This window comes from Oncorhynchus kisutch, linkage group LG10 (genome assembly GCF_002021735.2).
Source record: "Oncorhynchus kisutch isolate 150728-3 linkage group LG10, Okis_V2, whole genome shotgun sequence".
Taxonomy (NCBI): Eukaryota; Metazoa; Chordata; class Actinopteri; order Salmoniformes; family Salmonidae; genus Oncorhynchus; species Oncorhynchus kisutch.
This window is the reverse complement of record NC_034183.2, coordinates 45,288,930-45,426,030: the sequence shown is the minus strand read 5'-3', so window position 1 is coordinate 45,426,030 and position 137,101 is coordinate 45,288,930. Positions and strand designations below refer to the sequence as shown.

The 137,101-nt window shown below is 43.2% G+C and overlaps 7 protein-coding genes across 11 annotated transcripts; all 7 read right to left on the bottom strand.

The window, feature by feature from the left end:
• Positions 1-15,958: 15,958 nt before the first annotated feature.
• LOC109898201 (zinc finger protein 358-like) lies at positions 15,959-19,681 on the bottom strand. Its single transcript, XM_020493066.2, has 2 exons — positions 19,362-19,681; positions 15,959-19,002 (listed from the first exon to the last, which is right to left on the bottom strand). Exons 1-2 carry the CDS (start codon positions 19,552-19,554, stop codon positions 17,804-17,806), a joined length of 1,392 nt encoding a protein of 463 aa, XP_020348655.1. The 5' UTR covers positions 19,555-19,681; the 3' UTR covers positions 15,959-17,803.
• Positions 19,682-19,916: 235 nt separating this feature from the next.
• Positions 19,917-29,067, bottom strand: LOC109898200 (zinc finger protein 436). The gene is made up of 3 exons (XM_020493065.2): positions 28,766-29,067; positions 27,571-28,480; positions 19,917-20,345 (listed from the first exon to the last, which is right to left on the bottom strand). The coding sequence occupies exons 1-3, from the start codon at positions 28,971-28,973 to the stop codon at positions 20,141-20,143; spliced, it is 1,323 nt and encodes a 440-aa protein (XP_020348654.1). The 5' UTR covers positions 28,974-29,067; the 3' UTR covers positions 19,917-20,140.
• Positions 29,068-38,969: 9,902 nt separating this feature from the next.
• LOC109897548 (trafficking regulator of GLUT4 1) lies at positions 38,970-53,784 on the bottom strand. Of its 2 annotated transcripts, none has more exons than XM_020492053.2 (5): positions 53,511-53,784; positions 47,148-47,399; positions 45,173-45,459; positions 44,754-44,886; positions 38,970-43,807 (listed from the first exon to the last, which is right to left on the bottom strand). In XM_020492053.2, the coding sequence occupies exons 2-5, from the start codon at positions 47,314-47,316 to the stop codon at positions 43,791-43,793; spliced, it is 606 nt and encodes a 201-aa protein (XP_020347642.1). In that variant the 5' UTR covers positions 47,317-47,399; positions 53,511-53,784; the 3' UTR covers positions 38,970-43,790. The 2 variants fall into 2 exon arrangements, with proteins under 2 accessions (XP_020347642.1, XP_020347643.1); XM_020492054.2 differs by lacking the exon at positions 53,511-53,784 and adding an exon at positions 51,526-51,754.
• Positions 53,785-54,766: 982 nt separating this feature from the next.
• Positions 54,767-79,302, bottom strand: LOC109898199 (major vault protein). Of its 3 annotated transcripts, none has more exons than XM_020493061.2 (17): positions 78,549-78,675; positions 73,391-73,560; positions 72,744-72,939; positions 71,039-71,162; positions 70,238-70,369; positions 69,992-70,086; positions 68,683-68,919; positions 68,360-68,485; positions 67,924-68,130; positions 65,449-65,684; positions 65,010-65,207; positions 64,734-64,878; positions 64,315-64,526; positions 63,476-63,592; positions 56,306-56,432; positions 55,858-56,046; positions 54,767-55,492 (listed from the first exon to the last, which is right to left on the bottom strand). In XM_020493061.2, exons 2-17 carry the CDS (start codon positions 73,558-73,560, stop codon positions 55,370-55,372), a joined length of 2,634 nt encoding a protein of 877 aa, XP_020348650.1. In that variant the 5' UTR covers positions 78,549-78,675; the 3' UTR covers positions 54,767-55,369. The 3 variants fall into 3 exon arrangements, with proteins under 3 accessions (XP_020348650.1, XP_020348651.1, XP_020348653.1); XM_020493062.2 differs by lacking the exon at positions 78,549-78,675 and adding an exon at positions 79,031-79,302 and having other exon boundaries at positions 54,923-55,492; XM_020493064.2 differs by having other exon boundaries at positions 54,923-55,492; positions 67,924-68,127.
• A 6,156-nt stretch (positions 79,303-85,458) lies between these two features.
• Positions 85,459-100,606, bottom strand: LOC109898198 (ceramide synthase-like). The gene is made up of 7 exons (XM_020493059.2): positions 99,943-100,606; positions 97,539-98,205; positions 97,211-97,294; positions 93,473-93,698; positions 92,970-93,065; positions 92,039-92,148; positions 85,459-89,425 (listed from the first exon to the last, which is right to left on the bottom strand). Exons 2-7 carry the CDS (start codon positions 97,661-97,663, stop codon positions 89,149-89,151), a joined length of 918 nt encoding a protein of 305 aa, XP_020348648.1. The 5' UTR covers positions 97,664-98,205; positions 99,943-100,606; the 3' UTR covers positions 85,459-89,148.
• Positions 100,607-101,366: 760 nt separating this feature from the next.
• On the bottom strand, positions 101,367-125,837 carry LOC109898196 (serine/threonine-protein kinase NLK2-like). The gene is made up of 11 exons (XM_020493058.2): positions 124,272-125,837; positions 123,961-124,090; positions 123,357-123,412; positions 122,939-123,045; positions 119,452-119,537; positions 117,504-117,713; positions 112,689-112,790; positions 104,874-104,960; positions 104,494-104,692; positions 104,258-104,351; positions 101,367-104,141 (listed from the first exon to the last, which is right to left on the bottom strand). Exons 1-11 carry the CDS (start codon positions 124,580-124,582, stop codon positions 104,093-104,095), a joined length of 1,431 nt encoding a protein of 476 aa, XP_020348647.1. The 5' UTR covers positions 124,583-125,837; the 3' UTR covers positions 101,367-104,092.
• A 125-nt stretch (positions 125,838-125,962) lies between these two features.
• LOC109898195 (myc-associated zinc finger protein) lies at positions 125,963-136,349 on the bottom strand. 2 transcript variants are annotated; one of them, XM_020493057.2, is made up of 7 exons: positions 135,225-136,349; positions 134,530-134,680; positions 130,866-131,230; positions 130,441-130,703; positions 128,264-128,327; positions 127,424-127,595; positions 125,963-127,242 (listed from the first exon to the last, which is right to left on the bottom strand). In XM_020493057.2, exons 1-7 carry the CDS (start codon positions 135,255-135,257, stop codon positions 126,917-126,919), a joined length of 1,374 nt encoding a protein of 457 aa, XP_020348646.1. In that variant the 5' UTR covers positions 135,258-136,349; the 3' UTR covers positions 125,963-126,916. The 2 variants fall into 2 exon arrangements, with proteins under 2 accessions (XP_020348646.1, XP_031689612.1); XM_031833752.1 differs by lacking the exon at positions 135,225-136,349 and adding an exon at positions 134,872-135,175.
• Positions 136,350-137,101: the final 752 nt, after the last annotated feature.

The following is a 137,101-nucleotide window of genomic DNA, read 5'->3' as shown; positions in this document are numbered from 1 at the left end:
CCATATTAATGGCTTTTGTTAAAGTCTTTGTCTAACTGCATTCACTCTGACAACGTTGTTTTCAGACCTACAACTAGTCTGTCCCTTATGAGTTGCAGTTTTCAACCAGTGCATACAGTGACGTGATAAACGAGTCTACAGTCTCATTTGACTGTTGCATTCTCTGATTATACCTAGTTTGTTTGTGTACGCCAGTCTGTCTTCGTCTGTGAGACTGAGTCCTCTTAGCACATAATCTGCCTCATTACCCATGCAATGTGCAGCCAGTCTAAAACGTTAAAACCTTCTGATCCATTTCTCCCACTCCTGCGGTTTTGAGAAGTTAAAAGATTCCGGGGGTTGTAGTGTGAACGTCGCTCTTGGTGGAGCTCTCCCTTGGTATGCAACTTGTTGCCCTGCCGTTGCAGGTGCTTGCTGTGCAGCCTCCTGAGCCGGAGCTTGCTTCTGCTGGCCATCCATAACGCTGCCTCGCTGCTAGCCACTCTCCTCACTCCGCCGCGTTCAGTCCTCTGAACTCTTCTCGTAGTATGTCCGCGGCCACTTCTGACACCATGTCGTGTAGGTTACTTTATGAAGACACAGACTACTTCTTTATGTTTAAAGTGTTTAATATAAAGCAATAAAAGCCTTTTATTGAACACATGCTGGCTAAAGCATCACTAGGCTTCTGCCTTCTTCCAGTGACATTCCTGCCCCCACTACAATCAATAACATTTGATTTGATTTTGATTTGATTATAAATAACTTTCAGTCCTTTAAAAATTGGATTTTGATTAGATTTATAAATAACGTTCACTCCCTTACAAAACTCAGTTTTGGATGAGACTGACGTTATGAACAAAGTTATACCATTTAGACTTTGTAATCAATTTTAACACTAGAATTAACTCATGCCGATGCCACATAGGCCGTTTAAAACCAAAGAAGTTGGTTTTAAGGGGCAGTTGACCTTTAACACGTCTCACTGCTCAGACCCTCCCTGCTCTCACTCCTCTCTCTCCAGTCTCTCTGCTCTCTCTCTCCTCTCTACCTCTCCCCCTTTCTCTCCTATCTCTGAGACCCTCCCTGCTCTCACTCCTCTCTCTCCTGTCTCTCTGCTCGCTCTCTCCTCTCTACCTCACCCCCTTTCTCTCCTATCGCTCAGACCCTCCCTGCTCTCACTCCTCTCTCTCCTGTCTCTCTGCTCTCTCTCTCCTCTCTACCTCTCCCCCTTTCTCTCCTATCGCTCAGACCCTCCCTGCGCTCACTCCTCTCTCTCCTGTCTCTCTGCTCTCTCTCTCCTCTCTACCTCTCCCCCTTTCTCTCCTATCACTCAGCTCTCTATTGTCACGACTCTCTCTCCTTGGTGAGGATCATAGGCACCAGATCAGCTCGGCACAGGGCTGACAGATAGCCAGAACCCCCTCCCTCCCACCAAAGAGGAAGGGGGGAGTTGGGCCGGTTTTATGACTCATAAACGTTCTCTCTCTTGCCCTGCAGTATTGAGCAGTTAAAAATCCCTTTGTTACACATGGTGACTTCACCGCTAAACGGTCAACATCAAACAACGGACAATGGGACAAATATTTCAACATCCAAACGTTGGGGGATGATGAAGGACGAATATGGAAAATGTATGTCTATTTTGTGATATCATTTAAATTATCAGACTGTATAATGGAAATACTGTAACTTAGGAGGGAACACTGAGAATTCTTATAATGAGAACTAGCAGGCTTTACAGAAGTTCACAGACAACAATTAAAAAGAGAGAGAGGCTTGAATGTGTGAACACTTCTCAATTGTACTGTGTTACAGTGATGGCAGACTACATGGTATCTTGCCTTCTCTAACAAAGCACAGCAAAACAATATATTGTGTAAGTTGAGCGATAGAGACTTATTTATGAGTTGATAAGATAAGTAACTCCCCGTTTGTTTCATTAGCACCAGCTGTCATGCCCTGACCATAGAGAGCTTTTTATTCTCTATTTTGGATAGGTCAGGGTGTGACTAGGGTGGGTCATCTAGGTGATTATATTTCTATGTTGGCCAAGTATGGTTCCCAATCAGAGGCAGCTGTTTGTTGTTGTCTCTGATTGGGGATCCTATTTAGGCAGCCATTTCCCCTTTGTGCTTTGTGGGATCTTGACTATGTATGTTGCCTGTTAGAACTATTGTTAGCTTCACGTTTCGTTTTGAGATTTATTGTTTTTGTTTTGCTGTGAGTTTCACCTAGTAATAAAAGGATGACCCACCCTAGTCACAGGCACAGTCCAGTATGTCCTGTGCCTCCTCCCCGCACTCGCCCTGAGGTGCGTGTCACCAGACCGGTACCACCAGTGCCGGCCCCATGCACCAAGCTTCCGGCGACAGTTCCCAGTCCAGAGCTTCCGGCGACAGTTCCCAGTCCAGAGCTTCCGGCGACGTTTCACAGTCCGGAACCTCCAACGACGGTCTATACTGTCCGGAACATCCAACGACGGTCCACGGTCCGGAATTTCCTGAGACGGTCCACGGTCCGGAACCTCCTGAGACGGTCCACAGTCTGGAACCTCCTGAGACGGTCCGCGGTCCGGAACCTCCAGCGACGGTCCACGGTCCGGAAACTCCAGCGACGGTCTGCGGTCCAGAGCCTCCAGCGGGGGTTCTCAGTCCGGAGCCTCCTGCGAGGGTTCCCAGTCCGGAGCCTCTGGCGACGATCTACGGTCCGGAGTCCCCAGCAACGACCCACGGTCCGGTTCCTCCGGCGATGATCCACGGTATCGAGTCTCCGGCGACGATCTACGGTCCGGTTCCTCCATCCACGATCCACGGTCCGGAGCATCCGGCGACGATCCCCGCACCAGGGCTGCCATTGAGGATAACGTGTCCGCGAGCGGAGTGGGTGCTTCGCCCCGCACTGGAGCCGCACCCGACGGTAGATGCCCACCCGGACCCTCCCCTATTGAGTCAGGTTTTGCGGTCGGAGTCCGCACCTTTGGGGGGGGGGGGGGGGGGGGTACTGTCACGCCCTGACCATAGAGAGCTTTTTATTCTCTATGTTGGTTAGGTCGGGGTGTGACTAGGGTGGGTCATCTAGGTGAATATGTTTCTATGTTGGCCAAGTATGGTTCCCAATCAGAGGCAGTTGTTTGTCGTTGTCTCTGATTGGGGATCATATGTAGGCAGCCATTTCCCCTTTGTGCTTTGTGGGATCTTGACTATGTATATTTGCCTGTTAGCACTATTGTTAGCTTCACGTTTCGTTTTGAGATTGTTTTTGTTTTGCTTTGAGTTTCACCTAGTAATAAAAGGATGTGGAACACAGATCACGCTGCACTTTGGTCCACTCATTAGAACGATCGTGACACCAGCTTAACAACACAAAACAGGTTGCAGAGCAAAAACATGACCTTTTTTTCTTGAACATGACAATGACCATGACCAAATTAATAGATAAACACATGACTATAAATAAAATGTTTTTCAACGATTAAAGATTAGATGAAAATGAATTGGATCAAAATAAATAAAACATTTCCCCAACCATTGTGTTCTGGGGTTGTTGGCCTTTTTGGTTAATTTGCTTTTGACATATTTTTTTATCACTTACTCATTGAGTAGTGATTTGCCCTTTCTCAAACTGTTAAAACAGTGCCCAACCCTTGCTTTTTGCTGCTATGCCCCTTCATTTGCTTTTCAGATCATTCACTTTTTTGTTAAGTAGTGTTTCTATTTCAGCTATTTGTGTTCTTATCTTTAATACACTTTCTCAGGCTATTGGACTTGGCAATAAGAGTGAGGTTGCCCGTGCTCTCCGCTTTGAGGGCAAATTTGTCTGCAGATGTCTCGAGAGCATTTATGTAATCTGTCAGTCTTCCTTTCTTCCCTTTTAAGTTGATCTATATCATCTATAATGTATTTTCTTTTTCTGCTTTTTTAGCTCATCCATTCTTCTCTGTCTCTGTTCTTCTTGATGTGTCACATACCTCTGCCTTGCAGATGCCACTGACATCAGCAGCAGTCTGTCAATGCACACATTATGTATGCCCCCCACAGCTCTTATGTGGTCAACTATACATATCTGTGCTACGTATGAATCTTCCTTCAAGTTCTCCACTTCAATCTGCCGATTGATGGAGAATCCACACTCTACTGAGGTTTGCCCGTTTGACAGTAAGAGGAGTTGGTGGCAAAGTCTCCATAGATTTCTGAGCTCTTTGTCCTTTGACATACAGTGCCTTGCGAAAGTATTCGGCCCCCTTGAACTTTGTGACCTTTTGCCACATTTCAGGCTTCAAACATAAAGATATAAAACTGTATTTTTTTGTGAAGAATCAACAACAAGTGGGACACAATCATGAAGTGGAACGACATTTATTGGATATTTCAAACTATTCTAACAAATCAAAAACTGAAAAATTGGGCGTGCAAAATTATTCAGCCCCTTTACTTTCAGTGCAGCAAACTCTCTCCAGAAGTTCAGTGAGGATCTCTGAATGATCCAATGTTGACCTAAATGACTAATGATGATAAATACAATCCACCTGTGTGTAATCAAGTCTCCGTATAAATGCACCTGCACTATGATAGTCTCAGAGGTCCGTTAAAAGCGCAGAGAGCTTCATGAAGAACAAGGAACACACCAGGCAGGTCCGAGATACTGTTGTGAAGAAGTTTAAAGCCGGATTTGGATACAAAAAGATTTCCCAAGCTTTAAACATCCCAAGGAGCACTGTGCAAGCAATAATATTGAATTGGAAGGAGTATCAGACCATTGCAAATCTACCAAGACCTGGCCGTCCCTCTAAACTTTCAGCTCATACAAGGAGAAGACTGATCAGAGATGCAGCCAAGAGGCCCATGATCACTCTGGATGAACTGCAGAGATCTACAGCTGAGGTGGGAGACTCTGTCCATACGACAACAATCAGTGGTATATTGCACAAATCTGGCCTTTATGGAAGAGTGGCAAGAAGAAAGCCATTTCTTAAAGATATCCATAAAAAGTGTCGTTTAAAGTTTGCCACAAGCCACCTGGGAGACACACTAAACATGTGGAAGAAGGTGCTCTGGTCAGATGAAACCAAAATTGAACTTTTTGGCAACAATGCAAAACGTTATGTTTGGCGTAAAAGCAACACAGCCCATCACCCTGAACACACCATCCCCACTGTCAAACATGGTGGTGGCAGCATCATGGTTTGGGCCTGCTTTTCTTCAGCAGGGACAGGGAAGATGGTTAAAATTGATGGGAAGATGGATGGAGCCAAATACAGGACCATTCTGGAAGAAAACCTGATGGAGTCTGCAAAAGACCTGAGACTGGGACGGAGATTTGTCTTCCAACAAGACAATGATCCAAAACATAAAGCAAAATCTACAATGGAATGGTTCAAAAATAAACATATCCAGGTGTTAGAATGGCCAAGTCAAAGTCCAGACCTGAATCCAATTGAGAATCTGTGGAAAGAACTGAAAACTGCTGTTCACAAATGCTCTCCATCCAACCTCACTGAGCTCGAGCTGTTTTACAGTCTCTCGATGTGTAAAACTGATAGAGACATACCCCAAGCGACTTACAGCTGTAATCGCAGCAAAAGGTGGCGCTACAAAGTATTAACTTAAGGGGGCTGAAGAATTCTGCACGCCCAATTTTTCAGTTTTTGATTGGTTAAAAAAGTTTGAAATATCCAATAAATGTCGTTCCACTTCATGATTGTGTCCCACTTGTTGTTGATTCTTCACAAAAAAATACAGTTTTATATCTTTATGTTTGAAGCCTGAAATGTGGCAAAAGGTCGCAAAGTTCAAGGGGGCCGAATACTTTCGCAAGGCACTGTATACTCATGTAAAGATGTGTCCACGCTGTCTTGGACAGGATCAAAGTTTACAGACTCCGTGTTGGGCCTGGACAATATCATCAATAAAATGTGAGTATTGTCAAATGATGTCATCACAATCTTCTTCCTTTACCTGATGACTATTTACAAGGTAGGTCGGGCCTTCTTCAATTTGTTGAAGTTCCAATTACTTGCTCAATACAGAAGTGGTCAGATGATGCGGATGCTATGCTACAGGACTGTTTTTCTAGCACAGACTGGAATATGTTCCGGGATTCATCCAATGGCATTGAGAGGTATACCACCTCAGTCATCGGCTTCATCAATAAGTGCATCGACGACGTCGTCCCCACAGTGATCGTACGTACATATCCCAACCAGAAGCCATGGATTACAGACAACATCCTCAGTGAGCTAAAAGCAAGAGCTGCCGCTTTCAAGGAGCGGGACACAAAACCCGGACACCTGTAAATTCCCGCTATGCCCTCAGATGAACCATCAAACAAGGAAAGCGTCAATACAGGATTAAGATTGAATCCTACTACACCGACTGACGCTCGTCGGATGTGGCTGGGCTTAAACTATTACGGTCTACAAAGGAAAACCCAGACACGAGCTGCTCAGTGACCCGAGCCTACCAGACGAGCTAAATGCCTTTTATGCTCACTTCGAGGCAAGCAACACTGAAGCATGTACGAGATCACCAGATGTTCTGGATGACTGTGTGATAACGCTCTCGGTAGCCGATGTGTGCAACACCTTTAAACAGGTCAACATTCACAAAGCCGCGGGGCCAGATGGATTACCAGGACGTGTACTCAAAGCATGCGCGGACCAACTGGCAATTGTCTTCACTGACGTATTCAACCTCCCCCTGACTGAGTCTGTAATACCTCAATGTTTCAAGAAGACCACCATAGTCTCTGTGCCCAAGGAAGTGGAGGTAACTGGTCTAAATGATTCCTGCCCCATTTTTCTTTTTGTAGTCTGATTTCCTGTAGACCCTGGGGTCTAGGTGTTGATTTGGGATTGGGGCGCTCCAGCATCCATGGACGTCACTTTCCCTGCCATCACACATTCTCAGAATTTCTGCATTCCATTCCAGAAAAAGAGTGTCTAGTAAAGTAAATGAATGAAGGCAGTGTTTCATTGATGTACTCTTATGATATCTATATGTAATGTCTTTAGCATGTGTGTAATTTCAGATTGTGGAAGTCTTTGTGCTGTCTTTTTTTACAGTCATTGGTTGGTTTCAAAGCCTTCTGTGAGTCCATTCTGTGGTTTCCATTGTGAAGGTATGTTGCAATAACCTGGTCCAAGATCGGTTGTACTGTCTTGCCTACTCCTATGGTCATTGTCGCATCAAACATGGCTGGAAACTGAATGATTGATTGACGGAATGGTTGGTTGATTAATTTATTGATTGGTTCATTGATAGAGGTACCAAATATACCTTGCCTACTTTTGCTGCTGAGTTGTGTTATTTATGTGGCTCACCCACCTTAGGTCCTTGATATGGGGGTTTTCACAAGTGCAGGACATGTAGGAGGGATGGTGTTTGTTTCTGACACATGCTACTGGTTTCTAACCATGCTACTGGTTTTTAACCATGCCACTGGTTGTCTCCTATACAGCTGCTTTGGGAACACTAGAGTTTGACTTGCGGTACGAGCGAGCCTCCAGTAAGCTACACTGCACTATCCTCAGGGCCAAGGTAACCTCACAGATACTGTTCACTCACTTCCTTTCTGCTCTTCAGCCCAATCCCAAATCGAGCCCTAGACCCTGCATCCTATGTACTTTTTGAGATCTGAGAGAATGTGACAACTGTAAGCTATATGTTAATAGCTCCATCTTGCCCCCAGATACCAATCAAATCCTCTCAGATCTCCGGAAGTGCATAGGGCGCAGGGTCTAGGGGTCGATTTTGGGATTGGGATGCTCCAGCATCCATGGATGTCACTTACCCTGCCATCACACATTTGCAGAGTTTCTGCATTCCATTCCAGAAAAAGAGGGTCTAGTAAAGTAAATGAATGAAGGCAGTCATAGGGGAGCATTATAGGGATAGTTCACCCTAAAATATACAGGCCTCAAATCATCCCAAATGAAAGGGAACTAATTAGACTCAGCTTGACTTCTGACTAACTTTGATGTGGAGTTGAATGATCGCTTTTACATTCATGAGTTTCTGTTTTCAGTGAATAACTCATGCAGGAGGGGTCCTACTCTTAGAACATAAATAAATAAATATTTAATATTTAATATTTAACATAAATAATGCAAATATAAAGTTGAAAACAATGACAGGGGCGCTGCTAAGGGTGAAACTATATTGTGCACTACTTTTGAATTAGTGCAACAAATAGGGAATAGGGTGCCAATTCAGAAGCAGCCTCCATGTTTGCCTGCCTCTTGGCCCTCTTTCTTTGTTAAGCCTTTCTTTTTCTTTACATATCTCTTTCTCTGTTTTCTTGTCTGCCTTTCCTATGGTTCAGGGTCTGAAGCCTATGGATTTTAATGGCTTAGCAGACCCCTATGTCTAACTGCATCTTCTTCCCGGGGCCTGCAAAGTGAGTCATGTAATTATGGGATCTAATACTGATACAGGTTCAGGTATGTTGTCTTCCCCTCTATTGTGTTAGAATGGAATTGAGTGGAGGGTAATCTGATCCTAGATCTGTGGCGAACACAACTTCTTTGTTGTGTGTGTGTGACTATTTATTTTTTATTTTTTTTATTTTACCTTTATTTAACTAGGCAAGTCAGTTAAGAACAAATTCTTATTTTCAATGACGGCCTAGGAACAGTGGGTTAACTGCCTGTTCAGGGGCAGAACGGGGGTTTGATCTTGCAACCTTCCGGTTACTAGTCCAACGCTCTAACCACTAGGCTACGCTGCCGCCCCTACCTCCTCATGAAGAAGATAATAGACTGTTAGACGTCATTGAAGGAAGTTGTTGAGAGACTAGGGGCTGGATTCAATCTGTATCACCGAGGATCCTCATAAAAATGTAAAGGTGATTCCCGATTGAGTCGAAAAATGCAGTGTTTACTGTGAATGTAGTCTCCGCGAATGCGGGAACATAGCCTTTAATTGTCAATCACACTATGAAGTGGATCTTCAGCACTAAGGATTTGAATAGAGTCCTATAGTCTTGAGAAAACCCTCGCTGCCAAAACGTCAACACGAAACAATGATTTACAAGTGTAGACACAGCACACTAGAGGTGACTGACGACCGATCTTGACTTTATTGATTTTTTTTACATTCTTAAACATCCGTTCTCCTTTCCATTATAATATCTTCATTCTGGCACTCAACAATGTCTGACTAGGAGGAGGAGGAGAGTTTTCCTTAAGCTTCAGGCATTCCTATTCAAGCCAAGCAGTAAATGGTTCCGACCTAGAATATGTGGACGTCTATAAGTACCTAGGTGTCTGGCTAGACTGCAAACTCTCCTTCCAGACTCATATCAAACATCTCCAATCGAAAATCAAATCAAGAGTCGGCTTTCTATTCCGCAACAAAGCCTCCTTCACTCACGCCGCCAAGCTTACCCTAGTAAAACTGACTATCCTACCGATCCTCGACTTCGGCGATGTCATCTACAAAATGGCTTCCAACACTCTACTCAGCAAACTGGATGCAGTCTATCACAGTGCCATCCGTTTTGTCACTAAAGCACCTTATACCACCCACCACTGCGACTTGTATGCTCTAGTCGGCTGGCCCTCGCTACATATTCGTCGCCAGACCCACTGGCTCCAGGTCATCTACAAGTCTATGCTAGGTAAAGCTCCGCCTTATCTCAGCTCACTGGTCACGATGGCAACACCCATCCGTAGCACTCGCTCCAGCAGGTGTATCTCACTGATCATCCCTAAAGCCAACACCTCATTTGGCCGCCTTTCGTTCCAGTACTCTGCTGCCTGTGACTGGAACGAATTGCAAAAATCGCTGAAGTTGGAGACTTTTATCTCCCTCACCAACTTCAAACATCAGCTATCTGAGCAGCTAACCGATCGCTGCAGCTGTACATAGTCTATTGGTAAATAGCCCACCCTTTTCACCTACCTCATCCCCATACTGTTTTTATTTATTTACTTTTCTGCTCTTCTGCACACCAATATCTCTACCTGTACATGACCATCTGATCTTTTATCACTCCAGTGTTAATCTGCAAAATTGTAATTATTTGCCTACCTCCTCATGCCTTTTGCACACATTGTATATAGACCCCCCTTTGTTTTCTACTGTGTTATTGACTTGTTAATTGTTTACTCCATGTGTAACTCTTTGTTGTATGCTCACACTGCTATGCTTTATCTTGGCCAGGTCGCAGTTGCAAATGAGAACTTGTTCTCAACTAGCCTACCTGGTTAAATAAAGGTGAAATAAAAAAATAAAAAAAATAAAAAATTGAAGAAGCTGGAGATTAAGAGGACGTTATAAATGACAAATTAAAACAGTATAATATATCAAACGCAGCAAAGTCTTAGTGTCAAGAACACATCAATTACCAGCTGTAATTGAGCACAAATGCAGACAGAAGTAAAGTGTTCAAACCATGTGGCTGGCAGCATTGAAAATCAAAAATAGAGAGAACGAGAATGAGAACGAAGGGGGGGTTACTGGGTTTTCAGATGAAAGGAGAGGAGAGTTGGAATAGGTTAAAGAGTGAAGCGAGAGGAGTGAATATGGGTAGGAGAGATGACCTGGGCCTAGATCCATTAGGATCCCTTCACCTCCTCCTAACTCCTTCCTTTTTGGCATTGGTCGGTTGGGAAATCAATACAATGGAAGCTTTTATTGTCCTGTTGGAAGGCTAGCTGTCAGCATCACCCATGTTACTTGAATCTTTTTTATTTTATTTATTTCACCTTTATTTAACCAGGTAGGCTAGTTGAGAACAAGTTCTCATTTGCAACTGCGACCTGGCCAAGATAAAGCATAGCAGTGTGAGCAGACAACAAAGAGTTACACATGGAGTAAACAATTAACAAGTCAATAACACAGTAGAAAACAAAGGAGGGAGTCTATATACAATGTGTGCAAAATGCATGAGGAGGTAGGCAAATAATTACAATTTTGCAGATTAACACTGGAGTGATGAATGATCAGATGGTCATGTACAGGTAGAGATATTGGTGTGCAAAAGAGCAGAAAAGTAAATAAATAAAAACAGTATGGGGATGAGGTAGGTGAAGAAGGGTGGGCTATTTACCAATAGACTATGTACAGCTGCAGCGATCGGTTAGCTGCTCAGATAGCTGATGTTTGAAGTTGGTGAGGGAGATAAAAGTCTCCAACTTCAGCGATTTTTGCAATTCGTTCCAGTCACAGGCAGCAGAGTACTGGAACGAAAGGCGGCCGAATGAGGTGTTGGCTTTAGGGATGATCGGTGAGATACACCTGCTGGAGCGCGTGCTACGGATGGGTGTTGCCATCGTGACCAGTGAGCTGAGATAAGGCGGAGCTTTACCTAGCATGGACTTGTAGATGAATCTAGACCAATCCACTATCCAGTTCTATCAGATTTGAAAGCACCAGGGGAGATGGTCAGGGCTCACATCAACAGCATCCTCCCGGATACCTTAGACCCACTCGAATTCGCATACCGCCCCAACAGAGTTGAGAGTTTCAAGTTCCTTGGTGTCCACATCACCAACAAACTATCATGGTCCAAACACACCAAAACAGTCGTGAAGAGGGACCTTTCCCCCCTCAGGAGATTGAAAGGATTTGGCATGGGATCCTCAAATCCTCAAAAAGTTCTACAGCTGCACCACATAGACTGTTTTCTCTGCTACTGCACGGCAAGCGGTACCGGAGCACCAAGTCTAGGACCAAAAGGCTCCTTAACAGCTTCTACCCCCAAGCCATAAGACTGTTGAACAATGAATCAAATGGCCACTGGACTATTTACATTGACACCCCCAACCCCCAACCCCCAATATTTTCTTAAATCTTTCTTGAACTGCACTGTTGGTTAGGTGCTTGTAAGTAAGCATTTCACTGTAAGGTCTACCTACACCTGTTGTATTCGGCGCATGTGACTAATACAGTTTGATTTGATTTGAGCCTGAAATTGAATGGGGCCCAAGAAGACCATCACTCACTTCAATTGGTCTGGGTGGCAAGAGAGCATCCGTGTGATAAAGAGAAAGGCATAGAGCATGTCTGTTTTTTCCATCATCCATGTTCCTCTTAAATGTTTTCCTTGTGTCATCTGTTTAAGAATGTTCATTCTTAAAATGCTCCAAAGCATTTAATTCCTCCCTAGGCAAAATGGCACAGGAACAGACGAGAGCTTAGTTCACTATCGCCTGCCCCCCCACACACACTGCCACAGGCTCTGTCACACACACACACAACACACACACACACACACACAAAACACACACACACACACACACATTTGAGGGATTGAGTGTTTGTGCGTCAATCTATGATACTGTCCCTTCTACTCTCTTTTCCCCTCTCTCACTTTCCTAAACCTCTTTCTCCCCTCTCTCACTCCCCTCCCTCCCTATCTTTCACTCTTTCAGATATCTGAAGCCCGACACACGGAAGAAATCCAAACACAAGACGTCTGTGATTAAAAAGTCCCTTAACCCTGAATTCAATGAGGTATGTCCCTGCTGGGTCTCCAGGGGAGACTGGCACCATGAGTGCCAGGCATGTAGTGTGTTGTAGCATATGCTCTAGCAATGCTCTCTCTGAGGGTCAATCTGTCAATGCTAATGAGATGTCCAGTCCAATATCCCACACTCTCCTCATCTGTCATCCTCTCTCTATCTCTTTCTCAGTTCTAGTATACAGTATTCATCACCTCTTCTACCCTCTCCCTTTTCATAGGAAAATCTCTCTCTCCCTCATCCTCTACATCCCTTTCTTCTGAATTGAAATCTAACAATCAATAATAATTTGCAATCGTCTGAACACTTTTACCACTGACACGTCAATGTGTTGACAAAGACTTACAGTAAGCATGTCAGTAAGGTCCTTTGGTTGGCTCTCTCATCTCTATATTTCTGTCACCCCTCCCTCTCTCCCCCTCTCATCCTACAGCGTGGGCATTGCGAAGTAATAACGCCAAGCCTTTTATTTCTATTCCCTATCACAGGGCCTTGATATAATTGCAGCGATGTGGCTAGTCTGAAACCTATAACTGCCTAAATTCAACTCCAAGTGGAGACAATATAAGGCTCAGTTACAGGCCCATCTGATGATAGTGCTCCTGCTCATATCTGGTTGTTAATTAATAGATGGGATATACTGTACCGTATGTCTCCAGATCACTTATTTCTAAAACTATGGTTGTGACATGTCTCCTAGTTCTCAATGACCTCTCATACATCTCCCTGTCATGTGGCCAAGGAGTAGTTGGATCAACAGTGGAAAGCATTTTGCATAACAAGTGACATCAGGGTCCGTATTCATAAAGCTGCTTGGAGTATAGGTGCTTGGAGTAGGAGTGACGATCTAGGATCAAATTCCTTCTGTTCATAGCGTTAGCACTGCTACTCTGAGACGCTTTGTGAATGCGGGCCCTTTCCTTTTGTGTGTGTATGGTTTCTTTTTTTCCTCCCATTTTGTTTCCAGTACTTCTGTAGGTAATGTCACAGCTACGAGTAGACGTTGCCCTTAGACACCGATCTGGGATCAGCTTACCCCTCACAAATCCTAATTTTAGTAATTAGGGGGGACACACTAAAGCTGACCATAGATCAGTGTCCAGTAGCAACCTCCTCCTACTCTTACTGAATGGGATCTCCTGTGGTTCCCTCACACCCTATAGGAGTCATTTTATGAGATCTCCATGTCAGAGCTGTCCAATAAGACTCTGGAGGTCACTGTCTGGGACTACGACTTGGGACGATCCAATGACTTCATAGGTGAGACTCTTCACTTTGCACACATGCACATACACATACACACATATGCACACACACACACACACAGAGCTAGAGAGAGAGATGGCTAGAGAGCAGGAGCGAGAGAGTCAAATCCCATCTTGACACATCCCTATACCCACAGAAGCCAAACTATTGTGCAGATATTCCATTGGGACTTTGAACTCCTGAAAGGTTCCCATGGTGACACAGCTTATCATGTTTACAGGTGGAGTGTGCCTGAGCTGTCACTCACAGGGAGACACCCTCCGCCATTGGATGGACTGACTTAAGAACAAGGGTCAGAGTGTGGAGCGCTGGCACATACTGACCAATGAGCTCCCAAGATCCGTAAGTCATGAATAAGGCCACACAGCTACTGAGACACAAGGCTGAGTCCTAATTCTTCACCCTTCTCCCAAAGTTGCACACTTCCAGTCATGGATATATCAACGGTAGAAACTCCTTCAAGGCAAGTGTGGAGAATCAAGACACAGATCAAATCATCCCTCTAGCCCCCTACCACCTAGGAATTCCTATAGATCTGAGAGGATTGGATAGACCAAAAATATGGGGGAAATTCCACCTAGCTTATCAGAACGCAAGGGGGAAGCCATGACCATATTGATTTGGATCCTATTGAAACCTTTCAGATCTACTGTAGTGTCTAAGTGGTAGGGGTTATGGGTCGATTTGGAACTCAGCAAAGATTAAGCATTTCTAAGCTCTCTAGAGCCCTGTTTATACCTGGTTCTAACGTGTGTCCATCTTCCTGATATTTTCCTTATCTTGTCTGTTTACACTTATAAGATCTGATCACAATCAGATAGCAATGCGTCTTTTAATCGTCTACACCTGTCTAAAAATGTGGGCACAGTCCAAATGTGGAACGGATCAGGCCAAAGGACACATGTTAGCACCAGGTATAAATGGGGATGACTTGCCACAGGATGGAATGCACTTACCAGTATGTTTCTATGTCTATAAAGGTGATTCAAACCTACACACCGTAACACACCACGGAAATGATGCATGCTGAATAAAAATCATATACAATACAAGGCCTGGATGTTGTTAAGCACAACTCCTTTATGCTATGGAATAGACTAGTGGTGGTGTAGATGATTTTGTGAAACGCTGAGTTAGATGGAGATGTTGGTCAGTGGGATGGGGAATGCGGTTCACGTTGCCTTACGGCCTCGTCACTAATGTTGACATTCACAACTCAACGTCATACTTCCAATTTTTTATGATTTCATCTGCACGTTTTAGTCTACGGGCTCTTTAACTTCACTTGTTCAAGCTGATTTGATTGAATTCCATATCTTTTATGGTTATTTTAATAACAAATTGATATCTATGTTGGTAATAATATGCCTATGCTACACGAATACCAGCACACTAATATCAGATACAGTGGGGCAAAAAAGTATTTAGTCAGCCACCAATTGTGCAAGTTCTCCCACTTAAAAAGATGAGAGAGGCCTGTAATTTTCATCATAGGTACACTTCAACTATGACAGACAAAATGAGAAAACAAAATCCAGAAAATCACATTGTAGGATTTTTTATGAATTTATTTGCAAATTATGGTGAAAAATAAGTATTTGGTCACCTACAAACAAGCAAGATTTCTGGCTCTCACAGACCTGTAACTTCTTCTTTAAGAGGCTCCTCTGTCCTCCACTCGTTACCTGTATTAATGGCACCTGTTTGAACTTGTTATCAGTATAAAAGACACCTGTCCACCACTGTAACTATTCCCTCCAAACTCCAAAGAGCTGTCAAAGGACAGCTTTTGCCCCACTGTAACTATTCCCTGCCCCCAAAAGTATTTGATTAAAAAAAAAAAGATTATTACTTTATATATTATTGAGGTGTTGTCCCTGTATTGTTATTTTATGTCATGTTTTTGTCTCTTAATGCATGACTGAATGTGTGAATGTCACTTTTTTACTGACGTTTCAATAGCTGTATTCGATTATCTTGTTCTGCTTTTAACAATTGTTGTTCTTACATTTATATCAGGTGTTTTGTTTACAATATCAAAGTACATTTGGAATGCACTACTGTGTAAGTATGACTTGGTTTCTATTTTGTGAAATGGCTTGGCTGAGGGAAATCCAGTACTCCCTCAGTACTACTGAACAGTAAAATAGCTCACTCCTACCCCCTGGTGGTTCAATTTTGTTCAACGGTCCTTGCTATCCTGCATCCTTCAGATATCCCAACTCTAACGTTAACTCATTGAAGTTGAAATGTACAATGGTTACGATTAGGTAAGGGTAAAGTTGGGGACGTCCCAAGGATTCCGGATAGCATCAACCAATTTTCAACTGCCCAGAACAAGTACCAAGCAACAATCAATAAGACGCTGCTGTTTTTTTATGTGACAAACTTTTAAATTAAAGGCAACTGGAAACATGACTACAACAACACACGTTTAAAAATAATCCCATTTACTGTACATTAGGCTCTATCAGCGCCACAATAAGTCTTGAAGTCTGAGCACTTGCTATCAGAGAATATGGTGAGACTGTAATAGAGGCATCCTAAGCTGGTTTGTGTTATCCAAAATGAAATTCTCAGATCGGTGCAGACACGGGTGCTCCTTTTCCTGAAATGTTCCTATAGCGTGACCTTATGACATATCCTGGGGTAAGGAATGTGTTTGTGGACTCCTAAACCACATAAGTAAAACTCCAGTCCTTTAGATTCTGCTCTGCAGTGTCTGTGGGTTTTGGTTCCTCCCTTCTACTTAATGAATCAGTGACTCTTATTGGACAAGTTCAAATAATTTCAAGTGAACATGACCCCGGCTTTTCTTGCAGGTCTAGATCCTAAAAACATTGCTTGTTTGCGGTCTTTAAAAAAGACCCGACTCTCCAGGAATTGTGTTTGACACCAACGTCTTCAACCCATGGTTCATCCTCTGCAGTCTCTAAGGTCAGCAGGCTCCACCCCCAGAGTCACAAGCCGGAAGTGGATCAATACTACAACACAGCAAAAGTCAATAACCTCCCTGTAACAGACTGAGCCCCGCTGCCCTTTGGACAAACATGCACTGTGCGCATACAGTAAAATAAAACACACGCACAGTACAAATCAAATAAAAAATCTACACACACACTTGCTGCTTGCTTAAGGTAGTCCATCACATCTGATGAGGACTTCAACTACTGCTTGTGGGTTCGCTGATGACTGTATAATCAGATGCAGGAGGCTCACTATCTGCCACAGACAAGAGCACACAAAGGCATGTCCCGTTGAAGCTGGTGCAGCCATGGTCATACACTCTCCTCCATGTGTATTTGAACAGTGAAGCTACATTTTCTTATGTGTCTCTATACTCCAGCATTTTGGATTTGAGATTTTCATTACATATCTGTTTACCGTTTAGAAAGGAAAGCATTTTTGTGGTATCCAATTGTGTTTCATTGCGGCAACTCCCCAACGGGCTCGGGAGAAGTGAGGATTGGACAAACACGCTGCTTCTTATACACACCTGGAAGTCAGCCGGGCCAACGGTGTTGGACGGGACACTGTTCGATTGACGACCCTAGTCAGCATGCAGGCGCCCAGTCCGCCATAAGACGACGCTAGAGCAAGTTAAGACAAGGAATTGCATGCCAACCCTACCCTCCCCTAACCCGGACAGTGTTAGGCCAATTGTGCACCGCCCTTGGAACTCCCCGGTCACGTCAGGCTGTAGTGACGCCCCTCTGCACGTCAGGCTGTAGTGACGCCCCTCTGCACGTCAGGCTGTAGTGACGCCCCTCTGCACGTCAGGCTGTAGTGACGCCCCTCTGCACGTCAGGTGAAGTGCCTGAGCAGGACGCGCCACCTGGGAGCTCCGTTGCAAAGTACAATAAAGGCTTTATATAGCACTACTTAAAGGCTTTACAAATCATAAGTGTAAGTCATAATCTAGAAATGGTCTATTAACTTACAATAAACCCTACAGTGGTAATTGTTACGTCACCCTTTATACACCATTTATAGTGTATAACATACGCTTATAGATTATATGTGAAGCATTTATATAGTGCTTATAAATCCTTTATGATTGCTATAAAAAAGCCTTTATAGGTCGTACTACCCTCATCCAATGACTGACGCATGAGTCCTGATGTGTTTGGTCAGCTTAGCCGCCTCACTGAAAGCCTTACCACACAAGCTGCAGGTGTGGGCCGAGTCTCCGGCAGGCCGCAGTCCATTATGAACACGCTGGTGCTTCCTACACGTGTAGGCGTCCTTGAAGCTCATGCCGCAGACAGGGCAGCCGTACAGACGCAGCTCCGTGTGAACACGCCGGTGGTTCCTCAGTGTGCCATCGTTGTTGAATCGCTTGCCACACAGTGCACAAACGTACGGCTTCTCCCCTGTGTGAATGCGGAGGTGGATCTTGAGGCGTGACCCGTGACTGAATATCTTACCACACTGAGGGCACGGGTGGGACCTCTGATCCCCCCTGTTGTTAGTTTGCTGTTGACCCCTGTTGTTTGTGGACCTGTTAATTTGTTGATGACACCTATTTGTTGATCTATTTGTTTGTTGTTGACGTCTGGTTTGACCCAGGTAGAACTGGGAGGTCAAGGGACCTACGGTACTGGTGGTGGTGGCGTCCCCAAAGTCTTGTTCTGGCCCTGTTGTTACACAACCATCACTGCCAATCTGACGGAAAAAGCCGTCTGGGATCATGGCAGCACTAGCTGATACCAGGTCAGTGGGGACGCCCGAGGCAGTGGAGGCACCATACCTGCTGCTCTCTGCAACCACTGACTCCAGGTCAGCGCTCAGGTCTGAGACAGTGTACCTGGTTTCAACCGTGGCTGGTCCAGGGTCTGAACTGGGGTTTAGTTCACCATACCCCATCTGAGCAGATACTGACCCCAAGTCAGTAGGGCTAGTATCACTAGGCTCTGTTTTGATGCCCTCAGAGTTATACTGTAAAACCACTCTGTCCACGGGGCATGATGTGCTGCTGAAGGGATTTGCAGAGGGAAGGAGATGCTGGTCGTCTTCTTCGTCCAAGTCCCTTTTCACGGACGCTGAAGTCAATGGAGCTACTACTGGGGTGGTAGCCGATGTATCGGTCTGTTGTGAGGACAGGGTACATGGAGAGTTACACAGACTCTTCCACTCGGTGCAGTCTGTGGGTAGCTGGCTATGTGTGGCAGGCATCTCATCCTGGCTCATTACCATGTGGTTCTGGGTGTGTGTAGACTCAGGGTCTGGACCATGGTCGGCGCTCCACTGGTGCTGCCCAGACACAGAGAGAGAAACAGGCCTGGTCGAGACTGGATGGACAGACGGACATACCGACAAACAGACAGAAAAGAGAAACAAATCAGATTGATTAAGTTTAAACAACTACAGAAGCAACGACCCAGACACGAGTTCTCGAGCATTCTGTAGGATGAGCTTGTTTGTGTAATCTGGTGATCTACAAGGCTTGAGACTGTCCAAATGCCCCATATCATAATTTTCTAGAAAAACCTGCATCACCTCCCCTTTATATACACTCAGTGAAATAATTGACAGTTGAAAACAGTATGGGCAGCAGAGGTCTTTTTTTCTCTCAGATGGTTGCAAATAAAGTAGATGAGGAGAGGTCCGTTTTTTCAGACAATAGACAAAGAGCCATTTGCATCATCACCTGCTGAACACTCCGTTCCCGTGTCGAGTCCAACTTCTCGTAGCCTTCGTTTTAGGAGTTCATTCTCTCTCTTCGTCCGGGCAGTCTCCTCCTCGAATTCTGACACTGTCCCCCCAACAACCTCCAGTATCTCATCTACAGCCACCATTAACCGCTCGGTGAGGTAAGCATTCAAAAGCTGTAGTTTGGCCATTTTCTAGAAATTAGCCTCCCCAAAATATTTGTTAAAATCCACTGAAAGCCTCCTAGTAACGGCCCAAGCTAGACTGTTTTGTAAACACCTCGACGAAAGCATTCACTTCCTATTTCTTTAACTCTCCTTGGTCATGTGATAAAAACGATACCGTAATTCATGAAAAAGGGGAGGCAAGCTTTTTAAAGGGACTTTCTACTTAAAAATCTGTTTGGTTTGCACCCTTATTACCTAGTATATTAATACATATCTTGAGTGAAGGTGATGTGAGTCAAGCATCTGGCATCTTCCTTTTGGAAATAAACAACCTGAAAGATGGTTCAATGTTAATACAAAATAAATACAGAATCAGACATGCGATATTAATATTTAAATGACGGACTGATTTAATTCATGTTCACAAACACACACTCTTCAATCAAGCTGGAAACATCATCTAAGGTGACATTATCCATTTGTTTTCTACTGCACTGTTTTTATTAATTCCAATAAATATATTTAGGAAATATTCCTATGGCTAAAACACTTCAACGTTTCACAATCCATTCATGTCCTCCGGTGTTTGAAAAGGTGGAGCACATTGACCTCATGTGATGAGCTGCCCTGCATCTGTCAGGTGTGTGTTCAGGTGTACCCGCAGGCCGCTGGCCACAGTGAAGCTCTTGGGACACTGGACACAGCGATAGGGTTTCTCCCCAGAGTGAGTCCGTTTGTGCTTTTTCATGGTGTCTCCGTCGCTGAAAGTCCTGTGGCAGTAGGGGCAGCTGTAGGGTCTCTCACCGGTGTGGATCCTATAATATATAAGAAAGAATAAATAAAATAAATATATCTATACTACTGTTCAAAAGTTTGGGGTCACTTAGAAATGTCCTTGTTTTTGAAAGAAAAGCAAATTTTTTTGTCCATTAAAATAACATCAAATTGGTCATAAATACAGTGTAGATATTGTTATTTTTGTAAATGACTATTGTAGCTGGAAACAGAATATTTTTTATGGAATATTTACATAGGCGTAGAGGTCCATTATCAGCAACCATCACTCCTGTGTTCCAATGGCACCTTGTGTTAGCTAATCCAAGTTCATCATTTTAAAAGGCTAATTGATCATTCGAAAACCCTTTTGCAATTATGTTTCAGCACAGCTGAAAACCTTTGTTCTAATTAAAAAAGCAATGAAACTGGCCTTCTTTAGACTAGTTGAGTATCTGGAGTATCAGCATTTGTAGGTTCGATTACAGGATCCAAATGGCCAGAAACAACGACCTTTCTTCTGAAACTCGTCAGTCTATTCTTGTTCTGCGAAATTAAGGCTATTCCATGCGAGAAATTGGCAAGAAACTGAAGATCTCGTACAACGCTGTGTACTACTCCCTTCACAGAACAGCGCATTCTGGCTCTAACCAGAATAGAAACAGTGGGTGCACAACTGAAAAAGAGGACAAGTACATTAGAGTGTCTAGTTTGAGAAAGACACCTCACAAGTCCTCAACTGGCAGCTTCATTAAATAGTACCAGCATTAAATAGTACCATTAAATAGTACGTCAACAGTGAAAAGGTGACTCCGGGATGCTGGCCTTCTAGGCAGAGTTGCAAAGAAAAAGCCATATCTCAGACTGGCCAATGAAAATAAAATATTAAGATGGGCAAAAGAACAGACACTGGACAGAGGAAGATTGGAAAAAAGTGTTATGGACAAACAAATCTAAGTTTGAGGTGTTCGGATCACAAAGAAGAACATTCGTGAGACAGAAAAAATGAAAAGATGCTGGAGGAGTGCTTGACGCCATCTGTCAAGCATGGTGGAGGCAATGTGATTGGCTGGGGGTGCTTTGGTGGTAAAGTGGGAGATTTGTACAGGGTAGAAGGGATCTTGAAGAAGGAAGGCTATCACTCCATTTTGCAACACCATGCCAAACTCCCTAAATCTTTCTCAGATTATTACCAATCCCACAAGGTATGACTCCAAACACTCAGAAAAGGCTACTCTCCTTGATGTTATCCTCACAAATAATCCTGATAGGTATCAGTCTGGTGTTTTCTGTAATGACCTTAGTGATCGCTGTTTTACAGCCTGTGTTTGTAATGGCTGCTCAGTGAAACAACCTGTCCTGATTTGTCATAGACCCTTGCTAAAAAACTTTAATGAAGCAAGCCTTCCTTCATGAACTGGCCTCTGTAAAATGGTATAGAATCAGCTTGGACCCCCTCTGTCGAAGACGTCTGGACATTCTTTTTTTATATTTTCAGTGATATTAACAAACACACCCCTATAAAGAAAATGAGAATTAAAAAACAGGTTCAGCCCCTGATTCGACCATGATCTTGCAGAGTTACTCCACCTCAAGAATTGCATTTGGCGAAAGGCTCAGCACATGTATACTCAGGCTGGCTGGCTATTTTTGCCTCTTTTTCCCCTGCAGGCAGTCACTGAGTCTGAGGTGCTAAAGGAGCTCCTTAAACTTGACCCCAAAAAAACATCTGGGTCAGATGGTTTAGACCCTCTTTTCTTTAAAGTTGATGCCCCTATCATCACAAAGCCCGTCTCTCCTTTCTGGGGAGGTTCCTATTGCTTGGAAGGCAGCCACGGTTCATCCTTTATTTAAAGGGGGAGCTCAAGCTGATCCTAACTGTTATATGCCTATTTGTATTTGCCCTTTTCCTCAAAAGTGTTGGAAAAACTTGTCAATAATCAATTGACTGGCTTTCTTGATGTCTATAGTATTCTCTCGTGTATGCAAGCTGGTTTCCGCTCAGGTTATGGATGTGTCACTGCAACCTTAAAGGTTCTCAATGATGTCACCATTGTCCTTGATTCTAAACAATGTTGTGCTGTTATTTTTATTGACTTGGCCAAAGCTTTTGATACTGTAGACCATTCCACTCTTGTGGGCCGACTAAGTAGTATTGGTGTCTCTGAGGGGTCTTTGGCCTGGTTTGCTAACTACCACTCTCAAAGAGTGCAGTGTATAAAGTCATAAAATCTTTCTCAGCCACTGCCTGTCACCAAGGGAGTACACTAAGGCTCGATCCTAGGACCCATGCTCTTCTCAAATTTACATCAGCAACATAGCTCAGGCAGTAGAAAGCTCTCTCATCCATTTATATGCAGATGATAGTCTTATACTCAGCTGGCCCCTCCCCGGATTTTATGTTAAATGCTCTACAATGTTTTCTTAGTGTCCAACAAACTTTCTCTACCCTTAACCTTGTTCTGAACACCTCCAAAGCAAAGGTCATGTGGTTTGGTAAGAATGCCCCTCCTCCCACAGGTGTTATTACTACCTCTGAGGATTTAGAGCTTGAGGTAGTCACCTCATACAAGTACTTGGGAGTATGGCTAGACGGTGCACTGTCCTTCTCTTTGCACATATCAAAGCTGCGGTCTAAAGTTAAATCTAGACTTTGTTTCCTCTATCGTAATTACTCCTCATTCTCCCCAGCTGCCAAACTAACCCTGATTCAGATGACCATCCTACCCATGCTAGATTACGGAGACGTAATTTATAGATCGGCAGGTAAGGGTTCTCTGGAGCGGCTAGATGTTCTTTACCATTCGGCCATCAATGCTCCTTGTTGGACACATCACCTCACACTATACTCCTGTAAACGGGTCATCTCTGTATACCCGTCGCAAGATGCACTGGTTGATGCTTATTTATAAAACCCTCTTAGGCCTCACTCCCCCCTATCTGAGATATTTACTGCAGCCCTCATCCTTGACATACAACACCTGTTCTGCCAGTCACATTCTGTTAAAGGTCCCCAAAGCACACATCCCTGGGTCGTTCCTCTTTTCAGTTCGCTGCAGCTAGCGACTGGAACGAGCTGCAACAAACACTCAAACTGGACAGTTTTATCTCAATCTCTTCAATCAAAGACTCAATCATGGACACTCTTACTGACAGTTGTGGCTGCTTTGTGTGATGCATTGTTGTCTCTTCCCTCTTGCCCTTTGTGCTGTTGTCTGTGCCCAATAATATTTGTACCATGTTTTGTGCTGCTTCCATGTTGTTATGTCGTGTTGCTGCCTTGCTATGTTGTTGTCTTAGGTCTCTCTTTATGTAGTGTTGTCTCTCTTGTTGTGATGTGTGTTTTGTCCTATAATTATTGTATAAAAAAATATATATATATATTTTATCCCAGGCCCTGTCCCTGCAGGAGGCCTTTTGGTAGGCCATCATTGTAAATAAGAATTTGTTCATAACTGACATGCCTAGTTAAACAAAGGTTAAATAAAATTAAAATAAATAAAAACCCTGTGGACGGCGCTTGATTGGACACATTGTCCTCCTAAAACAGGACAATGACCCAAAGCACAGCTCCAAGTTATGCAAGAACTATTTAGGGAAGAAGCAGTCAGCTGGTATTCTGTCTATAACGGAGTGGCCAGCACAGTCACCAGATCTCAACCCTATTGAGCTGAGAAGTGCCCATCAAGCCAATCCAACTTGTGGGAGGTGCTTCAGGAAGCATGGGGTGAAATCGCTTCAGATTACCTCAACAAATTGACTAACTACACTCAGCAAAAAAAGAAATATTGTCTCACTGTCAACTGTGTTTATTTTCAGCAAACTTAACATGTGTAAATATTTGTATGAACATAAGATTCAACAACAGACAAACTGAAGAAGTTCCACAGACATGTGACGAACAGAAATGGATTAATGTGTCCCTGAACAAAGGGGGGGTCAAAATCAAAAGTAACAGTCAGTATCTGGTGTGGCCACCAGCTGCATTAAGTACTGCAGTGCATCTCCTCCTCATGGACTGCACCAGATTTGCTAGTTCTTGCTGTGAGATGTCACTTCACTCTTCCACCAAGACACCTGCAAGTTCCCAGACATTTCTCAGGGGGGGGGGGGGGAATGGCCCTTGCCTTCACCCTCCGATCCAACAGGTCCCAGACGTGCTCAATGGGATTGAGATCCAGGCTCTTCGCTGGCCATGGCAGAACACTGACATTCCTGTCTTGCATGAAATCACGCACAGAACGAGCAGTATGGCTGGTGGCATTGTCATGCTGGAGGTTCATGTCAGGATGAGCCTGCAGGAAGGTTACCACGAGGGAGGAGGATGTCTTCCCTGTAACGCACAGCGTTGAGATTGCCTGTAATGACAACAAGCTCAGTCCGATAATGCTGTGACACACCGCCCTAGACCACGACGGACCCTCCACCTCCAAATCGATCCCACTCCAGAGTACAGGCCTCGGTGTAACGCTCATTCCTTCAACGATAAACGCGAATCCGACCATCACCCTTGCTGAGACAAAACCGCAACTCGTCAGTGAAGAGCACTTTTTTCCAGTCCTGTCTGGTCCAGCGACGGTGGGTTTGTGCCCATAGGCGACGTTGTTGCCGGTGATGTCTGATAAGAACCTGCCTTACAAGCCCCCAGTCAGCCTATTGCGGACAGTCTGAGCACTGATGGATGGATTGTGCGTTCCTGGTGTAACTCGGGCAGTTGTTGTTGCCATCCTGTACCTGTCCCTCAGGTGTGATGTTCGGATGTACCGATCCTGTGCAGGTGTTGTTACAAGTGGTCTGCCACTGCGAGGACGATCAGCTGTCCGTCCTGTCTCCCTGTAGTGCTGTCTTAGGCATCTCACAGTACGGACATTGCAATTTATTGCCCTGGCCACATCTGCAGTCCTCAAGCCTCCTTGCAGCATGCCTAAGGCAAGTTCACACAGATGAGCAGGGACACTGGGCATCTGTCTTTCTGTGTTTTTCAGAGTCAGTAGAAAGTCCTGTTTAGTGTCCTACGTTTTCATAACTGTAACCTTAATTGCCTACGATCTGTAAGCTGTTAGTGTCTTAACAACCGTTCCACAGGTGTTTATGGTTCATTGAACAAGCATGGGAAACAGTGTTTAAATCCTTTACAATGAAGATCTGTGAAGTTACTTTTTTGCCTTTGTTTAGAATGCCAAAGGTCTGCAAGGCTGTAATTGCTGCAAATGGAGGATTCTTTGACTAAAGCAAAGTTTGAAGGACACTTTTTTATTTGATTTAAAAATCATTATTTATAACCTTGTCAACATCTTGACTATATCTCCTATTCATTTTGCAACTCATTTCATGTATGTTTTCATGGAAAACAAGGACATTTCTAAGTGACCCCAAACTTTTGAATGGTAGTGTATATTATAATAATAAATATATATATAAATGGAGTGGAGAGACTTTAACCCAACACCTAGCAGCCTTGTCAAGAGGTTTGGATTTTTGGGTGTAACAGTGAAGGTGTTGGATTGACAGTCACTGGTCAGGGCTAGCGCCTAAATTCCCTACAATATACAGTGAGCTACCAAACTATTAGGACAGCGACACATTTGTTGTTGTTTTGGCCCTGTACTGCACTTGGGATTTAAAATGACACAATGACTGAGGTTAAAGTGTAGACTATCAGATTTTAATTAGAGGGTATTTTCATCCATATCGGGTGAACCCTTCAGAAATTACAGCAGTTTTGGTACATAGTCCACCAAAAGGACAAATTCACTTATATGTCTATTAAAGTAGTCAAAAGTTTAGTATTTGTACCCATATTCCTAGCACGGAATGATTACAGCAGTTGGATACATTTGCTATTTGTTTTGGTTGTGTTTCAGATTATTTTGTGCTGAATAGAAATGAATGGTAATGTATTGTCGTTTTGGAGTCACTTATTGTAAATAAGAATATAATATGTTTCTAAACACTTCTACATTAATGTGGATGCTACCATGATTACAGCTATTCACAATTCATTCAGGACTAATAAAGTTGGACATTTTTGCATTTTTGAGTGAGAAAGTTAGATGCACAAATATTATACCCCCAAGACATGCTAACCTCTCAGCATCACAATAACAGGGGAGGTTAGCATTTTGCGGGGGTATAATATTTGTGCTTCTAACTTTCTCGCTCATCCATCATTCACGATTCATTCTGGACTATTCGTAATCATGGTAGCATCCACATTAATTCTTTCCTTTTGCCATGGGATAAAGGCAAAAATGTTTCCAGTTTTACAGCAAATTTTCTTCAATTCTACCCCTATTGCCATGTGATGGAGATAATTGTTTTCAGTTTTAAAGTAAATTTCCTGTAATTATCCACAATTTCCCATGACTTATGCAATGTTAATGATATCTGAGTGACTAACAAAATCAATGGGGGCCACCTGGAGTTCAGGGACCCTGGGCATGTGCCCTACGTGCACGGTCGGTAGTTGGCCATGAAGTTTAGATAGCTGGCTAGACTAACTTACCAATCTAAAAATAGTTATCTGACATGGCTAATTGAGTGACTGTCAGTGATGACAAAACAAGAGAAAAATTGCTGATGCATAACCACATTTCGAACTTGCACCTTGTGTATCCTACTATTCTAACTCTTAATAGTAAGTTCAGACCGCAACTGCGGTGCTTATGCCTGGAGCCGACCCTGGTGATAGGGATAAACCTGGTAATCAACATTCAATGGAGGACAAGTTGTCATAGGCCAACAACCTATATAGTCCATACTGCCATACCTGCCCAATACCCAGGCCCCAGTCACAGAGTCAGTACTGAGCTAATGTACTAATGTGAAGATAGACGGCTGTTTAGAAATATATTCTATTCTTGTTGACCAAAAAATGCATTGACTCCAAAATGACACAATGCAATAATCTGAAACAAAAATGAAAACAGCAAATGCATCCAACAAGCTTGATGTAATCATTGCGTGCTAGGAATATGGGACCAAATACTAAACTTTTGTCTACTTTAATACACATAAGTGAATTTGTCCCAATTTAAAAAATGGGGACTATGTACAAAAAGTGCTGTAATTTCTAAATAGTTCACCCAATACGAATGAAAATACACTTCAATTAAAGCTGTCAGTCTGAAGTTGAATGTCATAGTTATTGTATTACTTCAAATCCAAAGTGCTGCAGTACAGAGGCCAAAAATAACTAAATGTGTCACTGTCCCAATACTTTTGGAGCTCACTGCATAATAATACAATATAATAATGTGTGCCAACCTCAGGTGTCGTCTCAGGTTGCCTCTCTGGGTAAAGCTTTTGGAGCACCAGGAGCAGCGGTGGGGCCTCTCCCCCGTGTGGATGCGGTGGTGGCGCCGCAGGTCAGCCGACTGGGCGAAGGACTTACAGCACCAGTCACAGGCGTAGGGCTTCTTGTACTGGAGGTGGAGGTGGAGGCTGGCCGCCTGGCTGAAACTCTCCCCACATCGGGTGCAGCGGTGTGGACGCCCCTCCTGGTAGTCGGTGGGGGTGAAGTTGTTACTCTCGTTATATGGCAACACCTGGTCCTTGGACCCAGGATCTGTTTCATATGTTTGCTGGTCATGTACGGGTGTGTTATGGAGCTCTGAGATGTCCATATCCGGAAGGTCTTTGAAGCCAGCGTCGCCTGAGAGTTTGTGGTTGTGGGGTAGTAGTGTTATAGGAAGACCTGTGTAGCCTGAACTGGATTGAGGTTCATGGTTGGTAGGGTTCACTGTGACATCGCATTCCTTGGGTTCCATTTTGATCCGTCCCTGGATTGGGTCGATGGGAGAGGACCTCTTTCTCTCTGTCCTAAGGACTGGCACTTTAGCGTTGGCTGCTCCAGTTGTTGTGGCACAGTGGGCATTGGAGGAGAACAAAGATGGTGCCAAGGACGAGGTGTTTCCAAAACCCTTGGCTTCTGGGTCTGAGTTGTGCTCTGTCTTTGGGACTGGACTGGACTTCTCTTCTACTCGGACCGTTTCAGGTCCCTGGTTTGGTCCTGTGAGACCCCCATCCTTACCCAACGCTACCTGGCTCTGTGTCTGTAGCCCTCGTCTGTTGACCTGGCTCTGCTGCAGGGGCTCTTGGTCCTGTTCCTGCCTGGAGCTCCACTCTTGCTCACAAAGCTGCTGCTGCTGCCCAGAGAGAGAAAGGCTGGTGGATCCTGCTTAGAAAGAGGGTGCAAAGACAAAGTGCTGTCACTAAATAAGTAAGAAATTGAGTAAATATGTATGACATTGTAATAAACATGTACTACTATTAGTTGTTAATGTTTGCTGCTAGGGATATTCGGGAATTCGGGCACTTCTCGCGAGCCAACATAACGTTGCTGTCAATCGTCAACAGACAGACGTCACCTAATGTAGCTAGCTCGTTGACAGTTTGCCAACTAATTTCTGCATGATCATTAAATTAGCATAATCCAACAAATCCGACTAAATGTTCTTACGCCAGTCTGTCTCCGCCAAGAGTAAGATGTCCCGGAGCTGTCGCCGAAGGCTTTCATTTTCTCTCTTAGCGCTTTCATTCTCTCTCTTCGTCCTAGCCGTCTCTTCTCGGTACTCGGCCACTGTGTCCCCAACCACGTCCAGAATCTCCCGCACCACTACCGTTAAACGTTCTGTCAGGTAGGCATTCAACAGTTGAAGTTTGGTCATTTTAAAGACATAAAATACTGCAGGATAATGTCCCGTCTCTCTCTCAGCTGATGTTGTGATTTTACTCTTCGTTTGTTGGTATTTGGGTTAATCGGAAGTGTGTATGTTGTTTTATCGTCACCTGCTGTTTGGGAGGTGAAATTGCTGTCTTGTTTATGTTGAGCCACAAGGGGGCAGTGCAACCCTGTATAATTTCCTCTGCATCAGTAGTTTTATAACATGAACCCTCAATCCTGGTCCATCCCAACAACATCTGATTCAACTACTCAACTAATTTACCATTCAGCCCTTAATCAAAGAGGTAGGCCTATGAACAGAAGACCAAACACAAAAAGACTAAACAGACAGACCTAGTGAAGTCAGCAGATATGCTACAGGACTGTTTTGTTAGCACAGACTGGAATATGTTCTGTGATTCATCCAATGGCATTGAGGAGTATACAACCTCAGTCACCTGCTTCATCAATAAGTCCATCAACCTCATCATCCCCACAGTGGCCATTCGTACATATCCCAACCAGAAGCCATGGATTACAGGCACCATCCGCTCCGAGCTAAAGGCTAGAGCTGCCACTTTCAAGGAGCAGGACACTAATCCGGACTAACCATCAAACAGGTAAAGCGTCAACACAGGGCTAAGATTGAATCCTACTACACCCGCTCTGACGCTCGTCGGATGTGGCAGGGTTTGCAAACTATTATGGACTACAAAGGGAAACAAAGCTGCGAGCTGCCCAGTGACGTTAGCCTACCAGATGGGCTAAATGCCTTTTATGCTCGCTTCGAGGGAAGCAACACTGAAGAATGCATGAGAGCACCAGCTGTTCCGGACAACTGTGTGATCACTCTCTCCGTAGCCGATTTAAGCAAGACCTTTAAACAGGTCAACATTCACAAGGCCGTAGGGCCAGATGGATTAGCAGGGTGTGTACTCAGAGCATGTGCGGAGCAACTGGCAAATGTCTTCACTGACATTTTCAAACTCTCCATGACCGAGTCTGTAATACCTACATGTTTCATGCAGACCACCATAGTCCCTGTGCCCAATAAAGCGAAGGTAACCTGCCTAAATGACTACCACCCTGTAGCACTCACGTCAGTAGCCATGCAGTTCTTTGAAAGGCTGGTCATGACTCACATCAACACCATCATCCCGGAAACCCTAGTCCCACTCCAATTTGCATACCACCTCAACAGATCCGAAGATGATGCCACCTCAATCTCCCCCGTTCACATTGACTGGGCTGTAAGTTCCCCGGTATCCACATCACCAACAAACTATTATGGTCAAAACACACCAAGACAGTCGTAAAGAGGGCACGAAAATGACTTTTTCCCCTCAGGAGACTGAAAAGATTTGGCATGATTCCCCAGATCCTCAAAAAGTTCTACAGCTGCACCATCAAGAGCATCCTGACCGGTTGCATCACCGCCTGGTATGGCAACTGCTCGGCATCCGGCCGTACGGCACTACAGAGGGTAGTGCGTACTGCCCAGTACATCACTGGGGCCAAGCTTCCTGCCATCCAGGACCTCTATACCAGCCGGTGTCAGAGGAAGGCCCCAAAAAAATTGACTCCAGTCAACCAAGTCATAGACTGTTCTCTCTGCTAGCGCACGGCAAATGGTACCGGAGCGCCAAGTCTAGGTCCAAACAGCTTCTACCCCTAAGCCAAAAGACTGCTGAACAATTAATCAAACTGCCACCTGGAATATTTGCATTAACCCCCCCCCCCCACCTTTGTTTTTACACTGCTGCTACTCGCTGTTTATTATCTATGCATAGTCACTTTACCCCTACCTACATTTACCCCTACCCTACCTACATGTACAAATTACCTTGACTAACCTCTATCCCTGCACATTGACTCGGTACCAGTACCCCCTGTATACAGCCTCGCTATTGTTATTGTGTTACTTTTGTTTACATTTTTTACTTTAGTTGATATAGTCAATATTTTACTAACTCTATTTTCATAAAACTGCATTGTTGGTTAAGGGCTTGTAAGTAAGGCAAGTCTTCAGGTCTCAAGCAAGGTTACTCATTACACAAGTGTAGTATGCATATTTAACGAAACTCAATTGAATCACAGCTCAAGGTGATTAAAGATGGGTTCCCTTTATCTTTGAAAGAGACATTGGTGTGCTCAGCTCAAACGTTTTGTAGTCTAAAAGATGATTTGGGTGCTGGGTTCTAAAGGCTTATCCTGGAAGAAAGAAGCACATCCGTTTGCTTTGATCACTGCTGATAATATATAAGACATTTAAACGTAAAGAATGTTCCAGTGAGTGCGGGTTTTTCCTTTCTTCAAGTATAACTCTATACTAATATTAACTAGATTAACATCAACTCTCTACTCCTCTGCAACTCTCCACCCTGGTCAATGCAGGCGGTGGCTCTCCTGGGAAAATGCAGGTAAGTGCAAAAGAAAGTGTCTCGTGTCACCTGAGTGTCTAAGAAAGGTTAATAACAGTAGCTACATTTTAAGAAAGATACCCAAGAGAATCTGGTAACTGGACAGAGTGAGCCACTGCCAGCCTAGGTCCTCCACCGATTGGTCGTCTGGGTTTACAGTACATCCCAAATGGCACCCTATTCCATATTCACTGCTTTTGACCAGGGCTCAAGGGCACTATATAGGGAATAGGGTGGCCGTTTGAGACGCATACCAGGTCTGCCTCTTATCTTCTGGTTATCAACATCAGGGGAGACGAAGAGGTGCGTGACCCTCTGGACTGGACTGCCCACTGCCGTCCTCCATGCAGGAGAGGAGATGCCGATTGTGTGGGAGAGGCTGCAGTCCCTGAATCAGATTTATTGATTCGATAACTCAGTCAGATTTAACGATGAGATAATTCAGCCAGAGAAGAAAATGAAATCCCTGAAGGTTAACTAACCCTCTCTAAATGTCTCCTTTCTTTGTCTCTCTCCCTCTCTCTCGCTCCTTCTCTCTTGGAAGATCTCAATTACATTACTCCTCGTGTCCTCTCTCCTCGTCTCCTTCTCAAACCCCATTGGAGGAGAAGGTCAGAGGGGCGGGACCTTTTGCTTTCTCATCCAGTTGGTTTTGAGAAGGAGACGAGAGAAGAGTATGCAATTGAGATATTCCCATAGTCTCTCTCACTTCCTCTCTTTCTTTGTCTTATTGTTGGAAAAGGGGTAGAAAATATGTTATTATCTTATATATATTAGCTTGTACAGAATAAATCTTATGGTTAAAGGTTGAGTTAGAATGTTTGCAGGTGAGTAATTAAGTGTTTAGCTGTAGAGTTGAGAACTATTGGATAATATGATTTTGGCCTGAGTTGAAGGTTTTCGACTGTCTTGACTGTTTGGTTTCTGGGGCCAGTGTGGTATCATGTATAGCCACTGTGAACCCCCACTGTGAACCCCCCCCCCCCCCCCCCCCCCCCCCCCCCCCCCACACACACCAAGTAGGAAACTGTGAAATAAAGATGCAAAATGTTTATTGTCTTTTCATTACATTTGTAAGCAATATTGCACAAGCATGTTAATGTAAGGAACGCGATCAGTAGAAAATGAAAAAAATGAAAAAAATGTTGGGTAGTAAAAAAACAATACCACACCAGGAGTCATATTACTGATCGTGGATTTCCGGATCTATGGCGCTCTCAGGAGTGCATTTCACCCAGGACACACAAGTGCAATGTGTCCTGGGTGATGAAGAGAGTTGTGACACCCTGTATAGAAAGGTTATAGATATGGTGGTCATCAGAGCTGAACAGGTCACGCCACCACAGGTCTGCCCCTTTCCATGTCATATTGGTGGTGTTGTTGTTGCTGTGATCATGGCGTGTGTGTTAATGTTATGTGGGTTTTACATATCTACACTACTGCCAACATTATTGGCCCCTGTTGGATAAATCAAGTGTTTTGAATTGAATGGATTCTAAATGAATTGACTCCCTCCATCCACGACAAGCTGCTGTACAAATCAAGCACACTTTTAAAATAAGAAATATCTGACTATCTGGAAGGCCACTATCTGCAATGAATTGAATACTGATTCTGCTAGGAGGTTAAAAGGCTACATACTGCATCATCAGCCTGAACTGAAAGATGCTTTGAATCAGCCATTTCAGAACAATTTTGAAATAGTTATTTACCTGGAATCATTGGGACCATTTAACAATGTGCATTGTGAGGTTAGCACGCTAGCTTCTGGAGCACTGGTGTTGTTGACATGGGATGGAAGCCCGGGTCTGCTGTACAGGGATGGTCTGTGTTACATTCAAGGGGGGAGGATTTCGATAAAGCGTTGTATTCAATGGAAAGAAATATTCTTACAGAATATGGAGTGTAATGTCATTCCCTCCCTCACTTTAAGTCCCAAATGCTACCTCCCAAGAGATCTCCTCTCCCTTCCTTTCCCCTGTCCTCTGCAGCACACTGCATTCTTTCTCCCAGTCTGCTAAAACCGGCAAGTCAGAATGTATCTTCTCACAGAGTTAAGTCTGTAGACACACCAATCCCTTCTTACTGCTGCTCGGATCCTTTGCCCTACACACACACACACACACACACACACACACACACACACACACACACACACACACACACACACACACACACACACACACACACACACACACACACACACACACACACACACACACACACACACACACACACACACACACACACACACACACTCCTTTGAACTCTACCGAGACGTGTGTGTGTATTTGTTTCGTGGCTCTTGGACATACAGTACACTATTTATCGTTTTGTTTCTCTCGTTCTCTCTCCCTCTATTACAGCTCTCCTTTTTACCTTTGATTCAGACCCCTCCCTCTCCCCCTTTCCTATCTGCGTTCAACTGCATTATGATAGTCTGGAAGATTGTTTCTTCTTTCTCTCCCTTGCTCGATATGTCCTACCTTTATCTTTACCTCTATCTGTCTCTCTAGTTCCTTCCTTTTCTGCTTTTGTGTCGTTCTACGTGTTTTTTATTTTTTTTATCTCCCTCTTTCTCTCTCTCGCGCCATCCGTACTCCCACTCTGCTCTCTGCCTCCCTGCCCCCACCACACCTTACAAACAGAACAAGTCTATCCATCTCATTATCTGTCTGATAATGCCATGTTTTTTTCCACTTGTCAGGGATTTGTAGCTACCCCATTTATTTTTGTGGACCTCCATCACCTTTTCTTCCTTCCTACTGCCATCTCCAATAGCCATCCTCCCCAACCCGTCGTGCTCCCCCCTCTACCCCTCTCTCCCTTCCCTTTTCTCTCTTCTCCTTACACCGCTCTTTCTCTATCTATCTATCTATCTATCTATCTATCTATCCCTCTTTCTCTGCAGCCCCCCTCTTTCACCCCGTCATTTTTTCTCTCTCCTATTTTCCAGCCACAGTGGCAGAAGCTTTTAATAATTCATATTGATTTAAAATGCAAATTCTAGTAATACTGAGAAGTCAGACCTGACTCCCACCCTGCTCTATCCCCGCTTCTCCGGTTGCTCTCCCTCCCTGCCAACCGTTGCCTCGACAACCGCAACATCCTAGAAACACATAACAGAAATTCACACACACACACAAGACAAGAGAGATACCCTATCTCAAGCACATTCTTGAGGTAGGGAAAACGAGGGAAGGAGAGCGAGTCTGACGCAGTTCAGGAAAAACATGTAGCGAGATGTATTACTGAACATAAATATAAATGCAACATGTAAAGTGTTGGTCCCATGTTTCATGAGATGAAATAAAAGGTCCCAGAAATATTCTATACACACAAATAACTTATTTCTCTCAAATTCTGTGCACAAATTTGTTTACCAGTTAGTGAACATTTTGCCTTTGCCAAGATAATCCATGCACCTGACAGGTGTGGCATATGAAGAAGCTGATTAAACAGCATGATCATTACACAGGTGCACCTTGTGCTGGGAGCAATAAAAGGCCACTCTAAAATGTGCTGTTTTGTCACACAAGACAATGCTACAGATGTCTCAAGTTTTGAGGGAGCGTGCAGTTGGCATGCTGACTGCAGGAATGTCTACCAGAGCTTTTGCCAAAGAATTGAATGTTCCTTTCTCTACCATAATCTGCCTCCAATGTCGTTTTAGAGAATTTGGCAGTACGTCCAACCGGTCTCACAACCGCAGACCACGTGTGACCACGCCAGCCTAGACCTCCACATCCGGTTTCTTCACCTGGGGATTGTCTGAGACCAGCCACCCGGACAGCTGATGACACTGTGGGTTTGTACAACCAAATAATTTCTGCACAAACTGTCAGAAACCGTCTCAGGGAAGCTTATCTGCGTGCTCGTTGTCCTCACCAGGGTTTTTTACCTGACTGCAGTTCGGCATCGTAACCAACTTCAGTGGGCAAATGCTCACCTTCGATTGCCACTGGCATGCTGGAGAAGTGTGCTCTTCACAGATGTATCCCAGTTTCAGAATGTAAACAGAATGCCCCATGGTGGCGGTGGGGTTATGGTATGGGCAGGCATAAGCTACAGACAGCGAACACAATTGTGTTTTATCGGTGATAATTTGAATTCACAGAGATACTGGGACGAGATCCTGAGGCCCATTGTCGTGCCATTCATCCGCTGCCATCACCTCATGTTTCAGCAAGATAATACACGGCCCCGTGTCGCAAGGTCAACTCTATGAAGGAGATGTGTTGTGCTGCATGACAGGTTTTCTGATCCATGATCTGCCTTTTTTAAGGTATCTGTGACGAAGTCAGGTGAAGTCCATAGATTAGGACCTAATGAATTTATTTAAATTGACTGATTTCCTTATATGAACTGTAAAATCTTAGAAATGGTTGCGTTTAAATTGTTGTTCGGTGTAGCAATGTACCATGTGAAACAGAGCTCGTACTCAACTAAGGGTTTATTGTTGTTTACGTGCTGATTTGCGTTTTGTGGCTAGCGTTACTTTGCTACCTGCCAACTTTACGGTTTTTACTTTTTAATTACCGTGTTATAGTTGTATTTTTTTCCTTTGCTCAACTTTTTTCCTTCAACTTTTTCACCCCGGACACTTTATCTGGACATGGTTCTACAGGACCTCCACCAGCCGAAGCTAAGTAGTAACATTAACATGATGCTTTATCTGGACATGGTTCTACAGGACCTCCACCAGCCGAAGCTAAGTAGTAACATTAACATGATGCTTTATCTGGACATGGTTCTACAGGACCTCCACCAGCCGAAGCTAAGTAGTAACATTAACATGATGCCTTCTAATTGCAGTCGCTGTATTCATAATATACAGGAGAACGATCGCCTTATGGTGAGGATTGCGTCTGAAGCTATTTTCATCTATTGAGCTTCTAATCATGAAATCTATGCAGCTTACTCAATCACTTGCTATAGCTACTGTTTACAGGCCTCCTGGGCCGTATACAGCGTTCCTCACTGAGTTCCCTGAATTCCTATCGGATCTTGTGGTCAAGGCAGATAATATTCTAATTGTTGGTGACTTTAATATTCACATGGAAAAGTCCACAGACCCACTCCAAAAGGCTTTCGGAGCCATCATCGACTCAGCGGGTTTTGTCCAATATGTCTCTGGACCTACTCACTGTCACAGTCATACTCTGGACCTAGTTTTGTCCCGTGGAATAAATATTGTGGATCTTAATGTTTTTCCTCATAATCCTGAACTATCGGACCACCATTTTATTACATTTGCAATCGCAACAAATAATCTGCTCAGACCCCAACCAAGGATCATCAAAAGTCGTGCTATAAATTCTCGGACAACCCAAAAGATTCCTAGATGCCCTTCCAGACTCCCTCCACCTACCCAAGGATGTCAGAGTACAACAATTCCACCTAACTGAGGAACTTAATTTAACCTTGCGTAATACCCTAGATGCAGTCGCACTCCTAAAAACAAAAAATATGCTGTACATTTCGATGAAACATGGTGAAGCCCCAAAATTGCTCTCCCTGGAAGCCTGTGTTTCAGACAGACATAAGGAAGTGGATGGCTGCAAATGTTTTACTTTTAAACTCGGACAAAACAGAGATTCTAGTTCTAGGTCCCAAGAAACAAAGAGATCTTCTGTTGGATCTGACAAGTAATCTTGATGGTTGTACAGTCGTCTCAAATAAAACTGTAAAGGACCTCGGCGTTACTCTGGACCCTGATCTCTCTTTTGAGGAACATCTTTCAAGGACAGCTTTTTTCCATCTACGTCACAAAAATGTGAAACTTTCTGTCCAAAAATGATGCAGAAAAATGTATCTATGCTTTTGTCACTTCTAGGTTAGACTACTGCAATGCTCTACTTTCCGGCTACCCGGGTAAAGCACTAAATACACTTCAGTTAGTGCTAAACACGGCTGCTAGAATCTTGGCTAGAACCCAAAAATGTGATCATATTACTCCAGTGCTAGCATCTCTACACTGGCCTGCTGTTAAGGCTAGGGCTTATTTCAAGGTTTTTACTGCTAACCCACAAAGTATTACATGGGCTTGCTCCTATCTATCTTTCCGTTTTGGTCCTGCCGTACATACCTACACGTACGCTACGGTCACAAGATGCAGGCCTCCTTATTGCTGGAGGCAGAGCTTTCTCCTGTAGAGCAACATTTTTATGCAATGGTCTGCCTATCCATGTGAGAGATGCAGACTTGGTCTCAACCTTTAAGTCTTTATTGAAGATTCATCTCTTCAGTAGGTCCTACGTTTGAGTGTAGTCTGGCCCAGGGGTGTTTTATTTATTTTACCTTTATTTTACCTTTATTTAATTAGGCAAGTCAGTTAAGAACAAATTCTTATTTTCAATGACAGCCTAAGAACAGTGGGTGAACTGCCTTGTTCAGGGGCAGGACGACAGATTTTTACCTTGTCAGCTCGGCGATTTGATCTTGCAACCTTGCGGTTACCAGTCCAACGCTCTAACCACTAGGCTACCTGCCGCCCCAAAACCCGCCGCCCCAAGGTGTGAAGGTGAACAGAAAGGCACTGGAGCAACAAACCACCCTTGCTGTCTCTGCCTGGCCGGTTCCTCACTCTCCACTGGGATTCTCTGCCTCTAACCCTATTACGTGGGCTGAGTCACTGGATTACTGGTGCTCTTCCATGCAGTCGCTAGGAGGGGTGTGTCACTTGAGTGGATTGAGTCTCTGATGTGATCTTCCTGTCTGGGTTGGCACCCCCCTCGGGTTCGTGCCGTGGTGGAGATCTTCGTGGGCTATACTCAGCCTTGTCTCAGGATAGTATGTTGGTGGTTGAAGATATCCCTCTAGTGGTGTGGGGGCTGTGCTTTGGCAAAGTGGGTGGGGTTATATCCTGCCTGGTTGGCCCTGTCTGAGGGTATAGTCGGACGGGGCCACAGTGTCTCCCGACGCCTCCTTTCTCAGCCTCCAGTAATTATGCTGCAATAGTCTGTATCGGGGGCTAGGGTCAGTCTGTTATATCTGGAGTATTTCTCCTGTCTTATCCAGTGTCCTGTGTGAATTTAAGTATGCACCCTCTAATTCTCTCTCCCTTTCTCTTCTCTCGGAGGCTGTAGGACCATGCCTCAGGACTACCTGACCTGGTGACTCCTTGCTGTCCCCAGTCCACCTTGTCATGCTGCTGCTCCAGTGTCATCTGTTCTGCCTGCGGCTATGGAACCCTGACCTGTTCACCAGACGTGCTACCTTGTCCCGGATCTGCTGTTTTCGATTATTATTTGACCATGCTGGTCATCTATGAACGTTTGAACATCTTGGCCATGTACTGTTATAATCTCCACCCGGCACAGCCAGAAGAGGACTGGCCACCCCTCCGAGCCTGGTTTCTCTCTAGGTTTCTTCCTAGGTTCCTGACTTTCTAGGGAGTTTTTTCTAGCCACCGTGCTTCTACATCTGCATTGCTTGCTGTTTGGGGTTTTAGGCTGAGTTTCTGTATAGCACTTTGTGACATCGGCTGATGTAAAAAGAGCTTTATAAATACATTTGATTGATTGATTCACAAGGTTCCTTTCAAACTTCATCATTAATCATACAAAATCAGAATAGGATCAAGATCAATACAGAGGTCTTTATCAATATATTGGATTAACATAGTAGTGTACATACATACTCATACTGTATGTTTATAAAGCAGTCAATTAAGGCATGCACAGTCAGGCAAGTCAGCACAGATGTCTGATTCAGGATTATAGTATAGATCCGTAACCAACGACAATAAGAAGAACAACACTGATTAACTAAGTGGGCCAATGGTCTGGAACCACCGGTGCTGCAGTCTGTGGATACCTCCCAAATGGCACCATATTCCCTATATAGTGCACTACTTTTGACTAGAGCCCTGGGAGTAGGGTGCCATTTGGGAGTTACCCAAGATCCCTTCTCCAAAGAGATAACATATCAAACAGGATATAGATTATATTGGACAGGAAGTAGCACATAACAAACGTGAAACGGGAGCAAATAGATAATTGTAAAGTGATCCTGTATGGCTCAGTTGGTAGAGCATGACGCTTGCAATGCCAGGAATGTGGGTTCGATTCCCAACCATATATAGTAATTTATGCACGCATGGCTGTAAATCGCTTTAAATAAAAACTTCTGCTAAATAGAATATAACAATATAATAATAAACCTATTGAAAATAAAAGGTGAAGAAGAACATTAATTGGTTGGGAATAATTAATGAATTAGTAGGAGAAAGAAAGACCTGAGAGATGAATAGGAAATTACTAAGAAGACATGAAGAAAAGGTGGAGATTACTCACCTGGTGGCTTGAAAGACTATTTATTTATGTCTGCATATAAATTATCTCATGAACTGGTTGGTCATGATCGTTGCAATCACACAAGGTATCTACTGTCGAAGCATATGAATTGTGTAACTAGCTAAATGTACACATGCTTTTTTTTTTAGCAGTTTTCTTGTCAAGGAAGCTCACAATCAACCGGTTGAATAACAGCGAAGGCCATTATCGAACATTGTTTCCTGCTGTTCTAGTGTAATGTCATCAAGAGAACAACAACACTAGTAGAAATAACAGTGAAAATAGAAATAGTAACCATAACAATGACAATAGTAACACTAGTGAAATAACTAGTGCTACAAATAATAGCACTAATAGCTCAATAACAGTCCATATCAAACCAAAGGCATAACCAGGTATATAAATAAATATATACATACGACAATATAGTGCAAGCAGGTTAAATATCCATAGTTGTGCACAACCATTGAGAAATGGAAATAAAAGAAGCCAAAAGTCAGCATTCACTTTCAGCTGAAAACATTTTTGCATATGTGGTTAGTACAAACAGACATGCTACACTTTTGGCGTGAATGGGGTTACAGGAGACTTCGACAATATCTTCTCCTTCCTCCCAAAGTGTGCACTTGTTAAGTTCCCTTCACTGATTTGAAAATAACTGGTACAATAAATACTGTAGAAACTGCCTCTAGCCAATGTGGGGGGAAAAACCAGCCACCAGATTTTGGCATTGGCTGGTAGAATGTCTATTGTTACCAGCCACATTGGTGGCTGATCACACAGAGCATTTGGGAGAAGTTTTGATTTTGCTCAACGTTTTGTTGAGTATGTAAAAAATTATTTTGAAATTGTGTGTGTTTGTTTATCTATTCTTGTGGGGACTTCTGGTCCCCACAAGAATAGTAAACAAACAAAAACTGGGGACATTTTGTTAGTCCCAATGAGGTCAAATGCTATTTCTAGGGGGTTTAATGTTAAGGTTAGGGTTAGTTTTAGGGTTAGGGGCTAGGGTTAGTGTAAGAGTACAGGTTAGGGTTAGGTTTAGAAGTTAGGGAAAATGTGTCCCCGCATGGTTAGCTGTACAAGACTTTGTGTGTGTGTGTGTTTGTGTGCGTGTGTGTGCGCGCGTGTTTTCTGTGGCTGGTGGACCAAAAGCTTTATTTCCCACCCTGCATGCCTCCACTAATCCAATGCTTTTAGATTTTTGGGAAGTAGTGAACGAGTGTACACTTCAGTAGAAAGGCAATATTGGGACACACCCCCTCACTAACCCTCCAAACCTCAAACCCTGGCACTGTCAGAGTGGAACATCCTCACTCGTCATTCCAAATGGGAAACCTTCTTTGGTTTTCAACCTTATTGTTGCCTTTCTATGGTAGCTAGTCTAGCCTTCAAGGGTGGTTCGGAGGAAGTGCTTCAAAACGGTCAGGTGGAGCAGAGTCTCAAAATAACAAATTGACATGGATTATTCTTGACTACTCAAACAAATCTAAGTGAAAAAGTCAACTTTGGACGTGAATATCATGTGTCATCATGGCAAATAAATATGCATATTATTTATTTACAATGCGCTGCACAAGTCAACAAGTCTCTCAACTACATAAAGATGTCCTTGGTGTAAAAGCATTAGAGTTAACCCATCCTCCATTAAACTCCTAAGTATAACACACTGTAAACGATACTGTAAACATGCACAGGGGACTGGGCTCGGGAAGTGAAGGGAATGTGTGTGCCAAGTAGAATATGATACCTTTAAACTGAGTGGGAGGGGACTGACTCACCTGCTTCTCCCTAAAAACAGCATCCAGGGGCAGACACACACGCACACTCTTAAAGACTATCTTACACACACACACACACACACACACACACATACATACATACATACATACACACTGCATTTCTCTCTCACACACTCTCGCTCTCTCTCTCTCTCTCTCTCTCTCTCTCTCTCACACACACCGACAGAGCACTTAGCCAGAGTCAAGCCAAAGACTGCCTGGCCTCTACTGTACGTGGCTTGGCTCACATTCCAGGCTTTGGCACAGTGACACACTGACTGACTTCCAAAGGGAGAAGAGGTCATTCTGCTTTGTGAATAACAACCAGACAAGGGCAAACAGTAAGCACATAGGAGCTGATACTGACCACGGTGGAGAAGGAGTACCAACTGAACAAATACCCCAGCAAGGTATTTGCATAGAATTTTAACAAAAGAGGCAACCATCAAAGATAATGACTACATATTAGAGAGGTGAAAGGTAAAGTGGGTAATATATTTGCAATACTGAAGGGAGAGGAATGGATTCCAACTGACCAGAGATGGTAGACTATGTTTAGAACTGTGTAAATACTGTCAAGCAGGCTGTCATAACATTGTTGTTGTGTAATTGTGAGATACATGGCTCCCTTGCAAAAGAGACCTTGGTCTCAATAGGACACCCTGTTAAAATAAAGGTCAAATTAATAAATAATGTTACCAATAAATGGTAGATAATATGGTGGTAGATACTGGACAGAAGAGGGGGAAATGAAGAGTAAGCAACTAAATTAAAATTACCGCCTGTCTTTTGTGTTTATTCTGTAACCAGCTCTGCTCCGTTCGTTTTTCCAGTCTAGTATCCTCAGACTTTTTATCCAGCATCAGTAACAAGCACCACACCATCTCTCTCTCTCTCTCTCTCTCTCTCTCTCTCACACACACACACACACACACTCTCTCTTTGCCGCCATCTGTGCCAAACAAAGGACTGCAGCCCATGCAGCTATCCCCAATCCTCCCCTCCCTCTCTCCCTCTTCTCCTCTCCTGTTCTTTATCTCCCTCTTTCTCTCAGCCAATGAGAAGTCATTCTGACAGTATGTGTATGGATGATTGTGTGTGTGTCTGTGTGTGTGCATGTGCTCGTGTGGGGAGGGGGGGGGTGTAAGATAGTGTGTTTGAGAGAGCATATGAGTTACCAGCCCAGCCTCAATCCCAAACCCGGAGTGGCTCATTCTCCCCAGATTCCAGTTATTTTTAAACGAAGATGATGAAGCAAAGAGATGGAGACCCCAGGTTTGTCCCTAAATTAAAGTACAGATGGTCCCATCTGTCTCTAACTCCTCCTCCTCCCTCCCTTCACAGAAAATAACAATCTGGAACAAATTCAGAACTAAAAAAGCCCCCCCCCCCCATCAACATCATCACATTGATCAAAGATCAATTCCAATCCCTCTCCCTCCCTAACTCTTCCTTTGCCATCTTTAACATGATCCTATAGGGTGGGCTGGTTTTGGCGTCACAGTTAAAAGGATCCCTTGGTTGTGTTACAGAGGTGTGGACTGACTGGAGATGAATGATTCAGTGGAAGGAAATAACATTACAGAGAAAACCAGATGTCCTTTCCGGCAACAATAGAGACACTTTGTGTTTTGTCACATTGGAACAGCCTGGGAGGAGCAGCCTGGGAGGAACAGCCTGGGAGGAGCAGCCTGGCAGGAGCAGCCTGGGAGGAACAGCCTGGGAGGAGCAGCCTGATCCCGGAAAATCATGCAGAGACTTTAAATACACTCTGAGACTCAGGCAACCAGGAGATCATGGCATCGTTGACCAGAGTTAGACTCGTTAGACGCATCTCTCTCATTCAGAAGAACCAGTCTGTTTATCACTGTCTATCCTACCTCAGTGTTGTTCTACCTGACGCCTTCGACCTTCTGAGTGATGGTGGCAGCCAGTGGTCAAAAAATAGATGGGTACTCCTGATCACCGTTGACGGTCAATAAAGTAACGCCCCCTATACTTTCAATGCATTTGTCTGCAAAAGGTGGATAAACACAGGAGCAAAATGTGTGTAAATGACGTTTACGTACGTTTACCCTGCACTACACCACTGGTGGCAGCATTGGGGTGTAGGAGGTAGAGGTGACGGACTTGTCTATCTGTTTCAGAGAACATATTACAGGCCATACATGATAGTGCAGCAAAAAAGGGGTCCAAGGGGTATGCTGTAGGTTGCAGGCGATTTGTAGAATAGTGTTTTGATCGTAGGAGAGGGGAAAAGTCTGGTTGGGATGGTTGTTGGTGTGCTGTCTTGCGATCTTGCTCCTGGTTTCCATGGTGACCCTCAGGATTTTATTATACCTAATAATAAAGAGAAAGCACAAGGGTGTTTGCAAAAATGTCATCAATACTGTTATATAGTACAAACACTGAAAACGGTCTAACTCAAACCAGCCACAGATGGACGCAAATTAAGAACCAGACACATCAAACACAGGTTGGCATTTATTGGGATGAATCTTGTCCTGGAGGCAGCTCTGCAGGGTGGTCACTAGCTGGCCAAGCCACAAAGTCATACACTCAGATTTTAAACCCACACCCAGGCACCGACCTCCTGGGGCCCCCCACCCCTCCCAATTATCTTTTTGGCCCCCAAACCCAAAATAAAATAAGAAATAATAATAATTTGGTTGGGGGCCCCTTAGAGATCGGGGGCCCAGGGGCACGTGCCCTGTGTTCCCATTCTGTAAACTGGCACTGCCCTAACCTTAACCTCATGCCTAAGACTAACCTTACATTTTTTTCATAGCTTTTTTCCGATATAGCCATTTTGACTTTTCGGCTGGCCCATCTAGTGGAAACCGCTCAGCTCTGCCTCCGGGACAAGATTCCTCCCAATAAATTTCAACCTGCACAAAAATAAAATCTGGGATTGAATCCGATCGCATTTGTAGACAATGCAGCTTTTAAAGGCAATGATCCATCGATCGCATTAACGGTAAACTCGGCATATGTCGACTCAATAGGAAATTACCTTTAAATGGAGCGTTGTTGACACAATCAGATTGAATCCTGGGCCAATATGTGGGAAAAAAAAATAAACCAACGTACAACAATGGGCACTAAGGTTAGGTAGGTAACCTAACCTTAGTGTTGGTTAGGTAACCAACCACCAAAAATCAAGCACAAACATGACCAAAAGCAAGACAGAACACACACAAACAAACAGACAAAAGCTGCAAGTAACGACAGACACAAAACGGCACCACAACAAGAACTTGAGAGCTCAGCCACTTTGGCCACTCACTTCCCCAGTTTAAGACGATGGCTGCGATGATGATGATGACCCCGCCAACTAGTGAAACGATGGACAGCACCATTGCGTTCCGGCCTAGACGCCGCGCCCCGTCTACGTTCCCCAGCTGCAGGCTGTTCCTCGACTGGAGAATAGGGTGAAATGTTATTGATTAGGTTACAAAATGCTGGTTAAAACACACTGTGAAGACAAAAGGTTAAAAGCAGTGGGTGGCAGTCCCATCTCTTCTGACCAGAACATTGGCCATCATTTTCTGTTCATTTCCCAGCAGGTGATCACTAACACACAAGTGGCCAACCACTGTTTTTAGCTGTTCTTCTTTGTGGTGTTTTTTAGATATCAACACGCACGCATTCCTTCACAGACAACACTTACAAACCACATGTCAAATACTTAAAGGTTCCACTCGCCATAACAGAGAAGACAAGAGCCACGATGTTGATCGGCCACAAGGGGCAGAAGCAGGACAGGATGGCCAATATTAGGTAGTCTCTAGGGGGCTTGCCGTCGTCCTCCTCTGTCACGGTGCTGGGCTGACGGCTGATGGAAGGCCTGGGAGACCCTGCCCCATGACCCAGCAGGGACCCAGAGCGGCTTCCTTTCCGAGCCCGGCCGTTGGTAGGTTTGGCGTGTTGCAGTCGCTTTGGGGACGAGATGGAAGATGTGGGCGAGGAGTCGGCAGCACACATTCCATTACCTGTAGTAGGGTGGGTAGAGGGAGGCAAGGAGGGTGAAAAGGAGGGAGGAAGAAGGAACGAGAGAATGTCCTCATTGTTTCGTCACCAAAATCGGGAATCCTGACATTATTCAACATTTATAGATGGGTTGGCTGGAAGGTGTGTGTTGTTATGATTCTGAACGGTCAGATAACTAGCAACAGTGCCAAGAAGCTGCCATTAGCAACGCACACGCCCAGCTCACCTGAGGATCTGTCTTTTTCAGCCATCTATTTCCTGTGTTTTGAGTGGTGCAAAATCTACTTGTCACTTAAATCTTGCTGGATTGATTGCTTTCATATTACTAGTGACTGTACACTGTAACGTTACTGCATATTTGTAGCTGGTTTACTAACGCGTTAGTTATATTAGCTATGTTGACTATGATGTTACTTTAGCTAATATGGTGACAATGATGTAGGCTGTGTGTAGCGTTTATAGTATGGTTTGGCTTGGAAAGGTTTTTTCGCCTGGTAAGGCGAAGGGAAAAGGTCAGAGGAGGAGAGCAAATAGATGCGAGAAGGAATAATCCGTGGCTGTTATGAAAGTGAACTGTGTTTACGCGTGATCAGGGGTGTATTCATTCTGCAAATTCTGTTAGAAAATGTTTCTTAAACGGAACAAAATGGGGATAAACATACTCTGGTTTGCAACTGTTGGACTAATGATTACACCCTATATCAGCTAGATGCAGGCAAGAGTATGCAAGGCGGTATTGAAAGGTTCACTGTCTGTCCATGTGATACGGTCTGCCTCCTCAAACGTTTCTCTCAACCTGTGTGCACCTACATTGTAAACTTTCATTCATAGACTAGGTTGTAGCAACCTCATGATGGGTATTGGAAAAATGTGGGTATCATATAGTAGCCTAAACCTATAGCTGTTACATTGAACTGGGTGAATGGAATATGAATGACAATAGAATGTAATAGAAATAAGGCCATGCTCATGATGACACTGACCGCCATTGATGTATAGATAGGTGTAATCTAGAGCTCTCTCTTACTTCTCCTTCATTTTGGAAGAAATTAATTAGTTCAAAACTGTTCTAGAGCGTGTTGATTTTTAATCTGAAGGTATCCCGTTATTGACACACTTGTTGAACTATGCTGCACAACAACAGTAATTAATCAATATATTTGTACAATTCTCAAAAGGCTCTGAAACCCCTTACAAAAAAATACTGCAGTCAGAGTGCAGTATAATTGCAAATACTGCGTCCAAAGTACCACAGTTGATTGCAGTTACTGCACTTTCTTTTTTTAAGGGCACAAGGGATTGACGTATTGTCTGGTCAAGCCAATAACCTAAATTGACTTTTAGTTTGGGAGGTGGTGTAATTGAAAGACTAGAGAAGGGATGTGGGGATTGAGCCATTGAAAAAATAAAGGTTGCTGAAGAGAAGGCAGCTATCTGTAAATCATGCATCTGTCTTAAGTGATTCCTGGACAGACAGGGCCAGACACTCAGGGAAATGAGAAGGGGAAGTGAGGGGACAGCTCTAGAACACAAACATTCGTAGAGTTGTAGATCACAACAACAGAGATGAGCTCAAAGTGTTGAGAGGGGTGTTAATTGTAAGTTGGGATAGATAGGGTTGAGAAGAAGGAGAGGGTGGAAGGGGGAGGGTGGAGGACGATATGGGGGAGGTTGTCAAATATTTATTTACTGGTCTCCATCTTCTCGCTGATTACTGCCAAGTGGTCTTTGGATTCCGATTGGCTGGAGTCAGGGGCTGTCTCTTGGTGCTCAGCGCTGGTTGGCTGGGAGGTGATGGTCTGCTCTGGCTGCTGTTCTCCCTCCGCTCCACTGGGGGCAGCACTGGTGTTGGAAGACATGGCGGAATGCGGACAGTGTTGTTTCACTGGTAGTTTGGGCCTTTTTGATGATTGGTCTTGATTGGACTTTTGATCTTCTTCAACTGAAATGAACGGGGGAAATAGGGAACATTATACATTTTTACTGTTACTTGCATTGTGGTGTTATCAAATTACCAGTTTGCTAGCATGGAAGTCTTACAGATCCTGCAATGTTCTGATCAACCATACCATATACTATAGTCTATTGTTTATAAACATTTTATACAGGTATACCAGGAACCAGCCAGGAAGCTATGGCTTTCTTCATTGGGGGACTGCTTAGATCAAACTTGACATTTTACTAAATCGTAGTCAGCTAATCATCTGAGGGGCGGGTCAGCAACATCCAGGGACCATATTGGAAAGAAACAGCTCAGGAAACTGCTCAGCCAATGGTGACTTTAAAACAGTTTATTGGCTGTGATAAGGGAAAACTGAGGCTACATTAACATTGTAGTTACTCCACAACACTAACCCAATTGACAGTGTGAAAAGTCAGAAGCCTGTAAAGAATACAAATATATATTTTTTAAATGCATCCTGTTTGCAACAAGACACTAAAGTAATACTACAAAAATTTGGCAAAGCAATTCACTTTTTGTACTGAAGACAAAGTGTTATGTTTGGGGCAAATCCAATATAACATATTGCTGAGTACCACTCTCCATATTTTCAAGCACAGTGGTGGCTGCATCATGTTATGGGTATGCTTGTAATTGTCAAGGACTAGGGAGTTTTTCAGGATAAAAAAAATGTACAGAATGGAGCTAAGCACAGGCAAAATCCTAGAGGAAAACATGGTTCAGTCTGCTTTCCACCTGACACTGGGAGATTCACTTGTCAGCGGGACAATAACCTAAAACACAAGGCAAATATACACTGGAGTTGCTTACCAAGAAGACAGTGAATGTTCCTGAGTGGCAGGGTTACAGTTTTGACTTAAATATACTTGAAAATCTATGGCAAGTCCTGAAAATGGTGGTCTAGCAATGATGAACAACCAGAGCTTGAAGAATTCTGAAAAAAATTATGGGCAAATGGTGCAAAATCCAGGTGTGGAAAGCTCTTAGAGACTTACCCAGAAAGACTCACAGCTGTAATCACTGTCAAAGGTGCTTCTACAAAGTATTGACTCAAGGGTGTGAATACTTAAATTAGCAAACATTTCTAAAAACATGTTTTCAATTTGTCATTATCGGTTTTTGTGTGTTGATGGCTGAGATAAAAAATGTATTTAATCCCTTTTGAATTCAGGCTGTAACACAACAAAATGTGTAATATGTAAAGGGGGATGAATACTTTCTGAAGGCATATACTGTAGGGAATAGGGTACCTTTTGGGATGTAACCAGTATGTCCATAGAGACTACTGCCAATAAACATTGTACCTGCTCTGTTAATAATACACTGTTGCCGGTAGCAACCGACTGACTGACAGATGAGAATATCTTTCCACATAGGTATGACAGCCTCTGGGAATGTGATAGATGTTCTTCAAAGAGAGGACATTTTTTGAAGAGAACATGTTTGTTACAACTATGCAATACAATAAAGCAATAACACAGCAAGGAGTTGGCTATGACTGAAGACCCACAATGTTATACAGAAAACCGAAAAATAAGGAAATTATTGGAGGAACAAAACCCAAACCAAAAACTAAAGTGATATATACTGTTCCGTAACAGAACCATTATTTTAAATGCATGGTAAATGGTTAATAACGTTCTATTAAGCTCCGGGATTTTTGTTTCCAGTCTCACAAAAATCGCAACAAACTGCCTATGAAAAGCCCTCACTCTGTCACTTAGAAACATATTCCAGCATGTGCCTGCCAGCTGTAAATGGCAGACTACAACCCCAAAAGGTGTATTACCGCTGCCAACTGGACGGGTTGAAAAAACAGGGTAAAAAGAAAATCCGATCTATGTGGTTCCAACCCCTGGTTATAATGCCACAATATCTAGGTGTTGACCATGACAGGAATTGTAAAAATATGAGCTCCCTTGTAGGATGTCATGAAGTATCTGACTCCTCCTTAAGATAAGCCACACCCACCAAGCCCCACCCCTCGAACCTTTATGCCACACCCCTCCTATCTGCATACCTCTCTCAGCCTTTGTTTCCAGGCTAACTACACAACGCCTTGATAGGTGTTTTAAATATCTGCTAACCACATCATATAATAGAACAATCTAATGCCTGAACGCCCAGTCGATGACGTGGCACGCAGCCATTGATTGGTATAACGCAACTTCTGCAATGTAGTCGGCCTGGAATGCGACCAAAGTGTTCCGACAGGTGACATCACACCTACGTAGCCCTATTCCCTTACATAAGTTACACAACCTAAGTTAGCTAAGTTAGACAACCACATATCACAGTCACTTGACTGACCAAATCTGACATAAGACAATTCTGTCAACCCTCTTGTCGTTCTGAATAAGGGTTAGAGTGAGGATTAGACGTAATAAGGATCAGTCAGTATCGAACAGACAAAGGCTGGGATTCATTCAAACCCGCCATAGAGACATAATCATTGGATCACTTGTTTCGGTTTTTGGTCGCAGGTTCAGGAATGGCTGAAGAATTGCAACATTTACTTGGAGCTAACTCTTTAGATAGCATTGCTGGGTGATTTGAAAAGTCATAGATCAAACAAAAATATAAATGTAAAGCGTTGGTCCCAAGTTTCATGAGCTGAAAAAAAAGATCCCAGAAATGTTCCATATGCACAAAAAGCTTATTTCTCTCATATTTTGTGCACAAATGTGTTAACATCCCTATTAGTGAGCATTGAGTGTCTGCGTTACCAGGAGCTAAAATAGAAGTTGCTTCTATTTGTGACGCTGAACTTGACGCAAGTCCTGCCTCTCCCATCTCCTCATAGGCTTTTAGAAGCATATACCTATGTACCATCGATTGTGGTAATACACCTTATTATGAAAGTCCAAAGAAGAAAAAGCCTGGAAGGAGAGATGACTAGAAACGATTCGGTTGACCGTTTTATGTGTGGATTAATTGTCAGAGTAGAGGACCCTGTGCATTTCAGGTCAAATAGCCACGTTTAAATCCCAGGACAAATTAGCTAGCAACAGCAAGCTAGCTAGCTAAATAGGACAGGATAGCTAGCGACTGCAATCTAGCTAGCTAAATTGTCATACATATTTAATGTTTTTCGGCCTGTCCCCAGATTAATATAGTTGGTTCAGAGTTTGTTTTGATATTTCAACCTGCGTACAATGATCGCGTTTGGTGGGGGGGGGGGGGGACAAAATATAATTGCGCATGCGCGGTTTGAGCATGGTGTAACATTTGTCTCTGTGCTCCCAAACAAGCCAAATTCCCCGTGATCATTTTGTTGCACATCTGCAGAGCTGATAAAATCACTATTTAGGTAGTTCATCGAAGTAGGTATGGCATACTTTCAAGACTGCTACAACTATCAATCAGGGTAGTATAACTATGCCTCCCGAACTTCTCTATCCCTCTCATTGCTGTGTTGACTACATTCCTCTCCCCTGCGGTCTGTGTGGGTCTGCCAGGAAGAATATGCGCAATGGATTCTGGTCATTGTAGTTAATTACCACATTTTCTGCGCTTGAACTAGGTTTAATATTTGCCTATTGAAAACTAAATTCCCTGCAGTGTTTTTGATTTGATATCTCGTGCTTGATATGATTTCTCTCTAGAGAAACAGCGCGTTGAGCTCACAAAAAAAGGAACTATGTAATTGAACCGACGTTGGTCAATTAGTTGTTTAATAATCTGAGAAAAAAAAACGAAATTTCAGTTAATTGCTCAGCACGTGATCCATTATATTAGGCTTAGGCTACCAGTATTATTGGGCTATATCAGCCAATAAGCTAGACATAGTTTGAAAGAGAGACAGAGTTGGGGTGAAATAGAATAGGAGACTGGACACCTGCACTTCACTTGAACTACGTTTTGCATAACATTTAGCAGGCAGACACAAATAAATATGTTACCAATACTTCATATCTAGACGAAGTAGAAGCTTAAACTATAGCCTGTCATACTTCGGAAGTTTATTTCCTTGAAAAGACAACTGCCCGGGTTTATCCGCCCATGCATATAGCCTACAGGCTATTTAATTGAGACAACACATATTAGGCACACTTGATCTCGCAAGCCCAACAAAAGGGGAATGCAGCTATCTAGCGTCAATTACCTTTAAAAGTTAAGTGCAGTGCGCTTGCCGACAAGGTACCTTTGACTCCCGGCCTTACTTCTACACCTTGACATCTGAATATTCATTATCTTGTAAATACTTTCATTTAATTTACTGGGTTGTTAGCAGTGGCAGATTTAGGTATAGGCCACATGGGCAGCAGCCCAGGACGTCATCTTGCCGGTTTTCTATCGCTCGTTTGCAAGTCACGTCAATGATATCATGTCACCGTGTGGGTCAATTAACCTTATCGGAGTAGGCGCCCTGATTCTAGTTTGTGAGCTAGGCAGGCTACTGGCTGGGAAGGTCTCCCACTCAGAAATAGGAGATGGGGAGGGGATAGGTTGACCTCAGGTCTCCCCACTGGAAGCCCAAGGTAGGGGGAGCGGGGAATCTATCAAATAGTCCACTTTGTACAGTACTAATGCAATTAGTAAAATCAGTCACACTACGGAATTATACCAAATAAACCACAATTCATTGATAATACTGCGAATATACAGTTTCATAGACATACTGTTAAATTTTTTGGGGTTTGTGCGAAATCGTTAAGAATAATATTAAACCAGTCTGCGCACCACCAAGGTGAATTGGTTTAGTCTCGACTCTTTGTTGACAGTGTTGGGGGATGGGTAATGTATTGAAGCTCGAGTGCCAAATCAACACAATTTTGTTTCTATTTGTCTTTGGTTACTTATTTTGATATTTGAGTCTTTTATTTCTATATTTTTATAGTTTTAAATGTTATAATTATTTCATTGTGTTGTTCCAAATGTCTGAATAAAAATTACAGTTAGTGCAGAATGGCACAAGTCATACAAGCTAGAACCGCCACTGGTTGTTTAGAGTATACTGTGTGTATCCATTTGGGCTCAACATAGCTCCATGTAAGAATTTGTTCTTAACTGACTTGCCTAGTTAAATAAAGGTAAATAAAAATCTGAGAGCTGTTACATTTCTCCAGCTCCATCCCTCAGCTTTATCGGAAAACCAAATGACTAGTCTGTAGCTTGGCTGAAAACTAATTAAGGATGTACATGTCATTTGTAAAAAGGGTTCGGCCTCGCTAAAAGGAGTTGTTGAGTCATCAAATCTAATCTAAGTACCACCCAACCCACTTTACAAAGATGAATGTTGTGAAAATATGAACTTCTACGGGAAATGTAATGGGTATTATAATAAATATTGTACATTATGATGACATTTAAATATAATGATCTGCCATTCATGCAGGGAGTGAGACTGACATAGTAGAGGAGATGTGGTTAGAATGAAGAGGGGATGGAGGAGAGGAGGGAGGGGAGGAAAGGGGGATGAGCACATCACGGAAAAGGTGATCTTGGCACACCTAGACCTGTGTGTGAGAGTGTGTGTGTGCGCGCGCGAGAGGGATGGAGTGGAATATGGAGAAGGACTTGCGGTGAATTGCACATATAATTCAACAAAAAAAATCAGGAACACTGTAAATTCCAGCAAATTCTATGTAAAGATGATACATTATGTATTACAATGCTATGTGACTTATGCAGACTAACATAGATCTGTTTGGAAAACAACTGAATGCATAATAAAGATGCCTACAGACATACATGCATGGCTGCCTTACACACACACACACACACACACACACACACACACACACACACACACACACACACAGAGAGAGAGAGAGAGAGAGAGAGAGAGAGAGAGAGAGAGAGAGAGAGAGAGAGATAAATACACATGCACCCTCTCCCTGGCCTCCCTTGGTCTTTCTCTCATGTACAGGAGTAAAATACAGAATGAACAAATTACTGGTGCATTCTCTCTCACACACAGACACATGCGCGCGCTCTATTGTCTGCATGCACACACAATGATGACACACCCACTTCAAACCACACATGCAGTGCATACTGTACACTACAGATAGGTTACTGTACACCACAGAGAGCAAAATATGAACTAAATCACATAGAAACCGCATGCTATCCACCTAGGCCTACCTGATCTTATTGAGTGACATGAAACATTATCCTTAACATTTTGCTTTTCTTGATCACAATTCCAAATATTACTGTAAATGCAACGTGTAGTAAAAAATAGAAAATATGACACAAGTTCAGTAGGCTACGATTAAAATCTCCACCCAGAATTCGTCGAATTGTCTTTTTCTTTTGATACAGGCTATGGTAAAAGGCTACAGACCACGCCGGGGGATGTCAAATTGCGCTCGTGTGCTTGCTATGTTGCTACCTCATCTCGCTCTCTCTCTCTCTTTTGTTCAACGGCGCTGCAAGATTGAGGAGAGGGAGGGGGAGACAGGAAACTCCTATGCCCGGAGGCGGGTAGAAAGGAGGGGAGAGAGGGAGAAGTCGGCGCAGCACATGCAATAGGATGCTTTCGCTCGCTTTTCTCTCTCACCCAGCGTACCCTTACTTTTTTTTCTCTCAGGGTCTATTTTGCTGATAGGGAAATAGTGGACCAACGCGCCCCTTGCGCCGTTCACATACCAATTTAGCTATGCATACTGCCTCAAGCATTCCTTTGTCGCTGGTTCACTGACCAATTTATGTAGGTCTATGTTTATTCCTAGGGGTCATGTGAACCAACCATCATGTGGTCAATATTGTTGACAGTATATAGTGCATGCTTGGTATGCATGAAAATACAGTGCATGCTTGGTTATTATTTGGTCATTTCTGGCCCAACTTTGCTCATCGCACCTGAAGTGGAGTCATGAGGGATACTTTAACGAAGTGTTGCACGCTAGCGACGCCCTGTGGACAGAAACTGTACGCACCCAACCCAAACATAGAAAATAGAGTAAAATTACACAAATGACCTATCTCCTGTATGTTGTGGGTCTTGTTGCTCTTTGGACAAACAAAACATTTGATCACGTTATCAGCTACCTGCAACTTAACCACATTTTGTTCTACGTATTTTACATGGCCAAATATGCATTGGGATGATCGTGAATAGACTAAATGGAGTAAAAATCTGTGCCAAAATATCCAGTGGTCTTCTAATAAAATGTAGTCACTATAAAGTCATTGATTAAAAGGTGCAATCAGTAATAGTTGTAATGCTCTCCAATGGTCATTTCAATTTATGATATACATTGATATGATAACTCTCAAATTGTGATACATTTCTCAAGCTCTGGCCACCCCTCCGCTTTATAGCAAACCAAGTGGCTTGGCTGCCATTTGGCTGAGAAGCCAATAGAATATTGTGTAATAAGTCAGACCAGAGCATGTAGCTTAATGTTGTTTTTATTAGTCACTACTGCATGAGCTACAGACATGAGGTAGATGAAGAGTGGTGGTTATTGCAAAAATATGGTTTGTTCAAATGGATTGCGACACTTCATCCAGTGTGTGTGCGTGTGTACAGACAGACCATGGATACAATCTGAAGCCTTGACATTTAAGGTTTCGGGGAAAAGCCATGCTTTAATTTCTTTGATAAATGGATCAACAAATGAATTCAATAAATTTGCATAAACCTCAGAAGCAGAACAAGGAAAGATTCCTTATTGTCCCGGATTATGGTTAGTATAGACATGCAACACATGGAGTGGGCAGCACTTTATAGGGCATTGACGGCACCAAACAGATGAGTAAAAAAAAGCCATGTAAACCAAGGGGAATGTTCACTTGGACGTCTTTAGTCAGACACACATCTATGTACACACACTAACATCAGAATAATCGCCACCGTACACTCATACAGATCATATCCCTAATTGTCAGTTACTACATCAGACAAAAAACAACCAGAAATCCTACATCTGTAGGGGATGTTATCAGACTGGACATTATTCTCTTATTGTCAACGTTCTCCTTTTCTCTTCCCCCGCTCACTGGCCCTGGCTCTGAGAAAGAGCTCCCAGAAGGCCGTTGGCCGTGCTGAAGAGGTTGATGGGAGAAGAGCCGTCTGTGATCAGGGTTGACTTCAAACCCAGAGACTGGAGCAGCTTGACCTGGGAGAGGGTGGGGGAGAAAGGGAGGGAGTGGGGAAAAAGAGGGGAGCGAGGGACAGAAACAGAGAGATTGAGGTAATATGATCATTTCTCCTTTACGTTATAACTGATTGAATAAGGTCCTGTGTTCCAGTATCCTAAAATTGTATTTTATAATGTCTTGTCATGCCAATATAGCTAATTTAATTAAATTGAGATTGGGTGGGAGAAAGTCAGACCTGCTCAGTAAAACGTTACAGTAAAATAAAACATTACAGATTGATTCTGACCTGAGCTTAAGGATTCTCCAGGTGCCATTTTTATTCAGGCAAATGTATTGTGTAGCACAAATATGACAGTATTATGGTATGTAAGGAATTATGTACCTGTAGCTCGGGGCCAGCTCTGGCCATCTCCTTCAGGGTGTCGGCGCCGATACTGTCCACCAGCTTTTTAAAGCGGTTGCTCTCTATCTCAGCCAGCTTCTGCTGTTTCTCCACTTCCAAACGATCCATTGCTGACTTATAGTTTAGCTCCTGCTCCCTCGCCTTGGACAGACGGTCCAGCTCGCCCTCCTGCACACAGAATTACAGGTAAGCTACACATAGTATGTGAACCTTTCAGCATTACACAATGTGTAGAACACCTTCAAACAACACACACACACCTGGTTGTGTACCTTTAAGAATTATACAATGTAGAACACCTTCAAACACACACACACACACACACACACACACACACACACACGGTTGTGTACCTTTAAGAATTATACAATGTACAACACTTTCAACCATACACGCAGCACACACAGCATAGTGAGAGGATACGTACAGCCTCAATCCGCTGGGCCTCAGCCTTCAGTTTAGCCTCGTTGACTGCCGCCTCTCCCTGGATACGGGCTGCCTCTGCTCTGGACTGGGCCTCTGCCTTGGCTGCCCCTGTACTCTCCACCGCCGCACTGCAACACAACGACACACCTTTAGATTTGGTATTTTGTCAGGATCCCCATTAGCTGTTGCAAAAGCAGCAGCTACTCTTCCTGGGGTCCACACAAAACATGACATAACACAGAGCATTAATAGACAACAGCTTAAGGACAGAACTACATTTAAACCAAAAAAAAACAATTACAAAAAGGCACACAGCCTACATATCAATACACACAAACCAGGTCAAATAGGGGAGAGGCGTTGTGCCGTGAGGTGTTGCTTCATCTGTTTTTTTAAAACCAGGTTTGCTTTTCACTTGAGCAATATGGAGATACAACGGAGATCCATGCAAAAATGGCTCGATATAATACTGTACGAGTTCTTGAATTTGGGGAAAGTGAAAAGACCCCTGGTGGCATGTCTGGTGGGGTAAGTGTGGGTGTCAGAGCTGTATGTAAGTTGACTATGCAAACAACTTGGGATTTCCGACATTAACATTTCTTATAAAAATAAGTAGTGATGCAGGCAGTCTCTCCTCAACGCTTAGGCAAGAGAGACTGGCATGCATAGTATTTATATCAGCCCTCTGATTACAATGAATAGTAAAATGTGCTGCTCTGTTCTGGGCCAGCTGCAGCTTGACTAGGTCTTTCCTTGCAGCACTCGACTGGACAATAATCAAGAGAAGACTAAACTAGAGCCTACAGGACTTGCTTTTTGGAGTGTGGTATCAAAAAAGCAGAGAAACTCTATTAGAGACAGACCTCTCCCCATCTTTACAACCATTGAATCTATATGTTGACCATGACCATTTACAATCTAAGGTAACACAAAGTAATTTAGTCTCCTCAACTTGTTCAACAGCCACACCATTCATTACCAGATTCAGCTGAGGTCTAGAACTTAGGGAATGATTTGTACCAAATACAATGCTCTTAGTTTTAGAGATAGCCACCCATTCCAAAACAGACTGCAACTCTTTAAGGGTTTCAGTGACTTCATTAGCTGTGGTTGCTGATGCGTATATGGTGTTGAATCATCAGCATACATGCTTTGTTTAATGCTAGTGGCAGGTCATTGGTAAAAAATAGAAAAGAGTAGAGGGCCTAGAGAGCTGCCCTGCCGTACACAACACTTTACATGTTTGACATTAGAGAAGCTTCCATTAAAGAAAACCCTCTATAGCTCTGAATCCATGATATGGATTGAAAAGCCATTCACAAGTTTAACAAGTCATGGTCAATAATATCAAAGGCTACACTTAAATCTAACAGTACAGCTACCACAATCTTCTTATTATCAATTTCTTTCAACCAATCAGTCATTTGTGTCAGTGCAGTAGATGTTGAGTGCCCCTCTCTATAAGCATCCTGAAAGTCTGTTGTTAATTTGTTTATAGAGAAACAGTATTGCATTTGGTCAAACAGTTTGCTAAGAGCTGGCAGCAAGCTTATAGGTCTGATGTTAGAAACAGTAAAGGCCGCCGTTACCACTCTTGGGACTTTGGCTTCCCTCCAGCCCTGAGGACAAAAACATTCCTCTAAACTCAGATTAAAGATGACAGATAGCTAGTGGCTATAGAGTTTTTTCAACCATACAGTTTTACAATTCCAGCAATCCATAGAGCCTTAAAAGTTCTACAGTCAGTTTCTTAACAGGTGCATTTTTAACAATAATTGGAAGAAGCAATTTCATCAAGTGCAGTGTCCGGATGCTCCTCATTAATCACAATCAGACAACAAATATTTTTAACATCATCCACATAAGAGAGTCACAGCAAAACCTTTTGTATGATCTCTTATACACTATTTTAGGCCCAGCTGTTGGAACTTTGGCTTTCCTGGATATAGCCACAATATTGTGATCACCTCATTTGATGGGTATACAGCTTTAGAACAAAGTTCTACAGTATTACTAAATGGTAAAAAAAAAAATTGATCGATACATGTGGATGATCTTGTTCCTGTAGTGTTTGTAAACACCCAGGTAGGTTGATTAATAACCTGAACCAGATTAAAAGGCACTGGTTACAGTGAGAAGCTTCCTCTTGAGCAGACATCTTGACAAAAACCAGTCAATATTCAGGTCACAAAGAAGGTAGACCTCTCTGTTTTACAACACATACACATTCGAGCATTTCACACACACATCATTTAGATACTGACTGTTAGCACTTGGTGGCCTGTAGCAACACCCCAGAAGAAAAGGCTAAGATGTGCCAAGTGAACCTGCAACCACCACAACACTTCAATAACACTTGACATAGGATAAGGCCGTCATTATAAATGAGACTTTGTTCTTAACTGACTTGCCTAGTTAAATACACACACACTTGAAGTCGGAAGTTTACAAACACTTAGGTTGGAGTCATTAAAACTTGTTTTTCAACCACTCCACAAATTTCTTGTTAACAAACTAACTATAGTTTTGGCAAGTTGGTTAGGACATCTACTTTGTGCATGACACAAGTCATTTTTCCAACAATTGTTAAGACTATTAAGATTATTTCACTGTATCACAATTCCAGTGGGTCAGAAGTTTACATACACCAAGTTGACTGTGCCTTTAAACAGCTTGTAAAATTCCAGTAAATTATGTCATGGCTTTAGAAGCTTCTGAGAGGCTAATTAACATAATTTAAGTCAATTGGAGGTGTACCTGTGGATGTATTTCAAGGCCTACCGTCAAACTCAGTGCCTCTTTTGCTTGACATCATGGGAAAATCAAAAGAAATGAGCCAAGACCTCAGAAAAAGAAATGTAGACCTCAAGTCTGGTTCATCCTTGGGAGCAATTTCCAAATGCCTGAAGGTACCACATTCATCTGTACAAACAATAGTATGCAAGTATAAACACCATGGGACCACGCAGCCGTCATACCACTCAGGAAGGAGACGCGTTCAGTCTCCCAGAGATTAACGTACTTTGGTGCGAAAAGTGCAAATCAATTCCAGAAAAACAGAAAAGGACCTTGTGAAGATGGAGGAAACAGGTACAAAAGTATCTATACCCACAGTAAAACGAGTCCTATATCGACAACCTGAAAGGCCGCTCAGCAAGGAAGAAGCCACTGCTCCAAAACCGCCATAAAAAAGCCAGACTACGGTTTGCAACTGCACATGGGGACAAAGATTGTACTTTTTGGAGAAATGTCCTCTGGTCTGATGAAACAGAAATTGAACTGTTTGACACCACCCCAACCGTGAAGCATCATGTTGTGGGGGTGCTTTGCTGCAGGAGGAACTGGTGCACTTCAGAAAACTGATGACATCATGAGGATCAAAAATTACGTGGATATATTGAAGCAACATCAAGACATCAGTCAGGAAGTTAAAGCTTGGGTCGCAAATGGGTCTTCCAAATGGACAACGACCCCAAGCACACTTCCAAAGTTGTGGCAAAATGGCTTAAGGACAACAAAGTCAAGGTATTGGAGTGGCCATCACAAAGCCCTGAGCTCAATCCTATAGAAAATTTGTGGGCAGAACTGAAAAAGCATGTGTGAGCAAGGAGGCCTACAAACCTGACTCAGTTACACCAGCTCTGTCAGGGGGAATAGGCCAAAATTCACCCAACTTATTGTGGGAAGCTTGTGGAAGGCTACCCAAAACGTTTTATCCAAGTTAAACAATTTAAAGGCAACGCTACCAAATACTGAGTGTATGTAAACTCCTGACCCACTGGGAATGTGATGAAACAAATGAAAGCTGAAATAAAATCACTCTACTGTTATTGACATTTCGTATTCTTAAAATAAAAGTGGTGATCCTAAACTGACCAAAAACAGAGGATTTATACTAGGATTAAATGTCAAGAATTGTGAAAAACTGAGTTTAAATGCATTTGGCTAAGGTGTATGTAAACTTCTGACTTCAACTGTGTGTGTGTATGTACGTATATGTATATATCTTGCAGCCTGCTGGCTCCACCCCAGAGCCTTATATGGACTTCTTGCCCCAACGAGTGGATCATTAAGCCAGGGATTTACTGGGGGATAAAAGAGGGAGCGGCCTGCACAAAGGGGCAGAGAACGGCGAGTGAAGTGTGTGTTACGGAGAGTGTGAGAAGAAAGATTTACCCCCCCCCCTCCCTCCCTCCCTCGTGTACCGAACCGGATTGGCTGAGGACCGGATTACTCCTGCAGAACAGAACAGACAAAGAGAACAGATTGTGGACTGTGAAATAGTTGGTGAATTCCCCCCAGTGTGCAAAACTCCCTAATAAACTCCCCATTTGCATTCTAATTATGCTACTTGTGTGTTTTGTTATTGAACTTGGTGATGTGGAAACCCCACACCCTTGAGCCTGCTACATATGGTGGAGAATGCGGGCACACCAAACCAAGCTCAATAACTAAAACAGACAGAGCACAATGGAAGTATTGGTGAAACAGCTGGTGGAGGCGAACATAGCACAGCAGGCTATGCATCGGGAACTGCTGGAGGAACAGCGTCAGCAGACAGCTCTCCTGCGATTTGAACTCAGCCAGGTGCCAGCCACCCAGGCCGGCATAGTGGCAGGCGCAGCAGTCTCTCGTCCCAAACCCAGTAGGTTTATACTGAAGTTGACAGAGGCTGACGACATCGAGGCTTACCGCCAAGCCTTCGAGAGGACGGCGGCTAGGGAGAAAAGACCACATGAGAAATGGGCCAGCCTTCTAGCACCCTTCCTGTCAGGAGCGGCACAGAAGAGCTATCAGGATCTGACGGCTGACCAGTCGACGCATTACGAGTGAGTGGCTGAAAAAGTCAATCCCGCGCTGGTATAGTTACACCCTGATTAGCAGGGCACAAAGATTCCATGATTGGGCGTATAATCCTACAGCGTCCATCCCGATCGTAAATGCATGATCTAATTAGCCAACTCTTGGCCAGCCCACCTGCTGAACCACTGACACCCATCGATAAAGTGGTCAGAGATCCATTTCTACGCTCTCTCCAATGTGTGTTGGTCCCCACCTCAGAATGTACATTTTTGGCCCGATGGAATGGGCCATACGAAGTCCTTGAGAAAGTGGCTGAAGTTAACTATAAGGGTCAGACAGCCGGGGATATAAGCATCTGACCCAGATTTACCATGTGAATTTTGAAATGGAACACAAATGATGTACTCTACTCCATTTCCCCGAAGAAGGCTACCACAGAGACCAAGCTGGCGGAGGTGTCACTGGGGGAGCAGCTGAGCACAGAAGCAGGAGCTGAGAGAGTTGGTCGGCCGGAACCAGGAAGTGTTCTCCAGTGAACGAGGACACACCGATTTGGTACAGCACAGCATCATCACCGAACCCGGGAAAAAGGTGAAGTTGAGACCCTACCGCATACCGGAAGCAAGGAGAGTAGCTGTCAGGACGGAGGTAAAAACGATGTTGAAAGCTGATATAATCAAAGAGTCGAATAGTGAGTGGTGCAGCCCCATAGCGTTGGTGCCAAAACCAGATGGCCCCATTCGCTTCTGCAATGATTTTAGACAGGTAAACGAAATCTCGAAGTTAGACGCCCACCCCATGCCCCGAACTGATGAATTAATAGAACGGCTCAGGACCGCCCGATTTATCAGCACGCTCGACCTGACAAAGGGTTATAGGTATGTGCCCTTAGCTCCCGAGGCCCCTGACGGGCTGTTCCATTACAAGAAGCTGCCCTTTGGGTTGCACGGGGCCTGGCCCCTGGCCACCTTCCAGAGGTTGATGGACCGAATTCTCCATCCCCATCGTGAGTATGCGGTGGCCTACATCGATGATATTGTGATCCATGGGAGCGAGTGGGAGACACATCTAAACAAGGTGAGTGCGGTACTGGCCTTACGGGAGGCAGGGCTAACAGCAAACCCAAAGAAATGTTGGCTCGGCCTGCTAGAGGCTGAGTAACCTGGGGTACATGACCGGGAGGGGATGTGTCAAATGCCAGGTGAAGATAATGGAGGCAATTCAGGACTGGCCCCTCCCCCTCGCCAAGAAGAGATACACACGTTTGCGAGGTTGACTAGTTACAACCGGAGATTTATTCCTCACTTTGCCTCCTTAGCCAGCCTGACCAATCTGACCAGGGGCCGTCAGCCCGCCCTGATAACGTGGACAGAGGAGACAGAGAAAGCCTTCCAGAACCTAAAGGGAGCACTGTGTTCTGGACCCGTGCTGGTGACCCTGGACTTCTCCAAACCAGACTGATGTGTCCGAAACAGGGGTGGGTGCCGTCCTATCACAGCTACAAGAAGGTGAGGAACACCCAGTCATGTACATTAGCCGGAAGCTGTTGCCACGGGAACAAAAATATTCCACTGTGGAGAAAGAATGTCCAGCGATCAAGTGGGTGCTGGACCACCCCTCCCTCCCGGGCAGAACTGGGGGGGAGAAAGCAGGGAAAGGTGAGGGAGTGGTTATTGAAGGGAGATGTCTTGTGGCCACGGCTCCACCCTAATCTTCCTGTGGTTGATCTTCAATTTCTCAGAGATCATTTCCCTCACTTTGTCCTCAGACTCAATCCAGGTCTCATGTGGAGATTTGGCAATTCCGTCCCGAACCATGTTATTCCACCTTGATTGTCCCTCCCTTATCAATCATTGTTATCATGGATTCACACACTTGAACTGATGTAGTCTCTCAATGACTTACAGATTGCTGTCATCTTGCCTTTCTCCTGTTTCAACTCATCGAGCTGACCCTGGGAAAACGGCAAAATGTTCTTCAGGTCCTGGACCTCTCTGGTCAGGTTGTCCATTCTTTTATTAGTTGAATCCACCAATATTTGGACAAAACACATGAAGCGGGAGGAGGGAAAACTGATCCTAGATCTGTACCTAGGGGAAACTTCACCACAGCGCCACAGATCTAACCTCCGCATTCACACAACAGCTACATTATGTTAGGAACTCTGATCTAAATGTTACTCTGTACAGCTTCGCATTCACACTACTAAGAACAGCATGATGCTAACGCTAGCCATGCCAATTCTAGCTCCTTGCTATAACATTTTTCCATCGGCAAAGCTAATGTGTTAGCTAATGATATCCCTCTGCCATTATATTTACCAAAAGCGATGCTAACGTGCATTAGTTTTAACAGCATCAATCGTCACCTGAGGGCCTCCAGCTCCAACAGCTCTTTCCTGGTCCTCTCTGCCTCCGCCTGGTCTGTGATCCTCTGCCTCTCCAGACGACCACGCGCCTCCTGCTCGAGACGCTCTGCCTCATGACTGCAGGGAGGGAAGGATGGAGGGAAGAGAGAAATACAAAGAGGGAGAAGAGAGAGGAACGGGGGTTAAAGCTTACCAAACAGGCAAAAACACCTCAGTGTGTGTGTCTGGTGGAAGATAGCCTAGCAATTGAGAGTGTTGGGCCAGTAACTGAAAGGTCACAAGTTCAAATCCCTGAGCCGAACTAGGTGAAGAATCGGTCAATGTGCCCTTGAGCAAGGCACTTAACTCTAATTGCTGCTGTAAGCGTGCATATATATATATATATATAAGCCATCGATCACGTGACACCATTCATTCCTATGTGAAGACTCAATAGCGCATTGAAGCCAAATTAAGTCTTAAGATAGCGTCTCATGTGCAGCTTGAGCTACTCCAGGAAGTGAGTTGCAGGCTAGCTAAGTGCTGCCCAATCCCATTAAATAACTCAAATTGAAGGCAGACAGTGGTACTGCAGGCTGCCATTAGCAAATCAATTATTCTTTTAACTTTTTCTGTAATGAGATTTATATCTGTGGTATTAGAATACATTATTGATACCATGATTGTCTTCAAATGATTAAAAACAAATTCAAAGATTGACCTTTTTCCATTCACTAGAATGGGGGGGAATCCTGTTTTATGCTTTCAATGCCTGCAGTACCACGGTTGGCCTTGAACATCGATGGCTTCAGAGGTGGCATTCCTTCTCCCCTGGTGCGCGTGTGTGTCATGTGTCCTACCGTGCGGCAGCCTCCTGGGAGTTGGTGGTGATCTCGATGGCCAGCTGGACACTTTTCTGCAGGGCGTCTCTGGTCCTCTGGTCCACCGGCTCCACTGACTGGATGTCCACACTGCTGATGACCAGACTGTTCTGGTGGAAGCGCAGGCTGGGACGCACTGCCAGCTTGTCATCAAAGCCAAACACAGAGGAGCAGATGATCCGGTTGGAGTTCTGTAGAGTGGAGGGGGTTAAAGAAGAGGTTAAAGCGTGGGGGTGTTATTGTTGTCTTTGAATCAATTGGCACACGGTTTCCAAAGCGGTGTATAGGCCGACCTAACTACGATAGCCAAGGGCTGGAGGCCATGTAGAATTAAAAAGTGTATTAAAAAAAATAAGCCAGAAAAGTGCAGATTTAGACGATTGAAGTGTGGGACGGACCTTGTGAAAGTCGTCAAACTGCACGGAGGCGACGGCTCCTCTGACGCGGGAGGCAATGGCTTTACAGGCGTCGCCCACAAAGTCAGGCACCGAGAACAGAGCCGCAGCCTGGGACGGGTCCGCGGGAGACTTCAGGTCAAAGTGCCTGAGTGAGAGAAAGAGAGAGAGAGATATTAAATACATCAGCTGGCCTACAGACTAGACTAAGGACACCAAATCGCAGAGGATCCTCAAACACACACACACACGTCGTCGTCCCCCACCCACAAACCCTACCAGTTGTAGCTGAGCTGCAGCTGCAGGCGTGCATGGTCGGCCGTCTCTATGGTGATGATGTCAGTGAAGAAGTCCGGCCCCAGCAGCAGACACACGGCCTTGATGACGTTGGCCCTCTTGGGCTTGTCCCCTGACAGGGAAAGCACGGTGAACTGCTCATCAGGACCCAACATTACCATCTCTGGCCCAAACACCACCCTGAGAGAGGGGAGGGAGAAAAGGAGGGAGGGAGGGAGGACAAGACAGGAGAGGGGGTGGGGAGAGAGAGGGAGGGCGAAAGGGAAAAGTTAACAGTAGGGGCCCAATGTTGCTCTGGTCAAAAGTAGTGCACTATATAGGGAATAAGGTGCCATTTGGAATGCAGCCCTGGGCTAGTATATGGGTTGTTTCTGGACAGGGCCAGTGTCTCCACATCCGGCTGTCTGTCAGCCATGTTTACCTGGCCTTCTTCTCCCTGTAGTCGTAGACCTGCACGGCAGCGTTGTGGGGCACCCTGTAGGACACCACCTTGGTCTTGTCCCGGTCCTTCATCTCCACTTCCTTGCTGCGGTCCGAGCGGTCAGCCAGGGGGTCCTTTGTGGAGGCCAGGAGGGTCTCAACATTCTGAGGCAGATTCTTCGCCCACAGCTCCTCGTCCTGCGTCAGCATGTAGGTGTGGCCAATCACAGCACGGACCTAGAGCCAGGCAGCCAATGGGGGAGAGGGATGGTGAGAGGTGGGTGGGGATTTAAGGCTGAGAAATAAACCGGTGAATGGATTCCCTGGATTACTCGAATCAGGTGTTTTAGTGTACGTCCCAAATGGCCCCCCTACAGTTCATGGTGCACTATATCATAGGCACCCGAGCAATGGAGCAGGTGCCATCCCACTTTCTTTTTTAACCAGAAAATTATCAATTGGGAATGTTATTTTCAATGATTAGTAATGTTTTGAGCTGTTCTATATTACAATACATATGCCGATGTCATAATAATTAAAGCTGCAATATATTGTGGTTACTGAAAATACATATTTCACAGTGGTTTAGATGGTACAATAATGCTTATTCTGTCAAACAAAAATTAGGCAAACTATTAGAATTTTAGCAACCAGGAAACGGTGGAGCGATATCTACATATTTCATTTTGCACACCCTCCCCCGTTGCCTCGAGATGAAAGTTTTGCTTCCCTCCCGCATGCCACTGTTTTGGTTAAGAGCCGTTAGAAAACACTAGTTGCACCACTGGTGTTTAAAATGAATAAAATGTATAAAATGTATTGTGTCGTACAGCAGGTCAGCCACCAGGGGGAGACTTGTCGAGGCCTGGTGACAGACAGTGTATACATCACGAGGGAGGCGATGGCTCCATCTGCTGGACGTGCCAGGTCTCGACGGGTGCTCCGGCCAGGACTAATTGGGAGTTTGTGAGTAATCACATTCTGCATTTGCATTCTACATCATATTTTTCCAACATTAAAAATCTGTTAAAACGTTTTCATTTGGTTACAAAAGTAACAGTCCTGACTGAGCCCCATATGCATGCAGAACGTAGCCACTTTGCGGTTATAACCTGGAAGCCAGTGCAGCTGGTTGTTTTAATCTTTTGCAGTAATTTATTTCGGGTTGGCATTTATTGAGATGGCTCATGTAATGGAAGCAGCTCTGCAGAATGGTCAATAGCTGGCAAAGCCACAAAATCAGATTTTAAACCTAACTCTAACCTTAACCACACTGCTAACCCCAACACCTTAAAAGAAGACTAAAAAGCACATTTTTGTTCTAATGAATTTGAACGATAAATAGTCCATTTTGACTATGCAGCTGACCCATCTAGCGGAAACCACTCAGTTCTGCTTCCAGGGCCAGACTCATTACAAAAATGTCAACCTGCGTAATTTATGCTGAATCTGGCAAATGACTGTGTCAAAATGGTTGCGGACCTTTCAGCAGAAAGTTTCAATTCAACAATGTTTTGCGTCGACTTTCCCCCAACCTAAACATGGACTGCCCGCGAATTCTGAAACATTGTCTATGGCTGGCTACAAAAAATGTAAACGCAATTACAGAAGCGTACAGTAGGCCTACTTCAATGCAAAAGATTAACTGTTTACCTGTTAAATTTGACTGTATATTATTAACCGCGTTGCCTATGGGATTGCAAAACTTGACATAAAGCCTATATCTATTTACTAGGTCCAATTAAGTGAGTGATGCACATGGTAATGTGTTCTATGGCTACTTCAGGAATATGAACTCATCACAAGCCAGAAAAGGTGAGGAATTTATTCTGCAATGGTTATGAAAATAAAATAAATAGGAAGATTCCTATTTTAGATTAAAAACATGTTTAAAATATTTTTGCTCTTCTCACTAACAGCAAATGGCTGAATTCTTGTTTATGCTTTCCTGCTTTTAATTTTCATAATTTCCCCCCCATTTTCACTTACTTGCCAGCTTTCAGTACAATATTTCAACCACTAGCAGATGTGCATGCACATGGTCTAAAGTTTCCAGAGAGGTGAGCACATTCTCACATCGAAATTGTTTTAATATAAATGCCAACTTTTGTGTGAAAACTGGAGCACGCACGTGTCGGGGTATATTTTGTACATAAGCACAGTTTATAAATGGAGGCCCCTGGTCCCCAAGACGTGGAGAGTTTACTGTCCACTAGGAGGAATGTGAGTGCCTATTACCATCTAGTTCAACCGTGAGCTACGGCTCTTAAGATGGTGAGTTCAATCCCAGTGCTAGGCACTTGTTTACATTTTTTCCTGTTTTAACAGCCCATCTCAAACCTTAACCAGTTGGAATGAATGCCAAAAATGTACTGTCAAGTTCTGTTTAACCTAGCCCTAACCTTATCAGTCAAAATGACTGCCTAAACTTAACGGTCGAGTTGCCATTTGGCGACGTAGCTGGGTAAAAACTCACCTTTCCTGTCTTGATGTCTCGGACATAGATCCCTTCGTTCTCGTCCAATGGGATGGCCTGTTGCCGTAGCATCACCTCCACGGCAGCCGGGGGGACGTACTCGATTGGTCCACGTAGCATCCAGCGGTCACCGGGGCGACGTTGGACTCCACCCCTCCGGGAGAGCTTGGCCCTCTCCTCCTCCTCCTCTTCCTCTTCCTCCCCCTGCTGGCAGAGAAGAGAGGAGGGAGAGAGAGAATGAGGGAGAGAGTGAAGGAGAGTGGGGGAAAATGAGAGAGAGAAAGAAAGTGTGTACATTGAATGGATTGTGTACCGGCCAAACCAGTCAGTCCTGTTAAGGATCGTTGTTGTATTTGACTATGGTCCATTTGTTTCCCCTCCCATCTGCATTTAAATTCTTCCACCATTCCCCCTCCCTCCCCCCCTCTTTCCTCACCTCCTGTGTATCTTTGAAGGCCTCTACGGCCCTCAGCACCAGGCCCTCCTCCTCAGAGAGAATGTAAACATCCTGGGTGCCCTCCTCTAAGTGCTCCCCTGGTTGCAGGAAGAACGAACGCTCCCCCTGGGAGGAGGAGAGGAGAGAGAGCAGTGTTAAATTAAAGCTAATTGGGGAAGTGATTAAAAACTACAAAAGGCAAATTAATAAACAAATGAAGTCACTGAACTTTCCTCGCCAGTGTGTAAAACAGCAATGAGTGACTAAACAAACATTTGACCAAACAAAGGAGTGTAAGACAGCGCTCTCTTTCACAGTCTCACCTTGCACACCCTCTTCTGACCCAGCTGTGGTTTACCGTCTGGTCCCACCGGGTCCAGGATCACACAGTACTGACGGCTGCTCAGCGTGGTCACGTTGACCACTCCCACCACTTCCTCGGCAACAGACGGGATGTGTGCCTCCCGCTCCGCCATGGTAACGAGCCACTCTTCCCCAGTGCGCCGGTCCCGCCCCCCAGCGTCACGGAATGGCCGTATTGCTCGCACGTGCAGTGCTTTCTGAGAGTGAAAAGAAAAACCTGAATTTGTTTAGGCAGGTCCTACAAAACATCACAAGACTAATAACATGTATTTTCTAATGAATAGAAGAGCATATGGAGTTTAATTAGGCCTATGTTACGGGTCAGTCCATTCAAATGAAATCAATAGTTAGTTATTTTGCTTATTTAAAACAGACAAGACACACCTATCCGATCACAGTCAGACATTTTATAGTAAGAATATAATGGAATATAACAGAATAAAATACAAATAATATTTTTCCCACGGGGATGTGTGGAACCACTATCAATTTTTTTAAACAAATTTTATTTTGAAACATGTTTTTTTTTAATTATCTACGTTTCATCCCTTTCCTAACCTCACTCCACCTCGTTGGAAGCAGGCATAGGATCTTATCTTCATCATGATACAGATAGAAAATAATATCCAATCACATTTTCAAAAACACACGAGTCTCATATTCATATTTCACAACCTCTGTGGGTTTTTGGAGTTGCTAATACGCAAGCAAAATAATAGGCCTAATCTTGATTTAGGCTACATTGCATGCAAAAAATATATATATGAGATATACCACCTCCACTTATTTGCCCAGCCAGAAAAACAATTAAACAAATAGCCTATACAGATGGAAATTAGGTGAAACAAAATCACATTGATTTATTATCAGTCAGTGAAATAACAGGCTGTTGGTCAGGAATAGGCTTAGGCTACTAAACAACTGCGAGTGAAGAGCAAAATAATCCAACAGTTCAACTATTGGAGACCGCCAATCAAGAGGAGGGAGGGGGAGAACAAAGAGATGGTGAATGAATAAAAAAATTAAATAAAGGGCAGGAGAGAGGGGAAAATAAAAGAGGGAGGGGGAGTAAATGGTGAAGAGGGAGGCGAGAGAAGGAAGGTGAGTGATAGGTCAAAGAGAGGGAGAGAAAGGAGGGAGGGGGAGTAAATGGTGGAGAGAGCGAGAGAGAGAGAGAGAGAGAGGAGGAATGATTGGTAAAGAGGGAGAGAGTGAAGGAGGGAGGGGAGTGATAGATAAAGTGAGGGTGAGAGAGGAGGGAGGTGTTACCTTGTCAGTGAGGATGAAAGCGTTGACAATGTCGAGGACCTCCTCATGAGCCCCTGGTAGATACGCCCCCACCTTTCTCACCTGCCACTCCTCACCTGGACAAAACACACAGGGAATCACTCAGCTAGGTAGGTGTGTGTGTGTGTGTGTGTGTGTGTAAATCTGTGTATGATAGCGATACAACATCTGCTACTTTTGTGTACATACATTATATGCACAATAAAAAATACAGTATATGTGTCTCACCAGTGACCCTGCGGACACCGCCCCTGTCCACACCCTCCTTGCGCGCTCGGAGGCGGATGGCCTGGTTCTCTTTGATCACCGTGGCCTTGATGGTCTCCAGCACTGCCACCTCCTTCCTGGGGATGTACGTCCCTATGGGGAGGGTAGAGGTCGGGGGTTAGAGAAGCATTATTAGGCAATCAGGCTGTGTTTGGAATCGGGTACTATATACTGTTTGGAATGTAAAAAAAAAAAAGTATATTTGTCACATGCGCCAAATACAACAGGTGAAATGCCTTTAACCAGCAATGCAGTTAAGAAAGAAAAAAACGTTTTAAAAAAAAGGTACAGGGACAATGTGCGGGGGCACCGGTTAGTCGAGGTAATGTAGGTAGAGTTATTAATGTGACGATGCATAGATAATAACAGAGTAGCACCAGCAATGCAGACTGTAGACTTGGCGCACCGGTACCACTTGCCGTGCGGTAGCAGAGAGAACAGTCTATGACTAGGGTGGAATGTACTACGTTTCTTGCATACTACTTGTTATTTTTTCTTGATATTTGTACTGCATTGTTGAGGGAGCTTGCAAGAAAGTATTTCACTGCACCTTTTATACCTGCTGTAAACTGTGTACGTGATGAATCAAATTGGATTTGACTTCAACAAGTCAAATTAGAAAAATTGAAAGAGCACTAGTTCTCTTGTTAAATCAATGCTCTGATTTGGTAAAAAAAAAAAAGATTTATCAATATGACCCCTGTAAGGACCGAAGTAAATTGTAATGGATGTGTTAGGAGGAGTGGTACCCAGAGAACTCACCTGGCCCTTCGAACAGCCACTCGTCTCCAGCCACCCTCTTCTCTCCTCCCACCTCCTCAAAGTCCAGCAGAGCCTGAAGGCGCAGGGCGGTGTCTGGGTAGACGATCTGCAGCACTGTCACGTGCTGGGAGATATACATACATACTTGAAGTCAGAGGTTTGCGTACACTTTGCCAGATTATTTCACTTATAATTCACTGTATCACAATGGGTGGGTCAGAAGTTTACATACACTAAGTTGACTGTGCCTGTAAACAGCTCGGAAAATTCCAGAAAATGTAATGGCTTTAGAATCTTCTGACAGGCTAATTGACATCATTCGAGTCAATTGGAGGTGTACCTGTGGATGCATTTCAAGGCCTACAAACTCAGTGCCTCTTTGCTTGACATCATGGGAAAATCAAAAGAAATCAGCCAAGACCTCAGAAAAAAAATTGTAGACCTTCACAAGTCTGGTTCATCTTTGGGAGCAATTTCATAACCTGAAAGGCCACTCAGCAAGGAAGAAACCACTGCTCCAAAACTGCCATAAAAAAGCCAGATTACGGTTTGCAACTGCACATGGGGACAAAGATTGTACTTTTTGAAGAAATGTCCTCTGGTCTAATGAAACAAAAATATAACTGTTTGGCCATAATGACCATTGTTACGTTTGGAGGAAAAAGAGGGAGACTTGCAAGCCAAAGAACACCCTCCCAACCGTGAAGCACAGGAGTGGCAGCATCATGTTGTGGGGGGGTGCTTTGATGCAGGAGGGACTGGTGCACTTCAAAATAGATGGCATCATGAGGAATGAAAATGATGTGGATATATTGAAGCAACATCAAGACATCAGTCAGGAAATTAAAGCTTGGTCTTCCAAATTAACAATGACCCCAAGAATACTTCCAAAGTTGTGGCAAAATGGCTTAAGGACAACAAAGTCAAGGTATTGGAGTGGCCATCACAAAGCCCTGAACTCAAACCTATAAAAAAAAAATGTGGGCAGAACTGAAAAAGCTTGTGCGAGCAAAAAGGCCTACACACCTGACTCAGTTACTCCAGCTCTGTCAGGAGGAATGGGCAAAAATTCACCCAACTTATTGTGGGAAGCTTCAGGAAGGCTACCCGAAACGTTTGACCCAAGTTAAACAATTTAAAGGAAATGCTACCAAATACCTATTGAGTGTATGTAAACTTCTGACCCACTGGGAATGTGATGACAGAAATGAAAGCTGAAATAAATCATTCTCTACAATTATTCTGACATTTCACATTCTTGAAAGAAAGTGGTGATCCTTACTGACCTAAAATGGGATTTTTACTAGGATTAAATGTCAGGAATTGTGAAAAACTGAGTTTAAATGTATTCGGCTAAGGTGTATGTAAACTTCCGAATTCAACTGTATATATAAAAAAAGAGATTAACACCCATGTAATAAGAATTGCTTCAACTCTCCAAACTTCGAATGCCTAGGCTTTAACTCTGCAGGCTATCACAGTGTAGCATGCAGGAGAACCAGGTTAGCACCCAGGTCTCAGACAGTTATATTATCTTTCAAAGTGAATGCCTACGCTTTAGCTCAATGGGATTGTAATGGAGGTGGTTCAGTAAACCACACCTGTGTGCTGAGCAATCCCTGCACCGAGACCTGAAGACTTGCATTAGCTCCCTGCACTGCTAACACCTAGGCTTTAGCGCTGACGTCTAACAAACAGACCGTACCTGCTGGATCTCCTCTCCAGGGTAGAGGGGGAAGGGGTCCTGGGTGAGCCGGATCTCCAGGTCGGCATGGCGAAGCTTGGCCTGTCCTGATTGGTCGAAGAGCACCTGTCCGTGGTCGTCACGAGCAACGGGGTTGAGAACCACGCAGTAGTGGCGAGGAGGGACCATGGTCATTCGCACAGGGGAGAACAGTACTCTGGGAAGGAGGACACAATACAGTCACCTACTGACTGAAATACTAGTCTACACAGATACTGTACATACTGAGTGTAAACGTGTTTGTACATGGCATATGTTGACTAACCTAAACCTGTAAAGAAACATCTAGAATGCACCACCTACTTCCACTCTAGCAATGTAATCAACCTCTATGCACCTGTTCATGTGTATGCATGTGTAAGTAATCATGTTTAAACCAGCCAGAGGAGCACATATGGATTTAATCTGGGTAAAAGATGCCATTATAAATGTGATATTTGGCAACATTCAAAGTGTGCTGTCAAACATTGTGTGACGCTGTAACCACAGCTTGTTTGGCGTCAGTAGGCTTAGAAGAAACCAACAACCAACCGCACTTGTAATTAGGTAATTACACGCAGACCTTATCAGATAAATGACAGAAACACACCAACACACACACTCCTCACCTCTCATTGTCCTGTCTGATGTAGGTGAGCGGTCCAATCTCCACACGGGCGATATTGGTGTTTTGGTCCAGGACATGGATGTAGTGGTGGGGCGGGACACGGATGATTGACGCATCTACCAGCCCCTCAAATTTCATCCCGCCTGAGCTCCCACCATTCATGGATATCATCTGGAATGGCCGGAGTGGAGAGGGTTAATGGGTATATTCAGTGACGTGAAACGTTCCGAAATATAAATAGAGCTGGCACGATTTCCTATTCTATCTGACAGATAATCATTTATCTGTTCTACACGATACTTGTCTATTTGAAAAGTTCTGTAATGTTATGTCCTCCAGAACAGGCCCCTGAAGTAGCCTGCCCTACTGCCTAAAGGAGACACTGGCCATGTTCGAGAGCATCAAACCCGTGATGTATCATAGGTCAATTGTGACAGACTGACCGACAAATAATATTGAGCAGTTAATTATGATGCAAGGTTATTTGTATGTCAGTCCGTTTCGACCCACCTTTAAAGTCGACTGCAATGTCGAACACGCCCACTGACCTCCTGACTCATTGGGTGGATCTCAATCTCCTCTTCCGACTGGAGCAATCTTACCGTAAGTGGAATGCACTGACTGCAAGTTCCTCTGGATGAGTCTGTTAAATGCCCAAAATGTCAAATGTTTCTCCCTTTCTTGCCTCTTTTCTTTCTGATCTGAAGGAGTTGACCAGGTGAAAGCTGATCCCCCATTAGGAATCCATTATCTAGCGCTCCTCTCAAGCAGCTTCTCGCTCTGCTATTTTGAAAAACTTGTGTAAGAACATGTGGCAAGAATTTGATTGGCTCCAAGCCTACTTCTGGACAAAAAATATGTCCAATAGAGAAGTGCCTTTCAGTCCAGGACAAGGCTTACTGTCACCTGTGCTCAATGGTGTAAAGTACTTAAGTAGTACTTTTAAAGTATTTTTACTTAATGCAGATATCCCCCAAAAAATGACTTATGTTTTTATAATACACTGCTCAAAACAATAAAGGGAACACTAAAATAACACATCCTAGATCTGACTGAATGAAATATTCTTATTAAATACTTTTTTCTTTACATAGTTGAATGTGCTGACAACAAAATCACACAAAAATTATCAATGGAAATCAAATTTATCAACCCATGGAGGTCTGGATTTGGAGTCACACAAAATTAAAGTGGAAAACCAAACTACAGGCTGATCCAACTTTGATGCAATGTCCTTAAAACAAGTCAAAATGAGGCTCAGTAGTGTGTGTGGCCTCCACGTGCCTGTATGGCCTCCCTACAACACCTGGGCATGCTCCTGATGAGGTGGTGGATGGTCTCCTGAGGGATCTCCTCCCAGACCTGGACTAAAGCATCCGCCAAATCCTGGACAGTCTGTGGTGCAACGTGGCGTTGGTGGATGGAGCGAGACATGATGTCCCAGATGTGCTCAATTGGATTCAGGTCTGGGGAACGGGCGGGCAAGTCCATAGCATCAATGCCTTCCTCTTGAAGGAACTGCTGACACACTCCAGCCACATGAGGTCTAGCATTGTCTTGCATTAGGAGGAACCCAGGGCCAACCGCACCAGCATATGGTCTCACAAGGGGTCTGAGGATCTCATCTCGGTACCTAATGGCAGTCAGGCTACCTCTGGCGAACACATGGAGGGCTGTGCGGCCCCCCAAAGAAATGCCACCCCACACCATGACTGACCCACCGCCAAACCAGCCATGCTGGAGGATGTTGCAGGCAGCAGAACGTTCTCCACGGCGTCTCCAGACTCTGTCACATGTGCTCGGTGTGAACCTGCTTTCATCTGTGAAGAGCACAGGGCACCAGTGGCGAATTTGCCAATCTTGGTGTTCTCTGGCAAACGCCAAACATCCTGCACGGCGTTGGGCTGTAAGCACAACCCCCACCTGTGGACGTCGGGCCCTCAGAGTCTGTTTCTGACAGTTTGAGCAGACACATGCACATTTGTGGCCTGCTGGAGATCATTTTGCAGGGCTCTGGCAGTGCTCCTCCTGCTCCTCCTTGCACGAAGGCGGAGGTAGTGGTCCTGCTGCTGGGTTGTTGCCCTCCTACGGCCTCCTCCACGTCTCCTGATGTACTGGCCTGTCTCCTGGTAGCGCCTCCATGCTCTGGACACTACGCTGACAGACACAGCAAACCTTCTTGCCACAGCTCGCATTGATGTGCCATCCTGGACGAGCTGCACTACCTGAGCCACTTCTGTGGGTTGTAGACTCCGTCTCATGCTACCACTAGAGTGAAAGCACCGCCAGCATTCAAAAGTGACCAAACCATCAGCCAGGAAGCATAGGAACTGAGAAGTGGTCTGTGGTCACCACCTGCAGAACCACTCCTTTATTGGGGGTGTCTTGCTAATTGCCTATAATTTCCACCTGTTGTCTATTCCATTTGCACAACAGCATGTGAAATGTATTGTCAATCAGTGTTGCTTCCTAAGTGGACAGTTTGATTTCACAGAAGTGTGATTGACTTGGAGTTACATTGTGTTGTTTAAGTGTTCCCTTTATTTTTTTGAGCAGTGTACTTCTACTTCACTTACATTCTTAAATAAAATTATGTACTTCTTACACCATACATATTCCCTGTCGCCCAAAAGTGCATTTTGAATGCTTAGCATGAGAGGAACATTGTCCAATTCACACACGTATCAAGAGAACATCCCTGGTCATCCCTACTGCCTCTGATCTGTCGGACTCACTAAACACACATGCTTCGTTTGTAAATGATGCCCGAGTGTTGGAGTGTGCCCCTGGTGACACAAAAAAATAAAAATGGTGCCATCTGGTTTGCTTAATATATAGAATTTGAAATAATTTACACTTAAGTATACTTCAGCAATTACATTTGATACTTATGTATATTTAAAACCAAATAATTTTACTGGGTAACTTTCACTTCAGTAATCTATGAAGGCATCTTTATTTTTACTCAAGTATGACAATTGGGTACTTTTTCCACCACTGTCTGCATTCAGGGAACCATTCTTTATACTGTCCTAGAGTGTATGCTATAACTAAAGATAAAAGATTCCCATTAGACAGTGTCCATTTGACACGCTCAGACATTTGTGGGAGCGCTCCTGAATGGTGAGAGCAAACACACCTGACATAACGACTGACGCAAACTGGCCGGACCGGGTAACAGGTACACAATGGGGGCTAAAGAGAACAAAAACTAAAGTACTACATGTCTCTTTTTATATGACAAACCTATGGACACTCCCACCATGTACACACACACCTGTCATTTACACAAATCTGAGCCAAACATGACAAATCGGTCATACAGGCACACCTTTCACAAACCGGCACGCCCAATACTATTGCTATTTCACTATACATTCCAGTGCCTCCACCCACTCAAGAACTATCAAGCTAGAGGGACAGTACACATACAGTGGGGCAAAAAAAGTATTTAGTCAGCCACCAATTGTGCAAGTTCTCCCACTTAAAAACATGAGAGGCCTGTAACTTCCATCATAGGTACACTTCAGGAGGCTGGAAATATGTTTTGAGTGGACGGATGTGTGCGTGTAGTAAAGGAGCTCATCGACGTGATTGTTTGACAATCGGATGACAACATCATGACTGGTTGTGTTTGTGTCACAGTCAAAGGTAAAACATTTTAAAAGTTAAATGACAAATCTTTACGACTAGGCCCACAGAGATCCTATTGAACTAATCGGGATTCTATATGTAACTCTGACTAGGCACATACGCAAGCTTGTGCACACATACTGTAGGACGGTGTGTCAAACTTTGTGTGCTGCTTTTTTTGCCCAGGTCTTTCTTGTTAAAGGGATTCTTTGGATCCCAATGAGACTAACCTTGGTGCTCCCGAGTGGTGCAGCAGTCTAAGGCACTGCATCGCAGTGCTAGAGGTGTCACCACAGACCCTGGTTCAATTCCAGGCTGTATCACAACCAGCTGTGATTGGGAGTCCCATAAGGCAGCACACAATTGGCCCAGCATAGTCTGGGTTTGGCCGGGGTAGGCCGTAATTGTAAATAAGAATGTTCTTAACTGACTTGCCTAGTTCAATAAAATAAAACTGCTAAAATAAATATGTCCTAGTTATTGGACTGTAGGGGGGGTGTGGTTATGTTTGTGCATTCTTGAGCGTAAGAGATAGTGCTTCCTGTTGAAGTGGCTTTAACAAAACAAAAATCTAGAAAAAGGTGTGACATAAATTGCAATTATTGCTTATGCTCCAAACCTCATCTGCCATGTGAAGTTTGTTGTCTCCACAGCAACATGTCTGGCATTGATAATGCCCTGTGTTTGAGAGGCAGACATGCATATGTAAGTGTGTGTGTCTACAAAATAAATCTTTTTAAACTTAGATTTTACCTAAGCCTGTCCTACATTGAACACCACAGTGGAAACTATAAGGTTCCAGAAAGAGTCACAGAGCATAACGTTCATCTCTGTTGCTTAGAGGCAGGGAGGAATCAAATAGATATAGCCTTTACTATCAGTGGTGTAGGAGATATGGACATAATAAAGTTTATTTGAGGGGGCAAAGTGCATCCGTTTTGCAGTGAGTTCAGTACCAGGTGATTTGGGTGTTTCCATATAGAATTAGGAAAGTGAACACAAAACATTATAGTAAAGGCTAGTTCCAATACTTTAACAGTACATTATTCAGTCCTCACTGATCCAGGCCCGGTTTCCCAAAATCATCTTAAGGCTAAATGTATCGATGAACATAGCCTTAAGATGTTTTTGTGAAACCGGGCCCTGTGTTTCCTCGTATTGCTGTGACTAATCAACTCCAAGGAAGGATGATGCATTTTCATTTGGAAGAGTAGTCCCGTTCTAGGCGTTTTATTAGCAACTTTTTAAATGTCTTGGAGCAGATTACAGAAGTTGAGAATGTAAATGTAAACCATCGACCAAGATGAGGTGTAAATGTAATTTTTTTTAAGTTGAAAGAGCAATCTGTGAACAATCTGTTTCACTTCCACAACCAACCGTCATACAAATCAACCTTGTCATTTCTTAAAGTAGAAGGTTACTTATGCACTATCTACATTTATTAGGTCTACTTTATTGCAACTATTCAATGCACTTTAGAATGGCAACCAACTAATCTAGAGTTGGTAGCTATGATAATTTCTTACCTTTGTTGAATAATTGGGCAGATTCTTCTCCTAGCTTGGCAGAATCAAATGGTCAATGCGCTCTTTTATTTTGCTTTTAATACGCTTCTTTGTGGTTGGTGGGCGTGCCGTCATTAGTTACTACAGCCACAAAGTCATAAACCCCACCTATTTCTACCATTTCTCTTCATTAAAATGTGATTTTAACCTAACTGCTAATAGTATGCCCAACACTAACCTTCAAGTTCATACGGTTATGCCGAAGGCAAGCCAAAAAATTTTTTTAATGATATAAACAGTTGACTTTGTGTCTGGGCTATCTAATGGAAACCATGCGGAAGCAATCCCGGAAGAACGATTACAAGTGACGTGGTTTACTGGACGACAGCTGTTATTTGATCTTATTTATTTATTTGATCAACTAGGCAAGTCAGTTAAGAACAAATTCTTAATAACAACGACGATCTACCAGGGAACAGTGGGTTATGTGGACATATTCTTACCTTGTCAGCTCGTTGATTCGATCCAGCAACCTTTCAGTTTCTGGGCCAACGTTCTAACCACTAGGCTACCTGCCGCCCCATTCATATATGTACTAGATACACTTGACCATTGTAGTGTTTAGTTCCTTTGCTCTAGGAGCCTATTCACGCAGTACTGACATAATTTTTTATAATGTGCCAGTCGGAACCAGGAAAGTCAGAAATGTCGCAGCACGTGTATAACTAGAAACAGTTAACAAATCTGAAATAACCGAAATTCTAAATTCCGACTGGCACATGAACGCGGCATAACCAAGTGGTACTACTGCAGTTGCTTTCTTACGTCATCCGTGGAGGATTTCCTCTAACGCGCGACCAATCCACTCAGTTTAAAATGCATCACTGTCAACAATTTGCTGCAACTTCGAAATGGTTTGTTTTGTTTGATTTAGGCTATTAGTTTTTTTTTCTCTATTTCTCAAAATGTCAACTTTCCAGTCAATCTGCAAATCTGTGGCCTATAAACATCAGATATATGCAATACAATCTAAATGATATCAAAAACAAAAGAGCTGCTTAAAAACAAGAATTGAAAACGCCTAAAAAATAACTACATTTGTAGCTACACATTTCCAGGTGCTCTCTGCTTAGGCTGCTAATGAAGGCGCCATGGCAACTACAATGCTGTGGAAAAGTATTTGCCCCTTCCTGATTTCTTATTTTTTTGTACATTTGTCACACTTAAATGTTTCAGATCAACAAACAAATGTTAATATTACACAAAGATAACCCAAGTAAACTAAATGCAGTTTTTAAGTGATGATTTGATTTATTAAGGGAAAAAAGCTTATCGAACCTTCATGGCCCTATGTGACAAAGTAATTGCCAGCTAAACCTAATAAATGACTGGTTGTGGCACCCTCAGCAGCAACAACTGCAATCAAGAGTTTGCGATAACTGGCAATGAGTTTTTAACATCGCTGTGGAGGAATTTGGCCCACTCTTCTTTGCAGAATTGTTTTAATTCAGCCACATTGGAGGGTTTTCGAGCATGAACCGCCTTTTTAAGGTCACACTACAGCACTGTATATAATTGTGTGATGATGGTGTCTATTCCACAAATGACCACCTGCTAAATCTATGACATTAAAATGTCCTAATTACTCTTTTCCATCTGACTGCCTCATCAGCCCAGACAGGGAAGTTATACATTTGATCTCCATCATAAAAAGCATCTAGACATTATCTCACATTTCTTTTAGACTAACTAATTTGTTTCAATATTCAAATTTGATCTCCAATTGTCCCATAGTAATGAACATGTAAGGGTTGGGATACAAGAGGTAGGCAGCGTTTTTCAGCCAGTCGAAATCATGAATCAGCTGGCATACATTGTATGGATATACAGTGCCTTGCGAAAGTATTTGGCCCCCTTGAACTTTGCGACCTTTTGCCACATTTCAGGCTTCAAACATAAAGATATAAAACTGTATTTTTTTGTGAAGATTCAACAACAAGTGGGACACAATCATGAAGTGGAACGACATTTATTGGATATTTAAAACTTTTTTAACAAATCAAAAACTGAAAAATTGGGCGTGCAAAATTATTCAGCCCCTTTACTTTCAGTGCAGCAAACTCTCTCCAGAAGTTCAGTGAGACTATCACAGTGCAGGTGCATTTATACGGAGACTTGATTACACACAGGTGGATTGTATTTATCATCATTATAGTCATTTAGGTCAACATTGGATCATTCAGAGATCCTCACTGAACTTCTGGAGAGAGTTTGCTGCACTGGAAGTAAAGGGGCTGAATAATTTTGCACGCCCAATTTTTCAGTTTTTGATTTGTTAAAAAAGTTTTAAATATCCAATAAATGTCGTTCCACTTCATGATTGTGTCCCACTTGTTGTTGATTATTCCCAAAAAAATACAGTTTTATATCTTTATGTTTGAAGCCTGAAATGTGGCAAAAGGTCGCAAAGTTCAAGGGGGCCGAATACTTTCGCAAGGCACTGTATACTGTACAAATAAATGGCAATTGAAAAAAGGTAAAACGAAAAGAAGTTCAGCTAAACTCAGCAAAAAAAGAAACGTCCCTTTTTTAGGACCCTGTCTTTCAAAGATAATTTTTAAAAATCCAAATAACTTCACAGATCTTCATTGTAAAGGGTTTAAACACTGTTTTCCATGCTTGTTCAATGAACCATAAACAATTAATGAACATGCACCTGTAGAACGGTTGTTAAGACACTAACAGCTTACAGACGGTAGACAATTAAGGTCACAGTTATGAAAACGTAGGACCCTAAAGAGGCCTTTCTACTGACTCTGAAAAACTCATCTGCGTGAATGTGCCTTAGGCATTCAGATGTGCAGATGTGGCCAGGGCAATAAATTGCAATGTCCGTACTGTGAGACGCCTAAGACAGCGCTACAGGGAGACAGGACGGACAGCTGATCGTCCTCGCAGTGGCAGACCACGTGTAACAACACCGGCACAGGATCGATACATCCGAACATCACACCTGCGGGACAGGTACAGGATGGCAACAACTACTGCCCGAGTTACACCAGGGACGCACAATCCCTCCATCAGTGCTCAGACTGTCTGCAATAGGCTGAGAGAGGCTGGACTGAGGGCTTGTAGGCAGCTCCTCACCAGACATCACCGGCAACAACGTCGCCTATGGGCACAAACCCACCGTCTCTGGACCAGACAGGACTAGCAAAAAGTGCTCTTCACTGACGAGTCGTGGTTTTGTCTCACCAGGGGTGATGGTCGGATTCGCGTTTATTGTCAAAGGAATGAGCATTACACCGAGGCCTGTACTCTGGAGCGGGATCGATTTGGAGGTGGAGGGTCCGTCATGGTCTGGGGCAGTGTGTGACAACATCATCGGACTGAGCTTGTTGTCATTGCAGGCAATCTCAACGCTGTGTGTTACAGGGAAGACATCCTTCTCCCTCATGTGGTACCCTTTCTGCAGGCTCATCCTGACATGACCCTCCAGCATGACAATGCCACCAGCCATACTGCTTGTTCTGTGCGTGATTTCCTGCAAGACAGTCAGTGTTCTTCCATGGCTAATGAAGAGCCCGGATCTCAATCCCATTGAGCACGTCTGAGACCTGTTGGATCAGAGGGTGAGGGCTTGGGCGATTTCTCCGAGAAATGTCTGGGAACTTGCAGATGCCTTGGTGGAAGAGTGGGTAACATTTCACAACAAGAACTGGCAAATCTGGTGCAGTCCATGAGGAGGAGATGCACTGCAGTACTTAATGCCATTGTTGGCCATACCAGATACTGACTGTTACTTTTGATTTTGACCCCCCTTTGTTCAGGGACACATTCCATTTCTGTTAGTCACATGTCTGTGGAACTTGTTCAGTTTATGTCTCAGTTGTTGAATCTTGTTATGCTCATACAAATATTTACACGTTAAGTTTGCTGAAAATATACACAGTTCACAGTGAGAGGACATTTCTTCTTTGGCTGAGTTTAGTTTGCAGTCTTTCCAGCAGTGGTGTGAAGTATTTAAGTAAAAAATACTTTAAAGTACCACTTAAGTAGTTTTTTGGAGTATCTGTACTTTACTATACATATGTTTGACAACTTCTACTTCACCACATTCCTTAAGAAAATATTGTACTTTTTACTCCATACATTTCCCTTCACACCCAAAAGTACTCTTTACATTTTGAATGCTTAGCAGGACAGGAAAATAGTCAAATTCACACACTTATCAGCCAAACATCCCTGGTCATCCCTACTGCCTCTGTTCTGGTAGACTCACTAAATGCACATGCTTTGTTTGTAAATGATGTCAATGTTGGAGTGTGCTCGTTTACTGTGTGACTTTTACTTGAGTCATTTTCTATTCAGATATCTTTACTTTTACTCAACTATGACAGTTGGGTACTTTTTCCACCACTGCTTTCCAGCGTCAGTTCGAAGTTATTGTGTTAGCTGTGTTGTTGGCTAACTCCTCTGAACAAGTGTCTTAACGAGAGAGCACATTTTCAATTCCAGGCGAAATCGTAGCTTATTAGCTCATTGTTATGGATGTATCCAAATAAATGTCCCTTGAGAACAGCTTAACAAATTCAGTTACTTTGCGGTTATTTGGATAACTAGCAAGTAAGGGATAAGAATGGTCAGTATGTCAATGGAGCATTTAGAATTAACGACTGGGTCGCGTCTATAGATACAGAACAAAAAGAACGAACAACTGGGTCACGTCTCTAGCAACCCTAGATTTGTGTCGGGACTATATATTGTGGAAGGATGAAATAGTACAAATACATTAATCAAAATAACATTTTTAATTTAAATATGTCGATCATTATTTGAATATGTTGGTAACCTTTTGTATAAAAGTGATAATACCCTTGAAGCCGGTGTTTGCTGGATATATTGGCACGGTTTGCCGGCCCTCGACTTCGTCTGGGGCCTAACAACACCCGTGCCAATATATCCAACAAGCACCGGCTTCGAGGGCATTATCACTTGAGGATCGTACCTTTTTTTAAATTTTCGCCTAAAATGACATTTCCAAATCTAAATGCCTGTAGCTCAGGACCTGAAGCAAAGGATATGCATATTCTTGATACCATTTGAGAGGAAAGTTTGTGGAAATTTGAAATTAATGTAGGAGAATATAACATATTAGATCTGGTAAAAGATAATACAAACAAAAAACCTATTAAATTTTTTTCATCATCTTTGAAATGCAAGAGGAAGGCCATAATATAATATTACAGTTTAGGCATAATTTCGATTTTGGCCTCTAGATGGCAGCAGTGTGTGCAAAGTTTCAGATTGATCCAGTGATGCCTTGCAATACCGGACAATATTTTGTATCAAGTCTGCCCAAATGTGCCAAATTGGTCAATTGATACATTTTCAAGTACATTACTATAGAGAACATACAAAATGATATGGTAATACAAAATGTAAGTTTACACACTCCCAGGAATGTCATACATGATGGATCATTAGCTTATACCCTAACTTTCACACATCTAGATGCCAGGTGGGGTGGGTGTGGAGCCAGAGACAGCAGGGGTTAAAACTGTAGAACCCAGTTCCTACATTTGAATATAAAAATGGATTTCATCAAACAAAACTATGCTACATTTTATCTCTGGAACCCTCAGGATGACAAATCAGAGCAAGATTACTGAATGTCAGTACATTATTTACCTTCACAGGTGACTGTATCAAACCAGTTTCTGTGATAAGTTTTTTGTTGTTGTGCACTCTCCTCAAACAAAAGCATGGCATTTTTTACTGTAATAGCTACTGTAAAGTGGACAGTGCAGTTATATTAACAAGAATTTAAGCTTTCTGAACATATAAGACATATCTATGTCCTGGAAAGTTTGCTGTTACAACTGTCAGGATCAAAATAAATATGAAAGGAGCAAAGCCCAGGTAAAACGTTAGAGGAAAACTGCCTCCGTCTTCTGAAAACCTAACCCTGGGATAGAGGTTTATTTTTCAGAGAGACAATTACACAAAATGCAATGCCAAAGACACACGAGAATTGCTTTCCAATAAGTGTTAGCTGTTCCTGAGTGGTCTAGTCTCAGTCCTGCTTTAAAAAAATCAGCAAGGTTTAAATATCGCTGTCCATCAATGACCCCCCTCAATGCCCTAAGAGTTGTGCAAAGTTGGTCAAATGTTTATGAAAATTATTCACAGCTGTAATGGCTGCCAAAGGTGCTTCCACCAAGTATTAACTCAGGGGGATGGAGACTTATCCAATTATATATTTTTTCTCAATTTTGAAAATGTCTATAACTTTCTTTCCATTTGAAAATGTGTAGGTTGTGTAGAAGAAAATATAATTGAATCCCTTTTAGATTGGATTTTAATGCAGCAAAATGTGAAATAAGTTCAAGGGGGTGGAGACTTTCTATTGGCACCGTAAACAATTCTCTACAAACTAATGTGTTATCATAGCTAAAAGGAATTAGTCTATGTCAACTAAAATATATATTATAAATATAATACAGTATGTTTTCATTTATAGAATCCCACTCAAGTTTAAAAATGAAATCATTATTTTCTAAATTGAGGTACAGACATGACATGCATTTCAGACAGTATTGGCAGTATTTTACAACCAGCAGTAGTCCTACTTTGACCCTTCAGAAACAGAATTGCAGAGCCCTGGGTACATACTCATAAAGCGTCTCAGTGAAAGAGTGCTGATCTATGATCCGTTTAGCTTTTCAGATCATAATGAATACGATTCCATGGACATGGGGGACCTGATCCTTGATCAGCACTCATACTCCATGAATGTGGGCCATGGACTGTAAGAAGGATGCATAACAGCAGTCTTTGAGAGAATTGATCAATGAACACCATTTAAAGTGACATCATTGTTCAAAGTCTAGCGATTCTTGAATGAAATAAATGGACTCAACCAGGAATCTTCTTTATGCACAAACAAAGGGGAGGACTTTATTGGTCAATCTGTTGCATGTAAAGCAAAACTTCACTCAAAGTTCATGGTGCTTATTTTGAAAAGCAGTGCAGTGGTGCTAGAACGGTAGAACCATGATGTCATGTTGGTCGTCAGAGCAGAAGACGAGAGCAGAGTATGTCAGCCAACAGAACAGGTCTGCGTCCGAAACGGCACCCCAGTGTTCCCGACATACTGTAGTGTACTACTTTAACCAGACCCTGGTCAAAAGTAGAGCACTATGTAGGGAACAGGGTGCCATTTCAGATACAGAGCCCACGATTAGTCAGGCAGCAGTCAACAGACAGAACACAAGCCCATATGTACAGGAAATATATCATTTATATATGTATTCGTATGTACATTCAAACCATTTCAATAAATAACAGAGATACATTCAAATAAATGTATAAAACAAACAAACAATATGGAAGATGCAGGTCAATTCTTTTGTAATACTTTCCATGACAGAGGACTTAGGAACTGGTAAAATGGATGATGTTTTCTTTTGGGAGGTAACGCTACCTATTGAGCAAAATTGGTCAAAAGACATCTTTTTTTGCTCAAAGGGTTTAACATGAAGGCATCATTTATAATGGACTAGAGGGGGTCAATTGCAAAAGTAAACACTAGAAGATATCACATTTTTGGCTTAAATCATCACTAACTTGTCTTAATGTCTTAACTCCAACACCTCTCTCTCTCTCACTCAAAGCGTATCTTCTCGAACTAAACTTTGTAATCGAGTGCAAATTATATTTAGTTTCAGTTTCAGTGACCTCTGTCAGATGAGGAACAGAAAAAAATTGCTCTGGTGTGGAATACGCATGAAAATAATCATAGGGCTCTATTCAATCTGTAAAACTGAAGCGTTACAGATTCCGCTACAGAAATGTGTAGGCAATTTCCGATTGAGTCGACACATGCAGCCTCTGATAAAGCGGGAACATTGCCTTTAAATTTCAATCACGCTGAAAAGCTGAACTTCCGTGATGCGGATTGAATAGACCCCCTAATCTTACATCTACCTAGATGTATATATTTCCTCAATTCCCTTGACTAACCGGTGCCCCCCGCACATTGATACTGTACCGGTACCCCCTGTATATAGCCTCGCTATTGTTATTCTACTGCTGCTCTTTAATGATGTTACATTTATTTCTTATTTTTCTTTCGGTATTTTTCTTAAAACTACATTGTTGTTTAAGGGCTTGTAAGTAAGCATTTCACTGTAAGATCTACACCGGTCGTATTGGGCGCATGTGACAAATACAATTAGATTTGAACCGACATTTGTGAACATAATTCATTTTTTGGGAATGACGTTTGATTTGTACGATCAACTCTACAGTTCATATCCCTTGTCGGACGCTTAGGTTTACTTTTTGGCATGGAAAATAATGTTGATCATACAATTTCCCCAATCAATGTACCTTTAAATCAGTTATAAAGCAATGAATGGGAAGAAAAAAAACATCTATCATAACAAAACGTTTCAAAATGTTAAAATAGAGTAGCTGATTCGGTTCTGGGTGCGGAGATGAACAAATCCTCAATAAGCCATTTTAAATAGTACCATAACTGACCATTGTAAATAGTAACTCTAAGTGTTACAGTGTTCCCAGGTTAATATCGGCCAATTGTCAAAAAGCCATTCTCTCATTCCTATCATGCAGCTATTCAGCAGAAAAACGGCCTGATGCAATAAGTATAGTCCAGCATATTATACAGTAGTCCCTCTATGTGTTCACTTTTCGTCGATGAACCGGCAGAGAGATCTGAGACCAGGCTAGTAGAGTTACAACCCAAGGCAGTGGTCAAGTGTTCAAGGTCCGCTCACCTTGGGATTGAGTTTCAAGGACCACATTTCAACCCTCTTGACTTGGGCTTCATCCCAAATGGCAGTTATGACGCAAACTCAGACACAGTAGACAGCTACATTGGTGCCATTGCAGTGTCAACATGAGTAAACGGCACCAACACATAATTTAAAATGACAAGTAAAACACACAAAAAACTAAAAACAAAAGCGGTTGAAATAGTGGTCGGACAATTTGAAAATTACTACCCCCCCCCAATCCAACCTCGTCAGTCCCTTCTCTCAGTGCATTGTCAATATGTTCCTTCTTCGGCCCTATCGCACAAATTCCTAAATGCATAAAGGGAGTACCACAGTTGCCAGTGCAATCTATTTCAAATTCCCCCCTTACGGTCGAACACACTGCAACAACTTACTCTGTCTAAATCCTTCATAATCCTGCTTTAGATCATCTAGGAATCCCTTACATCCGCAGACTCTAGAACGCCTGTAGGTTCTAAAATGTGGTTGCCCCGTTTAGCCTGCAGGAGATCCAATTCCACAACAGCCTTCCCTAACATAACAGAACCATGGCGATGATAGCAGTGTTCCTGATCATTATATCATGTTGATGGGGTTTCTGAGACATTAAACACCTCTCCAGGCATGGTAAAGCTCTGGTAAACTGCACAGACCCACCCAGTCGTGTACTGAAGACTGCCTGCCAGCATTACTCAACTTGGGTGGGTGACTGGGACAGCACAGCTGCATCATTGTCCCATTTGAGTCTACTACCCCCCCCCTTCTCGCTCTCCCTCTATTAATCTCAGCAACATTCCTTCTCTCTTTCTCTCCTCTTGATTGAAGTGGGGAGTGAGTACAACAGATGGCAGGAGTAATAATAATGTGCTACCAATACTAAGTCACAATACATAAAAATCAACATTAATAAATAAATAAATGCTTTGAATGGGAGCAATATAAAAACCTAAAATGACGTCTACTATTATAAACTTGTCACATTTTGGGGTAAACCCCCTTCCTCTCCTCCCACATTAGTTTTCTAACAGGAGAAAAGGGAGCGAGAGAGAATTTCAGAGTGGAGAGAAGGCAGAATGAAGCAATTACCAGAGGCGCCGGTGCGATCCAGAGTGGGTCATCTTGATGGACAAATAATACAGTACCAGGATCACAAGTTGAAATACTGGTATTGTCTTCATCCCTCTTTTTGCAGTCACCAAAATCAACTGGTCACCAAATAATAATTTACTACATAATTTCCATACATTATGATATATTCATTTGTATCCTTCCCTAATCTAGAACAGCAGTTGCATTTCTCTTTCAAGAGAAGAATACTTTATCTATCCCTTTAACTCAGTCAAACTCAGCTCATGCTTAGTCTATTCTTCACTGCCTCCCTGTATCACTATTGCTCTTCAATGTGTTCTCTCACCCGATCATCCTTTTGCTTTTCAATCCATTCATTTTTCCCCATTCAGTTTGAAATCTGTGTGTACAGACACGTAATATTTAAATACTTGCCAAGTCTTTCTCCTGTCTATACTTCTCTCTCCCTTATTCATTTCTTTCTTTCTTTACCCTCTCCTCTTTCAATCTGCCTCTCTCTTCTTCCAGAGGTCCATGTAACTAAAGGAGCAATAGAAGGAGGGAGGGAGAGAGTGGTAGAGGATGAGAAACAATCTCTCTCCCTCTCTTCTCTCTCCTAGGGTATAGTGTCATTACAATACAGTACAATAGATTCCCTTGACAGACCTGTCTTCCCGGCCTGGTCTGGCTGGCCCCGTCCCCACAGTGATCCTTCTTCCTCTCCATCTTTCCCTCCCTCTTTCTTTTCTTTCTCAGTGTGTGTCGGTCTCTCTGTCTGCCTTGTGGGGGACGGGACTGTAGCCGTTGGCCGGGGGAGGTAATGGGGCTCCCTGGCCGGGGCAGCATCCCCTATCAGGCTTGTTGAGGGTGGCCGGGGGTCGGGAGCGTGAGGCCCCGGTGAAGAGGCGGAAGGCACCCCTACAGATGAGGGTGAACCAGTAGACCTGTGGGGCCATCAGGCAGAAGGCCCCCACGTTGCACTGCCAGGGAGCCACAAGGGGCACTGTGTAGAGGGGGATGGAGGCATACCTGCAACACGAGGAGGAGGATGTGAGGCGTAGGGGGGAAATGAGGGTTAAGGTTTGCTTAATGTTGCTAGCTAACAAGCTTACCCAGATTTTTAAAACTTACTTAGGGCAAATTTGTTCATTTGAACAAGTTCTAAAACAAGACACCTCGTCTCAAGCTAGCTATTGTCAAGGATTTTGGTTTATGGCTAATGACTTTAAACTGAACAATCTGATTTAAAAATCAAATATGATTTAAAAAACAAATATTTCACATTGTGATCACGTCCTTCTATGTTAAGTTGTTAAGTTGTTAAGTTGTGATAACATGCAACTACACATGATAACATTTCACATGTCAAAATGTGTTTTTGGATCAATTCACATGTGAAATCATTTGCAAACATGTTTTTGGAACACTTCACATGAGATCATGATTTCACATGTGCTGACATGTTGCCACATGTAGTTTCATATTTGTATCCCCATTTATTTCACAAGATCATGTTTTCAAGTGCCCACATGTTGTAAAATACGTAGTTTCATGTTATCACATGTTCCTTTACATGTTGTCACATATCACGTGAAATTCAAGTTGTTTTTCCGTAAGGGATCATGTTAAGGTGTTTATAAGGCATTTGTTTTACCAGTCGTCACGACGTCATGTGATGGTCCCAGATTGTCCCAAACCAACACGGATCCCTCCGGAACTTTCATTACGCACACCTGGCCCCTATTCCCTCTGATTGTATTTATATATGTGTGCCCTTTGGTTCCATTGGGCAGTCGATTATTGTTACAATGTCCGTTGGTGCGTGAGTACCTCTGCTGTGTGTTTTGGGCTTTCGTGCCCTTGTGGATTGCGCAGATGATTACGGGTCTCGTCCCATGTGTTAATCATTGTGCGAGTGTGTAATTTATTCTAGGTACTCCTCGCTCTTTTGTTTTGGGTTTTTACCCTGTGTTTTGTTACGTGTTTGTTTGGTCTTCGTCCCTGTGCCTTTACACGGCACGCAGTAATTTGGGCTTAATAAAAACCCTTATTACGCAATCCTGTGCCTGTCTCCCGAATCTCTTCATACCAACGTGACAGAATAATCTACCATTAAGGGAGACAGTGGGAATGGTCTGTCCGCCGCAACTTCGGCAGTGGCAAAAGGCCCATCCGTAATTTGTGATTAATAAAAAACCCTACTGCGCATTCCTGCGTCTGTCTCTCGATCCTTCATGCCAACATCTCTGCACTTAGCTAGAGTGCCATCTGCACTGCTATTTTAGTTATTTAATCTGGCTATTCTCTCATCATTGATTTCATTTACTTATATCAGTAATTTGAGGATTTTCTATATAGTTGTCTAATGTAGGTGGGGAATATTATTCAGTTTTTATGTTATTCCTGAATAACAATTATAAATAATAGCTTTTCTTTAGTGTATATTTTAGCAAATCTGAGATTCACTTTGATGTCCCAAGTGTAGAAATACATAATGATGTAGCAGAAAGACCGGAATGTTGTGAACCAAGAGGGTGTGAGTTCAAATCCCAGGTTAGGACACATTGAATAATAATTACTGTATCAATAAACATACACAATGTAGTCCTGTACACCGGGTGTACAAAACAGAAGGAACACCTGCTCTTTCCATGACAGACTGACCAGGGGGAATCCAGGTGAAAGCTATGATCTCTTATTGATGTCACTTGTTAAATCCACTTCACTTACTGTAGATGAAGGGGAGGAGACAGGTTAAAGAAGGATTTTTAAGCCTTGAGACACAGAACTGGCCCGTCCGACGCCACTGTGTGTCTGCCATTCAGAGGGTGAACGGGCAAGAAAAAATATTTAAGTGCTTTTGAACGAGGTATGATATTAGGTACCAAGTACACCGGTTTGAGTGTGTCAAGAACTGCAATGCTGCTGGATTTTTCACGCATAACATTTTTCCGTGTGTATCAAGAATGATCCACCACCCAAAGGACATCCAGCCAACTTGACAACAGTGGGAAGCATTGGAGTCAACATGGAGCAGCATCCCTGTAGAACGCTTTTGACACCTTGTAGAGTCCATGCCCCAACAAATTTAGTCTGTTCTGAGGACAAAAAGGGGGGCAACTTAATATTAGGAAGGTGTTCCTAATATTTTGAACACCGAGTATGTCAAAGTGTCAAATTTGTAAGTTGTAAACACTATGTTACAAGCACTGTGTGAAATATAACGAATCATGTCCCAAAAACACATGTTTTTACATGTTTTTATGTGTGATTTTCCACATGTGAAATCAAGGTTGTTGAACTAGGTAACAAAACAAAGTGTTGACATGGTGCTTATTGACTAGATAGCTACATACAAGCAAGCAAGATATTTTCAATCAGACAATGAGAAAGATATCGCTTATATATATATATATATGAATGATATTATCTGCTAGCTAAGTAGCTAGGCCAGAAGCCTACAAACTTAAACTTGTAACCTACCATCGTAGATCTTAAGAACGCTAGATAAAAAAAACAATACACATAGATGAAGTTGGGGACAGACAGACAAGCGCACGGACAGAAAGACACAGCTAGACAGAGACAGACAGACAGGCAGAAAGAGAGACAGAGACAGGCAGACAGTGGTCAGTATGTTACCTGCTGTAGGCGTAGTAGAGGTAAGGGAAGAGCAGAACTCGACAGACGAAGAAAGTGACCAGCATGAGAGCGCCATTCACTTTATGAAGAAGAGTGTGCTGCTTCTTGTACTGAGGGGGACAAAGAGAGATAGAGAGAGGGCAGGAGCCAGGGGAAGGGGGAAAACGAGAGCAGGGTGAAGGACCCGAGAAAGAGAGGTTGGGTAAATGTTAACCCAAAAATCACAGGAGACAAGAATGTTAACATGAACGCTAGTAAGTGAGCACTTCAGAATCAGAAAGACTTGAGTTCTTAGACTGCTGCGCGGAGAGTAAGAGAGAGAGAAAGCAGGTGGAGAGAGAGAGAGAGAGAGAGAGAGAGAGAAAGCAGGTGGAGAGAGAGAGAGAGAGAGAGAGAGAGAGAGAAAGCAGGTGGAGAGAGAGAGAGAGAGAGAGAGAAAGCAGGTGGAGAGAGAGAGAGAGAGAGAGAGAGAGAGAGAGAAAGCAGGTGGAGAGAGAGAGAGAGAGAGAGAAAGCAGGTGGAGAGAGAGAGAGAGAGAGAGAGAGAGAGAGAGAAAGCAGGTGGAGAGAGAGAGAGAGAGAGAGAGAGAGAGAGAGAGAAAGCAGGTGGAGAGAGAGAGAGAGAGAGAGAGAGAGAAGCAGGTGGAGAGAGAGAGAGAGAGAGAGAGAAAGCAGGTGGAGAGAGAGAGAGAGAGAGAGAGAAAGCAGGTGGAGAGAGAGAGAGAGAGAGAGAGAGAAAGCAGGTGGAGAGAGAGAGAGAGAGAGAGAGAGAAAGCAGGTGGAGAGAGAGAGAGAGAGAGAGAGAGAGAAAGCAGGTGGAGAGAGAGAGAGAGAGAGAGAAAGCAGGTGGAGAGAGAGAGAGAGAGAGAGAGAGAGAGAGAGAGAGAGAGAGAGAGAGAGAGAAAGCAGGTGGAGAGAGGAGTGAGTATTACCCGGATGAGGATTTTCCCCAGGCAGACGGACGGAGTGCTGAGTTCAGCCATAAACATGACACCCTGGAAGTAATCGCCCTTTCCCTGCCTCCAGAACTAAGAGAGAGAGGAGAGAGAGATGAGATGGAGGGCCATGATATGGCTGATAAAGTATATAGACAGACCATTGAAAGAAAAGCTCACAAACAAGCACACCTCATCTCCCCTTAAAAGCACATGTCCATAGAAGGGATGTTAACATTGGCTGCCAGTAGCAACAGGAGGCAGATGGGGGTTAAAGCAAGAGAGCCTAGTCTGCAGATGGCAGCCGGTTAGGAACAATTTTAGGGATCAGAAACCAAATCACCATTAGATCATCTCTATCTGACAAGACTTAAAGGGTTAGTGTGTGTGTGTACATGTTTATCATTTGCTCCCCCCACCCTTTAGACATAAGACAGACCGTGGCACGGTAGACTAATAAAATAGTCCGCTAGAGCCACCCTAGTTACAGCGATAGTTACCACGGAGACGGGGAAGCAGATGGTCACCATGACGACGTGGTGTAGCACCATGAGGAACTCTCTGCGCAGGTAGCTGGCCACTTCCGAGCCCATTGGCTTTGGCCTGCCGCCCTCCTCCTCGTGCCCTTTAACCTGCAGCTTGTGCCAGTAGCACAGGAACATGGCGTAGATGTCGTATGCAAAGTAGGGCACCGCAAACAGGATGTAGGTACTGGTAAGCCAGTGTCTGGAGAGGTGTGGCGGGGGGGGACAGAAAGTGAGAAAGGAGAGAGCGAGAGAGAGAAAGAGAAGGTTCTATGTAACAATGTGTGCCAACGTGTACACTGTAGCTGCCTATGTGACTACCTATTGCCTGTTTCAGTGCGATGCATCCTGTATGTGAGGCTATAGCCTAGACGTCAGGGGGTTAAGTGACTGGCCAGGATGCACTGCTCTGGGGCACGTGCGTGATTTGGACAGGTACGTGATTTGGAATTCAAATGAGCCGGCACTCACGCGAGCGCCTCCCTACTTTTACTGGCAAATGAGGGCAAGGGAGAGGGAGGTGACTGGCAGTATCTCTCCGCCCCTCTCCTTTTTTCCTCTCCCTTTTTCTCCCCCACCTCCTAATTGATGGAAAGACGAGGGGGAAGAGGTGCAGCTGTGTCACATTGCGAGTTATCTTAGGACACCAGTGTCTGACTCACAGCATCTCACTAGTCTAAAGTATCTTCCATTCTTCCTCTCCTCCTCTCTTCCTTCAACCAAAAACAAACCTTCCACTTTCAGTGTGTATTTTATATAGTTTTATGTAGTCCACTGTTAACAAAGTTGCAGTTGTAAAACCAGTGGAGACATGTTTGAGTAGCTGCTCCTACAGTTCCACAGCAGCATGCTGCAGTCTAGGTTTCTGGCTTCTGTGTGACTGCATTACAGATACTAAAATAGTGCTGCTGGCTTTGGGACAAATAGAGGTTAATTGGGTTGAAATACTAATTAGGTTAACACGGACAAGGTGAGCAGGGAGAGAATGACAGATTATTACGCACACACTTGAATACTTTATTTGGATCGAAAGTTAAACATACACAGCAAATTGGCCAGTGTTAACTTGTGTTGATTTTTCAATGTCACATTTCTAGTGTTGATTCAGGAGTTAATTTAACTCTGTAATAGTGAAATTAACACTCAGTGGTGTAAAATAGCCCCAATGTGGGGGTTAATAACAAGTGTTGAGTGTGAGAGTGTGATTGTGTCAGTTTTACTCTGTGGAGAGTAAAACATTCCCATCAAAACCACACCCATCATTATCAGATTTCCCAGCATGCTCTACTACCAGGTAAACATTTTTAGGATAGTTTTTTAATAACTGTATTTTTGCATCTACATTGACTGATTAATCTCATTTATCTCACAAAGATAAATAACATACATTCTTTTAAACTAATCCAATTAGATTTATTACACCATTTACTGAAATGGTTGTTCCAGTTGAAAATGGTTTAGGTCACGAAAGAAACTCTGGGGGGGAAAAAATGTGCGCTTGGTTCATAGAACAGGGGTTACGTGAGTGACCTCCGGTAGCCACTAAATGTGGCTGTAAGTTTCCGTTTTCTTCCAAGAAATGTTGCTCTAACTTCTAAACATTAGAAGCCACAAAATATTATATTATATTAAAACATTAAGACTTTCAGAAACACACATGTCTTTTGTTTCCCTCAGAACAGAGTGGACAGGACCAGGCAGTAAATCAGAAAAAAACATGACATGATCAATTGTGGTTCTTTTCTACACAGAAAAACATACACAATTATTGCCTGTTGTTTTTCTAAATCCTGAACTTCCCAAATCCTTTCTGATGTATTTCAAACCATACTTCTGACTGAAATAGTATTACAAATCAGTCTAAAACAATGACATGCTGACATTTTGACATGCTGTCATAGCGCCAATTAAAAAAGTAAAAACATTGTTCGTTGATCACGTCACTTTTTTACATGGTGGGGTTACGAAACATTTTTTATAACAAAATGGGGTCACGGACCAAAAAAGTTTGGGAACCCCTGCTTTAGGTGGTCTACTCACAATGTTACTAACCCTAACAGTCATTCTGAATGCAGATGCGGGTGAATAAAAATTCCAACTGTTGGATGCCCTAACTGGCTGAATGCCAATAAGAATCCTACATCACTTTGCAAGCCAGCAGAATGTGACTTGTGGGCCTGATGTGGCCTGTAAACTAGGAGGTTTCTAACACCACTGTGGTAGGGTAAAACTTGGCCATCAAACTAAGGCCTTATGATATATTAAATGTATTGCCCTAAAAGAGATGAATTTTAATGATAACATTTGTCTACAGTAAGGAAGTCATTTGGTGAAGTCCACAGGGCTGAAAATGAATGAATTCAACAACCATGTCTCTGTCACCAACAAATACAGTCATGGGTGGTATAACTCTACAATTTACTCGAAAAAGCAAGACACACTGGGAAATTATATTGGAGGAGTGGCTTAGTGGGGGTGTGGCTTTCAATTAGTTGTTTTTGGCAAGTTAATTCATACCATATAAAATAAAAAAAATCATGATGGAAATAGGTAGTTTAGGTAAAATGTTATAAATGCCAACAAATAATTTGTTCATTGGACATGGTGTGATTTCTTTGTGTTGGTAAAATTAATTGTGAGAGAAATAGTGGTGGAAACGCATTTATTCCCAAATATTTATATAATAACCATCATAGCATAGTAAACTTGGAGTCACGAGATGATATGGTGTGCGGTCCTCCCACTATGACTCGGGGAAACCATGCAGTTAATTAAGCTTCAGATTAAATAAATTAATGATTAATTTCACAGGGTGGTGAAAGTGCATGGTGATTTTGATGCTCCTTTCCAATAAATATCCTGGGTCTTATTCTGGTGACATGACACCGTTTGACAAATAAAAATACTTATTATACTTATTATCAATAATAATCTCATCATGTAGACTAGCCTACCCACACTGTATCCACAAGCTGTTGGCTAGAGGGCACATGCCAAGACCAGAGTAGTTTGTGACAAAACTATCCGTAGAGTTTAAAATGCAATGGAAAAACATTGAACTTTAGACTTTTATTCACTACATGAAAAATGTAGTGAAAACGCACATTGTGTGCGCTACGTCATCGCACACTGACTTTTATCTGCAACAAGGCCATTTAGTGGGAACACACCGCTGGTGGGAAAATATGCACATTTTCTTTATGCAGATTTTAGAATATGCGCATCAAAATCAGTCGCCAATTGGATGGAAACCTAGCTAGTGTTGATTTAACGCTGGAAAATGTGCTGTGTAGTTAAGGACCCAAATCATTTTTAGACGTCACACCTCTTTCGACGCACGCACACACACACACACACACGACTTGAGGGGCATGTGCTCAAACAAAAAAACATTTGTAACTGCGGTTAATGACTTGTTGAGCAATTATGACTGATTATTTAGTTGCATAAAAGCAATAGATGGCCACGTCTTAATGGCTAATTACATTTCACATATTTAACGACGACTTGCGGGCAGTGGGTCCAGAACAACAATGACAAAAACTGTATACCCATAACAAAAGGGCACTTTAGAGGCTGGAAGAACAGAGGCATGTGCTCTGCACATATAGAGCCTATCTGTGCAGGTGCCTGCAAACACACACACACACACACACACCGGGAACACAAAACTTTACAGCACCTACTACTGCATTATCATTACTCTGTACTTACTGATCCTCGATGACGTCCTCACAGGAGGATGCGATGATGTAGCCAGCTAAGGAAGCCATGATGGCTTGGATGGATGACACCAGCCTAGTGGGGAGAGAGAGGGCAGAGAGTGGGGTTTCAATTGACATATTTATACCCATAACTCCATAGAAAAAAAAGCATTGACATTCAACAATGTAAACCATAGCAGAATAGTATAAAATGTCAAGCAAAGCAGTAGCATAAGATAAATGTACGATAGGTCTGCATAGTCCTCACATTGACTCATCTGACTTGTGTGTGTGTGTGTGTGTGTGTCTGTCTGACTTGTAAGCGTGTGTGTGTGTACCTGGCAGACACGATGGTGGCATCTCCCTCGCTCAGAGCCAGGCCTGGGGTGTGTTTCAGGCATCTCTTAGACAGCAGGAACAGACCCGGGAAGAAGATGGAGCCAGCAGCCAGGATGCTCAGCATGGTCCCTGAGTGTGTGTGTGTGTGTGTCAATGAATGTGTGTGTGTGTGTCTCAACAGGTACTTCACCACTGCCCTCAAACCACTTGACAAGTGGGAAAGGTTGAATGACTGATCTATGCAGGGTACTCTCAAAGCTATGGTAGCAGTTTCCGATTATCATTTGCTGCTGGATGTTTGAAGGTATTGATAGGTATATCATTAGAATACGTGGCAGCGTGTAAGTACTGTCAATAGAACACTAGTATGGAATTTTAGTCATGTTATCCTAGTTATGTTATGCTAGTAGTAACGCTATGCTAGTGTTATGCTAATGCAGTATGTAGTCAAATGCTGTATTTGTTATTAGTAGGCTAGTTTTGGGGCTATTTTGGGGAATGAAAATGGACTTGCTAGTGGTTACGTTCAATGTTAATGAAATAGATCAGGAAATCATCAGGAAAGAGAGGGCTACGATAAAGCTGTGGGTGGTATGTTTGTTAACTCCCCACACCTCCCTCCCAACGCCCTGCTCATAACCAGCAGAGGCCTGGTGGCTTCTGGGTCTACACAAAAAGACAGACAGAGAGACAACAAACAGAAGATGCGGGGGGGGGGGGGAACAAAGAGAGAAAAAAATATCAAATCTATTTCACACACCTTGATTAAGAGGTCAGTAAATGTACAATAAAATAGTTATATGCACACAAAAAACTGTTCAACTGTCATCATATAGTTTCAACGAATGTCACATTATTCAATGTCATCATGCAGCCTTTTAAAACATTATAAAAATCGTATCCACTCAAGCAATTACCTTGTGTGTAGACAGCCCCTACACTACACTCTAATCTCACAAATGCTGACAAATCCATTGACTACACTGTAGGCGTCATGTATCGCTGGCTGTAACACTTGTGCTACATGACTCCGGTGGGGAATGAATTAATTTGAGGTTTTCCACTGTCATTGCTCTCTAGGTAAATGCATGTACTCAGTGGGACCGGAGAGACAGGATGAATAGGTGGAGAGAGAAAGGTGGCTGAAAATAGATTTAGAAAGGGATTAGAAAAGCAGGAGATTTAGACAGAGTACAGCTGGGAGAGAGGGAATTAGTGAGACAGAGAGAGAGAGAAAGAGAGGGGGGAGATGGGGTGACAGTTGACAAAGAGGAGTACCTACAGTACAGATGGGATATGATGAGGGGTATGAGGGGTGGGGTGGAGGAGGGTGTTGTTGGGGCGGGGCCTATTGTTCCATCCTAGGCTATGTTGGACAATAGCGGTTAGGTGATGCACCATCACAATAAAACAACAGGTTCATCCCATAACCAACAAACACATGCATGTGGTTTTGATTGACGGGATAAAGGCCTATCTGGACATAATATAAATACTGCCAGATATATCTTGGCTAGCTGATTTTTTTGGGTCAGCACAGCAGTACATAGGCTACACCTCCGGACTGTAGGCTATCAGCAATTTTCAGGGTGGGATAATAATAATAATTAAAAAAATAGTCCCCTCCATTACCCCGTCACCCTATGATGCCAAGCATATCTTGACGTTGTTATATCGCTAACTTGGTAGAAAACACAGGCTCATTTCACTCAAAACCTAGCTGGCAAGCCCGTGCAACAACGTGGCTCAGACTCAATTATCAAAATACGCAATGCGAGTAAGTAACCTAAGTAAACACGGTCCTCCTCTATTACCAAAATAAACGGGACAAGTCTGTTGCACTCAATAGCAGTTATCAGGACCCATTAAGTCAACTCAACACATTATTTTGAAAATGGCAGACTTGTGCCTGTCTTGGAACGGCTCCAAATCTGCATGGGCTAACCTTTGTCATGTTTGACTGCTAGCCACTGTTGTCTACTGTAATCCAGTGTAGACTACAAACTGGACAAATCAATGTAACTATTCGAGTGTGACTGCGAGCTCGTTTATATTTGCATTCAATACATTTGTACCTGGAGCCGTTTCATGCACAAGAGTGATTGAAGCTTGTAACAGGTAGTGTGTGCACGCGGTTTGCCTAGTATGAACACACGCAAGGGATACATTGTCTAGCCTGCTTTCAGTTTTTACAGACAATTCATGCATGCTTGCTAAGGGTGACAGATTATTCAGGCCTGTATAAACTAAAGCGTGACTGTTTGCGACAGACAACATTTATTACAGACATATTGAGTTTCTTGCCTAACCTCGGAGCAGGATGGTGAGAACGAAGAAGAGTTGGGTGTTGGGGTAATAAAGGGAGAGTAAAAAAAAAAAAAGAGATGGATAGGCTAAATTTACATTTGGGTGGTGCGGCGTCCCGTTCTGCGGCCCGGTCGGTCGGATCAAGGGGAGATCAGTGTGTTTGGTCCTGGTTGTAGCCCACACATCGAGAATTGTTCCACATTATTATTGTGTTTTGTTGCCTTATTCCGTGTTCTGGATATCTGCAAGAAATCAAAACGTGCGTCAAGCAATACAAATTGATGTGTGTGTTCTCCCCGCTTCTGCCTTGTGGTTCTCGTCTTGGTCCGAACAGGATGACTCCCTCTCGGACGTGTTTGCCTTCGGATCGTTGCTTCAGTAATTGTATTTCTGAGCGGCAAAATGATTCTGAAGTCGATGGCTCTCTCGAGTGTTTTGATTTATATTGCGAGGGCACAGCTCTTCTCCCGCTTGGCCGCCGTACTAGCCTACTGACATCTGAACAGTTATGCCATATCGACCGACCTTATTGCTTGCCCGACACATTCACTGTGAAGTCTTCAGCTGTTTATTATTTGATGACCTGTCGCACTGGATCCGTGGACGTAGAACTAATTTCAGCAAACATTAGTCTAGAAAAAAAATCCTAGTGTATGCATGATGCAGTCCCGCTGTGGATAAAGTGGAGCCATTAAGCCGGTTACATAGCCAGTTCGCTGTCACCTCCCCCTTGCTCCCGGGTATGGTAAGCTATGACTCCTAGGACTCGCCGTGCTGTGACAGCCTACTGCTGTTCCTGGATAAAGTATTTTCTTTTTTCAAGGGCAACGGACTTTAATAGCCTACCAGAAGTCATTTTCAGATAAAGCTGGCTAGGAAAAAACTCCTTCGTTTGACAAGACATCAAACTGCAAGATGACAAACCGTTGGTTGAATTATTAATTAGACTATTTTGAGAATGAACGCATCTATGCTCAAATAAAGTCAGATAAGATTGTAAAAGTTCCACAAACAGTGGGGTCCGCTAAACTACCCAGCCTACAGTGGTTAATTAGGTCTGTAGGCCTACAGCTCTAAACACTTTGGATCTTGGAAATTAAGATGTTTAGCACATGGATAGAACATATAGAAGCAATCTAATGTGCACAACCTCTGCAGGCAACCTGATACCCAATTTATCACTTTACTCTAAGATAGACACTTGTCAAATGTATAAACGGACTATATCTCAGTAACATATATAGGATATAATGCAATAGGCATAATAACCAGAGTTATCAGACATGTTGAAATTGAACAGGTTGAAATATCGCCATATAGAAAGAGAACATAAACAAAACTTTCTGAACACAAGAAAAAGTATACAACCGAAAAAATCTAACATTGTATGGGGGGGCAAAAAATAACTTGCAATTTGAGGGAGCAGCCCTTAAGTCAACAACCTGACACAGTACAATGTAACGTTGCCCTTTGAGCCCCCTCCCCATTGATAAGCGGACAGACACCACACAGGAATATTATCCAGTGACTATCCATTTATTCATTCACTACTTTACTCTAGTCGTTTTCTTAAGAAATTCAAGTATTTGTTGGGAGCACAAGTCCAAAACGTTTCCTAAAACATGACAACAAAAAAACCAGCCAACAGAATTTTAACATTTTCAAAACAGCAGTATTCAACATCGGTTTCATATTCAGAATCACCCCCCCCAAAAAAACACAAGTATCACTTTTTTCTTCTTCTTGTCATCAGAAACATTTCTAACATCAACATCCCCAGGTGTAGTCTTCTCTCCAGTGCCTATTGAGCTCATGAACAAAGGATAAAGACTCGCTTCCTTTTCCTTCAGTAGATGAGTCCCAAATGGCACCCTATTCCCTATATAGTGCACTACCTTTGACCAGACCCTCAATAGTAGTACAAAGGGAATAGGGTGTCATTTGGGATGGATCATAGATCTGAAGAGAACTGGACATCTGAAAGCAAATCCCTAACGGTGCTTCTCTCCGTTAGGGATTTGACCAGTCTTCTCTTATCAGCACCAATGAACGAAAGAAGGGAAGGATAAGAAGCTGCTTTAAACTACTGAACTGCCAGAGGAGGCTCCTCCAGTGAGGAACGGGATGTCCTTATTGGCTTCTACATTAAGCATAGCTGAGTCATACTCCTTAGTGCACACTGTAGGAAAACATTTTGCAACAAGTTTCTTATTGAACACCTCCCAGTTTTAGTCTGTTAGATTTTTTGGGAAAAAGACTCTGCTATAAAAGGCTAACAGAGACGAGAGGAGAGTGTGAGGGGGATAGAGAGAAGAAAGGAGGGTGTGAGGGAAAGAGACGTACCCTGGTGAGCTCTTCTAAAACTCAGCCTGCTTGGGCTTTCTACTAAAGACAATAGCAAAGTTGTGAAACCAAAAAATAACTCTTAAATGGATCACATCACAAAACATAAAAATATGAATCATATTTCCTAAAATCTAATTAATTAACATCACCACAAGGTAGGTATGTCCACGGCGACAACTCCCATTGCACTGCATTCAAATCCAAAAGCCTCTTCCTTTTTAGAAAATCTTTATATATCATAAATACAGACATGCATGTTTAAGTGAAACATTCTGGCAATCCCTGTCAACCACTTAGCCTACACTTCCAATAGCACCATCAGGTGGCGGGACAAGGGCCTGACCACTGCCATGACGGCAATGCCAACTAGCACAGTGCAGCGTCTTCAGGAGCCTCATTTGAGTTAGTACTAGCTCCAGTCAAGAGCTTCAGCGCACAGAGCTTTGCGGTTCCTCTTTGTGGAGAAAAAAAAAAAGTTGAGGCACACTGTTATTGGTGAATAATATCGGTGTGTATTTGTGTGGTCGGGTCCACAGTCTTTGCAACGGAACACCTGAGCCGTGAACTCAACTGGAAATAAACCAACAACCAATAAAGGAAAAACAAAACACAGCAGCATTTCACCAACACATTTCAACAAGCTGTTCTTCCTGCCATCTGTCCCTCATCTTCCATCCCTCTCTCCAAGAGGGAGCGACAGAGGTTAAGGACAGCGATTTAGTACAAAGGAATGACATCACGTTACAGTGCGTAGCAGTTGAGTTGGGTCTATGTACACTTCACCCAGTAGACTCTCTCTGGGTTCCCTTTTTGACTCCAACTGTTTTTGAGGTAATGAAATCATTGAAGCAGAAAACGGCACTTTCCCTTAAATTCTACACACAGACACATGTGAGCGTGCGCACACACACATACTGAAAGGGCTGACTACTCAGTACATGGGCACAACACGTGCTCAAGCTCGAACCGCCACTCACAGAGAAGCTAAAAATAAACACAAATTAAAATATAAAATAATATGATTTTAAAAACATGGGCGAGGCTCCCATCTGCCTCAGAAGCCGTGGCCCCACCCAATCAAAGAACCAGGTCAATTTGTTGTCTTGGAAATGGTTTGATCTTATGGACGAGGGCAGATTGGGAGGGAAGATTCAAAAGTAGCACGGGGTGAACCTCAAGGCCAGAGGTTGCATTGTGGCGTAGATCTAAAACCAGTTTACCGAAGATATTGAGAATGGGCCCAGTGAAACTATCAAACCAAATCAATGGAATCAATGATAAAGGTAGGGTCATCAATGTGACATTAACATGACTAAGTCACTAAAAGCACAGGTAAGAGAGTATGGTATCGCCAGGAGCACGTTGCTTAGACGCTTTTCATCATATTGCACGAGGCTGGAATGACTTAAAAATTAACAGAGCAGAACAATTATTCAACATAAATTAATTAAACAGCTATTCCTTTGTCTCCACCTTAAACCAGATTGGAGCACAACACAACCAACTTCAACTCTTCTAGTAATAAATGTTTCCAATAATTTCCCTCTACCACTTTTCCTCTTTATTCCTTTTTTAAAAATTCAGCAGCACATTTTAGTTTTCAGCATTGGGTAAATGCCTATAGCCTTGGTGTAGTCAAGTCTTCACCAGTGTCAATAGTAGTTTTCATAGTTGGGAACTGTAGTTGTCATTGAAGGGAAATGTAGTCTTTAGTAAAAGTGAGCATTTCCTCCAACAGACACGGTTCTTCTCTGAGAGGCTGGCGTACTGTTTCATTCACACCTCCCCTTCATCCAGAGAAACCCAAACCTATCTCTATTATATTGACCAAAGCAAGTCTTGTTCTTTTTATCAAACTGAATTTCCCATGATTCTTCTTGTACTTGAATGATACCCCCCTTCATCTCTCCTCCTTCCTGGAGACTTTGGAGGAATGCCACGCAGTAGACCTGAGAGATCAAGAAAGATAGACAAAGAAAGAGAGATGAAGATAGTGCATGGAAAAAATAGTATTTTAAGCTGCATGTATATTAGTTGTGTTCATCCCTCCCTTGGTGTTCCTCACCTGATGAAGGTCTTGAAGGCGGCACTCTGGGGGTTGATGCACAGCGGCACTCGTTTCCCCTGCTGGTGCTCTGTTATGAAGCGATGGATGAGCTCTGATAGAGCGAGAGAGGAGAGATTGCGAGAACGAGATCGCAACAGGCCATCAATTTCAATAACAAGCAGGGTTGGAAAAAAGTCAAAGAAGAGAATTGAAGAGAAAGAGGAGTAGAGGGAAGAGCACCAGATAGCTCATACCTTTGCCCTGCCAGACAGAGAGCAGGCTGTTATCGTAGCTGTGGCTGAAGTTCCGGTCGGCGGGCGGTTCAAAGTCACGCGTGTACACACGCCCGCTGGGCACGGAGTAGCAGCACTGACACATGCACGTGTGGTAGCGCAGACGGCCCTCGTCCAGGTAGGGGTGGGAGAGGGCGTCGCTGCCCGAGATCCGTTTGGCCTGAGTCACACACACGGAGAGAAAGTTGGTCCCTCTCTAATCTTGTATTTTCTCCCTTACTGTAGCTAGCTATGCATTTTCCTTCTCAGAGGTAGCTAGCTACATTTTCAGCTCTTGTTGCTTAAACTTCCCTATAAAGAGGTAGCCAATTGTGTGACAATAGACTCCTGTCTGCACTCACCGGATCAAACACCAGCATACGACACAACAGGTGCACGGCCTCGTGGGTCGCCCCGTCCGACAGCATATATAACACAGAGAGCGACGGCTGAGGGGGAAGGGGGGGCGAGAGATTTTACATCATGAACTGCTGCACCTGGTTTTAGATAAGGATTGTGTGTGGGGTATCGATTCGATAATATCTGGGCCCGGTTTCCCAAAAGCATCTTAAGGCTAAATTCACCAATTAACTTAGTCTTCCAAGAAGCTTTTGGGAAACTGGGCCATGAGCAGTAATATTTTGGCACCCTTGCACGATTCTCTATTTCTTCAAAAATATTTTTGGGGGGTTTTAACATAAACACACACACATTTGGCAGGAGATGACAAACGTGTTTGTTTGTGTTTATGTTAATACCCCCCCCCCCTTTTTTTTTAAAGAAATAAGAGAATCGTGCAAGGGTGCCAAAATACTGTGTCCATCTTCCATGCATAGCCTATAATCCAAGTATAAAAAGTATAAGAAATTAATTTTATATAGCATACACCATCACAATAAATCCATTATTTATTTTAGACAGGTCTAAAGAAACATAATGAAGAAAATGTAGCCTATTTCATAAAAACAGAATAGCATATTCTGAGTTGTCCTTATGTTAGGCCCTGATCTGGCTATGCCATATGGCTGTGGGCTACACTAATTCATTTACAGACAAGATTTGCTTAGAATTACGTTGCATTCTTTTATAGTATGAAGAATAGAATTGAACATAGCTGAATAAAATAGAAAGCATATTTTCCACCAAACGATTTCCGAAGGACACATGCAGCTATTCAGTGTTGAGCGGTTATTAACAAAGAAACAGGGGCTCCAATATATTTAATTTGGAGTTATTTATGCAATGTTAGTTGTGATACAAACTTAGAATGTATTAAAAATCAAAACATATAGCCTAAGACTGCATGATGTGACAAATGATTTGAAAAAAGTCACATGAAAGACATGAGCTCTTCTCCTTGTGCAGGCTCCACATACTTCATCATTCTCTCATTCACAATTTGACAAGCAAATCAAATCAAAATTGATTTGTCAGATACACATGGTTAGCAGATGTTCATGCGAGTGTAGCGAAATGCTTGTGCTTCGAGTTCCAACCATGCAGTAATACCTAACAAGTAATCTAACAATTTCACAACAACTACCTTATACACACAAGTGTAAAGGAATGAATAAGAATATGTACATAAAAATATATGAGCGATGGCCAAACGGCATAGGCAAGATGCAGTAGATGGTATAGAGTACAGTATATACAGTGGGGCAAAAAGTATTTAGTCAGCCACCAATTGTGCAAGTTCTCCCACTTCAAAATGAGGAGAAAAAAATCCAGAAAATCACATTGTAGGATTTTTAATGAATTTATTTGCATATTATGGTGGAAAATAAGTATTTGGTCAATTACAAAAGTTTCTCAATACTTTGTTATATACCCTTTGTTGGCAATGACGTCAAAGGTCAAACATTTTCTGTAAGTCTTCACAAGGTTTTCACACTGTTGCTGGTATTTTGGCCCATTCCTCCATGCAGATCTCCTCTAGAGCAGTGATGTTTTGGGGCTGTTGCTGGGCAACACGGACTTTCAACTCCCTCCAAAGATTTTCTATGGGGTTGAGGTCTGGAGACTGGATAGGCCACTCTAGGACCTTGAAATGCTTCTTACGAAGCCAGTCCTGCGTTACCCGGGCGGTGTGTTTGGGATCATTGTCATGCTGAAAGACCCAGCCACGTTTCATCTTCAATGGCCTTGCTAATGGTAGGCTTTGTTACTTTGGTCCCATCTCTCTGCAGGTCATTCACTAGGTCCCCCCGTGTGGTTCTGGGATTTTTGCTCACTGTTCTTGTGATCATTTTGAGTGTGACTGTTTGAGGTTGTGGACAGGTGTCTTTTATACTGATAACAAGTTCAAACAGGTGCCATTAATACAGGTAACGAGTGGAGGACAGAGGAGCCTCTTAAAGAAGAAGTTACAGGTCAAATAAATTCATAAAAAATCCTACAATGTGATTTTCTGGATTTCTTTTTCTAATTTTGTCTGTCATAGTTGAAGTGTACCTATGATGAAAATTACAGGCCTCTCATCTTTTTAAGTGGGAGAGCTTGCACAATTGGTGGCTGACTAAATACCTTTTTGCCCCACTGTACATATGAGATGAGTAATGTAGGGTATGTAAACATTATATAAAATGGCATTGTTTAATGTGGCTAGTGATACATTTATTACGTACATTTTTATCATTATTAAAGTGGCTAGAGATGAGTCAGTATGTTGGCAGCAGCCACTCAATATTAGTGATGGCTGTATAACAGTCTGATGGCCTTGAGATAGAAGCTGTTTTTCCAGTCTCAACTTTGATGCCCCTGTACCGACCAGGCAGTGGTTGGGTGGTTGTTGTCCTTGATGATCTTTTTGGTCTTCCTGTGACATTGGGTGGTGTAGGTGTCTTGGAGGGCAGGTAGTTTGCCCCCTGGTGATGCGTTGTGCAGACCTCAATACCCTCCGGAGAGCCTTACGGTTCTGGGCGGAGCAGTTGCCATACCAGGCGGTGATACTGCCCGACAGGATGCTCTCGAGTGCTTTTGGTGACAAGCCAAATTTCTTCAGCCTCCTGAGGATGAAGAGGCGCTGCTGCGCCTTTTTTACCACGCTGTCTGTGTGGGTGGACCATTTCAGTTTGTCCGTGATGTGTATGCCGAGGAACTTAAAACTTTCCACCTTCTCCACTACTGTCCCTTCGATGTGGATAGGGGGCTGCTCCCTCTGCTGTTTCCTGAAGTCCACGATCATCTGCTGTGTTTTGTTGACATTGAGAGTGAGGTTATTTTCCTGATACCACACTGAGGGCCCTCACCTCCTCCCTGTAGTCCGTCTCGTCGTAGTTGGTAATCAAGCCTACCACTGTAGTGTTGTCTGCAAACTTGATGATTGAGTTGGAGGCATGCATGGCCACGCAGTCACGGGTGAACAGGGAGTACAGGAGAGGGCTGAGAATGCACCCTTGTGGGGCCCCAGTGTTGAGGATCAGCAGGATGGAGATGTTGTTACCTACCCTCACCACCTGGGGGCGGCCCATCAGGAAGTCCAGGACCCTGTTGCACAGGTCGGGGTCGAGACCCAGGGTAAGCAAAATGGAGTGGGTCTAGGGAGTCAGGTAGGGTGGAGGTGATATGATCCTTGACTAGTCTCTCAAAGCACTTCATGATGACGGAAAGTGAGTGCTACGGGGTGGTAGTCATTTAGGTAAGTTTACTGAGCTAAATGACTACCGCCCCGTAGCACTCACTTCCGTCATCATGAAGTGCCATCAGACTGTTCTTGGGAACAGAAACAATGGTGGCCCTCTTGAAGCATGTGGGAACAGCAGACTGGGATAAGGATTGATTGAATATGTCTGTAAACACACCAGGGAGATGGTCTGCGCATGCTCTGAGGACACGGCTGGGGATGCCGTCTGGGCCGGCAGCCTTGTGAGGGTTAACACGTTTAAATGTTTTACTCACGTTGGCTGCAGTGAAGGAGAGCCTGCAGGTTTTGGTAGCGGGCCGTGTCAGTGGCACTGTATTGTCCTCAAAGCGAGCAAAGAAGTTGTTTAGTTTGTCTGGGAGCAAGACATCTTGGTCCGTGACGGGGCTGGTTTTCCTTTTGTAGTCCGTGATTGACTGTAGACCCTGCCACATACCTCTCGTGTCTGAGCCGTTGAATTGCGACTCTACTTTGTCTCTATACTGACGCTGAGCTTGTTTGATTGCCTTGTGGAGGGAATAGCTACACTGTTTGTATTTGGTCATGTTTCTGGTCACCTTGCCCTGATTAAAAGCAGTGGTTCACGCCTTCAGTTTTGCACAAATGCTGCCATCAATCCACGGTTTCTGGTTGGGGAAGGTTTTAATAGTTGCTGTGGGTACAACATCACCAATGCACTTGCTAATAAACTCACTCACCGAATCAGCGTATTCATCAATGTTATTCTCTGATGCTATGCGGAACATATCCCAGTCCACGTGATCGAAGCAATCTTGAAGCGTGGAATCCGATTGGTCGGACCAGCGTTGAACAGACCTGAGCACGGGTGTTTCCTGTGTTAGTTTCAGTCTATAGGCTGGGAGCAACAAAATGGAGTCGTGGTCAGATTTTCCCGAAAGGAGGGCAGGGAAGGCTTTATATGTGTCGAAGTTAGAATAACAATGATCCAGGGTTTTGCCAGCCCGGGTCGCGCATTCGATATGCTGATAAAATTTAGGGAGCCTTGTTTTCAGATTAGCCTTGTTAAAATCCCCAGCTACAATAAATGCGGCCTCAGGATATGTGGTTTCCAGTTAACATAGAGTAAAATGAAGCTCTTTCAGGGCCGTCGATGTGCCTGCTCGGGGGGGATATACAAGACTGTGATTATGATCAAAGAGAATTCTCTTGGTAGATAATGTGGTCAGCATTTGATTGTAAGGAATTCTTGGTCAGGTGAACAAAAGGACTTGAGTTCCTGTATGTTGTTATGATCACACCACGTCTCGTTATTCATAATGCGTGAAGAAGCCAGGTGGCTGATGACGTATCCAGAGGGAGCCATGTTTCGGTGAAACAAAGAACGTTACAATCTCTGATGTCTCTCTGGAAGGCAACCCTTGCTCGGTCTACCTTGTTTTCAAGAAACTGGACATTGGCGAGTAGTATGCTCGTGCGCGATGTGCCCATCTTCGGAGCCTGACCAGAAGACCACTCCGTCTGCCCCTTCTGCGGCGCTGTTTTCTGTTTTCTGCTGTTTTCACCACCCATTGTCCTGGGTGGTGGACCAAAGTCGTATTCCTGGTAGTAATGTTGGTGAGTTGACGTTGCTCTTATATACAATAGTAATAATAGTAATAATAGTAATACAATAGTAATAATATACAATAGTAATAAATAGTAAATACACAATATATATATACAATATATACAATAGTAATAAATTGTAAATAGTAAATAAATAGTATACAATAGTAATAATCCCGACTGTATGTAATAAAGCCTAAGATTTCCTGGGGTAACAATGTAAGAAATAACACATAAAAAAAAATAAAAAATACTGCATAGTTTCTTTAGAACGCGAAGCGAGGCGGCCATCTCTGTCGGTTCCGGAAGTAATATTCTGACCCATCAGACTAATCTTAATTTAAATCTTGTCTTTACATATGGCAATATACACTACAAAACCAAAAATATGTGGACACCTGTTCGTCGAACATCTCATTCCAAAACCATGGGCATTAAGAATGAGTTGGTCCCCCCTTTGCTGCTATAACAGCCTCAACTCTTCTGGGAAGGCATTCCACTAGATGTTGGAACATTGCTGGGGGGACTTGCTTCCATTCAGCCACAAGAGCATTAGTGAGGTCGGGTACGGATGTTGGATGATTAGGCCTGGCTCGCAGTCGGAATTCCAATTCATCCCAAAGGTGTTCGATGGGGTTGAAGTTCTTCCACACTGATCTCGACAAACCATTTCTGTATGGACCTCACTTTGTGGCATTGTCATGCTGAAACAGGAAAGGGCCTTCCCCCAAACTGTTGCCACAAAGTTGGAAGCACAGAATCGTCAAGAATGTCATTGTACGCTGTCGCGTTAGATTCGCCCGTCCGACTGCCAGATGGTGAAGCATGAATCATAACTCCAGAGTACGCATTTCCACTGTTCCAGAGTCCAATGGCAGTCACTCCAGCCGACACTTGGCATTGGTGATTTTAGGCTTGGCCATGGAAACCCATGTCATTAAGCTCCCGAAGAACAGTTCTTGTGCCGACGTTGCTTCCAGAGTTTGGAAGTTGGTAGTGAGTGTTGCAACCGAGGACAGATGATTTTTACACGCTTCAGCACTAGGCAGCCCCGTTCTGTGAGCTTGTGTAGCCAACCACTTCGCGGCTGAGCCGTTGTTGCTCCTAGACATTTCCACTTTACAATAACAGCATTTACAGTTGACTGAGGCAGCTCTAGTAGGGCAGACATTTTACGAACTGACTAGTTGGAAAGGTGGCATCCGGAAGGTGCCACGTTGAAAGACACTGAACACTTTAGTAAGGCCATTCTATTCCCAATGTTTGTCTATGGAGATTGCATGGCTGTGTGCTTGATTTTAGACACCTATCAGCAACAGGTGGCTGAAATAGCCGAATCCACATACATTTGCATATATAGTGTATCTGTGGAATTATTTTTGATTTAGAATGGCCTACAAAAAAAATACATGTAATCTGTAGCCTGCACTCAAATAGCAAATGGAGGTTACATTTTCTTTTTTGCAAGCATCCATTAGGTTAGGAGAAGCTTTCCCGAAATTAAATTGAATTGCCAAAATTATATAGAGAAATGAATAAAATCATTCAAAATAGAATACTAAAACATGATTTAGCCATGGAAGATCATTAGCTTCTTTAAAAAAAAAAAAGTTGTGGATGGTTTTAAAATCACATTGCCTACAGTCGGAAGGAAAGGCAGCGTGCGCAATTTGGGCAGATTCATTGTCGAGTTGCGACGGCCTGTGAAAAGTGGGGAGACCAAGCCAGGCATATCGCAATTTAAAAATACAATCGCGGGGAAAAAAGGCAAACAAAGAAGAAACATATCTGATATAGCTTATAGACTAGACCTACTCTAGGTTATACTCACTCAGCCATGCATTGAATGTTATTTTTTGCTAACACTGATTGAGTTATATTATGACTATCCAACCTATTCATCACACTACGAATAGTAGGCTCTGACATAAGTCAGCAAATGCAATTATGCATGTAATGTTTTTATTATAAAAAGGTGCATTTTTATGGGGAAAATTATCTTCCCCAAAACAACTCACGCGCTGTCGATGTATGCCAGGTAGTCTACACTGCTTGTAAAGCGGATTAATGTGCTTCATTTTAAGAAGTGAGCAAGAAATATAGCAGCACAAGAAAGCTGGGATCCTCTTTCAAACAGTGGCCAGTGTTTGCACACACGATGGCACAATGGCTGGGCTTTTAAGAACACGTTTCACTCGGCTCTGTAAACTATGTGCTCTCCAACCGTGTTCCAGGGGTCCTATGCCTAGGCTACGTTTGGAATGATTTGGCCACTTTAATTGTGATACAAACCTTATAAAAGAAATATAGGCCTATGGACTAGGCTACATAGTGTGAGACTATGATTATCATGCATCTGTCGGAACAGGGGCAGAAAAAAATCAATAATACATGTCCTCATATATACAAATAGCAAATGGAGGACACTTTTCCTGCGGTTCATCTTCATACCAGCCAGGTAGGCTACTCCTGTTGTAAAGTGAAGCAATGTGCTTAATATTAGGAGAGTTGAGAAATAAATAGTAGGCCTAGCCTACAGAAATCGGATGGGATCCTCCCTCCTCGTTTCAATAGAGACCTTCAAAACTCTATTTTCTCACACAAATGCATAGCCTATAGAAATGTTCATGGGCTCTCACAAAGTGTTCAATTTCATTTTCGATTACATTTGCATTTGATGTCAGAGTGATTAGAGGGACAATAAGTACCAGACCATTAGCTACTGGCAGTTAGCAAGTTTGATAGGATACTAATGACTAAACGGTCACATGGAATTTGATTGCGGTCATGACTCGTGACCGCAGGTGTGGTGGTAAAACGGTCACTGTAACAACCATAGTTTGAAGTAAGGTATTTACATTTGTAAAGTGCAAGGGGGACAATATTTGACCACAAGTGTTTCATAGTATTACAAATGAAGGTCAGATCAGTTAGTGAGTAGTTCATAGGTTCAGTGAGGAGGAAGTACCGGTTTGTGAGGTCCTCTCAGGATGTGAGCTCTGGCCCCCTCACAGGCAGATGCCATGGCAGAGAGAGGAGGGGTACCCAGCAGATCAGTGATCAGATCCAACTGAGGGGTAGAGGGAGAGAGAGAGAATATAGAGAGTGAGGGTGGGAGAGAGAGAGAGATTTAATTTGACAACAAACCTACATTTAAAAAATGACCATCCACAATACATTTGATTATTATTAGATAAAAGTTGAAATTATTGCCCAGACAGATTACACCTTCCCCTCTTTCCTTTGCTTTCCCTCTTTCCTCCCTAACAACCTGTTGAATATGGTTCTGTGCCTCCCACCCCTCTACTAGAGCTGTGGCGGGCACAACATTTCGTCAGTACGTGATTGTCAAGCAAATAACTGTCGGTCTCACGGTAATTGACCGTTAATTAACGAACACATTCAGCATCTCCTGGCTTCCACACATAGCCTACAAGCCACTGATGGCGACCTTTGGAACATCTACATTTTAAAAGGTATAATAAATCCATGTAATATAGCCTACACCTTGACAATAAATCAGTTATTTATTTTATACAAGTCTAAAGAAATGTGTCAAAAGGTCGCAAAGTTCAAGGGGGCCGAATACTTTCGCAAGGCACTGTACTTATTCAGCCAACAAGATGAGTAGGCCTTATGAACAGAAAAAGCACTTATTCTATGCGAGAAATACATATCCCCCCAAAAAAAAATTACGTAATGTGGCTGACGCAACAGAGCAGAACGTTTAGCTTAAAATGTTGATAAACTACTTGGTTATTTCTTCACATTATAAGCGCAGCAATACACACACAGCAGTAGGCTATAAGAGCGAATGTTCCATTAGCGGGAAAACGAGAGACTAAAAAACAGCTTCTATCTCAATGCCATCAGACTGTTAAATAGCCATCACCAGCAGAGAGGCTGCTGCCTACATACACAGAATTTAAATCATTGGTCACTTCAATAAATGGAAACACTAGTCATTTTAATAATGTTTACATATCTTGCATTACTCAACTCATATGTATATACTGTATTATATACTATCTACAGTATCTTAGTCTATGCCGCTGACATTGCTCATCCATACATTTATATATTCTTAATTCCATTCCTTTAATTAGATTTGTGTGTATTAGGTATTTGTTGTGAAATTGTTAGATATTACTTGTTAGTTATTGCTGCACTGTTGGAACTAGAAGCACAAGCATCAGCAAAAATCGCTGAAGTTGGAGACTTTTATCTCCCTCACCAACTTTAAACATCTGCTATCTGAGCAGCTAACTGATCGCTGCAGCTGTACATAGTCCATCGGTAAATAGCCCACCCAATTTACCTACCTCATCCCCATACTGTTTTTATTTATTTACTTTTCTGCTCTTTTGCACACCAGTATCTCTACCTGCACATGACCATCTGATCATTTATCACTCCATTGTTAATCTGCAAAATTGTAATTATTCGCCTACCTCCTCATGCCTTTTGCACACAATGTATATCGACTCTTTCTTTTTTCTACTGTGTTATTGACTTGTGTATTGTTTACTCCATGTGTAACTTTGTGTTGTTGTCTGTTCACACTGCTATGCTTTATCTTGGCCAGGTTGCAGTTGTAAATGAGAACTTGTTCTCAACTAGCCTACCTGGTTAAATAAAGGTGAAATTAAAAAAAATAAAAAATATGGAGGTGTGCAACTATTATTTGTAAAAAATGCCCCCAAAAAAGGCGTTATTTCTTGCCTTACGCTGGGCATCAGTGATAATATATAATTCACAAGTGATAGGCTAATATTGTCACCCATCAGACTATTCTTGATTAAATCTGATCTTTACATATACTAAATAATATACAGTACCAGTCAAAAGTTAGAACACCTACTCATTCCAGGGTTTTGCGCACTGTGTTAAGAAGCAGTGCGGCTTGGTTGGGTTGTGTATTGGAGGACGCATGACTTTCAACCTTCGTCTCTCCCGAGCCCGTATGGGAGTTGTAGCGATGAGACAAGATACTAGCTACTAAAAACAATTGGATACCACGAAATTGGGGAGAAAAAGGGGTAAAAAATAATAATACATTAAAAAAATATATATTTAAACTATGAACACATGTAGTAACCAAAAAAGTGTTATATTAAAATATATTTTATGTATACAATTCTTCAAACCCTTTGCCTTGATTACAGCTTTGAACACTCTTGGCATTCTCTCAACCAGCTTCCTGGACAGTAGTCATTACTTTAAGACATGAAGGCCAGAACATGTCAGGAACTTTTGAAGTTTCTTCAAGTGCAGTTGCAAAAACCATCAAGCACTATGATGAAACTGGATTCTCATGAGGACCGCAACAGGAAAGGAAGACCCAGAGTTAGCTCTGCGGCAAAGGATAAGTTCATTAGAGTTAACTGAACCAGATTGCAGCACAAATAAATGCTTCAGAGTTCAAGTAACAGACATCTCAACATCAACTGTTCAGAGGAGACTGCTTGAATCAGGCCTTCATGGTCAAATTGCTACAAAGAAACCACTACTAAAGGACACCAATAAGAAGAAGAGACTTGCTTGGGCCAAGAAATATGAGCAATGGACATTAGACCGGTGGAAATCTGTCCTTTGGTCTGATTTTTGCTTCCAACCGCCCTGCTTTTCTGGTGACACTGTCAGTGATTTATTTAGAATTCAAGGCACTTAACCAGCATGGCTACCACAGCATTCTGCAGCAATACGCCATCCCATCTGGTTTGCGCTTAGTGGGACTATAATTTGTTTTTCAACAGGACAATGACCCAAGACACACCTCCAGGCTGTGTAAGGGCTATTTGACCAAGGAGAGTGATAATGCTGCATCAGATGACCTGGCCTCCACAATCACCCAACCTCAACCCAATTGAGATGGTTTGGGATGAGTTAGACCACAGAGTGAAGGAAAAGCAGCTAACAAGTGCTCAGCATATGTGGGAACTGTTGGAAAAGCATTCCTCACGAAGCTGGTTGAGAGAATGCCAAGAGCGTGCAAAACTGTCATCAAGGCAAAGGGTGGCTACTTTGAAGAATCCAAAATAGAAAATCTATTTTGATTTGTTTAACACTTTTTGGGTTACTACATGATTCCACGTGTTATTTCATAGTTGATGTCTTCACTATTATTCTACAATGTAGAAAATAGTTTTTAAAAAGTTATATATATATATATATTTTTTTTTAAACCTTGAATGAGTAGCAGTGGTCAACAGGTGAAGATGCAGATCCCATCCTCGTCGCCAAAAATGTTGTGGAAATTCAGTACTGAGATAGACCTGGTCATTTCTCCAAACAACCATCTTTATTTAATATCAAATAATTATTGCAATAATGAAGCCGACGACCCCACACTCCGAAGTGTGTTGCCGAGTGCTTAACTGATAATGAAAAAAAAAAAAAGATCTTATATAGGACCTAAAAAATGCTTAGTCAGGCTGGTTCCAACCTCTCCCATGCAGAGTGGGTCACCATAAGCTACTTTGGGTTCATCCCGTGGTCATCTCCATGGTAGTTGTTCTATCCCTCCAGGCTAAGTTTCCCAGATGCCGGGATGATGAGACAATGAGGGTTTTGTTCCATTCCTCCAGGCTCCCTTTATCTCTGTTACACCCACCACATCTTATCTATGGAATGCCAGCAGTAGGTTTTTACCTAGCCATCACTTAATCAGTTGCCAGACCAAGCTTCAAAAGTCTCCTCTCAGTTCACTCAGAATGAAGAGAGAGAAATGTCTTACTATTAGTCATGTATATAATCATTAACTATTAATATCAAACAAATCAGGTGAATATGAAAATGTTCAATCACAGTAGGTGTGTGCAACCTGTTGACTGGTACTGTATGTGAAATTTGTTTTGATTTAGGATGGACCGTTATCATGAACCTGTATCGAAACAGGGGCAGGGGAAAAAAATACATGTCATCTATGCACTTAAATAGCAAATGGAGGACGCTTTTCCCGTTGTTCATTTTCATTCCCGTTGCAAAGATAACCAATGTGCTTAATATTAGGAAAGTTGAGAAATAAATATAGTAGGCCTAGCCTATAGAAAGCTGATGGGATCCTCTTTTTAAGAGACCATGACCCTGTTTTATTGCGCAATAGCCTTGTCACGCCCTGGTCTTAGTATTTTCTTTATTATTTTGGTCAGGCCAGGGTGTGACATGGGTTTATTATTGTGGTGTGTTTAGTCTTGTTTTTTTTGTAGGTATTGGGATTGTGGTATAGTGGGGTTTTCTAGAAAAGTCTATGGTTGCCTGAAGTGGTTCTCAATCAGAGGCAGGTGTTTATCGTTGGGAATCATATTTAGGCAGACATATTCTGAGTGTTTCGTGGGTGATTGTTCCTGTCTCTGTGTTAGTTTGCACCAGTATAGGCTGTTTCGGTTTTCGCGTTACGTTTATTGTTTTTGTACTGTTCGTGTTCTTATTCATTAAACATGTATGAAAATTACCACGCTGCATTTTGGTCTGATCCTTGCAACACCTCCTCTTCAGAGGAGATAGAAGAAAACCGTAACAAGCCTATAGAAATGCTTCGCAACATGAGCTCATGAAATGTTTAATTCGATTTTTGATTACATTTGCATTGATGTCAGAGTGATTAGAGGGACAATTGAGTACCAGGCAGTTAGCAAGTTTGGTAGGCTACTAATGACCATCAGCAGCATCAGAGCATGGAGAAGCATGGAGAATTAACATGACCGTGGAATTTGACTGCCTTCATGACTTGTGAACCCCGGTGTGATGGTAATACGGTCACCGCAACAGCCCTACCCTCTACCTGTTGTATGGGGCTCTGGGCCTGGAACAGGATGCGTCGACCCAGTAGTTCAGCGAAGATGCAGCCCACCGACCAGACGTCTATGGCAGAGCCGTAATGGCGGCTGCCCATCAGCACCTCAGGAGCCCGGTAGTACTGAGTCACCACCTCCTGGGTCATGTGACGAGATGGGTCCGGCTCCTCCACACGTGCAAGCCCAAAGTCACAGATCTGAGAGAGCGAGAGGAGAGGGAAGAGAGAGAAAGTAGTGAGTGGAAGAGGGGGAATTTAGTTACATGATAATAACACTTAGTATACAAAACATTAATAACACCTGCTCTTTCCATGACAGACTGACCAGGTGAAAGCTACCTTTTTGATGTCACTTGTTAAATTCACTTCAATCAGTGTAGCTGGAGGGCATTTTTAAGCCTTGAGACAGTTGTGACATGGATTGTGTATGTGTGCCATTCAGAGGCTGAAAAATGGGCAAGACAAAATATGTAAGTGCCTTTGAACAGAGTATGGTAGTAGGGGCCAGATGCACCAGTTTCACTGTGTCAAGAACTGCAACGATGCTGGGTTTTTCACGCTCAACAGTGATGGGTTCAGATTTCTAAACTTTAAAAATTGTTAATCATCAGTTATACTAGAGACATGAGGGGTGCCATAGTCCAGGGTCTACACTAGAAGTTAAGGGTTATCTGTAGGAGGAATGTATATGGTGGATGCAATTAAGCTTGGAATGTACTGACTGGAGGAAAGAATGGGTGGAGAGCCGTGGATTAGTGAGGAAGAGGGTCGAGGTCAGGTCACATTAAGGGAGAAGGAACCGTTTATTGGCCATATCATTTAACTTCCTGCCTAGCAATAAAGATATAATGTTTAGAGAAGGAGGAGACTCCATCCAAATTAGGGTATATATATATATTTTTTTATTTAACCTTTATTTAACCAGGTAGGCTAGTTGAGAACAAGTTCTCATTTGCAACTGCAACCTGGCCAAGGTAAAGCATAGCAGTGTGAGCAGACAACAAAGAGTTACACATGGAGTAAACAATTAACAAGTCAATAACACAGTAGAAAACAAAGGGGGAGTCTATATACAATGTGTGCAGAAGGCATGAGGAGGTAGGCAAATAATTAAAATTTTGCAGATTAACACTGGAGTGATGAATGATCAGATGGTCATGTACAGGTAGAGATATTGGTGTGCAAAAGAGCAGAAAAGTAAATAAATAAAAACAGTATGGGGATGAGGTAGGTGAAAAAGGGTGTGGCACCCCCATAGAGACTGCCAGAGGACCAGACAGCATGCCCTCCGATTTGACGCACTGAACTCTGTCTGCAAAGTAATTGGTGAACCAGGCAAGGCAGTCATCCGAAAAACCGATATATATATATATATATATACTACCACTGGTGGAAATGTTTTTGTCTTATGCAGCTGTATGACCCAATAGGTGAATAAACTTGGTCTAAGCTTTACTAATCTTCCATGAGTTTTAATAAGTTAATTTAGAACCTAACAACAGTTTCCCATGTGTATCAACAATGGTCGACCACCCAAAGGACATCCAGCCTACTTCTAGACACAACTGTGGGAAGCATTGGAGTCAACATGGTCCAGCATCCCTGTGGAATGCTTTCGACACGTTGTAGAGTCCATGCCCCAACGAATTGAGGTTGTTCTGGGGGCAAAAGGTGTGCAGGGGTAGAACTCAATATTAGGAAAGTGTTTGTAATGTTTGGTATAATCAGTGTAGGTTGACCAGTGTAATTACAGCATAATACACATGAATGTTTGTCAAAAGGTGTATAGACGAAATTCTTCAGCCCATATTGACCTCTACTAAGTTATTTTTTTCTTGACTAGCATAATGCTTCCTTGTATGTCTTTTGAGGAAGTTCACACACAGATTCACACGAGGACACACGCCAAAACAAACGTGTGTACACACACCGTTACCTTGAGCAGGCAGTTGCTGTTGACTAACAGGTTCCCAGGTTTGATGTCCCTGTGCAGGATGCCAGCAGAATGCAGGTACTTCAGCCCTGAGAGAAAGAGAGTCACTGTTACTCATAATGGTTCAAATACAGCCCCTAGCCAAATCAAATCAAATTGTATTTGTCACACACATGGTTAACAGATGTTAATGCGAGTGTAGCGAAATGCTTGTGCTTCTAGTTCCGACAATGCAGTAATAACCAACGAGTAATCTAGCTAACAACTCCAAAACTACTACCTTATACACACAAGTGTAAAGGGATAAAGAATATGTACATAAAGATATATGAATGAGTGATGGTACAGAGGGGCATAGGCAAGATGCAGTAGATGGTACCGAGTACAGTATATACATATGAGATGAGTATGTAAACAAAGTGGCATAGTTTAAAGTGGCTAGTGATACATGTATTACATAAAGATGCAGTAGATGATAGAGTACAGTATATACGTATACATATGAGATAAATAATGTAGGGTATGTAAACATTACATTAAGTAGCATTGTTTAAAGTGGCTAGTGATATATTTTACATCAATTCCCATTATTAAAGTGGCTGGAGTTGAGTCAGTGTGTTGGCAGCAGCCACTCAATGTTAGTGGTGGCTGTTTAACAGTCTGATGGCCTTGAGATAGAAGCTGTTTTTCAGTCTCTAGGTCCCAGCTTTGATGCACCTGTTCTGACCTCGCCTTCTGGATGATAGCGGGGTGAACAGGGTGGTTGTTGTCCGTGATGATCTTTATGGCCTTCCTGTGACATTGGGTGGTGTAGGTGTCCTGGAGGGCAGGTAGTTTGCCCCCGGTGATGCGTTGTGCAGACCTCACTACCCTCTGGAGAGCCTTACGGTTGTGGGCGGAGCAGTTGCCGTACCAGGTGGTGATACAGCCCGACAGGATGCTCTCGATTGTGCATCTGTAGAAGTTTGAGAGTGCTTTTGGTGACAAGCCGAATTTCTTCAGCCTCCTGAGGTTGAAGAGGCGCTGCTGCGCCTTCTTCACGATGCTGTCTGTGTGGGTGGACCAATTCAGTTTGTCTGTGATGTGTACGCTGAGGAACTTAAAACTTACTACCCTCTCCACTACTGTTCCATCGATGTGGATAGGGGGGTGTTCCCTCTGCTGTTTCCTGAAGTCCACAATCATCTCCTTAGTTTTGTTGACGTTGAGTGTGAGGTTATTTTCCTGACACCACACTCCGAGGGCCCTCACCTCCTCCCTGTAGGCCGTCTCGTCGTTGTTGGTAATCAAGCCTACCACTATTGTGTCGTCCGCAAACTTGATGATTGAGTTGGAGGCGTGCGTGGCCACGCAGTCGTGGGTGAACAGGGAGTACAGGAGAGGGCTCAGAACGCACCCTTGTGGGACCCCAGTGTTGAGGATCAGCGGGGTGGAGATGTTGTTACCTAGCCTCACCACCTGGGGGCGGCCCATCAGGAAGTCCAGTACCCAGTTGCACAGGGCGGGGTCGAGACCCAGGGTAAGCAAAATGGAGTGGGTCTAGGGAGTCAGGTAGGGTGGAGGTGATATGGTCCTTGACTAGTCTCTCAAAGCACTTCATGATGACGGAAGTGAGTGCTATGCCGTCTGGGCCTGCAGCCTTGCGAGGGTTAACACGTTTAAATGTTTTACTCACCTCGGCTGCAGTGAAGGAGAGTCCGCATGTTTTGGTTGCGGGCCGTGTCAGTGGCACTGTATTGTCCTCAAAGCGGGCAAAAAAGTTATTTAGTCTGCCTGGGAGCAAGGCATCCTGGTCCGTGACTGGGCTGGTTTTCTTTTTGTAATCCGTGATAGACTGTAGACCCTGCCACATACCTCTTGTGTCTGAGCCGTTGAATTGCGATTCTACTTTGTCTCTATACTGACGCTTAGCTTGTTTGATTGCCTTGCGGAGGGAATAGCTACACTGTTTGTATTCGGTCATGTTTCCGGTCACCTTGCCCTGATTAAAAGCAGTGGTTCGCGCTTTCAGTTTCACGCGAATGCTGCCATCAATCCACGGTTTCTGGTTTGGGAATGTTTTAATCGTTGCTATGGGAACGACATCTTCAACGCACGTTCTAATGAACTCGCTCACCGAATCAGCGTATTCGTCAATGTTGTCTGACGCAATACGAAACATATCCCAGTCCACGTGATGGAAGCAGTATTGGAGCGTGGAATCAGATTGGTCAGACCAGCGTTGCACAGACCTCAGCGTGGGAGCTTCTTGTTTTAGCTTCTGTCTGTAGGCAGGGAGCAACAAAATGGAGTCGTGGTCAGCTTTTCCGAAAGGAGGGCGGGGGAGGGCCTTATATGCATCGCGGGAGTTAGAATAGCAATGATCCAAGGTTTTACCAGCCCTGGTTGCGCAATCGATATGCTGATTCAATTTAGGGAGTCTTGTTTTCAGATTAGCCTTGTTAAAATCCCCAGCTACAATGAATGCAGCCTCAGGATATATGGATTCCAGTTTGCAAAGAGTCAAATAAAGTTAGTTCAGAGCCATCGATGTGTCTGCTTGGGGGGGAATATATACGGCTGTGATTATAATCGAAGAGAATTCCCTTGGTAGATAATGCGGTCGACATTTGATTGTGAGGAATTCTAAATCAGGTGAACAGAAGGACTTGAGTTCCTGTATGTTGTTGTGACCACACCACGTCTCGTTAACCATAAAGCATACGCCCCCGCCCCTCTTCTTACCAGAAAGATGTTTGTTTCTATCGGCGCGATGCGTGGAGAAACCAGCTGGCTGCACCGACTCCGATAGCGTCTCTCGAGTGAGCCATGTTTCCGTGAAGCAAAGAACATTACAGTCCCTGATGTCCCTCTGGAATGCTACCCTTGCTCGGATTTCATCAACCTTATTGTCAAGAGACTGGACATTGGCGAGAAGTATGCTAGGGAGTGGCGCGCGATGTGCCCGTCTCCGGAGCCTGACCAGAAGACCGCTTCGTTTGCCTCTTTTACGACGTTGTTGTTTTGGGTCGCAGGCTGGGATCCATTCCGTTGTCCTGGGTGAAAGGCAGAACACAGGATCCGCTCCGGGAAAGTCATATTCTTGGTCGTACTGATGGTGAGTTGACGCTGCTCTTATATTCAGTAGTTCTTCTCGACTGTATGTAATGAAACCTAAGATGACCTGGGGTACCAATGTAAGAAATAACACGTAAAAAAACTAAAAACTGCATAGTTTCCTAGGAACGCGAAGCGAGGCAGCCATCTCTGTCGGCGCCGGAAGTAAAAGCCAATTCTCCTTCAGTGTTTGCAGTCAATGACAACATGAATCTATCAATATGGCTCCATCACATGAAACAAGCTGGCTCCTTTAAACCTACAAACCCAGAAAGGCTAGGGGGCAAACTCACAAATGCGTTGTTTTTGGACTCAGGAGTCAACCTTTAACTTTTGACTTCCACCTCCTTTTCAACTTTGCCCCTTTCCCTACTCCTCCCTCCGTTTCACTCACCTCTGAGGATCTGGTAGAGGAACACCTTGATGTGGTCGGTGGTGAGGGGCTGGGGAGACACAATGACTTTGTGGAGGTCACTCTGCATCAGCTCAGTGATCACGTAGCTACAGTCAGGCATGGCCCCACGGTCAAGGAAACAACAGACAACTATAGGATGTGGATGGACCACATAGAATAAAGCGTAATACTCCATCTATCTATATTAAAGTTAAATGTATCTATCTATCTATCATAACACAAGACTATCACTAAATGGTATCATCTGTTTAGGTTTATCTTGATTTAGATTGTACTATGTAGATTCAGACTGTTTTGAAAGGAGGAGGGCATGATAATGGAGAGAGAAAGTGCAGGAGTGAACAATGGCTGACACATAACAGTCATGTGTGCACATGGATGTGCGTGTGAAGGATACATTTCCTCGAAGCAGTCGATCTGTGGAGGCTGCAGAATGTCCAGCGCTGACAACACCTGTAAACACACATCATCATCATCACCCTTCTCGTTGTTTTAATGATTAGCGATCTAAAGGACAAAACAGACAGACGAACGGTTAAAAGCAGTGAGTCGCCATCCTATCGCCTCTGATCACAGAACATTGGCCGTCATTTGGTGTTCATTTTCTGACGATTGTACATCGCCACCATTCATCAACACTCAGCAAGTGATCTACCGTTCACAGCCAACATTTGTTATGGCACTTCTTATCCTTAAGTGTCTAAACTATAACAAACCTCTAACTTCACAGTGATATTTGTAAAGCAAGCCTCTATATGGAAACATATCAATGAGCAGTGTGAAGATGCATCGCTATGTCTTGTCAGCGCTGGACATGCATCCATAACGGATGCAATACTGCAATACTGTATGAAAATGTCTCAAATGGCACCTTTTTCCTATAGTAAGTACACATTATTTTTTTTTTTTTTACCAGAGTATAGGAAATAGGGTGCCATTTAGGATGCAGCCTATGCGGGTTGTGCAGTTCTGTGTATAGATGTATTGCTATCCATTCTTACGTTGTCGTGCTTGAAGAAGCAGAGCATCCTCAGCTCTCTGAAGACCCTCTTACAGGAGACTAGGTTCTGGAAGACATTGGGCATCTTCTTCAGGGCTACCTTACGCCCGTCACGAGGGTCTGTCACTGACCTGCAGGAGCAATATGAAGAGAGGCATCTGTTAGCACTGGTCACCAATGGGGAGGGCACGTGCACAGCGTGTCTATCTCATTCCCTTGTCAGATACACACCCTTTTTTTTGGAAAGGAAAAACACCATGCAAAAACTCACTTGGAAATCAGTCAATTCTTATTTGAAATTGCACAACTTACCAGACCACACCAAATGCGCCATAACCGATAGGTCGATCAGGCTCCATCTCAGCAGGGCTTGGTACTTCACTGGCAGGACTACTATGAGGCTGTGGTACAGCGGCCCCGCCGCCGGTGCTTCCCCCAAGAGATGTTGGATGTCGTGGCGTCCCAGCCGGGGCAGTGGGTCCAGTTAGACTCGGAGTTGCAGTGAGGCCCGTGGAAGTGGCTCCAGTTGAGGTGTTGACGCAAAAATACTTATGGCCTAACTCAGATCCGGGGAACAGGTTACCACATACTGTCTGCTGCCGGCCTGTACCATGGAATGCCATTCTATTTCAAACCCCTATCAAAAGAATTCATTTGGGAGCTATGTCTAATACTGTACTCACTTTGAGCGTTGCATACATTACATATACATGATGCTAGAGTCTCCCTTCAATGTTCTATGCAGGCATGATTGACTATGTTTCTTGCGTGTAGAACATGCAACGGAGAATGTAAATAATGTCTGATATGGTTGGCAGCTATCTTGCAAGATATGTAATAACAGGAGCAGTGCTGTTTAGCTTGCTATTAGACTCGTCGTGGAATCACCAGTATTGGCTTCAGTGAGGTAGGTAGGTCACGACAAAAAAATATATAATTAGCAATGCGTGTTCCTGAGCTAACGTCATAGAGACAGACACAATCGCTATCTAATTGGCCAGTGATCACACAATCAATGCAAGTCTGGTTGGGGGAAACAATGCCTGTCACTGTCAATACATTTGTACTTTGTTTTGTGGCCTAATTTTACGACGAGAAAGAAGTCTCCCCTTAGCTAACAATGCTATGTTACATTACCTGGCTACCAGCTCGCGCTACATTAGTTTATTGCCCGGGCTCAGCTAGCTACTGTAGCTACCTGTCTGGTTGAAGTTAACTAAGGAACTAGCTAGCTAAACCTTAAAAGTAGACACACCTGTGTTTGCATATAGTTAGCCGAGTAATTACACTAGCTTATTATATAGCTAACCAGTTGCACTGTGTTGCGGAGGTAGCTAAATAGAGGTAGCAAACGCCCATTCCATCCACTTCAGATGTCGGTCAATGAAATTAAGAGTCGTAGAACGTTAGCTAGCTGGCATCAGCCCGATTGCTAACCAGCTGTTCCATGCCCCTTATAGATAGCCGGTATTTAGCTAGTAGACTATCGTGACCCTATATATTTGCTTTGAGAAAAAACACTTTCAGTAGACGAAACGATTCCAGGAAAATGAACGAAAAAACAAGCCAGCAAACGTTGTTCGCAGCGCGAGGAAATCCTATTTGATTTTACACAACGAAAGTCAGGTTTGCATCGCTAGCTGCGTTAGTCGGGGTTGTGAGCTAGCTAAATTGCTAACAAGCTAGCCATATCATACCCAAAGCTAAAAGTGCCAAGAGAGATTAAACGAGCTGCTTATGTGATAGATTCCATCGCTCTTCTCTATATCATATGCTAAACATGTCTTCCGAATGATCCCTTTCTTTCTTGGAAATCAGCTGTTTGAAAGAGTGGGATAGTGAGTGAGTTGGGGATGGATGGCAAAGGAGGAGAAAAGGTGGGGGAGGGTTAGACCACTGGTGTAAACAATGCCATGGACAATAGATCAACGGCTCATATAATCACTATTCAGATGATCATAAAATAAATATTAATAGTTCAATAATAATAAAAAAATTCTCCATTCAGAGAAATACTAATTTTATATTCACTGCATCTCTGATATCAGATGCTGTACATGTTCACAGATAAAGTACATATAGGTTATACATACTACGGCTTTAATACAGTGACGTTAACAGAGGAGATTCTACACCAACAGATGAACAGTCAAGAATACAGTCTCACAAAAACGTGTCACAAAAGTACAAATACTTTCCAGACCAATGCATTTTTGAGAGAATAAAAAAAATCTGAGCATCCAGAGTAATAACACGATCATAAAAGCAAAGAAAGATGAGCATTCAGTGGCCAAATATACAAATAAATACCCATTTGATGCCACCTGTCTATCAGTCATAGGGTAAAGTTACATGGTGATGACATATTTCTGATGAAAAGGCAACAGTCCTTTCTTGGAGACAGTTCATTTGAAAAAGCTAAAAGCCCATGTAGGACCACAGCTCATACTGCGTCAGGGTGATCATATATTGTATAATCAATCATTCCAAGGAAAATAATTGGCAATGTATTTGTAAAATCCCAAACATTGTTATGGGAGTTTGTGTTCTGTGTGAATGGAAAAGTGGCATTTTAATTGAAAGAAAAAAAACGGGGATTCCATGGTCTCTCCTTTCCTCCCCTTTCTCGTGTCCACCAATGGCAGTTGAGAAAGTGACTGTTGCATAAACAGCAACATTTTAAATAGGATCAAATACAAAGGGGACCTGGTTTGCAGCATACTTTGTCCTTCATAACATACATAGACATCCACTGGAGGGTAAATGCCCCTATATGCTGATCCTGGTTCAGTTTTCCCACTAATGGTTAAGGTTAGGATTGGGGGAGGGGAAGCTGATCCTACATCTGTACTTAGGGGAAACTTCACCCCACATCCACTCCTCTCTCCTGACTGCAGTCTCCACGAAACCCCTCTACCTCCATCCCCTCTTCCCCTTCCCTCCAATGGGCATGGCTGCTAGCTGAGAGAATGGGGGGCGATGCTGGAGCAGTCAGTGACCAGCAGGCCCACAGTTGATCTGCCTGACAGAGACACGGCCACAGCCATGGTACCGGTCCCCGCGAGGCTACTGCTGGGCTCGCCCTGGACCTGAGTGACGGCGTGGGTGCCCATGTGGCCCTGTAGCTGGGTGGGTGTCTTGCACTGCACCCCACACAGTTGGCACAGCAGCACCCCGCCGGCACCGGCCCCGCCGAACATGCCCCGTGTCCCGCCGCTCTCCTTCCACTCCTGGCCGTGGTGTTTCTGAGCGTGGACACGCAGGTAGGTGAGGGTGGTGAAGCCTGGAGGGAGATGAGAGGGAGGAAGAGCATTGAAAAATAAGAAAAGTTGAGGAACAAAAGATGACGAACAAAAGATAAGGACATGAGGAATGAGAGAGGGATAACTGTGTAACCACCTCCGTTACACAGGTATTCTACTCTCCTTTCACACATTTAAAAAATAACATGGAAGTCCACTCACTGCGGTTGCAGAGGTGGCAGGCATGGTGCTGTGATTGGTTGTGGACCCTCATGTGATCAGTGATGTAGGCGGCAGAGAGGAGCTTGCCACAGATGTGGCACGGCACCTTCTCCTCATGGCGAATCAGGTGGGCACGGAGACGGTCCCTCGTGGCGAAGGCAGACGTGCAGGTCTGTGTAGTGCGTGCGTGCACACCCGCACACACACACACAAACACACACAAAACCATTGGTGTATCTTGGGCATTGGAAATGTTGCTTTGCCATTATATTTTAGAAGTTAGGCAGATCAATGTTATTAAATTACCTAGAAAACAATTCATACAGTGTATACAGAGAACCAAGGGACATACAACAGGAAACAAGGTTGAAAATAGGGAGAAAGAACAAGGCAATAGTTAAAATGTCATCCCCCACGAATTATGCAGTTTCGCGCAGATAGGTCATTCGGTGCCAGAGGAGTTACGTTTTTCACAAAATAGTGTAAAATCCATCAAATTGTGTCAAATCCATCATGGCGGACCTTAAGGGTCCCTGAGTAAAATGTGATCCTTGTGAGGAAGGACCTATGTACCGAATTTCATGACTTTAGGTCAAACGGGTTGAGGGGCGTGACCTTTCAAAGTTAGCTGATTATAGTGCCACCATCTGGCCATTCAGTGTAATTTTGTAAATTACTGATCTTTATGGCAAGACCCATCTGAGATATCGCGTGTGACTGACTTACTAACTAACAGACAAACGGACCGAGAGAGATTCATCGTGGGGGTCAAAAATACATGCAGAGAGTAGAAAAAGAGAGAGTGATAGAGTTAAAGTGAGTTAGAAAAAAGACGATTACCGGGCACTTGAAGGGTCTCTCAGTGGAGTGCACCTGTCTGACGTGACTGTTGAGGTGGTCGGGTCTGGAACAGACAGGAGAAGGGATTAAGACCCCACGTGTGTCTTATCGGTAATTCCTCGTCGACCCATGCACTACAGACGTCAGAACTGAATTCTATTAGAACTGAATTCTATTAGAACTCCAGACTAGTTTCACAAAAATGTGCATGTACATATACAGTACCAGTCAAAAGTTTGGACACACCTACTAATTGAAGTTTTTTTTTTATATATATATTTTTTTACTGTTTTCTACATTGTAGAATAATAGTGAAGACAAACTATGAACACATATGGAATCATGTAGTAACCGAAAATAGTGTTCAACAAATCTATGTATATTTTAGATTCTTCAAAGTAGCCACCCTTTGCCTTGATGACAGCTTTGTACACTCTTGGTATTCTCTCAACCAGCTTCACCTGGAATGCCTTTCCAACAGTCTTGAAGAAGTTCCCACATATGCTGAGCATTTGTTGGCTGCTTTTCCTTGACTCTGCGGTCCAAGTCATCCCAAACCATTGAGGTCGTGTGATTGTTGAGGCCAGGTCATCTGATGCAGCACTCCATCACTCTCCTTCTTGGTCAAATGACCCTTACACAGCCTAGAGGTGTGTTGGGTCATTGTCCTGTTGAAAAACAAATGATAGTGCCACTAAGCACAAACCAGATGGGATGGCGTATCGCTGCAGAATGCTGTGGTAGCCATGCTTGTCAAGTCTGCCTTGATTTCAAATAAATCACAGTGTCACCAGCAAAGCATCCCCACACCATCACACCTCCTCCATGCTTCACAGTGGGAACCACACATTGCGGAGATCATCCGTTCACCTACTCTGTGTCTCACAAAGACACGGTGGTTGGAACCATAAATCTCAAATGTGGACTCATCAGATCAAAGGACATATTTCCACTGGTCTAATGTCCATTGCTCATGTTTCTTGGCCCAAGCAAGTCTCTTATTCTTATTGGTGTACTTTAGTAGTGGTTTCTATGCAGCAATTTGACCACGAAAGCCTGATTCATGCAGTCTCCTCTGAACAGTTGATGTTGAGATGTGTCTGTTACTTGAACTCTGAAGCATTTATTTGGGCTGCAATTTCTGAGGATGGTAAATTTAATGAACTTATCTTCTGCAGCAGAGGTAACTCTAGTTCTTCCTTTCCTGTGGCGGTCTTCATGAGAGCCAGTTTCATAATAGCACTTGATGGTTTTTGCGACTGCACTTGAAGAAACTTTCAAAGTTCTTAAAATTTTCCCAATTGACTGACCTTCATGTCTTAAAGTAATGATGGATTGTCATTTCTTGCCATAATATGAACTTTGTCTTTTACCAAATAGGGCCATCTTCTGTTATACACCCCTACCTTGTAACAAAATAATTGACTGGCTCAAACACATTGAGGAAAGAAATTCCACAAAGTAACTTTTAACAAGGCACACTTGTTAATTGAGATGCATTCCAGGTGACTACCTCATGAATCAAATCAAAGTTTATTTGTCACGTGCGCCGAATACAACAGGTGTAGTAAGACCTTACAGTGAAATGCTTACTTACAGGCTCTAACCAATGGTGAGACAAAAAAGGTGTGTGTGTGTGTGTGTGTAGGTAGGTAGGTAAGTAAGTAAAGAAATAAAACAGTAAAAAGACATTTGAAAAAAGAGTAGCAAGGCTATATACCTGTTAGTCAGGCTTATTGAGGTAGTATGTACATGTAGGTGTCGTTAAAGTGACTATGCATATATGATGAACAGAGAGTAGCAGAAGCGTAAAAAGAGGGGTTGGCGGGTGGTGGGACACAATGCAGATAGTCCGGTTAGCCAATGTACAGGAAGCTGGTTGAGAGAATGCCAAGTGTGCAAAGCTGTCAACAATGCAAGGGGTGCTACTTTGTAGAATCTCAAATATATTTGGATTTGTTTAACACTTTTTTGCTTACTACATGATTCCATGTGTTACTTCATAGTTTTGATGTCTTCACTATTATTCTACAATGTAGAAAATAGTAAAAATAAAGAAAAACCCTGGAATGAGTAGGTGTGTCCAAACTTTTGACTGGAACTGTATGTGCATGTGTGTATACTTGTCTCACAATTGAACCCACCCCCACCCCCCACCCAGTCATACCCCTTCTCACCGTGAGAATCCCTTGGCGCAGTGGGGGCAGACATAAGGTTTCTCCACCCCTCCTTGGTGTGAGCGTACATGGTAGCTCATGCGGTCTTTCCTCTTGAAGCGCTGCTGGCAGATGGGGCAGTGGTAGGGCTTTTCGTCCGAGTGGGAAAGCCGGTGGCGGTTCAGGTGGTACACATCTCGGAAGGCCTTCCCACAGGCCTCACACGCATGGTTCTTCCTCACCTGGTTGGGGCTAGGGTTGGGGTTGGGTTGAGGCCCCAGGTTCTAGGTTTGATGAGAAGAAAGGGACAGTTGGCTAGTGCTGGCTGTGGGGTCAGTGTAGCTACTCTGTTACATTGCACAATAAAGTAGACGAGGAAAGAGAGAAAGGCAAAGGGAGCAACAAATTATTCTTCAATAATTATGACAAAACAGGCACCAACCAACCTGTACCATTGTCCCAGCAACCACAACTGCAGCTTGGAGCACCTGGGGCGCAGCCATGGTGACGGTAGCTGGGGCAATGGACACCGCAACAGGTTGGCCCTCCTGGTTTCCAAGTGGGGAGGGTTGGGGGAGGGATTCTGCGGGAGGAGGATGAGAGGGCAGAGAAAGGTGGAGGAGGGAGAGAGGGATTGTTTGCCGTCCTCCTCCTCCCTTGCTCTCATCCTCCCTCTCTCTGGCTGCTCTGTCCTTCATTTTGATGCCAGTGTGCACCGACTGATGGCGCCGGAGGTTGTAGTTGTTTTTAAACTGCTTGTTACATGTGTTGCAGATGTGTGTCGGCCGGCCAGCCTTGGAGACGGCCTTCTCTAAAGGAGAGAGGGAAGAGAGAGAAAGAGGTGAAAGGGAAAGAGGGAAAACAGAAGTGTGAGAGAAGGTAACTCCTGAAAGGGAACTAAGGGTAGAGTTTGTGGGTTGGATTCCTACATGGGCCCCACATACTGAATAAGTAAGCTATTGGGCTCCTCTAGGTCCAAGAGGCTTCTAAACAGCTTCTACCCCCAAGCCATAAGACTCCTGAACATCTAATGGCTACCCAGACTATTTGCATTGCCCCCCCCCCCCCATCTTTTTTACGCTGCTGCTACTCTCTGTTATTATCTATGCATAGCCACTTATAACTCTACCTACATGTACATATTACCTCAATTAACTCTGTACTGGTACCCCCTGTATATAGCCTCTCTATTGATATTTTACTGCTGCTCTTTAATTATTTGTTACTTTTATTTCTTTTTTTAGGTATTTTACTTAAAACTGCATTGCTGGTTAAGGGATTGTAAGTAAGCATTTCACTGAAGGGTCTACATTCGGCGCATGTGACAAATAAAATTGGATTTGAAATGTTTTGTAGCCTTTTTGACCCATTTCAACAGAAGTAAATGAACTTAGCTAGCTTTCGCCAGTTGATGTACCATCAGAGAGCTAGCTTGCCAAAAATATGTATTATTTTTGCCTCATTCACATTAGACCTGAATCAAACTATGAAACCAGCGGCCAAATGATTGAAGACTGATAATGCAGATTTTTTTTTGTAGAATGTGAGTTTTTATTAGAGTCAGTATAGCAATGTAATGTTATTGATCTGTCAGTTTCCCTAGCTAATTCCCTACTTTTAAAACTGACACTGTAATAAACAGCTCTACAGGCTTCACTGTCATGGTGCACCGTCAGTACAGAACACTATGATCATCATGTCTTAGCAGGATCAGATGGTGATAGCTGTCCCAGTAGGGTCAGACCGCCAGGAAAGACCAGTCTACAGAGTTCAGGTGAATTTTGCAGTATATTAACAACATCAGTGAATGATACAAAGTTCCATCTTGAGTTGATGGGTAGACCTACAGGAGCTACAGGGCAGCATTTTAAGATTAAGGTTACAGTCTGGGATCTGGGAATAATGGTCATTTCAATTATTGAACCATTGATTCAATTCTTGGATAATATAAAGTATAAATGTACGCCAAGGTAATTCAATGTCATGCCTGATCTTAGGAGGATCAGATGGTGACAGGTCTCAGCGGGGTCAGGCAGCCAGGGAAGACCCGTGTGTGACGGAGCTGAGGTGAATTTTAGCAGATACAACACTTGATTCTCTCTGTGCAGCAAACCCTGGACAAGCCAGAAGCTTCAAAGATCGAAACTGTTTTAAGGCAGTCTGACAAACCTCCAAAGTTGATTTCCAAACTGTAACAAGGGTTGATTGAGGCTTTTCCTGATGACACAAAGCATGTAAAACAAAAATGTGAGAAAGACCTGGTAGAAGATATTGATGATGATGAATGGATACAGATATGTTTGAATGCCCGGTCATGTTCATATCATCTTAGACATAAATTATTGCAGTTTAAGACCATCCATAGAACATACTAGATGCCAGTGTAACTGAATAACATGCATTCAGAAATGTCCTTCCTCAGCAGGATGTGTAAAACACAAAAGGGGACATATCTGCATATGTTATAGTCTTGTGAAGGCTGGCTGAATTCCGGCAGAGTATGTATTTTATATCAGCATGTCTACAGATTCTCCCTTCTCTCTGTTTTTGTTTGCTTGGAAATGTTGATACTGGAGACTGTTATCAAATGAAACTGTAACTAAGCATCTAAGAAATACATTGCCATTAATAAAGTTATTAAAATGTTTCTTTATTGAATATTTAAAACATGCAGTGAAGCCGCTCAACAACTACATCACATTAGTCATCTAACAGACTCCCATCCAGAGTGACACACAGAAGCAACCAGGGTCAACGTCCTGCTCAATGGCACGTCGACAGATCTCCCACAAGGTCAAAAACGGGAATCCCAACCAGTGACCCATCAGTAACCGGCCAAAGCTCCCAATTTCCAGTCCACCAGCCCTCCAAAATCCCCCTCCCCCCTCAGTTCCCCAAGAGCTGCCCCTCAATCATCCGAGTACCCCCCCAACAGTCCCCAGAGAAAAAAGTATAATAATAATAATAACACCCCCCCCCCCCATGCACCTACAACCAACAAAATGAACAAAAGACAAATACAAAGGAAAACAGAAAATAACAATGTAAAAAACAAAAGAAATCAAGGACAACAAAAATCATAACAGCAAAGCCAACTGAATATGTTTGAGTGCATGTATGGCACTATTTATTTAATTATCTATTTATATGTGTGTGTCCATGTGTGCATTTGAATGAGAGTGTGTTCATATGCATGTGTACAAACACCTGCTATTCATTGGAAGGTTGGTTATCCACAATGTCACAATGGATGGCAGAAATGTCAAGTTTGTATCACTAGATGTATTCCAGATGTATTCCAATATTAATATTAATATTAATGGTATACTGGGCAACTTTCTTAAGGTCTGCATGCCGTATATGGAATACAGTATGACAAAACGAGACTATTGAAAACATGCCCACGTCAGGGGAGATACCTATTTAGGCTATTTTTAGCTGCTGGACGGCTCAGTCCTGGCCTTAGGGGTCGACCGTCCAGTGGGTTGCCACTCTGGGCTTGGCATAACACACCAAAAACCAATAATGAATGGGTCATATTGGATTGTGTAGAAATTCAGGAAATTAGCTTTAGATGCCCCCGAAAGTGGGGTTTTGCCCCCCCCACTTCTAAAACCAAAGTCGTGCCCCTGGTTAAAGTAATGAAATACCAAGAAAATTGTCAAGTTCCTTAAATGTGCTAAGAATGTTCCAAAGCCAAGCAACTATCCTGCACCATTCCCAGAAAGCTGTGGGAAGGTTACATGCAAAATAACCACAGGACAAAAAATATATGGTTCTCAGAACATTATGTGCGTGCTGGGCAGAAACTAGAATCTAGCATTGTTGTACTGCTCTCACCATCACAGATGTAGACGATCCACTCATTTTTTAAATAAATAAATGTAATCTTTTTATCCCTCTCATAACTTCTCTCTTTAGTCTCTCTGTCAGAATATTATTATTGTAATATTATTATCGACTGTGTAGAATTGATCAATTGAGTAAATTGTACCTGATCCTGGCTGTGTCTCAAATGGCAACCCCACCCTATTCCAAACATAGTGCACCACTTTAGTAGTGTACTATATAAGGATTGTGCCTTTTGGGACACAAGACCTGCATTCTCACCAGGTAATGGCTCTTCATTCAGGGCGGCTGTGTCCACTGTGGATGGGGGAGGGGCTATATGCTCTGTAGGGGGGCTCTGGGCAGAGCCAGTCATGTCCGGAAGCAGCTCTGATTGGAGGGCTGTCTCAGACTGGGTCTGTGAGAGAGGAGTCTGGGGAAATGAGAGCAATAATTAGCTGCTGAGAACTTGAAAGTGGGATACCTAGTCAGTTGTACAACTAAATGCATTCAAATGAAATGTGTCTTCTGAATTTAACCCCTCTGAATCAACATTTACATCTTCCACGCCCAGGGAACAGTGGGTTAACTGCCTTGCTCAGGGGCAGAACAACAGATTTTTACCTTGTCAGCTCTGGGATTCGATCCAGCAACCTTTCGGTTACTGGCCCAATGCGCTAACCACTAGGCTACCTGAAATACACATCAATGGGGGATCATGCCACCTTTGACCCCAGTGACCACACACACACACAAGCTCTTACTCTTGCCCTCATAAGCAGTACTACAACAAATCTGTAAGGGGCACAGTTGACAAGCTGTCAGTTTAAAACTTATATGACATCACAAACATAATAAGCATGTGTATGATCCCAGGATCCCAAGTGCATTCACTTCTGCAGCCATAGCACTCTGATGAGAGAGACACTAAACAGAATGTGTATCTATTTCTCTGACACACACACAAAAAAACTTACCTGAAACAGAAAATTACTCCAAGAAGAATCCATTTTGAAGCAAGATGTCAGATACTTTTATTCCAGGTGTCAAAACTAGAAATATATATCCCCCTGAGACTCGGGGCCAACCAACCATAGGCTGGGGCCAACTGATGAATCACTCCACCTGCTGTAATAGCCTACCTAGTTCCTCTCTGCAGTTTTAAATATCAAAAGGTGAATATTTCTGTGTGGAAGTTTAAATCGCGGTGCATTCAATAAAATAAATTATTATTGAAGATGAATGATCAATTTTGAAAGGCTGTCAGTTATATGCCAATATTATATGACAGTAATGATTTTAGACTCAAATGTTGTTATATGGTGTGGGGACGAAAGGATGCAACTACTAATGACTAAAATGCGACAAAATGGTTGATGCATGCTTTTAATGATGCATTTACAATGCAATTTACATTGTATATTTATATTATAGCCCAAGGAAAAATTATATTCTCAAATCGATGCATAAATTAGGTTATTGAAAATAAGGAAAAATATATCAAAAGTAATAATAAGTCCGCAGTTGTTTGTAAATGCGTGGAGGAAGAGTCATTTATTTCGATAGCTCCGAGAGGCCAAAGCGGTGGTGGATTCCAAAGCCTCGGTGTTGCGTAAAATCGTGTCCCTAGCTAGAGAGTCCCTGATCGGCCGCAATCCAAGCTTCGCCTCGGCTTTTCAAACGAGAGGATGACATCTTTCTTTTTTTCTATTTCTCTCTCCCTCCCACCCTCGCTGTCTTTCTTCCTTTTATTTATTTTTTTAAATATCTTCCCTCTCCCCTCTCTATCTATCCCCCGCCGCCGTGTCCCCTGTTTAAAGGGAAAGTATTTTGTGTAGCCTATGCACCCTCCTCTCTGTTCTCGTCTCCTCCGTGGCGTAAGCTGTTTTCAACAGACCCGTGCATCCGCCTTCTTGCCTCCGTCAGTTCGGCCGACAGAAATACCTATTTTATCAACAGCTAGTAATGCAATAGAATTGCCCAACTCCAAACTTACATATCACAACATCCTTATTGTGAGATAATATTGAGAATACCCAACTAGCTGACATCAAAATAAACGTATGAGCGCAATAAAACAAGATCACACGCATCTTAAAGGTAAATATACACGCTGCAGGTGCAACAGCTTCATAGCAATAGGAATATATACAGTTGAAGTCGGAAGTTTACATACACCTTAGCCAAATACATTTACACTCAGTTTTTTTTTTTTTACAATTCCTGACATTTAATCCTAGTACAAATTACCCATCTTAGGTCAGTTAGGATCACCACTGTATTTTAAGAATGTGAAATGTCAGAATAATAGTAGAGAGAATGATTTATTTCAACTTTTATTTATTTCATCACATTTCCAGTGGGTCAGAAGTTTACATACACTCTCAATTAGTATTTGGTAGCATTGCCTTTAAATTGTTTAACTTGAGTCAAAATGTTTCGGGTAGCCTTCCACAAGCTTCCCACAATAAATTGGGTGAATTTTGGTCCATTCCTCCTGATTGAGCTGGTGTAACTGAGTCAGGTGTGTAGGCCTCCATGCTCGCACACACTTTTTCAGTTCTCCTGATAAATGTTCTATAGGATTAAGGTCAGGGCTTTGTGATGGCCACTCCAATACCTTGACTGTTTTGTCCTTAAGCCATTTTGCCACAACATTGGAAGTATGCTTGGGGTCATTGTCCATTTGGAAGACCCATTTGAGACCAAGCTTCAACTTCCTGACTGATGTCTTGAGATGTTGCTTCAATATATCCAATTGTCCTACCTCATCATGCCATCTATTTTGTGAAGTGCACCAGTCCCTCCTGCAGCAAAGCACCCCCACAACACGATGCTGCCACCCCCGTGCTTC

Excerpts from the sequence above, each read along its gene's own strand:
- LOC109898198 (XM_020493059.2), bottom strand. The coding sequence starts at position 97,663 with ATGCTGAGCATCCTGGCTGCTGGCTCCATCTTCTTCCCGGGTCTGTTC. Across the intron at positions 93,066-93,472 it reads TCTGCTTCCCCGTCTCCGTG|TTCTGGAGGCAGGGAAAGGG; the intron begins GTAACTATCGCT and ends TCTCTCTCTTAG. Across the intron at positions 89,426-92,038 it reads CTCTACTACGCCTACAGCAG|GTATGCCTCCATCCCCCTCT; the intron begins GTAACATACTGA and ends CTCGTGTTGCAG.
- LOC109898195 (XM_020493057.2), bottom strand. The coding sequence starts at position 135,257 with ATGGATTCTTCTTGGAGTAATTTTCTGTTTCAG. Across the intron at positions 130,704-130,865 it reads TTGCTGGGACAATGGTACAG|AACCTGGGGCCTCAACCCAA; the intron begins GTTGGTTGGTGC and ends CATCAAACCTAG. Across the intron at positions 127,243-127,423 it reads CTGCCACCTCTGCAACCGCA|GCTTCACCACCCTCACCTAC; the intron begins GTGAGTGGACTT and ends ATCTCCCTCCAG.
- LOC109897548 (XM_020492053.2), bottom strand. The coding sequence starts at position 47,316 with ATGTCTTCCAACACCAGTGCTGCCCCCAGTGGAGCGGAGGGAGAACAG. Across the intron at positions 45,460-47,147 it reads CAGCGAGAAGATGGAGACCA|GTAATGGAATGTGTGCTGCC; the intron begins GTAAATAAATAT and ends ACCCTACTACAG. Across the intron at positions 44,887-45,172 it reads CTCTTGTCTTCTCTGTTATG|TCGAGGAACAGCCTGCAGCT; the intron begins GCGAGTGGAACC and ends CCTATTCTCCAG.
- LOC109898199 (XM_020493062.2), bottom strand. The coding sequence starts at position 73,560 with ATGATATCCATGAATGGTGGGAGCTCAGGCGGGATGAAATTTGAGGGG. Across the intron at positions 65,208-65,448 it reads TACAGGGAGAAGAAGGCCAG|GGTGGTGTTTGGGCCAGAGA; the intron begins GTAAACATGGCT and ends CCCCTCTCTCAG. Across the intron at positions 56,433-63,475 it reads TTGGAGCTGGAGGCCCTCAG|TGCGGCGGTGGAGAGTACAG; the intron begins GTGACGATTGAT and ends GTTGTGTTGCAG.
- LOC109898196 (XM_020493058.2), bottom strand. The coding sequence starts at position 124,582 with ATGGCATTCCATGGTACAGGCCGGCAGCAGACAGTATGTGGTAACCTG. Across the intron at positions 104,352-104,493 it reads CTCTGTCTGGCAGGGCAAAG|AGCTCATCCATCGCTTCATA; the intron begins GTATGAGCTATC and ends TCGCTCTATCAG. Across the intron at positions 104,142-104,257 it reads GCCTTCAAGACCTTCATCAG|GTCTACTGCGTGGCATTCCT; the intron begins GTGAGGAACACC and ends TTGATCTCTCAG.
- LOC109898200 (XM_020493065.2), bottom strand. The coding sequence starts at position 28,973 with ATGACCAAACTTCAACTGTTGAATGCCTACCTGACAGAACGTTTAACG. Across the intron at positions 28,481-28,765 it reads CTTGGCGGAGACAGACTGGC|GATCCACCAGCCTTTCTCTC; the intron begins GTAAGAACATTT and ends CTTTCTAAGCAG. Across the intron at positions 20,346-27,570 it reads AACCTGAGACGACACCTGAG|GATCCACACCGGTGAGAGAC; the intron begins GTTGGCACACAT and ends TATATATTATAG.
- LOC109898201 (XM_020493066.2), bottom strand. The coding sequence starts at position 19,554 with ATGGCCAAACTACAGCTTTTGAATGCTTACCTCACCGAGCGGTTAATG. Across the intron at positions 19,003-19,361 it reads GGGAACGGAGTGTTCAGCAG|TCTCGACCAGGCCTGTTTCT; the intron begins GTGATGATGCAA and ends CTGTCCATCCAG.